General features: G+C 44.9%; 6 protein-coding genes and 1 long non-coding RNA gene across 9 annotated transcripts; 3 read left to right on the forward strand and 4 right to left on the reverse strand.

The window, feature by feature from the left end:
- Positions 1–18,118: 18,118 nt before the first annotated feature.
- Positions 18,119–22,920, reverse strand: LOC115119081 (uncharacterized). Its single transcript, XR_003861929.2, has 3 exons — positions 20,826–22,920; positions 20,442–20,714; positions 18,119–20,352 (listed from the first exon to the last, which is right to left on the reverse strand). It is a non-coding gene; the product is annotated as an uncharacterized LOC115119081 (long non-coding RNA).
- Positions 22,921–23,289: 369 nt separating this feature from the next.
- On the forward strand, positions 23,290–31,222 carry LOC115132063 (cytochrome b-245 heavy chain-like). The gene is made up of 13 exons (XM_065023673.1): positions 23,290–23,397; positions 23,494–23,586; positions 24,190–24,300; positions 24,405–24,489; positions 24,616–24,764; positions 26,027–26,208; positions 26,433–26,565; positions 26,656–26,748; positions 26,977–27,230; positions 27,632–27,794; positions 28,278–28,424; positions 28,915–29,039; positions 29,194–31,222. Exons 1-13 carry the CDS (start codon positions 23,353–23,355, stop codon positions 29,309–29,311), a joined length of 1,698 nt encoding a protein of 565 aa, XP_064879745.1. The 5' UTR covers positions 23,290–23,352; the 3' UTR covers positions 29,312–31,222.
- Positions 30,314–33,224, reverse strand: LOC115132071 (dynein light chain Tctex-type 3-like). Its single transcript, XM_029664304.2, has 5 exons — positions 33,095–33,224; positions 32,710–32,751; positions 32,265–32,388; positions 32,021–32,098; positions 30,314–31,551 (listed from the first exon to the last, which is right to left on the reverse strand). Exons 1-5 carry the CDS (start codon positions 33,116–33,118, stop codon positions 31,475–31,477), a joined length of 345 nt encoding a protein of 114 aa, XP_029520164.1. The 5' UTR covers positions 33,119–33,224; the 3' UTR covers positions 30,314–31,474.
- A 188-nt stretch (positions 33,225–33,412) lies between these two features.
- Positions 33,413–49,453, reverse strand: LOC115132049 (X-linked retinitis pigmentosa GTPase regulator-like). 3 transcript variants are annotated; one of them, XM_029664270.2, is made up of 18 exons: positions 48,850–49,453; positions 48,581–48,805; positions 45,538–45,663; positions 45,203–45,295; positions 44,727–44,789; positions 43,325–43,483; positions 42,982–43,131; positions 42,629–42,787; positions 42,163–42,318; positions 41,843–41,967; positions 39,831–40,028; positions 38,856–39,048; positions 38,504–38,616; positions 38,347–38,406; positions 34,565–34,726; positions 34,431–34,479; positions 34,173–34,291; positions 33,413–34,042 (listed from the first exon to the last, which is right to left on the reverse strand). In XM_029664270.2, exons 2-18 carry the CDS (start codon positions 48,609–48,611, stop codon positions 33,833–33,835), a joined length of 2,166 nt encoding a protein of 721 aa, XP_029520130.1. In that variant the 5' UTR covers positions 48,612–48,805; positions 48,850–49,453; the 3' UTR covers positions 33,413–33,832. The 3 variants fall into 3 exon arrangements, with proteins under 3 accessions (XP_029520130.1, XP_029520120.1, XP_064879744.1); XM_029664260.2 differs by having other exon boundaries at positions 34,173–34,297; positions 48,850–49,444; XM_065023672.1 differs by lacking the exon at positions 48,581–48,805 and having other exon boundaries at positions 34,173–34,297; positions 48,850–49,410.
- LOC135572471 (glutamic acid-rich protein-like) lies at positions 34,733–38,299 on the reverse strand. Its single transcript, XM_065020478.1, has 2 exons — positions 38,267–38,299; positions 34,733–38,031 (listed from the first exon to the last, which is right to left on the reverse strand). Exons 1-2 carry the CDS (start codon positions 38,297–38,299, stop codon positions 35,905–35,907), a joined length of 2,160 nt encoding a protein of 719 aa, XP_064876550.1. The 3' UTR covers positions 34,733–35,904.
- Positions 49,454–50,047: 594 nt separating the features above from the next.
- LOC115125285 (tetraspanin-7-like) lies at positions 50,048–112,054 on the forward strand. The gene is made up of 8 exons (XM_065023677.1): positions 50,048–50,272; positions 104,102–104,290; positions 105,237–105,311; positions 105,561–105,656; positions 106,185–106,340; positions 106,417–106,500; positions 108,681–108,762; positions 110,295–112,054. Exons 1-7 carry the CDS (start codon positions 50,192–50,194, stop codon positions 108,747–108,749), a joined length of 750 nt encoding a protein of 249 aa, XP_064879749.1. The 5' UTR covers positions 50,048–50,191; the 3' UTR covers positions 108,750–108,762; positions 110,295–112,054.
- A 927-nt stretch (positions 112,055–112,981) lies between these two features.
- Positions 112,982–114,648, forward strand: LOC115125286 (mid1-interacting protein 1-B-like). Its single transcript, XM_029654790.2, has 2 exons — positions 112,982–113,164; positions 113,365–114,648. Exon 2 carries the CDS (start codon positions 113,694–113,696, stop codon positions 114,165–114,167), a length of 474 nt encoding a protein of 157 aa, XP_029510650.1. The 5' UTR covers positions 112,982–113,164; positions 113,365–113,693; the 3' UTR covers positions 114,168–114,648.
- Positions 114,649–144,179: the final 29,531 nt, after the last annotated feature.

Genomic DNA, 144,179 nt, shown 5'->3' on the forward strand with positions numbered 1-144,179 from the left:
GGGAGAAGAGAGAGAGGAGAGAGGGAGTAGAGAGAGGAGAGAGGGAGTAGAGAGAGAGGAGAGAGGGAGTAGAGAGAGAGGAGAGAGGGAGTAGAGAGGGAGGAGAGAGGGAGTAGAGAGAGAGGAGAGAGGGAGTAGAGAGAGTGGAGAGAGGGAGGAGAGAGGGAGGAGAGAGGGAGTAGAGAGAGAGGAGAGAGGGAGTAGAGAGAGAGGAGAGAGGGAGTAGAGAGAGAGGAGAGAGGGAGTAGAGAGAGAGGAGAGAGGGAGTAGAGAGGTAGTAGAGAGAGAGGAGAAAGGGAGTAGAGAGAGAGGAGAGAGGGAGTAGAGAGAGAGGAGAGAGCGAGTAGAGAGAGAGGGAGTAGAGAGAGAGGAGAGAGGGAGTAGAGAGAGAGGAGAGAGGGAGTAGAGAGAGAGGAGAGAGGGAGTAGAGAGAGGAAAGAGGGAGTAGAAAGATAGGAGAGAGGGAGGAGAGAGGGAGGATTGAGAGAGGGAGTAAGGAGAGAGGAGAGAAAGAGTAGAGGGAGAGGAGACAAGGAGGAAAGAGGGAGTAAGGAGAGAGGAGAGAGGGAGTAGAGAGAGAGGAAAGAGGGAGTAGAAAGATAGGAGAGAGGGAGGAGAGAGGGAGTATTGAGAGAGGGAGTAAGAAGAGAGGAGAGAAAGAGTAGAGCGAGAGGAGACAAGGAGGAAAGAGGGAGTAAGGAGAGAGGGAGGAGAGAGGGAGTAGAGAGGGAGTAGAGAGATAGGAGAGAGGGAGTAGAGAGAGAGGAGAGAGGGAATAGAGAGAGGAAAGAGGGAGTAGAAAGATAGGAGAGAGGGAGGAGAGAGGGAGGATTGAGAGAGGGAGTAAGGAGAGAGGAGAGAAAGAGTAGAGGGAGAGGAGACAAGGAGGAAAGAGGGAGTAAGGAGAGAGGAGAGAGGGAGTAGAAAGATAGGAGAGAGGGAGGAGAGAGGGAGTAGAGAGATAGGAGAGAGGGAGTAGAGAGAGAGGAGAGAGGGAGTAGAGAGAGGAGAGAGGGAGTAGAAAGATAGGAGAGAGGGAGGAGAGAGGGATTAGAGAGAGAGGAGAGAGGGAGTAGAGAGAGAGGAGAGAGGGAGTAGAGAGAGAGGAGAGAGGGAGTAGAGAGAGGAAAGAGGGAGTAGAAAGATAGGAGAGAGGGAGGAGAGAGGGAGGATTGAGAGAGGGAGTAAGGAGAGAGGAGAGAAAGAGTAGAGGGAGAGGAGACAAGGAGGAAAGAGGGAGTAAGGAGAGAGGAGAGAGGGAGTAGAAAGATAGAAGAGAGGGAGGAGAGAGGGAGTAGAGAGGGAGTAGAGAGGGAGGAGAGAGGGAGTAGAGAGAGAGGAAAGAGGGAGTAGAGAGATAGGAGAGAGGGAGTAGAGAGGGAGGAGAGAGGGAGGAAAGAGGGAGTAGAGAGATAGTAGAGAGGGAGTAGAGAGGGAGGAGAGAGAGAGGAAAGAGGAAGTAGAGAGATAGGAGAGAGGGAGTAGAGAGGGAGTAGAGAGGGAGGAGAGAGGGAGTAGAGAGAGAGGAAAGAGGGAGTAGAGAGATAGTAGAGAGGGAGTAGAGAGGGGGGAAAGAGGGAGTAGAGAGATAGGAGAGAGGGAGTAGAGAGGGAGGAGAGAGGGAGGAGAGAGGGAGTAGAGAGAGAGGAAAGAGGGAGTAGAGAGATAGTAGAGAGGGAGTAGAGAGGGGGGAGAGAGGGAGGAGAGAGAGAGGAAAGAGGGAGTAGAGAGAGAGGAAAGAGGGAGTAGAGAGATAGGAGAGAGGGAGGAGAGAGGGAGGATTGAGAGAGGAGAGAAAGAGTAGAGCGAGAGGAGACAAGGAGGAAAGAGGGAGTAAGGAGAGAGTAGAGAGGGAGTAAGGAGGCCAGATGAAAGTAAGCTCTGGGGATTCAGGTCTTTTCCTTTCAGTCAGATCGTTTGTGTTCTGGACACAAACCGTGGTAGTGTTGGAGATGTGATTGTGGGGTAAGTGCGTGTGTTTACAATGTGTATATTTTCTACGGGATGAAGAATCAAGGGGCAAAATGCACAGCTTCAAAAGTTCACCATTGCACTTAGCACCAGATTTTGTGACTTTTCAACAGAATTATAAAAAGAGTAGTGGGAATGAATTACCCCGACCCTTAATTAATGCAACTAGAGCTATAGCAGTAACACATCTGACTATTCTGTAAGACAGGTGGCATGGGGACAGCACTTTTCACCACAGTTATCTACTACAGTATATAGTAGTAATATCCCAATGGACTATTCTATGCAATACTCATTATAACAGTACTGTCAGAGCTGTAATTGTCCATGATCCATTTCCATCACTGAGACAGCTGCTAGCTTTCTTGAACTCTCATGTATCACCATAAATGTATCACCACTCTTGGTTTTCTCCTCCAGTTCTGACTCCAGCGCCTACTGAATACGGCACCCTACTTTGACCTTGAAACCCTGGCCTTGGGATGTGTTCTAATCCCCCTGAATACAGGACATGGCTGCAGTGACGGTTAGGGTCATAGTAACCACCCAGGGGCTTCAAATATAATGCTCTTTATTTTTTTACTGCACCCGCCAACCGCACCCCCCTATTAGAGGAGAGAGCCTAGTGCCGCTCTGCTGGTCATCAGATAGGGGGAGGAGGAGAGGAGGCAGGGGCCTAGGTGGATTCCACCAGCCTGCTGCCTTGGTTGGGTGACTGATTTATTAGAAAAGCCAAAAAAACATCACAGCTGTTAATCAAAAAGGGCACATGTTTAGATGTACCACAGGTGAAAGTAAGCAAGTACGGTCCAGTACGGAGTCCTGACCAAATAAATAGTGGGGGTACCCCGTAGGCTTACCGGTAAAACATGAGGCTATCACAACGATCAAGCATTTGTTAATCCGGCCCTGGTGGTGGCAGCCTCCAGCAAGCTAGTAAGCAGAGATGGAGGTCAAGCTGGTTCATCCAGTAGACTGCCAACAGAGGCCTGGTTGGCTGGTCTACCTCATTACTAGTCAAAGCTCCCAGAGCTCACAGAGAAGACTACATTAAGTACATTAAATACGATTTCAGGTTCCACCACCTGTGTTATTGATAATATTTGCACTGTGGTATGGTCATCTTGGTATGGTATGGTCATCTTGGTATGGTCATCTTGGTATGGTCATCTTGGTTTGGTCACTGTGGTATGGTCATCTTGGTATGGTCACTGTGGAATGGTCATCTTGGTATGGTCATCTTGGTATGGTCACTGTGTTATGGTCATCTTGGTATGGTCACTGTGGTATGGTCACTGTGGTATGGTCATCTTGGTATGGTCATCTTGGTATGGTCACTGTGTTATGGTCATCTTGGTATGGTCACTGTGGTATGGTCATCTTGGTATGGTCACTGTGGTATGGTCATATTGGTATGGTCACTGTGGTATAGTCACTGTGGTAAGGCCATCTTTGTATGGTCACTGTGGCATGGTCATCTTGGTATGGTCACTGTTGTATGGTCATCTTGGTATGGTCACTGTGGTATGGTCATCTTGGTATGGTCATCTTGGTATGGTCACTGTGGTATGGTCACTGTGCTATGGTCACATTGATATGGTCACAGTGGTATGGTCATCTTGGTATGGTCACCAAGGTACGGTCATCGTGGTATCAATCAATCAGTCAATCAATCAAATGTATTTATAAAGCCCTTCTTACATCAGCTGATGTCACAAAGTGCTGTACAGAAACCCAGCCTAAAACCCCAAACAGCAAGCAATGCAGGTGTAGAAGCATGGTGGCTACTCCCTAGAAAGCCCAGTACCTAGGAGAAAACTTAGAGAGGAACCAGGATATGAGGGGTGGTCAGTCCTCTTCTGGCTGTGCCGGGTGGAGATTATAACAGAACATGGCTATGATGTTCAAATGTTCATAGATGACCAGCAGGATCAGATAACAATAATCACAGTGGTTGTCGAGGGTGCAACAGGTCAGCACTTCAGGAGTAAATGTCAGTTGGCTTTTCATATCCGATCATTGAGAGTATCTCTACCGCTTCTGCTGTCTCTAGAGAGTTGAAAACAGCAGGTCTGGGACAGGTAGCATGTCCGGTGAACAGGTCAGGGCTCCATAGCCACAGGCAGAACAGTTGAAACTGGAGCAGCAGCACGGACAGGTGGACTGGGGACAGCAAGGAGTCATCAGGCCAGGTAGTACTGAGGCATATTCCTAGGGCTCAGGTCCTCTGAGAGAAAGAAATAAAGAAAGAAAGAAAGAAAGAAAGAAAGAAAGAAAGAAAGAAAGAGAATTAGAGAGAGCATACTTAAATTCACACAGGACAGCGGATAAGACAGGAGAAATACTCCATATATAACAAACTGACCCTAGCCCCCTGACACAAACTACTGCAGCATAAATACTGGAGGCTGACACAGGAGGGGTCGGGAGACACTGTTTCCCCGTCCAACGATAGCCCCGGACAGGTCCAAACAGGCAGGATATAACCCCACCCACTTTGCCAAAGCACAGCCCCCACACCACTAGAGGGATATCTTCAACCACCAACTTACCACCCTGAGACAAGGCGGAGTATAGCCCACAAAGATCTCAGCCACGACACAACCCAAGGGGGGGCGCCAACCCGGACAGGAAGATCACATCAGTGACTCAACCCACTCAAGTGACGCACCTCTCCTAGGGACGGCATGGAAGAGCACCAGTAAGCCAGTGACTCAGCCCCTGTAATAAGGTTAGAGGCAGAGAGTCCCAGCGGAGAGAGGGGAACCAGCCAGGCAGAGACAGCAAGGGCGGTTCGTTGCTCCGGAGCCTTTCCGTTCACCTTCAGACTTAAAGGTTGAGACCGAGTCTGCGTCTCTCATATGGGTCGGCAGACCATTCCATAAAAATGGAGCTCTATAGGAGAAAGCCCTGCCTCCAGCTGTTTGCTTATAAATTCTAGGGCCAGTAAGGAGGCCTGCGTCTTGTGACCGTAGCGTACGGCAGAACCAAATCGGAAAGATAGGTCATCGTGGTATGGTGTATGTGGTACGGCCACCATGGTACGGTCATCGTGGTATGGTCTACGTGTAATTCGTTGAGGTTACGAGGACTCTTCCATACAATGCTTTTCCTACTCCTTTTCGATGGCTAACTATTGTCGAAATGTGATGTCTAATGACTAAATGGTTAAAAACACAAAGTGAGCCCCTGTTTAAATGGAGAACACTATTATCCAGAGCATGAGAGCATTTTTGGTTGGTTGGTTGGTCCTCAGAGGCTTCATCAGTGACAGTTGGGAAATATTCCCCCGTCATCCCCCAATAAGCCCCAGAGCATCTCCTGTGTGTCATCATTGTCATGTGCCGTCATCAAAGAGCAAGGCATGACAACAACCATTACACTACAACCAACCAGCAGGAATTAACCAAGAGTCTTTGCTCATTAGTATTAGCAGACAAACATTGTTGAGGAGAAAAACAGCAGCAACGCTGAACACTACCTGAGAAATGTCAGAGCCAATCAACAACCTGGACACGGAATCTCCACAATAAATTATAGAATTCCATGCTGTCACAGTTACCAGCCCTTTCAAGCTTAACATCCTATCATTTATCGCCCTCCAGGTTCCCTCGGAGAGTTCATCAATGAGCTTGATGCCTTTCCTGAGGACGGCTCACCTCTCACAGTCCTGGGCGACTTTAACCTCCCCACGTCTACCTTTGACTCATTCCTCTCTGCCTCCTTCTTTCCACTCCTCTCCTCTTTTGACCTCACCCTCTCACCTTCCCCCCCTACTCACAAGGCAGGCAATACGCTCGACCTCATCTTTACTAGATGCTGTTCTTCCACTAACCTCATTGCAACTCCCCTCCAAGTCTCCGACCACTACCTTGTATCCTTTTCCCTCTCGCTCTCATCCAACACTTCCCACACTGCCCCTACTCGGATGGTATCGCACCGTCCCAACCTTCGCTCTCTCTCCCCCGCTACTCTCTCCTCTTCCATCCTATCATCTCTTCCCTCTGCTCAAACCTTCTCCAACCTATCTCCTGATTCTGCCTCCTCAACCCTCCTCTCCTCCCTTTCTGCATCCTTTGACTCTCTATGTCCCCTATCCTCCAGGCCGGCTCGGTCCTCCCTCCCGCTCCGTGGCTCGACGACTCATTGCGAGCTCACAGAACAGGGCTCCGGGCAGCCGAGCGGAAATGGAGGAAAACTCGCCTCCCTGCGGACCTGGCATCCTTTCACTCCCTCCTCTCTACATTTTCCTCTTCTGTCTCTGCTGCTAAAGCCACTTTCTACCACTCTAAATTCCAAGCATCTGCCTCTAACCCTAGGAAGCTCTTTGCCACCTTCTCCTCCCTCCTGAATCCTCCCCCCTCCTCCCTCTCTGCAGATGACTTCGTCAACCATTTTGAAAAGAAGGTTGACTACATCCGATCCTCGTTTGCTAAGTCAAACGACACCGCTGGTTCTGCTCACACTGCCCTACCCTGTGCTCTGACCTCTTTCTCCCCTCTCTCTCCAGCTGAAATCTCGCGTCTTGTGACGGCCGGCCGCCCAACAACCTGCCCGCTTGACCCTATCCCCTCCTCTCTTCTCCAGACCATTTCCGGAGACCTTCTCCCTTACCTCACCTCGCTCATCAACTCATCCCTGACCGCTGGCTACGTCCCTTCCGTCTTCAAGAGTGCGAGAGTTGCACCCCTTCTGAAAAAACCTACACTCGATCCCTCCGATGTCAACAACTACAGACCAGTATCCCTTCTTTCTTTTCTCTCCAAAACTCTTGAACGTGCCGTCCTTGGCCAGCTCTCCCGCTATCTCTCTCAGAATGACCTTCTTGATCCAAATCAGTCAGGTTTCAAGACTAGTCATTCAACTGAGACTGCTCTTCTCTGTATCACGGAGGCGCTCCGCACTGCTAAAACTAACTCTCTCTCCTCTGCTCTCATTCTTCTAGACCTATCGGCTGCCTTCGATACTGTGAACCATCAGATCCTCCTCTCCACCCTCTCCGAGTTGGGCATCTCCGGCGCGGCCCACGCTTGGATTGCGTCCTACCTGACAGGTCGCTCCTACCAGGTGGCGTGGCGAGAATCTGTCTCCTCACCACGTGCTCTCACCACTGGTGTCCCCCAGGGCTCTGTTCTAGGCCCTCTCCTATTCTCGCTATACACCAAGTCACTTGGCTCTGTCATAACCTCACATGGTCTCTCCTATCATTGCTATGCAGATGACACACAATTAATCTTCTCCTTTCCCCCTTCTGATGACCAGGTGGCGAATCGCATCTCTGCATGTCTGGCAGACATATCAGTGTGGATGACGGATCACCACCTCAAGCTGAACCTCGGCAAGACGGAGCTGCTCTTCCTCCCGGGAAGGACTGCCCGTTCCATGATCTCGCCATCACGGTTGACAACTCCATTGTGTCCTCCTCCCAGAGCGCTAAGAACCTTGGCGTGATCCTGGACAACACCCTGTCGTTCTCAATAATATCAAGGCGGTGGCCCGTTCCTGTAGGTTCATGCTCTACAACATCCGCAGAGTACGACCCTGCCTCACACAGGAAGCGGCGCAGGTCCTAATCCAGGCACTTGTCATCTCCCGTCTGGATTACTGCAACTCGCTGTTGGCTGGGCTCCCTGCCTGTGCCATTAAACCCCTACAACTCATCCAGAACGCCGCAGCCCGTCTGGTGTTCAACCTTCCCAAGTTCTCTCACGTCACCCCGCTCCTCCGCTCTCTCCACTGGCTTCCAGTTGAAGCTCGCATCCGCTACAAGACCATGGTGCTTGCCTACGGAGCTGTGAGGGGAACGGCACCTCAGTACCTCCAGGCTCTGATCAGGCCCAACACCCAAACAAGGGCACTGTGTTCATCCACCTCTGGCCTGCTCGCCTCCCTACCACTGAGGAAGTACAGTTCCCGCTCAGCCCAGTCAAAACTGTTCGCTGCTCTGGCCCCCCAATGGTGGAACAAACTCCCTCACGACGCCAGGACAGCGGAGTCAATCACCACCTTCCGGAGACACCTGAAACCCCACCTCTTTAAGGAATACCTAGGATAGGATAAAGTAATCCTTCTCACCCCCCCCCCCCTTAAAAGATTTAGATGCACTATTGTAAGTGGCTGTTCCACTGGATGTCATAAGGTGAATGCACCAATTTGTAAGTCGCTCTGGATAAGAGCGTCTGCTAAATGACTTAAATGTAAATGTAAATGTAGATAGGCACTGCCAGACACCACACTATTTAGCCTGCATTAACAGTACTCAGCTCCATGATTAAACCCTGGCTGTCCCTTGGTAGGTGTCCTGGAACGCACTCAGGTTTTAAAAGATCATCTCCCCAAGCACACACAGAGAGAGAGAGAGAGAGAGAGATTGATTGTGTAATTTGCATCGTTTTCTAGACTGGTTCTGGGGTAGCAGTGACCTTTATACAGTGGTTCCTCAAATACCCTTTTCAGAGGGGCTCCTGAGGAACCTTTTTCAAACTGGAAAGGTTTGTGTGAAAATTCCTTTCTAAGAGTGTAGCATATGTGATGATTTCAATCATCACATTTGGTACAATCCTGACCTGTCTTGTATTGCTCTGTGGCACTGTGTGATAGGCCAGTGACCCAGTACTAGTGGATGTACAACAGAAACACAGTTGTTGAGTGTAATGAGCCAACATTAAAATAGAAAGTTCTGACAAACAAAACTTGACCAGAGTTTAGGGAGGCACCGGAGTGGGACTTGATCAAGGCTCATGGGTACTGAGAGCAGTTCATGGGGTTATGAAGAGGCAGAGGGGGAAAACATTTGGGATGGAGCCGGAGGCAGCCTTTTAGCCATGCCAGGCTGATTGCTGGGTTGATGATTGCAGTCTGTAGAGTGGCTTCAGGTGAATTGGTTTGGAGCTATCGACAGATCTGCAACAGTGGAGGGCAAAGTCCCCTGTAATGGTGATTGCAGAGTAGCCTCAGGAGGAATGGCTAGTTCAGAGAAACCGGAGGTAGACGGTGGTAAAGGACATGCCTGGTGCCACCGTCCAGGTTCCTGTCATGTGTAGAGGCCTGGAGGTGCTGAAGGGAGAACTTCAGGGTGTGTTTCTCTGGACAGCGGGTACTACTAATACTAATGAGTCCTCAGGATAATAGTCATCATGCGCTAGAATGTTGCAGGGGCTCAATGCAGTCAAAAAGGCAGAACCCGGTTTTAATAAATACCACCGGGGGAAATCAAGGCATTTTCTCCCTAGAAAGTGGAGACATACCAGGTCACAGATAGTGATGTATTGAGCGTCTTCTGAACACTCAATCACACCATGGATGCACTGTACTGTACAAACATCCAAGTTAACATAACATTTGAAAGAAGATAATATATAATATGAGACAATATGAGAGGAAACACTCGATAGGTCTTCTAATCATGCAGAGAGGAGTTTCCCCCCGTGTTAATGAATTTTTACCGTGCCAAGGGGACCATTACATTCCAGTGCATCAAAGACATCCTCCAGTCGTTAGTGACTGGACATGAAATATTTACAGGCCCTGTTCTGTCAGTCAGCTAAGATACATCAGCAGGATCTTTCTTAGGAGCTGACCAGAGTTAATATTCATGACAATGAGAAACGTGAACATAACGAGGAAGGAGAGTTATGCGTCAAGTCAACTTTATTACTCTACCTCCATAAAATAAATTAAGAGCCAGATAATTCAGCACCAAACATTAATGAAATTGTAACTGTATAACTTTACTCGGGGAACATTAGGTCCAGTCATTTAGATTACATTTACATGTCAGCTTTGAGCGTTTAAGATCAAGGTTACAGCGTAGGTTGAATAAAGCTCCTCTTCAATCATTACAGCTTGTATGCAGAACGTAATGAATGCTCAGGGAGAAAAAGGTGTAGATTCACGAGCAGAGCACGGCAGGTGTTAATTTCGCCTTCACATAAGGCAAGAATCGTGGTCTCAGGCAGGCAATGGTCATACACAAGTAGGTAAACAGGCAGGTGAATCAAAATTAGGGCTGAAGGCTATAACTGGTTCTCACAAACGAGCTAGGAAAAGGCTTAGTGCAGTCGTGGCCAAAGGTTTTGAGAATGACACAAATATTAATTTCCACAAAGTTTGCTGCTTCGGTGTCTTTAGATATTTTTGTCAGATGTTACTATGGAATACTGAAGTATAATTACAAGCATTTCATAAATGTCAAAGGCTTTTATTGAAAATTACATGAAGTTGATGCAGAGTCAATATTTGCAGTGTTGATCCTTCTTTTCCAAGACCTCTGCAATCCGCCCTGGCATGCTGTCAATTAACTTCTGGGCCACATCCTGACTGATGGCAGTCCATTCTTGCATAATCAATGCTTGGAGTTTGTCAGAATTTGTGGGGTTTTGTTTGACTATCCGCCTCTTGCGGATTGACCACAAGTTCTCAATGGGATTAAGGTCTGGGGAGTTTCCTGGCCATGGACCAAAAATATCAATGTTTTGTTATCCGAGCCACTTAGTTATCACTTTTGCCTCATGGTAAGGTGCTCCATCATGCTGGAAACGGCATTGATCGTCACCAAACTGTTCCTGGATGGTTGGGAGAAATTGCTCTCGGAGGATGTGTTGGTACCATACTTTATTCATGGCTGAGTTCTTAGGCAAAATTGTGAGTGAGCCCACTCCCTTGGCTGAGAAGCAACCCCACACATGAATGGTCTCAGGATGCTTTACTGTTGGCATAACACAGGACTGATGGTAGCACTCACCTTGTCTTCTCCGGACAAGCTTTTTTCCGGATTCCCCAAACAATGGGAAAGGGGATTCATCAGAGAAAATGACTACCCCAGTCCTCAGCAGTCCAATCCCTGTACCTTTTTCAGAATATCAGTCTGTCCCTGATGTTTTTCCTGGAGAGAAGTGGCTTCTTTGCTGCCCTTCTTGACACCAGGCCATCCTCCAAACGTCTTCGCCTCACTGTGCGTGCAGATGCACTCACACCTTCCTGCTGCCATTCCTGAGCAAGCTCTGTACTGGTGGTGCCCCGATCCCGCAGCTGAATCAACTTTAGGAGATGGTCTTGGCGCTTGCTGGACTTTCTTAGTGCCCTTACTGGCAGCAATATCCTTGCCTGTGAAGCCCTTTTTGTGCAAAGCAATGATGGTGGCACGTGTTTCCTTGCAGGTAACCATGATTGCCAGAGGAAGAACAATGATTCCAAGCACCACCCTCATTTTGAAGCTTCCAGTCTGTTATTCGAACTCAATCAGCATGACAGAGTGATCTCTAGCCTTGTCCTCGTCAACACTCACACCTGTGTTAACAAGGGAATCACTGACATGATGTCAGCTGGTCCTTTTGTGGCAAGGCTGAAATACAGGGGAAATGTTTTTTGGGGATTCAGTTCATTTGCATGGCAAAGAGGGACTTTACAATTAATTGTAATTCATCTGATCACTGTTCATAACATTCTGGAGTATGTGCAAATCACCATCATGCAAATTGAGGCAGCAGACTTTGTGAAAATTTATATTTGTGTCATTTTCAAAACTTTTGGCCACGACTGTAGAGTCAAAACGAACAATACATCACAAAGGTACAAACAGAAAGAATTTAACTAGATTTTTTATTTAACTAGGCAAGTCAGTTAAGAACAAATTCTTATTTTCAATGACGGCCTAGGAACAGTGGGTTAACTGCCTGTTCAGGGGGAGAACGACAGATTTGTACCTTGTCAGCTCAGGGATTTGAACTTGCAACCTTCCGGTTACTAGCCCAACGCTCTAACCACTAGAATACCCTGCCGCCCTAAAGATAAGGAGCTGATGAGACCAGGTGAGAAACGAATACAGGTGAAATCAATGAACAAAAATGAAAGACAGGGCTACGTTTCAGAACACAAAGAAACAGGGCTACGTTTCAGAACACAAAGAAACAGGGCTACGTTCCAGAACACAAAGAAACAGGGCTACGTTCCAGAACACAAGGTTGACTAAGAAAAGAAAAGCAGAACCTTACACAGAATTAACATGTGATTACTGTACACATGATGGATTTCAACACCCTTGGAATGTAATATATCATACCAGACTGACATCACCTCTCAAAAATAGCCTTATCTTTTCGACTGGGTATTGAATTAAACTGAGGCAAATTAAAAACAAGGGTGACCTTTTACTGGGTGTCAGGAGCCAATAAGGACTTGGAACCACAGAGCTGTTGCATTAATATAGATTAGAGCTGCAACACATTCATGCATGACCACCTGATCACTTCAAAGGCTGTAGTTACTGCTGTAGTCGCTGCTGTAGTCTATACTGTGGTCTCTGCTGTGGTCTCTGCTGTAGTCTCTGCTGTGGTCTCTGCTGTGGTCTCTGCTGTAGTCTCTGCTGTGGTCTCTGCTGTGGTCTCTGCTGTAGTCTCTGATGTAGTCTATACTGTGGTCTCTGCTGTGGTCTCTGCTGTAGTCTCTGCTGTGGTCTCTGCTGTGGTCTCTGCTGTAGTCTCTGATGTAGTCTATACTGTGGTCTCTGCTGTAGTCTCTGCTGTGGTCTCTGCTGTGGTCTCTGGTGTAGTCTATACTGTGGTCTCTGCTGTAGTCTCTGCTGTGGTCTCTGCTGTGGTCTCTGCTGTAGTCTCTGATGTAGTCTATACTGTAGTCTCTGCTGTAGTCTCTGCTGTAGTCTCTGATGTAGTCTATACTGTGGTCTCTGCTATGGTCTCTGATGTAGTCTCTGCTGTGGTCTCTGCTGTGGTCTCTGCTGTAGTCTCTGATGTAGTCTATACTGTGGTCTCTGCTGTAGTCTCTGCTGTGGTCTCTGCTGTGGTCTCTGCTGTAGTCTCTGATGTAGTCTATACTGTAGTCTCTGCTGTAGTCTCTGCTGTAGTCTCTGATGTAGTCTATACTGTGGTCTCTGCTGTGGTCTCTGATGTAGTCTCTGCTGTGGTCTCTGCTGTGGTCTCTGGTGTAGTCTATACTGTGGTCTCTGCTGTAGTCTCTACTGTAGTCTCTGCTGTGGTCTCTGCTGTAGTCTCTGCTGTAGTCTCTACTGTAGTCTCTACTGTAGTCTCTGCTGTAGTCTCTGATGTAGTCTATACTGTGGTCTCTGCTGTGGTCTCTGCTGTGGTCTCTGCTGTAGTCTCTGCTGTGGTCTCTGCTGTGGTCTATACTGTGGTCTCTGCTGTGGTCTATACTGTGGTCTATACTGTGGTCTCTGATGTAGTCTATACTGTGGTTTCTGCCTTGGTCTCTGCTGTTGTCTCTGCTGTGGTCTCTGCGGTGGTCTCTGCTGTAGTCTATACTGTGGTCTCTGCTGTAGTCTCTGCTGTAGTCTCTGCTGTGGTCTCTGCTGTGGTCTCTGATGTAGTCTATACTGTGGTCTCTGCTGTGGTCTCTGCTGTAGTCTCTGCTCTAGTCTCTAATGTGGTCTCTACTGTGGTCTCTGCTGTGGTCTCTGCTGTAGTCTCTGCTGTAGTCTCTTGTGGTCTCTGCTGTAGTTTATGATGTAGTCTATACTGTGGTCTCTACTGTAGTCTCTGCTGTAGTCTCTGCTGTTGTCTCTGCTGTGGTCTCTGCTGTGGTCTCTGCTGTGGTCTCTGCTGTAGTCTCTGCTGTTGTCTCTGCTGTGGTCTCTGCTGTGGTCTCTGCTGTGGTCTCTGCTGTGGTCTCTGATGTAGTCTATACTGTGGTCTTTGCTGTGGTCTATACTGTAGTCTCTGCTGTGGTCTCTGCTGTAGTCTCTGCTGTAGTCTCTGCTGTAGTCTCTGCTGTTGTCTCTGCTGTGGTCTCTGCTCTAGTCTCTGCTCTAGTCTCTGTTGTAGTCTCTGTTGTGGTCTCTACTGTAGTCTCTACTGTAGTCTCTACTCTGGATTTGGTCATACAGGGAGTGTGTCTGAAATGGCACCCTATTCCCTGTAGTACGTTTGACTAGAGGCATGTGGGCTTCGTAGTGCACTATAAAGGAGATTAGGGGACCATTTGGGACACAACCAGGGATTCAAACAGCATTAATGACATAGAGAAGACCAGAGTGTTGTTATGGTAGGTGCTACATACTGCTTTACCTCTGTCTACATGATGTCCTGTGTCACTGCTTTACCTCTGTCTACATGATGTCCTGTGTGACTGCTTTACCTCTGTCTACATGATGTCCTGTGTTACTGCTTTACCTCTGTCTACATGATGTCCTGTGTGACTGCTTTACCTCTGTCTACATGATGTCCTGTGTTACTGCTTTACCTCTGTCTACATGATGTCCTGTGTGACTGCTTTACCTCTGTCTACATGATGTCCTGTGTTACTGCTTACCTCTGTCTAGATGATGTCCTGTGTGACTGCTTTACCTCTGCCTACATGATGTCCTGTATGACTGCTTTACCTCTGCCTACATGACGTCCTGTATGACTGCTTTACCTCTGTCTACATGACATCCTGTATGACTGCTTTACCTCTGTCTACATGACGTCCTGTGTGACATAATAAATCCCAGGGCTCTGGTCAAATGAAGTGCACTACATAGGGAATAGGGTGCCATTTGGGACACATCCTGTGTGTCTCTGGGAAGGCCCTGTCACTGAGCCCCGTGAGGCCCCAGGATGATGTCCATCACACGCTGGAATGTTGTAGGGGCAGCAGGTAGCCAAGTGGTTAAGAGCGTTGGGCCAGTCACCAAAAGGTTGCTGGTTTGAATGCCTGAGCCGAAGAGGTGAAACATCTGCCGATGTGCCCTTGAGCAAGGGACTTAACCCTAATTGCTTTTGATAAGAGGGTTTACATGTTTAAGGATCTGTGATGTACACTCCTAATGAAGCTGAGAGCTGTAATCATACAGATCCTGGGTCAGTCAGTAAGGGTATCTCCAGGGTGGGGGTCTCCTTCCCCAGCTCCTCACTGGAATTGGTTTCATTGGATTAGCTGTGCTTGTGCAGTAGGTTACACCAACACTACTGTATACCAGAACAAACCAGCTTTATCAGGACTATAGCTTGAGCCACACCTGAGCCTTGTAAAAATTGTCCACGTTTTCAACTACAGTCTTATTTCTCAATGACCCAGATGTTTTTAGTCAGATTCAGGAGGCATGGTCATAGAAATCTGGAAACACTGGACAGTTATTTTAGGGTATATTAAAACTCCAATGTAATATCCTTACTGGTAAGCAGTAAGGTCAGAGAAGCAGTGAGTCACTGTAGTTCAATTAGTTCGCTGGCTCATTCACATCAAATGTCATCCTGTGGCCAGGGAATTACAGTAGCCTACATGCAGAGTTGACATTTGATAAAGTTATTTTAAGAACTTTGAATTTAACAATAATTTGGGGAATTTCCCCGGCAAGCCATGACCCATCTCAGTATGACATGGAAATGACATGTTAATCACTTCTTATTACTCGCACCAAGACCAAGTTACCTAGTGAAACACATGGATATAAAAGCCCTGTAGGTTTATATCAATGGAAAGAAATCAGTCACATGTGGGCACATTACATCGCATAGTGTGAGATTATTTGGGAGAAATGATTGAGACATTTCCAGTACTTTCTTCTCATAAATATCCCCCTGCCCCTTCCCATATTCTGTGGCTCATATCTTCAGACGGCGCTAGGAAACGCTAAATGACTCATTGAAGTCAGTGCAACTGTGCCCACGCCAACATGGCTACATATTGGAAACCAGCTGATTAGCATGCCTTCTACAGTATCTCTAGTACTCCTCATCACCTTGATCAAAACAGCCAGCTTACTACAGCAGGGACCCACTTATGACCAATCAGAATCCACTTCCACCAATCAGAGCAAATCAGAAACCAATTAGGACAGAGCACGGAGCACTTAATGTTAATTTGCTAAATGAATGCCTCCATGTTGTAGACTAAAGATAAGTCATTTAGCATTGATTGGGAAACTGACATTTGTACCCTCTTTAATCCAATTTAACTCAGAGAGTACAAGCCCTATTTGATTAAATCCAGTAACTGGGTTACTGAGATAAAGTTAGGACATTTTTAATGCAGGACTGCACATAGTGTACCAGAACCTAGTGGGTTATAGTTAAACTGATACTTGGACTCATGACACATGGACATAAACACACACAATCTCACACACATCACAGGGGTCAAGGGAAAAGAGCACAGAGTAATCTCTAGCTTTGGAAGTTGTCAGGTCAGACTGACTGGAAGGGAGATGGAGAGAGGAAGACATTAGTCTCATGTTGCTACAGATGGGATGGCCTTTCTGCAGAGGGTAGATAAGCCTTGTTCACCTGAAAGTGGCAGACACAACAGCAGCTGGAGGCCTAGATGATATGGCTCATAGACAGATGGAGCGTTGTCGTATCACGGCTACAACTGAGCCGTCTATACAGGGAGAGACAAACAGCGTTCAGCTGCAGAACTGTAGTATATTGCTATAGTAGCATGGTTTAGAAGGGGTGAGAGAGATAGAGAGGGTGTGTGTGTGTGTGTGTGTGTGTGTGTGTGTGTGTGTGTGTGTGTGTGTGTGTGGCCTAAGAGGAGACAGCAGCAGTGTTGTTACACATCATGAACACACGTTACCATGGCAAAACATGTGAAGCAATCACAAGGCAGGATTAGTTTGACCTCTAAAACATACCTGCATTATGTATAGGCTCTGGGCAGTATATGTCCTTTAGATAGAATGGAGAGTTGAACGTGTTTCAGTCGCATGGCCCTTCTCAAGACAATCTCTCCCATTCAGACCACAGGAGGCTGGTGTCACCTTACAGATTTTTTTTCAATTGCTAACAAGCATCGGTCAATACTGAAGCCACTTTCTCAAAACACTTCACACAGTCTGCATTACCAACAAAACACTTCACACAGTCTGCATTACCAACAAAACACTTCACACAGTCTGCATTACCAACAAAACAATTCACACAGTCTGCATTACCAACAAAACACTTCACACAGTCTGTATTACCAACAAAACACTTCACACAGTCTGCCTTACCAACAAAACACTTCACACAGTCTGCATTACCAACAAAACACTTCACACAGTCTGCCTTACCAACAAAACACTTCACACAATCTGCTTTACCAACAAAACACTTCACAGTCTGCCTTACCAACAAAACACTTCACACAGTCTGCATTACCAACAAAACACTTCACACAGTCTGCCTTACCAACAAAACACTTCACACAGTCTGCATTACCAACAAAACACTTCACACAGTCTGCCTTACCAACAAAACACTTCACACAGTCTGCCTTACCAACAAAACACTTCACACAGTCTGCATTACCAACAAAACACTTCACACAGTCTGCCTTACCAACAAAACACTTCACACAGTCTGCATTACCAACAAAACACTTCACACAGTCTGCCTTACCAACAAAACACTTCACACAGTCTGCCTTACCAACAAAACACTTCACACAGTCTGCCTTACCAACAAAACACTTCACACAGTCTGCATTACCAACAAAACACTTCACACAGTCTGCCTTACCAACAAAACACTTCATACAGTCTGCATTACCAACAAAACACTTCACACAGTCTGCCTTACCAACAAAACACTTCACACAGTCTGCCTTACCAACAAAACACTTCACACAGTCTGCATTACCAACAAAACACTTCACACAGTCTGCCTTACCAACAAAACACTTCACACAGTCTGCATTACCAACAAAACACTTCACACAGTCTGCCTTACCAACAAAACACTTCACACAATCTGCATTACCAACAAAACACTTCACACAGTCTGCCTTACCAACAAAACACTTCACACAGTCTGCATTACCAACAAAACACTACATACAGTCTGCATTACCAACAAAACACTTCACACAGTCTGCTTTACCAACATGCATCTTGGCCAAACAGTTAATCTCACCTCCAAAACTCACTCAAACCACCAAAACACTTCATACATGTCTCAAAATAAGCTCGTTCGACCATAACACTGGCAACAATTCTCACTCAGAAAGCATACATTGTCACTCATAACACACTGCCCTAAAAGGGAACTAAGAACAGGGAGCATTACATAAACCATGAACTTTTCTCTTTGAAGTTTGAATGATTTTTCACATAAATCAGTATTTAATTATAGAATAAGAATAACACCTTTTCACTTTATTGACTGTACTAAAGTAATGTATATGTAACAAGAATGAATCAGAAACAAAGCCATTTGCTTCAATAGCCTGTATTTTTTTCTATATCTTTGCATATAGTAATTTACTTGTAAAAAAAGGAAAAGTTTAAACAAAAAACAAATTCCTAAAATTCCAGGGCTGCAATAAAACCAGGTGTCTAATCCAACCCTGGCGGTCTTCAGGAGAAGTGTCTCCACACCCTGTTAGTCTTCAGGAGAAGTGTCTCCACACCCTGTTAGCCTTCAGGAGAAGTGTCTCCACACCCTGTTAGTCTTCAGGAGAAGTGTCTCCACACCCTGTTAGTCTTCAGGAGAAGTGTCTCCACACCCTGTTAGTCTTCAGGAGAAGTGTCTCCACACCCTGGCGGTCTTCAGGGGAAGTGTCTCCACACCCTGGCAGTCTTCAGGAGAAGTGTCTCCACACCCTGTTAGTCTTCAGGAGAAGTGTCTCCACACCCTGTTAGTCTTCAGGAGAAGTCTCTCCACACCCTGGCAGTCTTCAGGAGAAGTGTCTCTACACCCTGGCAGTCTTCAGGAGAAGTGTCTCCACACCCTGGCAGTCTTCAGGAGAAGTGTCTCCACACCCTGGCAGTCTTCAGGAGAAGTCTCTCCACACCCTGGCAGTCTCAGGCGAAGTGTCTCCACACCCTGGCAGTCTTCAGGAGAAGTCTCTCTACACCCTGGCAGTCTCAGGAGAAGTCTCTCCACACCCTGGCAGTCTTCAGGAGAAGTCTCTCTACACCCTGGCAGTCTTTAGGAGAAGTCTCTCTAAAACCCTGGCAGTCTCAGGAGAAGTGTCTCCACACCCTGGCAGTCTTCAGGAGAAGTGTCTCCACACCCTGGCAGTCTTCAGGAGATGTCTCTCTAAAACCCTGGCAGTCTCAGGAGAAGTGTCTCCACACCCTGGCAGTCTTCAGGAGAAGTGTCTCCACACCCTGGCAGTCTTCAGGAGAAGTCTCTCCACACCCTGGCAGTCTCAGGAGAAGTGTCTCCACACCCTGGCAGTCTTCAGGAGAAGTCTCTCTACACCCTGGCAGTCTTCAGGAGAAGTCTCTCTAAAACCCTGGCAGTCTCAGGAGAAGTGTCTCCACACCCTGGCAGTCTTCAGGAGAAGTGTCTCCACACCCTGGCAGTCTTCAGGAGATGTCTCTCTAAAACCCTGGCAGTCTCAGGAGAAGTGTCTCCACACCCTGGTAGTCTTCAGGAGAAGTGTCTCCACACCCTGGCAGTCTTCAGGAGATGTCTCTCTAAAACCCTGGCAGTCTCAGGAGAAGTGTCTCCACACCCTGGTAGTCTTCAGGAGAAGTGTCTCCACACCCTGGCAGTCTTCAGGAGAAGTCTCTCCACACCCTGGCAGTCTCAGGAGAAGTCTCTCCACACCCTGGCAGTCTTCAGGAGAAGTGTCTCCACACCCTGGCAGTCTTCGGGAGAAGTGTCTCCACACCCTGGCAGTCTCAGGAGAGGTGTCTCCACACCCTGGCAGTCTTCAGGAGAAGTGTCTCCACACCCTGGCAGTCTCAGGAGAAGTGTATCCACACCCTGGCAGTCTTCAGGAGAAGTCTCTCTAAAACCCTGGCAGTCTCAGGAGAAGTGTCTCCACACCCTGGCAGTCTTCAGGAGAAGTGTCTCTACACCCTGGCAGTCTTCAGGAGAAGTGTCTCCACACCCTGGCAGTCTCCAGGAGAAGTGTCTCCAGACCCTGGCAGTCTTCAGGAGAAGTGTCTCTACACCCTGGCAGTCTTCAGGAGAAGTGTCTCCACACCCTGGCAGTCTCAGGAGAAGTATCTCTACACCCTGCATTCATGGCATCCAGATCAAGGACATCTGGTCATGTCGATGGTGGTCATAAACCTTCCACCTCCATGCAGAGAAAAAGTATGGAGGCAGGAATCGTACATCTTGGGATGTGCAGCAAACCAGTCTGCGACTGCAGCAGAGTGATGGAATGGCACATTATCCCACAGAACGAAGGTAGGGGAGTTTCTTGCCCTTCTCTCCTCCGCTGGCACAAGTCAATTATGCAGGTCATCCAGAAAATAAATGAGCCTCTCTGTTGTAGGGGCCAATAAATGGTTTGTGTAACAGCAAACCATCACAGGACAGTGCAGCACACATTGTGATGTTAGCTCCTCTCTGGCCGGTGACATCCATAGTTGCTCTCTGTCCAATCACATTTCTTCCCCTGCGGCGTGTTTTTGCCAGGTTGAATCCAGCTTCATCCACAAAGATGAATGTGTGTGCAGTTTGCCTGGCTTCCATCTCCATTACTCTAAAATACAGTAAATCCACAGTTTTACAGTACTGTACATTATGTATAGCTGTGTATGTACCTGTTTGGTTATTGAACAGACATCTTACCTGGACATGTTGATACCGGTGTTCTTTCACACGTTCACCGTTTCTCTCAAAGTGTACAGTGCTTCATCCTTTTGTTTCTCTGGGACTCTAGCAATTCTCGTTGTGCTGACCGTATTCAAATTCCCAAAAGTGGTATTGTCTGCCAGCACTCTGTCCCGAATTTCCCGCAGTTTTATTGTATTGTTGCCCATTACCATGTCAACAATGGCAATTTCCTGCACATCTGATAATATTCTGCTTCTCCCTCCTGTGGGAGGCAACCTTTGGATCCTACTGAAAAACACAAAAATAATCAATATATTTCAAAATGTCAGTACATGTAAAAAAATACTGTACTGCACTGTAATATGTAGTTTAATTATCATTGAATGATGCACATCTCACCTGTTGTTTTGCCGGGAAATGTATACTATTGATGCAACGGTTGCATCTCAAGGAGAGACCATGGTTTACAACATGGTCAATAATTGTGTCTCATCTCATCAGAGACCACCGCTCTTGTTCTTCCTCTCCTTTGTCCTCCACACATTCTCCTTCTCCCTGACACTCTTCTTTCCCCAACAACCTATCTTCCTTGATCCATGTTTCCAAATGAAATCATTCCCAAGCCGTCGTCTTTTGTCTGTTTGGTAACAAGACTAAAAACAGGACACTTGGGTCGGCTTTCAGCTGAAATTGCAGTCAGCTGTGTTTGGAATTATAAAATATTCTGCTGAGATGTTCTATATGCTTCAATCTGGTTACTGCAGAAATGAAAAGCATTTGCCATCATTCTGTTTTGAATGTGTTTTTAACAGTTTTGGAAACAGTGTGTTTGCATTTGAAAACATGTGCTGCAAATATATAGTTTTGCAGGTGGTGTATGAATGAGAAAAGAGTTCATGGATTTCAGAGAATGTGGTCATTTGTAACGATGTGCGCTGAGAGTCAGGAAGCAAGTTGAGGGAGTGAGTGTTTTAACAAATAAACACAACATAATACAAAACAAGAACAACGCACAGACATGAAACAAACAGAAACAATAACGCCTGGGGAAGGAACCAAAAGGAGTGACATATTGGGAAGGTAATCAGGGAAGTGACGGAGTCCAGGGGAGTCTGATGACACGCAGGTGCGCATAACGATGGTGACAGGTGTGCGCCATACCGAGCAGCCTGGTGACCCAGAGGCCGGAGAGGGAGCACACATGACATCATTGAATGCATTTTGTGTGAAAGCAATGAAAAATTAATCACAGTTTGGTCCACATACATTTCTGTTTCGCTGACTGTGTGAAAAGTACTGCATGTACATTTAAAACATGTTTAATTGGGGAGGACCGGCTCGTGGTAATGGCTGGAGCGGAATCAGTGGAATAGTATTAAATACATCAAACAAACCAGGTGTTTGATTCCATTCCATTTGCTCTGATGCCATTATTATGAGCCGTCCTCCCCCCAGCAGCCTCCGCTGATTCAGAGGCTGTATTGTTTTGTTGGGCATGCGTACAAAGTCAAATACTAGTGCTTTCACGTCATAGTCTTCACAATGTTGCGCTACAGCTGGACTGAATGCTATCGCTATGGAAGACTAGTATAAGAATACAGTCAGGTAACAGCTCATAGAAGTAGGGTTACTGTAAATGAGTCTAATGACAGTCTGTTAAGTGACTCACAGTGTGACTGGCTCCAACTATATTGAGGTTTCAAAGGCAAAGAGATGATGATGAATGATTTTCTGTCCGTCCTCCATTTCCCTTTCATCAATCTGTAGAATCACATTAAGTCAATATACTATATCTTACTAGGACACACGCAGTAGACAATTCTACAGGAGTTTTGCTGAGAGAGGTATCAATTCACAGACATTGGATGTCCTAATTTTGCATCAGTTATTCACACTTTTAAATTGTGAAATGAATTAGGTCTACTTTGACCATTCCTTTTTAACGACTTGTCCAAATGAATCAAGAACATGTACTTGTAAGAGTAGGATAAGTCCATTGAAAAACTGATGTGGTATAGCGACCTCTTGTGGTCACACGGGGCTCTCACAGGGTTGTTGTCTGCTTGAGTTAGATCAACGGCTCACCATTTGTGGCCTACTTCTTTGGAATACTTAGTCTGACTGAAAAAGCAATGCAATCAAACTAGTTAAGCATAATGACTAGACATCATTATCTGATGTAGGTTTAGTTTGTCTTTCATATTTTATATATTTACATACATTACATACACATTTAAATATATACTTGTTTTAAAAAAAATGAAAAACGACATACAAGTTGATTAGAGATTTCACTTCTCCTGTGGAAATCGTTCACTTCTGCTGCATAAAAGTCACTGTGTCGCCATGGAGAGATGACTAAGAGAAAGCGGTCCAGCCGATGGTCAAATAAAGAAATAAAAGACTGTCATGGTGCAATACCTTGGGATGACAAAAGAGGTTGCTACATGTACTTCCCTAATGAAATAGCATGCAGTATGGGTGCATCTCATACTGAAGTGGCTTCCTTTCCTTTCCTCCTTTCCTTCATCCCAACTAGGCACACACTGGTTGAATCAACGCTGTTTCCATGTCATTTCAATGAACCAAAGTGGATTAGATGTTGAATTGACGTCTGTGCCCAGTGGGTCTGCACATATGTCGTTGGATAGAGTTGGACAGGTTAAAGCAAATACCTGATGAAGTTAATCACCATGTTGCTTTCACCTTTGCTTTATTTTCAGATCAGTGCAGATGAGGAAGATGAGAAGAAAAGAGGAAGCAGCATTAGACTATTGAGATGCACCCTCACTCACAGGGGTAGTGGTGGAAACCACATGTCCTGGTCTCTAGTCTATATAACTCAGCACATCACTGTCCCCCTTCCACTTTTCACTCTCTCTTTCTCTCACACACACACACACACACACTCAATCATCATTTCACCATGGGCAACTTTGCTGCCAACGAGGGACTTTCGGTCTTTGTCATTGTAAGTCTGTCAAATTCAATTCTATAATTACTCCACATTTCTGTTTTGGGGTGTAATGTGCTACTGATCTAACCAGGTGAATTGGGTCTGTTTTAGCTGGTATGGCTGGGAATCAACGCTTACCTGTTTGTCCAGTTCTACATGAACTTCCTGACTGAGAGATGGTTCTACACACGGGTCCTTCTTGGGGTAAGTTTGAGAACCAAAGTCCTTAGATTTTCTATTTAAGAAATTATTTAAGATTTCATACTCTGCTCTTAGTGTATTAGACTTGGCAACCCAGAACCAAATATGGAGTGCTGGCCTCTGGCCAACTGTTGTCATCTGTCAGCAGGGCCTGCTGTATTACATATTTAGCACGTAGACCTTTATCCTTATTTGATTTTATATTTACATGTATATTGTACAGTTAGTAGGTCATTCATATTGAATACGTGTAGTCCATATTATGCCTAACCCCTCTTGTCTGACAGAGATTGAAACAAAAGAGGAATCACAAGTTGATGTGATATCTTTACTCTGTGGTTACAGCTGTGTGTATGACTGACTATGTGTTCCTCACAGGAAGCCCAGGTGGCTAAACTAAAAGTAGCAATGACCAGAAGTGAAACTGAGTCTGCACTTTACTCTACGCTCCTCTCACTCCTGCTCAGTCCCTGAGGGCCCCTTTCAATTGAAACCAGTAACCAGAAGTAAAAAAAAATAGATTCAAACTGTAAAAAATGGTGTTGTTCGACTAATTATTCCCACTTCCTCTCCCTCTCTATCTAACCCTACTATCACTCCCCTCAGGATGCCCTCTCCTGGGCCAGGGCTCCTGCAGCCTGTCTCAACTTCAACTGTATGCTTATTCTGCTGCCAGTCTGCCGGAACCTTCTGTCCTTCCTGCGCGGCTCCATTCAGGTAACACAGACACACCCCGACCCTATTTCATTCAAATGTGTATGGGTAGTCATCTATAAATAATAGCTGTATCACATTTTTTCAAACTTTTCCTACACGTTCAGTGTTGCAGTCGCACAGCTGCTCGACAACTGGACAGAAACATCACCTTTCACAAGCTGGTAGCTTACATGATAGCATTTCACACAGGTACCCTACTCACTCACTTAGTTTGCTTTACATTTGCCTTTGATCGTCTTCATTCGTCTTCCTTGTTCATCAAGCAGATGTCTCTGTACAGATTGTAATCTTTACTTTGCCTTTGTCCTTGCCTAGCGGTCCACATCATCGCCCACCTGTTTAACTTTGAGTGGTTCATGGGAGCCCAGCTGTACAGGAACAGCAGCTCTCTGCCCTTTGTGCTGTCCCAGATTGGCACCGGAGACAATGCCTCCTACCTAAACCCCATCAGGACTGACCAGACCGTGAGTATTCTATTAGCTACAGATTTTCATTGTTCATTATGTCTATGACTACCTAGGACACTGTATTCATTACGTTTATAACTGCCTAGGACACTGTGTTCATTATGTCTATGACTACCTATGACACTGTGTTCATTATGTCTATGACTACCTAGGACACTGTGTTCATTATGTCTATGACTACCTAGGACACTGTGTTCATTACGTTTATAACTGCCTAGGACACTGTGTTCATTATGTTTATAACTGCCTAGGACACTGTGTTCATTATGTCTATGACTACCTAGGACACTGTGTTCATTATGTCTATGACTACCTAGGACACTGTGTTCATTATGTCTATGACTACCTAGGACACTGTGTTCATTATGTCTATGACTACCTAGGACACTGTGTTCATTATGTCTATGACTGCCTAGGACACTGTGTTCATTATGTCTATGACTACCTAGGACACTGTGTTCATTATGTCTATGACTGCCTAGGACACTGTGTTCATTATGTCTATGACTACCTAGGACACTGTGTTCATTATGTCTATGACTGCCTAGGACACTGTGTTCATTATGTCTATGACTACCTAGGACACTGTGTTCATTATGTCTATGACTACCTAGGACACTGTGTTCATTACGTTTATAACTGCCTAGGACACTGTGTTCATTACGTTTATAACTGCCTAGGACACTGTGTTCATTATGTCTATGACTGCCTAGGACACTGTGTTCATTATGTTTATAACTGTCTAGGACACTGTGTTCATTATGTTTATGACTGCCTAGGACATGTTCTAATGTCTTATGTAGTGCTATAAAGGCTTTAGGAATGCATAACATGTAACAGAGTATTCTGTATTTAATGTAGCTATGTCAAGAGGTCAGTTCTGACCAAGGACAGAATGTTGACAATTGATAGCAGATTATGACAGAGAGGAATCCCCCAGCATAGAAATAGAATGATAATGTATTTCTATGTTCCTCAGCCCATAACACACTATGACTCCTTCATTACTCATTGGCTGCCTCCTCTGAACAGAGAGATATAATATATGAATAAAACAGATTGTAAAATGATCAGCAAATGTCCCACTTTTTGTAATATTAAAGCAAGTTCATTTTGCTAAGTCAGAAGGAAGCATTTCTGAACATTACCGAATTCCCTAAATAGGTTGAGCAGATAGTCCCAAACACAGCCTCCACACTCCCTCCGAGGCAACAACATGACTGCATTACTCTGAAATCCCCCTTCTCTGATTGGGTCAGAACCCAACCATAGTGATGTTCACTACCATCGCGGGGTTAACGGGCGTGGTCATCACCTTGGCCCTCATCCTCATCATTACATCATCCATGGAGGTCATCCGCAGGTCATACTTCGAGGTTTTCTGGTACACCCATCACCTCTTCATCATCTTCTTCATCGGACTCGTCTTCCACGGCTTCGGGTGAGTCAGTTAAAACTCACAAAAATGTGTGCACATTCATTGTTTCTCCATAATACCCCGTTTGAGTCAGTTGAACATTTCCTACAGAGACATAACATATTATTAGCCTCATTTTAAGATATTAAAAGGGTTCATACATGCTTATAACAAGTAATAAAATTATTATACCTGCAGGTAAAGCCCTACCGTTTTATTTTAAATCTCTCTAAAACGGTTTGCCACAGGCGAATTGTCCGAGGGCAGACCGCTACAAGTCTCCTGGAGAACAAGCCATCGCAGTGTGCAGATCAGTTTGAGTCATGGGGAATGAACGGGACCTTCTGCCCTAAGCCAGAGTTTGCTGGGAACCCTCCTATGGTGAGCTATGACAGCTCTTTCTTTCTACATGACTTAAGTGTCCTGCTTCTTTTTTGTAAAGAACATTTTCTCTGTCGGTTTCCTCTTCAGACATGGAAGTGGGTGGTGGGGCCTATGATCTTGTATGTGTGTGAGAGACTGGTCCGATTCTACCGCTCCCAACAGAAGGTGGTCATCACCAAGGTCAGTGCTGTCCTTCAAGACAGCTTGTACACTCCCAACAGGCAATTTCTCTAACGGACCATTTCTTTTAGATTTAAAGGCAGCGTGATTGAGACAGTCGTCCTTGTTAGAAGGCAGCCCTGGCCAAGAACCAGAATCATGCACTATGCAGTTCACGTCTACTCATCCAACAGTTAGTTGTCTCTTTTGGCCTCCATCTTGTTTTTCTTCCATCCTTCTCCTCTCCAGGTGGTGATGCACCCGTCCAAGACCCTGGAGCTCCAGATGAAGAGGAAGGGCTTCAGCATGGAGGTGGGCCAGTACGTCTTCATGCAGTGTCCCTGCGTTTCCCAGCTGGAGTGGCATCCCTTCACCCTCACCTCCGCCCCCGAGGAGGATCACTTCAGCGTCCACATCCGTATCGTGGGCGACTGGACCCAGGGCCTGTACGAGGCCTGCGGGGGGGACAAGAACGAGACCCAGGAGGCATGGAAACTGCCCAAGTACGTGCTTGAATGCAGAGCTAACATTTTCTACGACCCCGTCCCCTTAACTAATCTTCGGTTAAATATCCATTAGGTTGAATGTCAATGAGGTTTTTGTCGTGCTATTTCTGCACTTCATGTCCCTACTTGACATCATAGTGTAGTTAGTGGGCTGTCATTTAGAATGTGACCATGGGGTTAGTAGTGTTTTCTTTGTACTGTGAAATAACGGTGAGGGGAAGTGCCACAAGAGAGGAAACGTGGTTTTCAGCAGTAGTACATTTCAATAATCGCAACATTGTGTAAGTGTTTAACCAGAAAGTATCCAGTATATTAGATCCTGTCATGTTTTTACCATATAAATTTAATTAGAAGACTATTAAACTGTTATATGACTGTAACTCTCTTCCTGGATGCAGAATGGCAATAGATGGCCCGTTTGGTACGGCCAGTGAGGACGTGTTCGGCTATGAGGTGGTCATGCTGGTGGGTGCTGGCATCGGGGTCACCCCCTTCGCCTCCGTCCTCAAGTCAGTGTGGTACAAACACATCCAGGAGAACCAGAACGTCTTCACCAAGAAGGTGAGAGAGGGGCTCTGTCTGTCTGGTTTATTGTCTTTCTAAATTGCAGTGTAGGGTACTTCCCCATTTCATTCCACCAATGTTTCAACTAAAATGTTCTTCATTGCATTGTGATTTGCTTTTCTATTTCATTTCATCAAGTGAGAGAAAATCTCACTGCTATGAGTGCAATGTTAATATATTTTCAACGTTGACATCGTTCTTTTAGGCTGCTCTTTACTTCTTGTTATATGTCCAATTTGTCATTCAAAATTCAAAAGGGCACTCGCACATCTGAGCTATCTTTGTTGCAGGTGCACGGTAACAGTTGAATAAGATGAGGAAAAAGGAGAAACCTGCACACTGCTCTTGATAGTATCACTGCTCTTGATAGTATCACTGCTCTTTATTAAGCTTCACGCTGCGGCCTCAAGGCCTTCGTCAGAGCTTTGTTTTGTCCATTATGTGAAACGGACAATCTTTCTTCCATCTCCTCGATGCCAGATCTACTTCTATTGGCTGTGTCCTGAGACCCAGGCGTTTGAGTGGTTTGCTGACCTGCTGCAGTCTCTGGAGGGACAGATGACAGAGAAAGGCATGGTGGACTTCCTCAGCTACAACATCTACCTGACCCGCTGGAAAGAGACCGAGGTCAGCACACCACACTTTTCAGTAGGGGCGCAACTTTGGTTTTAGAAGCGGGGGGGACATCTTTAAAAAATGTATATATATCCAGTCGGAAAAAACACTCCAAACACTCCAACCAGCCTACCCGACCGCTCGGAGATGTCCGCATGGTCCTAAAGCACACCTTCGCCACATTTTGTATCACATTCCAATGATAAAACTCTGTGGACAAAAATCCAATTTCAGAATGTGGTCCTCCCCCCGTCCCCAGAGAAAGTTATGCCCCTGCTTTTCAGAGTAATACTGAAGAGAACTAACATTTTCTTAAACTCAAAAGACACATCGATGTACAGATACACAGCACTAACACACACATATTTATGTTGTATGTACAAGGATGAAAGCTAAAAAATCTGCGTGGTCTCAAACTGAATAACTATTGCCCATAGATGAGTGGGACAATGCATAATCACAAAATGAATCTCAAAAAGTTTATTTTTTATTTTTACAAAAGGCTGCTCACTTCAGAGTTCACCATGAGGCAGAGAATGACCCTATCACAGGGCTGAAGCAGAAGACTCTGTATGGGAAACCTAACTGGGACAATGAGTTTACTACTATTGGGACAAAGCATCCAGAGTGAGTGCCATTCAGCCTCTTCTAATCCAAATTACAGCCAACAGAAATGGCATATTCCAGAGACACATGAGTTAGACGTACTTAGATTGTAAAATGTGTTACATGTATAGTTCACAACTTGTGGACTATTCGTAATTAATGTGTGTGTGTCCAGGAAAAAAGTAGGAGTGTTCCTGTGCGGTCCCACCCAGCTGGCTGACGTCTTGGAGAAGCAGTGCCTGTCTCACTCTGAGGCTGGTGTCAAGTTCATCTTCAACAAGGAAAACTTCTGAGACCACAACACCCCTCCAAGAGTACCAATTATTCCTACTTTCCCAAAGTTAGCTTTCAATATTGCTCAGACCCAGAGTATCCTCTGGCTTGTAAGCTGTTTCACATTCCTAAACTGTTGTGTTGTTATCCCCAACATAAACAATCAATTCTTTTTTTATGGATTCTTTGGATGAATCATAGCAACAAAAAGTTTATCAGATCATAGCAACAAAAATGGAAGTAAACTTCACTGTTCTAATCATGACCTTCCACACCCCTCAGTGACATTTCACAATGGGTTTCTTGCACAAATCTGTGAAGAAATTACCAAACCTACCCGCATTTACCACAGAGGCTAGAACGTTATTCTTGTTCTGCAATACAACATGCAAACACAGAAACTCTAGTGTCAAAACTCTCTAGTTCCATTTCCTCCTGTTTCTGGTGTTGTATTTACACGTTTGTATAAGCAAAATAATATGCATAAAGCTTACTTCGTTTAAAATCATATTTTATTTCCACTGCAGCAGGGATAGTGTACCAGACATTTAGCCTTTGCAGCTTTCTTCAGTGTGTAGGTACAGCAAACGTTTGTCTAAAATGAAAATGAGCAGCAACAAAAAGCTGTTTGGGATGTGATATTCTAGTTATCCCAGCTGCAGCTTCTCCTGCTGGACTCAATAGCAGCTGTTTGGGATGTGATATTCTAGTTATCCCAGCTGCAGCTTCTCCTGCTGGACTCAATAGCAGCTGAGAGTTTCTGTAGGCTGGCCAAGTGAGTGATACATTTCAGCGACCAGTGAGCACACTGAGACATGTCAGTCCTATGCGTGTACGTGTGGGAGTTCAGCGTCTCTTTTTACTGAGGTCACAGTCAAATAAACCTAAAGTGCTGGTGAGGAAGTCTTGCAGCGTGCGGCTGATCAACTAGACTGCATAAAGTATTGTGATAACGCTTGGCTAGAGTTGTTCTGCATGGTGTTGTATTTGTGCTGCTTGATAAGTTATACACGGACATCATAAAAAGGTTTAATTTGAACGTTTAATGACATTCAGCTATGGGTCCTACAGTCTATTGATGGCACCTTCCACCCCACAGAATTGCAGGCATATTACTATTTCTATGGAACTTGTTATTTTATTCTTCATTTGTTTAAACAATGATTGCAACTTGAAATGGTGTCTGTATACAATATCCTGTGATCGGTTTACATAGCATTTCCTAAAGCAAGTTCATCTGATCTGTGATGTAAAATAATGTACATAACACTGCTTTTCCTCACCCTATATCAAGGAATTGGGACAACAGGACAAATATAAGCACCCACCAAAATAATGACTTATTCATTATAAGTAAAGCCAACATTATAGTTGGAACATTGGTATCGTAAGGTAGTAGCTTTGAAGACAAGCTGTCATAATAGGAAGATTTCAACTGATGCATTTAAAGTCAATGAATAAAGTGTCTTCAGGGTAGACAGCATTTCAGCCCATCCAGAGCATTTCAATAGATGCATTAAATAGGTCAATGGAACGCAGACCGTGGGGATTGAAGGACGCAGGATTGGCACACATTCAATAAATCTGATCTAACAAAGTAGATATTTGTCAAATCCATCATGATTGATGTATTGTAACGGGCCCACAATGTGGTTACTAAAGTTCGATGTGGATTTATTTGGCTGTTTTCACTGCATAACATTTAGAAGTTGTCCCTTTTCAGGTTTAGAAGAAGTGACCGCTAAATGCTAACTCCCATTCCTATATGCTGGTAGCATAGCTAGCATACAGAAATCAGTGGTCGTCAGTCCGTTTTTCTTCTTCTAGTATTACATTGTTTTTGATTATTGCATTGTTGGGTTTTGAGTTTGCAATAAAGGCATTTCACTGTACTTGTGCATGTGACATTAAAAATGTGACTCTTGATGACATGAACATGTCTTGTCGAATATACAAATAACCACATTTTTCTGGAGGGCAATTAGGAGAGTCGGGATCTTTCCTACACGCATTTCCATTGTTTTGGTCGAGTTCCATTGACCCCTTTACCACATCTATAGCCGTATCGCTGCTTGTCCCATTCAGCATAGAATGTACAGTGAGCTACTGATGACTGAATACCTCCCCTGCAGGATGGGTGAAGCATTGCACCTTCTATAAGCAGTATCAGGGTTGGTCCTGGTCTAGGGGGTTAAGGCCACAGCAAACACACTGACCACACAGTACATGGTGCGGTTCTCCCATTTCACTGTGCAGCTTCCTGAGAGAAAGGAACAGACAGTGCATGAGTCAGTTTGATAAGCAGTGTTTCCTAGGCAGCTGGGGAGGGCTGGTTTAGTGAAGAGACATGTGGTTCCCACCCCAAAGTGCCGCATGTCATGATGACACCCGTTTTGTTGAATGAAAGAAGATTTGAGATAGACAAGATGGCGACATACACATTGACGATTACTTCATGGAGTAAAACTTCTTTTTTTAAATAACGGCGCATTCTCTAAATTAAAACACCACCTGCCACTGGACATTTCATAATATACATGTTTGGCTGAATCAAGAATGAAGTATTGCCAACTTAAGGTTGTTCGAAAATTCTCTGTGCTACCAAACAGTACTTAACCTGTAACTCCCAGTAATAGATGCCAAAAATCTTTGGTTAAATATCATTATCTGGTGTAAGATTTTGTAACTAGGAAACCCTTTGAACTGAGCAGTGGTGACTGTTATCTTACCATCAGTAACAGTGTCCCAGTAGCAGGAGTTAGCTGTGTGGAGACCAGCACCACTCTTCTGCATGACAGCACAGCTAACTGTAGAGAGAGGAACAGGCAGGGGTCAAATTATGATCATCGTTAACAAAATATCAGTAAGAAATTGTGTTTTTTCACATATTTTTCAGCATTGGCACCATACAATAAGTTTGCATGCTGGATTTACAGTAAAATTGTGTTCAATAGGAGATGAAGGCAGCCATACCAATGTACTTGTATGACTTAGTCTGTTTGACCAGCAGGGTGAGGGCTTGCTCCACAATCTTGGCTGTCCACTGGTTCACAGTGTCCTGTCTGTAGCTCTCTTCTCCAATGATACTCTGAATGCACTGCAAGACAGACAGTTTGGACACAGACACACACACACACATCTGAGAAGGCTGGCCCCTTTAGGCATGTGGGGAGCATGGGACCTGATGTGAACAGTGCTGTATACAGAGTCACGTCTATATTGGGGATATGAGCGTTTGTCTTGAGTAATCAGGGGACAAACAGACTGCGAGGCTGGATACGGTTTCACATGATACCGCACTGTCAATTTACACTAAGTAATAGCTAACTAAATCTATATTTCAAAATCCATCTTAAATATCCATATTCCCATTTGGTTATTCAAACGTATTGATGCTGAATCAATAGATAGTTGTTACCTCTTTCACGGAGTTACTGGCCTCTTCAGAGTTGAAAGAGCCCTAAGAAACAATGATGTGTCAGACTTGCACTGGCATCTCTTCAACTCATCACACCTTTCACTGCAGTTACAATGGTCAAAACTCTAGGATTAAAACTGAAATGCAGTAATATCAAGGTAGTTAGGTAAATGTTGTAACGCAGAGATCGTCTAGGTAGTTTAAACTTTAAACAGTATCTAGCTAGTTGTCTTTTCCACTGTAATTGTATGGCTATTTGGCTAGCTAAGAAGATAACTCGGCTAGCTAACAGGCGTTGTTGTGCCAGCCAGTTAGCTAGCTATCTACATTTTGGATTTCATACTCAAGAGTATAGCAACGAAATAGTTGGTAGCATATTCAGTACCTCTTCCCCAGAAAATTCCTCCATTCTCGCCTTCTTAAAAGTGATAGAAATATCTTTTTTCCAGGGAAAATCTGCTTGATAAATGTTAGAGATTTCCTGTTTGTCGTCACAGGTGGTTAACGAGTGGAGGGAAGCAGGTCACAGCCCCAAGAAATGACCTGAGGTTCTGTGAACACTGCCACCTAGCGGGCGAGCCTTAAAATAACACAGGATTAAAGAGGAAAGATCTCGTTGCATTGAAGTGAAAAATAATCAAAGCTTTTACATAAAGTTATTTAACTTAGTATCCAAATCATGAGATTATTGTCACACCAGAACCAAGTTCAAACGGTTTATGAGAAGAACACACACAAATGTCATATTTCCCTGAAAAACACACATTAAAAAAGGTTACATTTAAAGTGCAATTGTGCATTTGGGATATTTCAGTCAGCAATAAATAGTATATCCTCACAGTTTATAACACACAACTACGTTATAAAAGCACAATCAAAACACACTGTGGTTAATTAAAGACATTTTTGTGCACGTTAAATACAAGTATACATATTTATAATACATGTTTTGTATATGGGATGTATGGGAACTGAATGTCAATAAATAGGTCACTTTGTGAGAAGTTCGCTAGTGTTCAAAGTGGAGTGGTTGTTTGTTGTGTACAGTCAATGTGCATCCTCTTCAAGGGTTTATTGGTTGTTGGCGCTGCCAGTCCAGTTCTCCAACACCCAATGAGTGGCGTCACAGTAGGGTGCAGGTGGTAGAGCGGGCACCAATACCACCAGAGTCCGAGGGTGCTCTCAGAGGGGGCTGCGCACCACTAGCGCTGGTCCCTGATGGATCTCTGTTCTCCAGCCCTGCAGAGGGACCCTTGGCACTGGCAGGCAGCTCCCCCATGCCGCTGTCCTCTGTCTGCTTGGCTTTGGAGGACAGGCGTTTGAACAGCAACAGCTGAGGGCAGTAGAGAGGAGAGAACACAGTGAGATCTGACCTACTCAATCACTGACGATCACAGAGCTTTATGACGTGGTTTTCTGTTGTTTAGCTTATGCCTCTTTGTTCCAATGACTTTCTGTCATACCTTTCTGTTGGTCCTTGGTTGGTTCTTGGGTTTCTCCTCTGTTGTTCGATTCTGCAGCTGAGTGCTGGATGCAGAGCTCTCCTCTGTCGGAGCCAAAGGACTGGGCTGACCTGAGTCCTCTGCAACTATACACAACAGACACTTCATGATAATCCATCCACCCTTAGCACAGAAACAGTAAAGCATTAACCACATAAATAGTTCAAGACAAAGTTCACCTGTTATTCAGACATTTCAGAAAATCTCTTTTATGCTCACCTTTCTGCCCACTGTCTGGGAGAGTTTCTTCTTTCACACCCTCTGGTCCCTAGAAAGAGGGAATTCTGTTTTAGAAGTTAACAAACATACAGGTCCTAGACCTGTAGATTAGGGTCATCGGTAGGGTAGCGTACCTGGAGGGGTTCTGCTGTGGACTGGCTCTGACCCTGTAATGATTGTCCCTCCATGTCCTTCTCTTTCTCCTCTGCTTTGTTGTTCTCCTCCTCCTCTTCTTCCTCCTCCTCTTCTTCTTCATCATCATTCTTATGTCCATCCCCCTCTTCAGCTCTTAAATCCTGCAAAAAGGAATGAGAGTGAGTGGGGCAGACTGGTTAAAACAAGCAATAGTAAGTTAGGTAACAGATACAACTTAGTCACAGGAGAGAAAGTGCACACTGGCGCGCGCGCGCGCGCACACACACACACACACACACACACGAGGGAGAGTCGGCACTAAAGAGATGTGAGGAAGACTAGAGGTGAGAGCTTCACATTGGATATGGATAGTGGAGTCACAACAGGGAGCTAAGGGATTACAGACAGGGATAAAGGAAGAAAGGGGATCCCACCTGCCACTGGAACAGTTTAATGCAAACAGCACTATGTATTCATGTGTAGAGAATGTGTTCAACACAAATGATATCATACGTGGTGGGACTAGTTCTTGACACTGATTTTGATAGTTTTAAAACAACAAATATTTATTTAAACATAAATAAAACTATTCTGTAATATTCATTATATCAAAGAAATCATGATAAAGAAAAAGTACAAAATCGTTGGAGGGCATGCCTGGAAATTAGTAGCTACTATTAGTAAATTGTCTTTACAGAAGAACAAAGTTGAAAAGGGTATTTTTTAAAAGCATTTTAGCATCAAATCTTAACTGCCATGTAAAATGGTAAAGGACTATACAAGGAGATTGAAAGACAAGGCTGTGGACATTCAGTTGATAAAGTAAAACAAAATGGAAGTCGTGAATAAAAACAGTGAGACTGTAAAGGCAGTTGATATACAGTAAAACAAAATGGAAGTCGTGAATGAAAACAGTGAGACTGTGAAGGCAGTTGATATACAGTAAAACAAAATGGAAGTCGTGAATGAAAACAGTGAGACTGTAAAGGCAGTTGATATACAGTAAAACAAAATGGAAGTCGTGAATGAAAACAGTGAGACTGTGAAGGCAGTTGATATACAGTAAAACAAAATGGAAGTCGTGAATGAAAACAGTGAGACTGTAAAGGCAGTTGATATACAGTAAAACAAAATGGAAGTCGTGAATAAAAACAGTGAGACTGTAAAGGCAGTTGATATACAGTAAAACAAAATGGAAGTTGTGAATAAAAACAGTAGGAGAAAAATCTAGTTATACAAAAAGGTATGGGTTGTAAAAAGGCATTAAAATGCTCAATTAAGAGTGTTCCTGAGAGAAGTTGACAGACAGCACTGGTTTGGAACAGAACAGATAGGGCTATCATTTGAGATTGAGGTACTGAGGTAAAACATTGTCCCAGAACTCTTCCCCTTTCCCTGACCTCTGTTTGGACCCGTTACCTCTGGCCGCAGCATTCTGATGACTCTCCTGGCCTTCATTAGCTTTTCCTTTGTCAACCACCTCTTCTTCCTCCTCCTGGCCTTCATTAGCTTTTTCTTTGTCAACCAACTCTTCTTCCTCCTCCTCATGTTTACACTCCTCCTCCTCCTCCTCTCTGGCTTCATTTTCTTCTTTCTCCTCCTCTTTTCCTTCTTCTTCCTCACCTTCACTCTCCTCCTCCTCTCCAGGTTCTTCTTCTTCCTCATCTTCACTCTCCTCCTCCTCTCCAGCTTCTTCCTCACCTTCACTCTCCTCCTCCTCTCCAGGTTCTTCTTCTTCTTCCTCATCATCTTCACTCTCCTCCTCCTCCTCTCCAGCTTCTTCCTCATCTTCACTCTCCTCCTCCTCTCCGGCTTCTTCTTCTTCTTCTTCATCCTCCTCCTCCTCTCCAGCTTCTTCCTCTTCTTCCCTCTCCTCTGCAGTACTACTCTCTTCCTCTCTTTCCTCCTCTGCCTCTGTTCCACTGCCTGCCTCATTCTCATCTTCCTCCTCTACAGATCCTACACTCTCATCCTCTTCCTCACCTTCTTCCTCTTTCTCTCCATCTTCTTCATCCTCCTCTTCATAATTGGATTCCTTACTCTTGCTCTCAGTGTCACTATGCGATACTTCCCCACTCTCTTCCTCCTCCTTGCTCTCTCCGCCCCCTTCTTCCTCCTCCTCCTCTCCTCCCACTGGGCTACTTGTCCCGTCACCCTCCTCCTCTTCCTCCAGTCCACTCTCTTCTTTCTCTGCATCCTCTAACTCACTTTCGTCTCCCTGATCTGTTTCAGTCTTACATGGCTCATCTCCTCCCTCGCTCTCCTCCTCTAATTCAGAGATCCCTCCATCCTCCCCCTCTACCTTCACCGTGTCATCATCCTCACTGTTTTCCTCATCTGTCACCTCATCACGGCTCTTGGCCACTCCTTTTCCACCCCCACTTTCTGCCCTCCTCATTCCAACCCCCTCACTCTCTTCCTCTTCACCCTCACTCTCCTGCTTGGCCGGTGTCTGATCGTCGCTGCTCCCTGTCTCGTCTCCACTCTCCTCCCCTCTCCTCTCCTCCTGTTCTCTGTTGTCTGGGGGACCAGAGTAGGACCTGCATTGCTCCTCCTCCACCCCCTGATCAGAGCTCCCCTGGGCGGGGATGATGTTGATGCGGACTGCTGTTCTCTTGCCTCCTGGTTCGGAGGATGCAGATGACTGGCTCCAGGAAGACTGGGCATCCTCAGCACTCTGTCTGCTGAACCTCTGGGCCCTGCTCTGACTCCGGACTGACTCACTGTCTGAGGGAGAACCAAACTGTCTGGCTGTCACTAGCCCCACACCTGACCCCAGAGAGGACACTCCGGTCAGTAAGCTGCGCAGCGGTGTCTGTTCAGGTGGTTCAGTCTTTGGTTTGTTCTTTTCTCTTTCTGTGTTTTCATTCGTCGTTTTTTGTGGCACTTCAGACACCAGGTCTGGTTCAGTTGTCTTGTCCACAGGCAGTGCATCAGTTAGCATAAGGCCTTGTGAATGTCTGCCACTCTTTCTATCTGGTGTCCTCCTAACAGCTACATGTTGACTTTTCACCTTTGTAGATATAGAGTTGACCTCTAAGAGAGTCTTTTTGACCTCTGCACTTTGACCTTTGGCTGCGCCCTTTATTTGGATTGCCTTAGAATCCACAACAAATCTCTCCCTCACTTTTCTCTCAACTGCTAACAGTTGTTTTTTCTGTGCGGACGGACAGGGTTTGGATTTGGCCTTGCTAATGTCCCCTATGCTGGAGGGCTTGGCAGGGCCAGCCTTCGGCTCAGCAGGCTTTATCGCCTCCAGAGCCACAACGAGGTTCTCCTTGCCCCTGCCTTTGCCCTGGGCAGCCCTGTGGCGCGGTCTCTTCTCTACCACCAGAGACCTGTCACTGGAGCTCCTCAGCAGCTCTGTGGGCAGTGCCCCCCGCGGGGTGGGATCCACCCTCCTAGGGGTACAGAGTTCTGGCTGTTCCCCAGCCTTACCATGCCCTTTCACAAGCTTACCCTTCCTCTATCACCAGCGCCAGGAAGCAGAGGATGAAGAAAATATGAAATAGTTAGAGGAAAATAGTAAACATGCAGAGAAAACAGAGTGAAGTACTCAATAGAGCTCAACGCTGAAAGAAAAACACAGACAGATGGTAGATAGTCACTGTAAATGGTACAGGGAAGCAGAAGGGCTAGAATGGCTATCGTCCCTTGTTCAGGAAGACATATTGATAGTGCTGAGTAATTTTGCAAGGAGCTTGCTGGTCGGTGCGCAGAGGCTGCTTGATCATAATAAGAAAACTCCTTAGTTGACAGTTATGCTGTGTGTGCATCTTACCTTCTGTACAGGGGACAACGTCAACGTCTTGTCACTGGGGTCCATTTTCATCACATGAGTCTGCCACAAAGAAGAGACTTTTGTTCAGAACTTTTGTGATAACTTCTATATGAAAGCGCCACAGAATGTACAGGACAGAATTGGGTTGGTGACTCACCATGTTGAGGAAGTCTGTGGTGTCTCCCAGATCTTTAACACTCTCGTTGTCCATCATGTTCTCCACAGTGCTGCTGTCTCCCTCATCCCTTCCCTTCTCAGCTGACCTCTTTTCTGCCACCAACAAAATATCACAAGAATCTTTTCACTTCTTAAAAAGGAATATATAGGCTCAAGAGAAGTTAGGAGAAATGTGAACAGTTGCATTGTGATGTGATAATGAAAAAGGGACCATGCTAGCTGTTGAAAATGCAATGCTTCACCAAGGAATATGCATGTTTTCTAAATAGTTCAACATTCGAAACAGATATGCCTGCAATGTAATGTAATGTAATGTAGTTCAGTGTAGATACCCTTCTTGTTAGACCCAGTGCTCTTGTGTTGGTGAATGCCGTTGTGCACCTTTCTGTTGGTTAGCTCCTTGGGGGGCAGACTGGAGGGGATGGTCTGGCTGAATACGGGCAGGGGTGCGGAGGTATTGAGGTGTTCGGACGTCAGGGGGTGCAGGGTCCGGAACATGAGCCCAAACTGCTGCGGGGAATGCTCCTGAAACAGAGAACACAGGGTTAGTTAGCTGTGTTAGCTTAGCTAGCTTACTTATATCCACTACTTGTTAGGCCCATGATTAGGCTCCATGTTGTTACTTATATCCACTACTTGTTAGGCCCATGATTAGGCTCCATGTTGTTACTTATATCCACTACTTGTTAGGCCCATGATTAGGCTCCATGTTGTTACTTATATCCACTACTTGTTAGGCCCATGATTAGGCTCCATGTTGTTACTTATATCCACAACTTGTTAGGCCCATGATTAGGCTCCATGTTGTTACTTATATCCACTACTTGTTAGGCCCATGATTAGGCTCCATGTTGTTACTTATATCCACTACTTGTTAGGCCCATGATTAGGCTCCATGTTGTTACTTATATCCACTACTTGTTAGGCCCATGATTAGGCTCCATGTTGTTACTTATATCCACTACTTGTTAGGCCCATGATTAGGCTCCATGTTGTTACTTATATCCACTACTTGTTAGGCCCATGATTAGGCTCCATGTTGTTATTCATCTCCACTACCTGTTAGGCCCATAATTAGGCTCCTTGTTGACAGTGCTAAAAGGTGAAGGACGTCTAGTTAGGGATCTCCTTAGAGAACCAGGCCGCTAACATTAAAACAAACACTGACTCAATAGTTTCAGACAACTATCTGAGGAACTAGACCGCAACATCCCATGGACATGTGGCGGTTCAGGGACTGGATGTTGAGACTCCCAACACTCCCACTTTTACATGTGTGGACCCCCAGGCCAGTACCCAGTACCCACCCTCTCTCTCCTCCTGACCCGGGCAGAGAGGCTACTGTTCAGGGAAGCAGGGGTGGAGGTGAGGGTGTCCCCTAAGAGCTCTGTGTAGGACTTCTCCAGGTAGTCCTCTGTGACATCATTCGCCTCCAGAGTCACTTCCTGGCAGCTCTTGTCTCTGGGCTTGGCTAGAACCAGCATGTGGCAACCTCCGCATGTCACCTGGAACAAAGACAACATGTAATTGACCTGAATCTTGCACTAGACAAAATTATAAGATAAGACTGGATGTCCAACTATCATCACTTTTATACGCTTTCAGGGAAAAATCTAAACTTGAGATAAATGTGCAAAACTTTCAATTTGGCATCAGCCATGATGCTAGGATGTCAATGTGACATTCTCAAATTACAATTCAGCCTTCAGTTGAAAACATGAGGTACAGTTGAAGTCGGAAGTTAACACACTTAGGTTGGAGGCATTAAAACTCGTATTTCAACCACTCCACAAATTTCTTGTTAACAAACTATCGTTTTGGCAAGTTGGTAAGGACATCTACTTTGTGCATGACACCAGTCATTTTTCCAACAATTGTTTACAGACATTATTTCACTGTATCACAATTCCAGTGGGTCAGAAGTTTACATACACTAAGTTGACTGTGCCTTTAAACAGCTTAGAAAATTCAAGAAAATTATGTCATGGCTTTAGAAGCTTCTGATAGGCTAATTGACGTCATTTGTGTCAATTGGAGGTGTACCTGTGGATGTATTTCAAGGCCTACCTTCAAACTCAGTGCATCTTTGCTTGACATCATGAGAAAATCAAAAGAAATCAGCCAAGACCTCAAAAAAAAAATGAAGACCTCCACAAGTCTGGTTCATCCTTGGGAGCAATTTCCAAATGCCTGAAGGTACCACGTTCATCTGTACAAACAATAATATGCAAGTACAAACACCTTGGGACCATGCAGCCGTCATGCATTCTGTCTCCTAGAGATGAACGTACTTTGGTGTGAAAAGTGCAAATCAATCCCAGAACAACAGCAAAACACCTTGTGAAGATGTTGGAGGAAACAGGTACAAAAGTATCTATATCCACAGTAAAACGAGTCCTATATCGACATAACCTGAAAGGCCGCTCAGCAACAAAGAAACCACTGCTCCAAAAACGACATAAAAAAAGACAGACTACGGTTTGCAACTGCACATGGGGACAAAGATCATACTTTTTGGAGAAATGTCCTCTGGTCTGATGAAACAAAAATAGAACTGTTTGGCCATAATGACCATCGTTATGTTTGGAGGCAAAAGGGAGAGGCTTGCAAGCTGAAGAACACCATCCCAACCGTGAAGCACGGGGTGGCAGCATCATGTTGTGGGGGTACTTTGCTGCAGAAGGGACTGGTGAACTTCACAAAATAGATGGCATCATGAGGAATTTTAAATTATGTGGATATATTGAAGCAGCATCTCAAGACATCAGTCAGAACGTTAAAGCTTGGTCGCAAATGAGTCTTCCAAACGGACAATGACCTCAAGCATACTTCCAAAGTTATGGCAAAATGGCTTAAGGACAACAACGTCAAGGTATTGGAGTCCCCATCACAAAGCCTTAACCTCAATCCTATAGAACATTTGTGGGCAGAACTGAAAAAGCGTGCACAATCAAGGAGGCCTACAAACCTGACTCAGTTACACCAGCTCTGTCAGGAGGAATGGGCCAAAATTCACCCAACTTATTGTGGGAAGCTTGTGGAAGGCTACCCGAAACGTTTGGCCCACGTTAAACAATTTAAAGGCAATGCTACCAAATACTAATTGAGTGCATGTAAAACCTGAACCACTGGAAACAAAAGCTTAAATAAATCACTCTATTATTATTCTGACATCTCACATTCTTAAAATAAAGTGGTGATCCTAACTGACCTAAGACAGGGACTTTTTACTAGGATTAAATGTCAGCAATTGTGAAAAACTGAGTTTAAATGTATTTGGCTAAGGTGTATGTAAACTTCCGACTTCAACTGTACATACCGCTTGGACGTTGTACTTGAGGAAGCGTGGACAGAGAGTGGGCTTGAATTGATTGGTGAAGTTCTCCTCTCCCAGACCCAGCTTCCCATGTCTCCCGTCCCCAAAGGTATAGAGAAGACCATTGTCTGAAACCATGACAACTACATGTCAGTCAACTTAATAGACGCGAGCAATGTTATCATGGCAAATGGCAATGGAGTTTATCCATAAAATGCTAGTACCACTGTTGTATAAAAGTTTGCACATTTACAATGTCTTTGTAACATTTTCTGAATTATAACTGTTTTGGGGTGAAAATTGTGTCCGCTAAGCCTGTTTACCTGTGATGACAGCAGTGTGGTTCTCCCCACACATCACCTGTCGTACTCGGCCCTTCCTGAAGTGATCCACCGCTCTGGGCAGCCTCGCCTCAAAGATGAAGGTCCCCTGGCCCAGCTGACCAAACTGACCCAGGCCAAAGGTGTACAGGTCCTCCTCTAGAGTCAAATCAAACACAGCGCTACATGGTTAACCTACTATCTCCTGATGCTTTGTGCCATAGAGAAAAACCCCAGACAGTTTCATTACGCATATAAAACATAAAAGAAGTACACAACCACAAACAGGTACAACAAAATCTTATAACAATGTGCAATTAGACTTTACACGACCTAACTTCACTATTTGGATACATACGAGCATTTTAAGGACACTTTCAAAGTGGGACCAAAACCGGTTCATGGGACATACTGAAAGCCACAGCCTTGTGTAAGTCAACTGTCCATTGGTTGACACCAAGCTGCCTACCTGTCACAGCCACGGTGTGCCCGCCTCCACATGCCACCTGGGTCACCTGGTCTGTGATGCCCTTCACCAGCTGGGGCATGCGGTGTCCATCGAGCTGACCCGTAGCCAGGCCCAGTTTGCCGCTGTCGCACTCCCCAAATGTGTACAGGCCCCCGTCAACTGTGACAAAAGAGATTCCCTGTTGATTAATTGCATTAACATATTTACATCTATATCTAGACATTATTCTACCAACCCAAGAAAAATGACATGTTCATACACAATGGGGTAACTCCCTATTCCTACAAAGTTGTGGAATCAAGTGACCTGCCACACTGACAGTGCTGAAGTAGGCTATGCCATTGTCCCCTCACCAGTAACGAAGGCAGAGTGGTAGTACCCACAGGACACCCAGGCCACTGGCCGACCCACAGTGACCTCCTGGGGGGTCAGGGCACTGCTCTCCTTCCCCAGGCCGATCTGCCCCTCAGTGTTGTCACCCCACATGAACAGCGTCCCACTCTCTAGAACAAGGACATCATCACCGTGATTATTTACAGCAAAAACCAGGTGAGGAGGAGCAACAGAAATATAGACAGTCGATAGTAAATTAGTGCAACTCTGGTCTATGAAGTAAAAATGTTTGTCATCAATATGAACCAGAAGACACTCATAGTTGTAACTCAGAGGTTGTGACTTATAACGGGAGAGTCTTACCTGTGAGGGCAGCAGAGGTGTTGGAGCCGGCAGCAAGCATTTTGATTGGTCCATGTGAACTGAAGAAGTCCACCAATTGGAAGGCTGTCCTCTCCTCACAGTCTCCCAGACCTAGCTGACCTTCGTTGTTTCCACCGGTAGAGTACACGTTTCCCCGAGCTGTGGACAGGACACATACATGAATCAGTCTCAGTTCTACTACCACAAGGATTATAATATAAAACATTATAGGCAAAACTTAACTTTCCTGTGTTTAATATATATATACACACACACATACACACACCACACACAAGGTCAAAAGTTTTAGAACACCTATGCATTCAAGGGTTTTACTTTATTGCAAAATAATAGTGAAAACATCAACACCATGAAATAACACATATGGAATCATGTAGTAACCAAAAAAGTGTTAAAGAAAATCTAAATATATTTTCTATTTTAGATTCTTCAAAGTAGCCACCCTTTGCCTTGATGACAGCTTTACACACTCTTGGCATTCTCTCAACCAGCTTCATGAGGTAGTCACCTGGAATGCATTTCAATTAACAGGTGTGCCTTGTTAAAAGTTCATTTGTGGAATTTATGTCCTTCTTAATGCATTTGAGCCAATCAGTTGTTTTGTGACACGGTATGGGTGGTATACAGACGATGGCCCTATTTTGTAAAAGACAAAGTACATATTAAGGCAAGAACAACTCAAATAAGCAAAGAGAAACGATAGTCCATCATTACTTTAAGACATGAAAGACGGAAAATTTCAAGAACTTTGGAAGTTACTTCAAGTGCAGTCGTAATGAGTAGGTGTGTCCAAACTGTGTCTGTCTGTATGTATGTATGTATGTATGTACACTACCGTTCAAAAGCTTGGGGTCACTTAGAAATGTCCTCGTTTTTGAAAGAAAAGCACATTTTTTGTCCATTAAAATAACATCAAATTGATCAGAAATACAGTGTAGACATTGTTAATGTTGTAAATGACTATTGTAGCTGGAAATTGATTATTTTTAATGGAATATCTACATAGGCGTACAGAGGCCCATTATCAGCAACCATCACTCATGTGTTCCAGTGTTTGCTAATCCAAGTTTATCATTTTAAAAGGCTAATTGATCATTAGAAAACTATTTTGCAATTATGTTAGCACAGCTGAAAACTGTTGTTCTGATTAAAGAAGCAATAAAACTGCCATTCTTTAGACTAGTTGTGTATCTGGAGCAGAAACATATGTGGGTTCGATTACAGGCTCAAAATGGCCAGAAACAAAGAACTTTCTTCTGAAACTCTGTAAAAGGCCTACTCCTTGCAGGACACAAAGAGTCAACTTTCACTTAGTAATATGATCATAATTTGGTACATGTCATCATTTATATTGTACCTGTGGTCATAACTGTGTACTTACAAGTATAAACTACAGTGTGATTTCTTCCACAGGCTGCAAGCCGCACCTTTTCAGACTTCAAAGCTTAGAGAAAGACAAGAATGAGAAAGACACCCATTTTCAGATTGCAATCAGCCACAATAGCAGGCCAACCCTCTCTTTCTCTCCTCTGCTGCCCTCCTGCTCGGGAGATGAGATTATTCCAGATGACAGACCCCTCCAGATTGGGATTACAGCAGTGACAAATCTCTTTGTCTCCTGCTACTAGTATACCCATTCACAATTTACAAAACAACAGCATCATTACTTAGTTTAAACCACAGAAAATCCAACTAATTTTGTGGGGGAAAAACATCATTGGACATTTGATTTCAGTAGCTATATTGTCTGTCGTCGTCCCCCACTCCCTCTTGTCTAGTACATTTAAGGGGAGATGACAGCAATACAAGAGAGTACTGCTTTTGACCCAAAACAAAGGGAGAGCAATTTAGACCCACCTTTCACACAAGTGGGCTTGTTCACCATGGTCTTTGATCCCAAACCCAGCTGACCCCAGTTGTTACTGCCAAACATGAAAAGCTTGCCATTCTCTGTTGAAAAATAAATAAATAAAACCACTTGAGAAAGCTACAGGAACAGCGACATTAATACTAATAGAAGCTGCAGTTGAGCAGCATTTCATTTGCATAAAAATGTATTTGAAATGTGTGATAGGTGTGTTAGCAAATTATTTTATCTTACTTCAGGTGTTGCATGTTCTTCAGAATTGCAGGCCCATTTTCATATGGCTCTGATCACTACCATCAATTTGAAAACGTAATCGGTCACTGACCTGTTATCAATGCTGTGTGCTCATCCCCACAGGTGATTTTCAGAGGTACATCATTTTTCAGCCAAAATTTACTGGGGACGTTATCTGCAAATTTGCTTTTTCCAAAGGTGAAGACTGCTCCCGTTTCTGTTAGAACACAAACAACATCGATCACACTTCAAACAGCTAGATAGCCGGCTAATAATACACAGTCATGGCTAGATGGGATACAAATTGACGTCAAATTATGCATTTTAGCTAACCCTAACCCAACCTTTTATTTTTTAAATTTAACTAGGCAAGTCAGTTAAGTACAAATTCTTATTTACAATAACCGCCTACCCCGGCCAAACCCGTACAATGCTGGACCAATTGTGCGCTGCCCTATGAGACTTCTTTTTTTTTTTTACCTTTATTTTACTAGGCAAGTCAGTTAAGAACAAATTCTTATTTTCAATGACGGCCTAGGAACAGTGGGTTAACTGCCTGTTCAGGGGCAGAACGACAGATTTGCACCTTGTCAGCTTGGGGATTTGAACTTGCAACCTTTCGGTTACTAGTCCAATGCTCTAACCACTAGGCTACCCTGCCGCCCCGATCACGGCCGGATGTGATAGAGCCTGGATTTGAACCAGTGACTGTAGTGATGCCTCTTGCACTAAGATGCATTGCGTTAGGCCGCTGCACCACTCGGGAGCCCGAAAGGTTCCAAGTTATTTTTTTATCTCAATATCAAATTATTTCTGGGTAACAAGGAATGTGATTGTTTTCAATTAAAATAGACAAAAATAAACAAAAATAGTTTGCAAATACTAGCAATTTCTCAAACAATTTTACTAGGACTGTTGGTGGGGTCTGAATGGGGAGGGGAAAACTGAAAAAACACTAGCTGTTATTGGCAGAGGTTTGGAACTCTTTCTTATTGGTGTTTTAACTCATTTACCCCCAAACTCCATCCCACCAAAGCAGGCTGAAATTACAAGTGTGCTTTTTCAAACAGCTAAAAGGGCATTGTCATAATTTCCACAATTTCACAGTATTATTGCAACCTCATAGTATGGAAATATATATATACACTGCTCAAAAAATTTAAGGGAACACTTAAATAACACAATGTAACTCCAAGTCAATCACACTTCTGTGAAATCAAACTGTCAACTTAGGAAGCAACACTGATTGACAATAAATTTCACATGCTGTTGTGCAAATGGAATAGACAACAGGTGGAAATTATAGGCAATTAGCAAAACACCTCCAATAAAGGAGTGGTTCTGCAGGTGGTGACCACTTCTCAGTTCCTATGCTTCCTGGCTGATATTTTGGTCACTTTTGAATGCTGGCGGTGCTTTCACTCTAGTGGTAGCATGAGACTGAGTCTACAACCCACACAAGTGGCTCAGGTAGTGCAGCTCATCCAGAATGGCACATCAATGCGAGATGTGGCAAGAAGGTTTGCTGTGTCTGTCAGTGTTGTATCCAGAGCATGGAGGCGCTACCAGGAGACATGGAGGAGCTACCAGGAGACATGGAGGAGGGCAACAACCCAGCAGCAGGACCGCTACCTCCACCTTTGTGCAAGGAGGAGCACTGCCAGAGCCCTGCAAAATGACCTCCAGCAGGCCACAAATGTGCATGTGTCTGCTCAAACGGTCAAAAACAGACTCCATGAGGGTGGTATGAGGACCCGACGTCCACAGGTGGGGGTTGTGCTTACATCCCAACACCGTGCAGGACGTTTGGCATTTGCCAGAGAACACCAAGATTGGCAAATTCGCCACTGGCGCACTGTGCTCTTCACAGATGAAAGCAGGTTCACACTGAGCACAAGTGACAGACGTGACAGAGTCTGGAGACGCTGTGGAGAACGTTCTGCCTGCAACATCCTCCAGCATGACCGGTTTGGCGGTGGGTCAGTCATGGTGTGGGGTGGCATTTCTTTGGGGGGCCGCACAGCCCTACATGTGCTCGCCAGAGGTAGCCTTACTGCCATTAGGTACCGAGATGAGATCCTCAGACCCCTTGTGAGACCATATGCTGGTGCGGTTGGCCCTGGGTTCCTCCTAATGCAAGACAATGCTAGACCTCATGTGGCTGGAGTGTGTCAGCAGTTCCTGCAAGAGGAAGGCATTGATGCTATGGACTGGCCCACCCGTTCCCCAGACCTGAATCCAATCGAGCACATCTGGGACATCATGTCTTGCTCCATCCACCAACGCCACGTTGCACCACAGACTGTCCAGGAGTTGGCGGATGCTTTAGTCCAGGTCTGGGAGGAGATCCCTCAGGAGACCATCCGCCACCTCATCAGGAGCATGCCCAGACGTTGTAGGGAGGTCATACAGGCACGTGGAGGCCACACACACTACTGAGCCTCATTTTGACTTGTTTTAAGGACATTACATCAAAGTTGGATCAGCCTGTAGTGTGGTTTTCCACTTTAATTTTGAGTGTGACTCCAAATCCAGACCTCCATGGGTTGATACATTTGATTTCCATTGATAATTTGTGTGATTTTGTCAGCACATTCAACGATGTAAAGAAAAAAGTATTTAATAAGAATATTTCATTCATTCAGATCTAGGATGTGTTATTTTAGTGTTCCCTTTATTTTTTTGAGCAGTGTATATAAATAAAACACTGGGAAATCACGTTGTTGGCTGCACTGGCCCTTTAACCCAATTCTCATAACCTGCTACTCAAAGTCCACTCTGATATAAACTGTATCCCATCTAGTCCAAAAAACAATACACCACTAGAAGCTAATTTAGATAGCTTACTACCGGTTAACCACATTATCAAAGATACTGATAACTTTTCCCTGTGACATTCTCCGTGACAGACGTAAACAACGGCGCACATGGAGGTTGTCCCTTGTTGCCAGCTAGTTAGCTAATTTTCACTAGTGTTATCTGGCCTGGCTACTTTGCTCATGCGTGATAGTTTATGTTAGTTAGCACACTAGCTAACGTTAGCAAGCGATATATTTCATGTTCATTCCGAAACATTTTCAAAAGGGTGAATAATGTTAATTAGTTAACGTTAGCTATATAGCGAGCTATCTTACCAGGTATCTCGTCTTCTGTCTCCCCTGCCATCGTAGTGTCAAATCGGCTTAGCAACTACACTACACAGGGTTAGCTGCTTCTATGCGTGTTGTGTTGTTTTCGTCCAAAACAACCCGGATGTAAACAAAATTTCACCTGTAGCAACCAAGGCTGCGTTTAATTTTGTGTCGAGTCGCACCCTCCCCTGTGTCATTTGTTCAGTCCCCCTCGCACATCTGGGGCGTCTATTGAAAGCAAATGGCAGAAATAATGTTCACTTTTTGCTTACATTCATCCAGTGGTCTCAGATCTGAAGGGGAATGAGGCAGGGCAGAGGGGAGGAGGCATAGCTATTGAAAGCAAATGGCAGAAATAATGTTCACTTTTTGCTTACATTCATCCAGTGGTCTCAGATCTGAAGGGGAATGAGGCAGGGCAGAGGGGAGGAGGCATATTATAAACTGAAAATCAGCGCAGGGATCAACTTCTATTGTGCAGCCATACGTTACGTTCCCTTAGTATGGTTGCGTGCAACGTCATCGATTGTGTCATCGACTGACAGATTGCTATAACATTATAATGTTGTTAGCTGATTTGTTAAATACCTATCCAGGTGTTGTAAGATGTGGCAGGCGTAAGGAACACCTGGGCAGAGGAACGTTCCGACATATACGAGGGTTAGGTAGTTACCGGTATCTCAAGCGGTCAGTGCCAGGAGTTTATTCATTAGTCGGATACCGTTTACTCCAAACGTAAAACCAATAGTTTTTATTGGACAAATTCAGTTAGGCCCCTCCCCGTTTCGTTCAAACCGGTTTTGCAACAGACAATCAACTGAATCAACTAATGATACACCCATGGTCAAAGATGGTGTTTAACTCTGTGGCTAGGTTTCCCTTAGTCTGGCTATAACACCTAACTCTCGAAGTCCTCCTGACTTCACAGTTAGCCTGGACGAGGTTAACTGGCCTATTAGACTATGTTTGTGGAGCCTATGCCCCCGTTGGTTGCTAAGATCTTTCCCTTGCAGTTTCACGATACGTTGCAATCGCAAGCATCTCACATGGAACACCAGCCTGCCAATTCTGTTACCAGTCTGTGAACACTTTTCACACCTTGTCAGATGATCACATGAACTTTAGTCACTCTCCAAATTGCAATACCTCCTCCGCAGCCAACCATCTTGCTTTTACATTGAGCAAAATATTTGTGGCTTAATTTGTGGATTAATTTCTTTTCCAATAGTTGTACCCCTAATAGTTAAAAAAAAAAAAAGATAAAAAAGTGAAATAAATAGGATTGGTCTTTAAACCAGTATTATAATGTTTTTGTAACGACTTTCACATAAAATGCAACACGTATTTTAAAATGATTAATTTTCTTTTTGTAACACCTGTTATATTACACCCCATAATAATCATTGATCGGGGTAACCCGTGAACCCCGCCAGACGGCGCATGGAGAGGTCCGAGGCCTGTAGAACCACCTGCAGCTCATTCAGTTACGGCCAGTGAGGAAAGAGCGACTGCGCTGTGAAAGACTGCGGGTGGATTAACTGAACCAACAAAGCCCAGTGGAGAATCACAGCAACGCAGCGCCGCTGAAAACCCAGCGCCCCATTTTACAGTAGAATGGCATCAAGAAAAATGGAGACCAAACCAGTGATAACCTGCCTCAAAACGCTCCTCGTCGTCTATTCCTTCGTGTTTTGGGTAAGCAGACATGACAAAGCGATAGTTTATTGTCGCCCTAAATGTCATATGTAGGTAATAATCTAGTTTGTGACCTTTATGATTGAATAGTTTACGTTGAAAAAAACGGATGTTGTGCCGTGCGCACAGGCTGATGCCTTGGAACAAGTGCATGTTTATTAGTGGGCGCGCTGCGTGGACCGTTATCTTTATTATAGCCTAGCATTATTATAATGTTTGAGGAGTTTTTTTCTTCTATAGGCTAGGAAATATATTTGTATCAAGTAGGCTATAAATATTGAAACAAACGTTGATTATGTGAAATGTCGTTAATATTTTTTCGCTAATGCTGATGAAGCCATCATTTATTTGTATTTTTTTAAACATTTATTTTTCCTGTGATTTTGTAACATTCGCATGCTGTTGTAAGAATGTTAAGAATAGTCCAACAGGTAACCTAATCAACATCTGGTCACACTTTATTTGGATAGTCCGGATTTTCTAGATGCTCTACAGATGGTCATACTATCAACAAACTATCTGTTGATAAGCAACTGCTTCATAAGGTTACGGTTATGTTTTTATTTATTTAACTAGGCAAGTGAGTTAAGAACAAATTCTTATTTTCAATGACGGCCTATCTCAATAAATAAGAGGCATAACACCCAAACAGTCTCACACACATAATTCAACCAATTGGGGTGGTGCTACAGGAGAGTTTGCACATTTGCTTTAATGTGCACAGTGTCCATTATGGTACTTTGAGAACCTGCCACCATTTGATGCATTGAACCTCCCACCATTGGGTATCACATTATTTGGATAGTCCATCTGGAGATGTTCTACAGATTATCTTCCGGTTACTAGTCCAACGCTCTAACCACTAGGCTACCCTGCCGCCTCGATCATGATTTCTCGGGATGAGGTTTTTGTCGCCTCCTATGTAGTGAATGAAAGGATGTTGATGGTGGTGGTGGTTAGGGGGGAGGGGATTTGATCCCTGAACTGACATGTCATTGATGTAGGCTACCTAGTCCACCTTAGATTGATGCCATGGCTGCTGGTAACAGTTGGGTTGTGGGCTGCTTGGCATTCAAAGGAAAGTCCTCCACGTTTTTTGTTTTGTTCCTCAAGCAAGTGGGGAGGCTGATGACATCACGACTTCCTATCAAAACAAGTCCTTAAAGTTTGCAGTTGTGTAAAAAAAAAAAACTATTTTGCTCAAAACATATTTGTTTACCCTTTAGTGTGTGTACTTTATTGCACCCCAACGTTCAAATTTTGGGGTCACTTAGAAATGTCCTTGTTTTTGAAACAAAAGCACATTTTTTGTCCATTAAAATAGCATCAAATTGATCTTAAATAAATTGTAAACATTGTTAATGTTGTAAATGACTATTGTAGCTGGAAACGGCTGATTTTTAATGGAATATCTACATAGGCGTACAGAGGCCCATTATCAGCAACCATCACTCCTATGTTCCAATGGCACGTTGTGTTAGCTAATCCAAGTTTATCATTTTAAAAGGCTAATTGATCATTAGTAAACCCTTTTGCAATTGTGTTAGCACAGCTGAAATTGTTGTGCTGATTGAAGAAGCAATATAACTGTCCTTCTTTAGACTAGTTGAGTATCTAGAACATCAGCATTTGTGGGTTCGATTACAGGCTCAAAATGGCCAGAAACAAATAACTTTCTTCTGAAACTCGTCAGTCTATTCTTGTTCTGAGAAAGGAATGCTATTCCATGCAAGAAACTGAAGATCTCGTACAATGCTGTGTACTACCTGTCATTTCCTCAATTAAGATTTCTGCAGGGACTGAAGATTGACCTAGTTGTCGTTAGGTTTGTGTTGTAAATGTACACCGTCACCATTGGCCAGACTTATTTTTATGGGTTGGGTTTCAACTTGTACACTCTTTGAAAAAAAAAGGTGCTATCTAGAACCAAAATGGGTTCTTCAGCTGTCCCCATAAGAGAACCCTTGGAAGAACTCCTTTTGGTTCCAGGTAGAACTATTTCCACAGAGGGTTCTACATGAATCCAAAAAGGGTTCTCCCTGGATCCAAAAAGGGTTCTCCTGGGGACAGCCGCAGAGCCCTTATGGAACCTTTCTTTCCAAGACTGTAAGATGGTCTGATTTTATGGATAACATTTACATTTGACTGTTCTAATTAAGTTGGTAACCAGTTTCTAATAGCAATAAGAAACCTCTGGGGTTTGTGGTATATGGCCAATATACCACAGCTAACAGCTGTATACAGAACAGCCCTTACCCGTGGTATAATGGCCATATAACACACCCCATTGTGCCTTAAACAACCAAACCAGACCCACCCACCTTGAACCATCCACCCAGCCAGCCACCCTGACCCATCCGCCCTGACCCATCCGCCCTGACCCATCCACCCTGACCCACCCACCCACCTTGACCCGCCCTGACCCATCCACCCACCTTGACTCACACTGACACACCCGCCCTGACCCACCCGCCCTGACCCATTCGCCCTGATCCACCCACCCTGACCCATCCACCCTGACCCACCTGCCCTGACCCATCCGCCCTGACCCATTCGCCCTGATCCACCCACCCTGGCCCATCCACCCTGGCCCATCCACCCTGACCCATCCACCCTGGCCTATCCACCCTGGCCCACCCACCCTGACGCACCCACCCAGCCAGCCAGCCACCCACTGCAGCTATACTTGTATTAAAATAGACCCATTCCTTCTCCAACAAGCAGACTCCATTGATGTTGACCTGAGGGCCACTTAGACAAAGAAAGCCATATGGCCTGCTTAACTAAACATATTAGAGGCCGTTTTCCTCCCTAGCCAGACAGACAGATGTACGAGGATGGACTGCAGAGAGAGATAGATAAACAGAGACAGGAGGAGACAGGATGAGACAGAGTGCCTCTTCCCTGCTGTCTTACTTGTTTTGAGAGCTTACCAGGGGGAGGTTGTTTGAGAGCTTACCAGGGGGAGGTTGTTTGAGAGCTTGGCAGGGGGAGGTTGTTTGAGAGCTTACCAGGGGGAGGTTGTTTGAGAGCTTGGCAGGGGGAGGTTGTTTGAGGCCAGCTCAGCTGTCATTCTGCTCTGGGTGCCTACTCTTTTTGTCTCTAACTTCTATGCCAAGAGCTCCAACCCCAACAATGGCTACACTCTTAGAAAAAAAGTGTTCCAAAGGCGTTTTGTGGCTGTCCCCATCTGAGAACAATTTTAGGTTCCATGTAGAACCCTTTCCACAGAGGGTTCTACATGGAACCTAAAGTTGTTCTACCTGGACCAAAAAGGGGTTCTTCAAAAGGTTCTCCTATGGGGACAGCCAAATAATCTTTTTGGTTCTAGATAGCACATTTATTTCTAAGAGTGTACCTAGAGCCTGGCTATCAATCTGTTACTTACTGCTGTTGCCTGGACCAGTACCAGAAAGGTTCTTTGCATGATTACTGTGAGAGTATCTGACACATTTGGCATAATTACTCAGCACTTCTCACTCTGTTTGCCACATTGTAGTAAACCAAGGGCTTAGCATTGTGTAACGTATATGCCGGGAGTCAGCAAAAGGGTGAAGAAGGTGATTTTAATAAAGAACCGAAGCAAATTAACAAACATGACACAATAGGACCAGTAATCGTAGTTCTGATCACATTTTCTCCCCATTCAATTTTGACATGTTATTCTCTGTGTTCATTGTCTTCTTGAGGTACATAACGTGAGAGAAAACAATAACACCTAGTGACTCAAGGAGAAAACTGTGGGTTGCCAGGACCGGTGGTTAGTAGACCGGCGATGTCGAGCGCCGGAGGGAGGGCGTGACACATTGTTAGATTTACTACTGTTATTTTGGAGAAATATCATTTTGGGTACAAGACTGTCAGTGTCAAGACAACAAATAACTTTATTTTTGAAATGCTGTTTTGCACAAGCACCTTTTAATCATCTAATTAACCTGATAATAATGTGTAACATTAAACGCTCCATTTAGTGTAGAACCCTTTTGGGTTCCATGTAGAACTATTTCCACAGAGGGTTCTACATGAATCCAAAAAGGGTTCTCCCTGGATCCAAAAAGAGTTCTCCTGGGGACAGCCGCAGAGCCCTTATGGAACCTTTCTTTCCAAGAGTGTAAGATGGTCTGATTTTATGGATAACATTTACGTTTTCAAGTCCATTCAGGCCATACCCTTTTGCAGAGTTTCTCCCCTTCATATACATGTTTTCTATGAACTGTAGCTTGAAGGTAGCTTGAAGACTGTGCGTATATATACTGAAACAAGCCTATAGATGCAGTACATTGATAGACAATCCCATAGCCTCTTGGTATTAGGCTTCTCTGTGTAGTAGAAACGGCAGCTTGTTCAGTAGGCTAAGAACAGACAGACGCCCTAAGACTTGGCCTAATTCATGCTGTGGAGGCATATTATTAATGCCCAGATGGGAATAAGAAGCATAATGTTTTGTGTGTTTTGTGTTCCCTCTGTACCAGGCTTTTGTTGGGGCTTATTCCTCTGAGAATGTGATTGTGCGTCTTATTGTACAGCATTTAAATGGCTGTGCTCAGCTAAAGTTATTTCTAAATAATCATAGGAGATTGGCTAGGCTGCCAACTGAGCAAAGACATCAGATCAATATTCAATTTTAGCTCATATATCATTGTCAACAAATGTGAATTAAACTTCAAATAAATGCTTAACAAAAACTAAAACTAATGTTGATTCTGTGTTAAAATAGGGGTTGAAATGTCATCAAGAGAAGTTGAAATAACAAGGAGTTAAAACCTTTACCCATCTACTTCAGCCAGCTAGGAGTATGGTTAACAGAGACAAACAGTTATACTCCACCAGCCCAGCACACATCTCCCAGGCAACCGTATCAGTAGTCGCCTCCTTGTCCACTCTGTTAGCGCTGCTCATACAGATGTGGGATCTTCCTTTGAGACAATTTGCTACAGCAGGAAAATAATTCTGCAGCAACAGGACATGTTCATTAATATGTGGATTATAATTCATGAAAATTCTTGTAGGGGCTAATACATTTTTTGTAAGGGAAAAGTGGAAATTACAAATTTCAGAAGCTTTTTTAAACCTGAAATTCACTACAAGAAAGGTGTCCTGCAACAGGTTGATCAAATTAAGATCCTACATGTATCTGTTTCTCAGTATTCATTACAATCCCCCTCTACACTATCATCATCTCCACCGTCTGGTGGACTCCCTCCTCAGACCGACATTAGCCTAGCTAGCTCACCTCTGTCTGAATCCCATTTCTGAAGGCCTCAAGAGGAAGCAACCTCTGGTCTCCAGGCTGAAAGCTAGGCTGTAGAAGCTCCAGCTAAAGTTTACAATGTGTAAGGCTTAGCTGCGGCTGTGTTAACGAACGGGTAATGCATTTAAATCTGCCTGATAGGAGCTGCCTGGATCTGGCCTGGCACTGCTTAGTTACATTGGTTGCTTGTCGACAGCATTTACACTGGTCCAAAGGTCACTCATTTTCTTCTCAGAAAGGGAAAACAACGTAAATGGGGCAATCTGCAGTTGCAACATTCATTTTTTAACTCATAAATTAATGATATGTACCCATTGATTCGTGAAGAATATAACTTATAAAAGCCTCATGAGGTTCGTTCAACTGTCGTACCCCATCATAAACCACAATATAACCTTGTTTTACTCCAATGTTTGTAAACATAGTAAATGTAAACACACATTGTAAAGCCTCAAAACATGGTTAAAGTTATACTTTTGATATGAGTTATTTTGCATAAATAGCCCTGTCTATTAATTTGAGAGTGGTTACATTTCTCAGGCACCACCCCCAGCTTTTTACCGAAACAGTGGCGGGGAACACACTTTGTTATTGTTTCAACTGCGGATTACCCCTTTAAAGGGTAAAACACAAGGAGAGTGAAGGTTACAGGGGAATTGAATGAATAAGACCTCGCCTCCCTTGCAGAAGAGATTATTAATAAAAGAGCCCAAGGACTACAGTAACACTACACAAGAGACTGAAGAAAGTAAGGGATTTAGAGTGATGGACTTCTGGTCTCGGTGCGTATAGATCTCTCCGAGCAGCCGGGATACTGCCCATCACTGAGGCAGCTAGGAAATATCTCATTAAGAACTTCCCTTCAGACTTCCAACCGAGTGGGGTTCAAAGGTGAAATAGCCACAGAGGTCATCCAGTGCCGGCCATCCAACCAATTAGTCTGTGATTGAGGAATTCCAAGGTGGCTGAAAAGTCCAGTAATTGTGTGGTGTGTTAGATTTAGAACCAATAGACGTTGAACAAACAGTGTCTCTGACTCTTAGTCAGGGCTTTACATGTTGCCGGTAATGAAATATGGCCTAAACTTAGCCTGCAGCCTGGGAGGAGGTGCTGAATGCTTTGGATTGACTTTGATCACTCTCCATCATTCCCTATGTGTGAGTGAACACAGTAGAGTGAGCAGGCAACTGTTAGCATCTCAGCTATGTTCAGCATGTGGTGATTTGGACGCTCACCTAACAAACGCATTCTCAATGGCTGGGTCATTTGACTCTTTCACAGCACTACTGATTGTCATTATGAGAAATGTACAGTAGTTTAACAGTTTGCTTGTCACAAATCAACACTCAGGATGAGCATTATATTGTAGACTAGTGATCACCTGTATAGACTCAGCTGTAGACCTACTGACAATATGCACCGCGGTGTTGTTGTAGCACATGTCCTTCATTGTTGACGATTTAAAGCCATATATCCAAATCTGTATTGCTTTGAAAGCAGACCTTTAAACCTCTTGCACCTGGCCTTTAATCCTTTGTTTTGCCTCTTTATCTTTTAAAACATGATGTGTTCCTTGTAGTAGATACACTATGTTTGCATGAATTTAGATCCATTTCAGAGATTGGGTTGTTTTTTCTCATACTCAACCAACTCCCAGAACTAGCCTCTAAGGCAACCTCAGAAGGCCGTAGCTAGTGTATGGCTGTGTGAGGTTAGGCAAGTGGCCGGCCAGGGGCAAGGCTAGCTATGGCTGGGGGTTGCTTGATCCCCCAATAAGTGATGTGGCATTCATAGGGGATCTTGCTATTCCCTGGTCTAGTAGGAAGGCTATATCCGACAGGAAGACATTAAACATGAGTCATTGTTGACCCGTGGACCAATGACAGTGAGCCGCTGGATCAGGGGGAATATTGAGTGCACTGATGTCTGTTTGCCTGTCTGATGGCGTGAGAGTGTTACCGTGCTTCACGTCTTTAACATGCATGCAGTGCTCAGCTCACACATTAAGTTTGGCTTTCCTGCAAAGCCATCAGGTGACTATAACATGTCATATGTAATATACCGTACGACTAATAATAATTGCAACAAATGAATCAATAAAAACTACAAGATGAATCACTATGGTGCCCTTCAAAAGACGTTTAAACAAGACGATATCCTCCTCCAGATAGGCCTACTGTCTCTCCAACGTTTTCACCCGGTCCCTGAAAGCAAGAACCTCCAAAATGTCCAGTATGTTTGTAAACACATAGGCCTGCAGAACCCATAATGTGCTTCTGAGACCCTGTGTCACTGTGGTATGGGCTCCACTGTGAATTGTGTGCCAATAAAATGTCTCAAGGCCAACCATTTGTTTGGGGGTCACAGTGACAGCCACCTGACTCAGCAGGTGGAGGGGAAACGGCTCCTCACTGGCTGGCTTGTCACCTGTTGTGAAACATTTGTGTCGTGTTTGTGCTAGCTAGCGACTCACAAGGCCTAATGTCACGCTGGACTCCAGGTCAATAAAAACAGGCTTATTTCCAGACACCATACCTCCACTGGAGATAAGTAAACAATATGAAGTATATGTTATCTATCCCATACCAGGAAGTCTCACAGGGCACAGGCAGAGGAGAAAAAGGATGCTGCTAATCCCTCAGTGGGACTGGAGAGCCAGGCAGTGCAAAACCCAAACAATGCTGCTGCCTGTTATTACTCCTATCCAATAACAACGCTGCTGCCTGCCAGGCTGCCTGTTATTACACCTATCTAATAACAACACTGCTGCCTGACAGGCTGCCTGTTATTACACCTATCTAATAACAACGCTGCTGCCTGCCAGGCTGCCTTTTATTACACCTATCCAATAACAACAATACTGCCTGCAATGCTGCCTGTTATTACACCTATCCAATAACAACAATACTGCCTGCAATGCTGCCTGTTATTACACCTATCTAATAACAACGCTGCTGCCTGCCAGGCTGCCTGTTATTACACCTATCCAATAACAACAATACTGCCTGCCAGGCTGCCTGTTATTACACCTATCTAATAACAGCACTGCTGCCTGCCAGGCTGCCTGTTATTACACCTATCTAATAACAACAATACTGCCTGACAGGCTGCCTGTTATTACACCTATCTAATAACAACGCTGCTGCCTGCCAGGCTGCCATTTATTACACCTATCCAATAACAACAATACTGCCTGACAGGCTGCCTGTTATTACACCTATCTAATAACAACAATACTGCCTGCCAGGCTGCCTGTTTTTTACACCTATCTAATAACAACAATACTGCCTGCCAGGCTGCCTGTTATCACACCTATCTAATAACAACGCTGCTGCCTGCCAGGCTGCCTGTTATTACACCTATCCAATAACAACAATACTGCCTGCCAGGCTGCCTGTTATTACACCTATCTAATAACAACACTGCTGCCTGCCAGGCTGCCTGTTATTACACCTATCTAATAACAACAATACTGCCTGACAGGCTGCCTGTTATTACACCTATCTAATAACAACGCTGCTGCCTGCCAGGCTGCCTGTTTTTTACACCTATCTAATAACAACAATGCTGCCTGCCAGGCTGCCTGTTATCACACCTATCTAATAACAACAATACTGCCTGACAGGCTGCCTGTTATTACACCTATCTAATAACAACGCTGCTGCCTGCCAGGCTGCCATTTATTACACCTATCCAATAACAACAATACTGCCTGACAGGCTGCCTGTTATTACACCTATCTAATAACAACAATACTGCCTGCCAGGCTGCCTGTTATCACACCTATCTAATAACAACGCTGCTGCCTGCCAGGCTGCCTGTTATTACACCTATCCAATAACAACAATACTGCCTGCCAGGCTGCCTGTTATTACACCTATCTAATAACAACACTGCTGCCTGCCAGGCTGCCTGTTATTACACCTATCTAATAACAACAATACTGCCTGACAGGCTGCCTGTTATTACACCTATCTAATAACAACGCTGCTGCCTGCCAGGCTGCCATTTATTACACCTATCCAATAACAACAATACTGCCTGACAGGCTGCCTGTTATTACACCTATCTAATAACAACAATACTGCCTGCCAGGCTGCCTGTTTTTTACACCTATCTAATAACAACAATGCTGCCTGCCAGGCTGCCTGTTATCACACCTATCTAATAACAACAATACTGCCTGACAGGCTGCCTGTTATTACACCTATCTAATAACAACGCTGCTGCCTGCCAGGCTGCCATTTATTACACCTATCCAATAACAACAATACTGCCTGACAGGCTGCCTGTTATTACACCTATCTAATAACAACAATACTGCCTGTCAGGCTGCCTGTTTTTTTACACCTATCTAATAACAACAATACTGCCTGCCAGGCTGCCTGTTATCACACCTATCTAATAACAACAATACTGCCTGCCAGGCTGCCTGTTATTACACATATCCAATAACAACACTGCTGCCTGTCAGGCTGCCTGTTTTTTACACCTATCTAATAACAACAATACTGCCTGCCAGGCTGCCGGTTATTACTCATATCCAATAACAACACTGCTGCCTGCCAGGCTGCCTGTTTTCTACAACTATCTAATAACAACACTGCTGCCTGCCAGGCTGCCTGTTTTCTACACCTATCTAATAACAACAATACTGCCTGCCAGGCTGCCTGTTATTACACCTATCTAATAACAACGCTGCTGCCTGCCAGGCTGCCTGTTATTACACCTATCTAATAACAACACTGCTGCCTGCTAGAATGCCTGTTATTACACCTATCTAATAACAACACTGCTGCCTGCCATAATGCCTGTTATTACACCTATCCAATAACAACAATACTGCCTGCCAGGCTGCCTGTTATTACTCCTATCCAATAACAACGCTGCTGCCTGCCAGGCTGCCTGTTATTACACCTATCTAATAACAACGCTGCTGCCTGCCAGGCTGCCTTTTATTACACCTATCCAATAACAACAATACTGCCTGCAATGCTTCCTGTTATTACACCTATCCAATAACAACAATACTGCCTGCAATGCTGCCTGTTATTACACCTATCTAATAACAACGCTGCTGCCTGCCAGGCTGCCTGTTATTACACCTATCCAATAACAACAATACTGCCTGCCAGGCTGCCTGTTATTACACCTATCTAATAACAGCACTGCTGCCTGCCAGGCTGCCTGTTATTACACCTATCTAATAACAACAATACTGCCTGACAGGCTGCCTGTTATTACACCTATCTAATAACAACGCTGCTGCCTGCCAGGCTGCCATTTATTACACCTATCCAATAACAACAATACTGCCTGACAGGCTGCCTGTTATTACACCTATCTAATAACAACAATACTGCCTGCCAGGCTGCCTGTTTTTTACACCTATCTTATAACAACAATGCTACCTGCCAGGCTGCCTGTTATCACACCTATCTAATAACAACAATACTGCCTGACAGGCTGCCTGTTATTACACCTATCTAATAACAACGCTGCTGCCTGCCAGGCTGCCATTTATTACACCTATCCAATAACAACAATACTGCCTGACAGGCTGCCTGTTATTACACCTATCTAATAACAACAATACTGCCTGTCAGGCTGCCTGTTTTTTACACCTATCTAATAACAACAATACTGCCTGCCAGGCTGCCTGTTATCACACCTATCTAATAACAACAATACTGCCTGCCTGGCTGCCTGTTATTACACATATCCAATAACAACACTGCTGCCTGTCAGGCTGCCTGTTTTTTACACCTATCTAATAACAACAATACTGCCTGCCAGGCTGCCGGTTATTACACATATCCAATAACAACACTGCTGCCTGCCAGGCTGCCTGTTTTCTACAACTATCTAATAACAACACTGCTGCCTGCCAGGCTGCCTGTTTTCTACACCTATCTAATAACAACAATACTGCCTGACAGGCTGCCTGTTTTCTACACCTATCTAATAACAACACTGCTGCCTGCCAGGCTGCCTGTTTTCTACACCTATCTAATAACAACAATACTGCCTACCAGGCTGCCTGTTTTTTACAACTATCTAATAACAACAATACTGCCTGCCAGGCTGCCTGTTATCACACATATCCAATAACAACAATACTGCCTGACAGGCTGCCTGTTATTACACCTATCTAATAACAACAATACTGCCTGCTAGGCTGCCTGTTATTACACCTATCTAATAACAACAATACTGCCTGCCATGCTGCCTGTTTTTTACACCTATCTAATAACAACAATACTGCCTTCCAGGCTGTCTGTTATCACACATATCCAATAACAACAATACTGCCTGCCAGGCTGACGTTTTTTTTACACCTATCTAATAACAACAATACTGCCTGCCAGGCTGCCTGTTATTACACATATCCAATAACAACACTGCTGCCTGTCAGGCTGCCTGTTTTTTACACATATCTAATAACAACAATACTGCCTGCCAGGCTGCCTGTTATTACACATATCCAATAACAACACTGCTGCCTGCCAGGCTGCCTGTTATTACACATATCCAATAACAACACTGCTGCCTGCCAGGCTGCCTGTTTTCTACACCTATCTAATAACAACACTGCTGCCTGCCAGGCTGCCTGTTTTCTACACCTATCTAATAACAACAATACTGCCTGCCAGGCTGCCTGTTTTTTACACATATCTAATAACAACAATACTGCCTGCCAGGCTGCCTGTTATCACACATATCCAATAAAAACAATACTGCCTGACAGGCTGCATGTTATTACACCTATCTAATAACAACAATACTGCCTGCCAGGCTGTCTGTTATTACACATATCCAATAACAACATTGCTGCCTGCCAGGCTGCCTGTTTTCTACACCTATCTAATAACAACAATACTGCCTGCCAGGCTGCCTGTTTTCTACACCTATCCAATAACAACAATACTGCCTGCCAGGCTGTCTGTTTTTTACACCTATCTAATAACAACAATACTGCCTGTCAGGCTGCCTGTTATTACACAAATCCAATAACAACAATACTGCCTACCAGGCTGCCTGTTATCACACATATCCAATAACAACAATACTGCCTACCAGGCTGCCTGTTATCACACATATCCAATAACAACAATACTGCCTGCCAGGCTGCCTGTTATTACACAAATCCAATAACAACACTGCTGCCTGCCAGGCTGCCTGTTTTCTACACCGATCTAATAACAACAATACTGCATGCCAGGCTGCCTGTTATCACACATATCCAATAACAACAATACTGCCTGCCAGGCTGCCTTTTTTTTTTTTACACCTATCTAATAACAACAATACTGCCTGCCAGGCTGCCTGTTATTACACATATCCAATAACAACACTGCTGCCTGTCAGGCTGCCTGTTTTTTACACCTATCTAATAACAACAACACTGCCTGCCAGGCTGCCTGTTTTCTACACCTATCCAATAACAACAATACTGCCTGCCAGGCTTCCTGTTTTTTACACCTATCTAATAACAACAATACTGCCTGCCAGGCTGCCTGTTATTACACCTATCTAATAACAACAATACTGCCTGCCAGGCTGCCTGTTTTTTTTTACACCTATCTAATAACAACAATACTGCCTGCCAGGCTGCCTGTTATTACACATATCCAATAACAACACTGCTGCCTGCCAGGCTGCCTGTTTTCTACACCTATCTAATAACAACAATACTGCCTGCCAGGCTGCCTGTTATTACACCTATCTAATAACAACAATACTGCTTGCCAGGCTGCCTGTTATTACACCTATCTAATAACAACAATACTGCCTGCCAGGCTGCCTGTTTTTTTTTACACCTATCTAATAACAACAATACTGCCTGCCAGGCTGCCTGTTATTACACCTATCTAATAACAACAATACTGCCTGCCAGGCTGCCTGTTATTACACCTATCTAATAACAACAATACTGCCTGCCAGGCTGTCTGTTTTCTACACCTATCTAATAACAACACTGCTGCCTGCCAGGCTGCCTGTTTTCTACACCTATCTAATAACAACAATACTGCCTACCAGGCTGCCTGTTTTTTACAACTATCTAATAACAACAATACTGCCTGCCAGGCTGCCTGTTATCACACATATCCAATAACAACAATACTGCCTGACAGGCTGCCTGTTATTACACCTATCTAATAACAACAATACTGCCTGCTAGGCTGCCTGTTATTACACCTATCTAATAACAACAATACTGCCTGCCAGGCTGCCTGTTATCACACATATCCAATAACAACAATACTGCCTGACAGGCTGCCTGTTATTACACCTATCTAATAACAACAATACTGCCTGCTAGGCTGCCTGTTATTACACCTATCTAATAACAACAATACTGCCTGCCAGGCTGCCGTTTTTTTTTACACCTATCTAATAACAACAATACTGCCTGCCAGGCTGCCTGTTATTACACATATCCAATAACAACACTGCTGCCTGTCAGGCTGCCTGTTTTTTACACATATCTAATAACAACAATACTGCCTGCCAGGCTGCCTGTTTTCTACACCTATCTAATAACAACAATACTGCCTGCCAGGCTGCCTGTTTTCTACACCTATCCAATAACAACAATACTGCCTGCCAGGCTGTCTGTTTTTTACACCTATCTAATAACAACAATACTGCCTGCCAGACTGCCTGTTTTCTACACCTATCTAATAACAACAATACTGCCTGCCAGGCTGCCTGTTATCACACATATCCAATAACAACAATACTGCCTGCCAGACTGCCTGTTTTTTTTTACACCTATCTAATAACAACAATACTGCCTGCCAGGCTGCCTGTTATTACACATATCCAATAACAACACTGCTGCCTGTCAGGCTGCCTGTTTTTTACACCTATCTAATAACAACAACACTGCCTGCCAGGCTGCCTGTTTTCTACACCTATCCAATAACAACAATACTGCCTGCCAGGCTGTCTGTTTTTTACACCTATCTAATAACAACAATACTGCCTGTCAGGCTGCCTGTTATTACACAAATCCAATAACAACACTGCTGCCTGCCAGGCTGCCTGTTTTCTACACCTATCTAATAACAACAATACTGCCTGCCAGGCTGCCTGTTATCACACATATCCAATAACAACAATACTGCCTACCAGGCTGCCTGTTATCACACATATCCAATAACAACAATACTGCCTGCCAGGCTGCCTGTTATTACACCTATCTAATATCAACGCTGCTGCCTGCCAGGCTGCCTGTTATTACACCTATCTAATAACAACAATACTGCCTGCCAGGCTGCCTGTTATTACACCTATCTAATAACAACACTGCTGCCTGTCAGGCTGCCTGTTATTACACAAATCCAATAACAACACTGCTGCCTGCCAGGCTGCCTGTTTTCTACACCTATCTAATAACAACACTGCTGCCTGCCAGGCTGCCTGTTTTCTACACCTATCTAATAACAACAATACTGCCTGCCAGGCTGCCTGTTATCACACATATCCAATAACAACAATACTGCCTACCAGGCTGCCTGTTATCACACATATCCAATAACAACAATACTGCCTACCAGGCTGCCTGTTATCACACATATCCAATAACAACAATACTGCCTGCCAGGCTGCCTGTTATTACACAAATCCAATAACAACACTGCTGCCTGCCAGGCTGCCTGTTTTCTACACCTATCTAATAACAACAATACTGCCTGCCAGGCTGCCTGTTATCACACATATCCAATAACAACAATACTGCCTGCCAGGCTGCCTGTTTTTTTTTTTTACACCTATCTAATAACAACAATACTGCCTGCCAGGCTGCCTGTTATTACACATATCCAATAACAACACTGCTGCCTGTCAGGCTGCCTGTTTTTTACACCTATCTAATAACAACAACACTGCCTGCCAGGCTGCCTGTTTTCTACACCTATCCAATAACAACAATACTGCCTGCCAGGCTTCCTGTTTTTTACACCTATCTAATAACAACAATACTGCCTGCCAGGCTGCCTGTTATTACACCTATCTAATAACAACAATACTGCCTGCCAGGCTGCCTGTTTTTTTTACACCTATCTAATAACAACAATACTGCCTGCCAGGCTGCCTGTTATTACACCTATCTAATAACAACAATACTGCCTGCCAGGCTGCCTGTTATTACACCTATCTAATAACAACAATACTGCCTGCCAGGCTGCCTGTTTTTTTTTTACACCTATCTAATAACAACAATACTGCCTGCCAGGCTGCCTGTTATTACACCTATCTAATAACAACAATACTGCCTGCCAGGCTGCCTGTTATTACACCTATCTAATAACAACAATACTGCCTGCCAGGCTGCCTGTTATTACACCTATCTAATAACAACAATACTGCCTGCCAGGTTGCCTGTTATTACACCTATCTAATAACAACAATACTGCCTGCCAGGCTGCCTGTTTTCTACACCTATCTAATAACAACACTACTGCCTGACAGGCTGCCTGTTTTCTACACCTATCTAATAACAACACTGCTGCCTGCCAGGCTGCCTGTTTTCTACACCTATCTAATAACAACAATACTGCCTACCAGGCTGCCTGTTTTTTACTACTATCTAATAACAACAATACTGCCTGCCAGGCTGCCTGTTATCACACATATCCAATAACAACAATACTGCCTGACAGGCTGCCTGTTATTACACCTATCTAATAACAACAATACTGCCTGCTAGGCTGCCTGTTATTACACCTATCTAATATCAACACTGCTGCCTGCCAGGCTGCCTGTTATTACACCTATCTAATAACAACAATACTGCCTGCCAGGCTGCCTGTTTTCTACACCTATCCAATAACAACAATACTGCCTGCCAGGCTGTCTGTTTTTTACACCTATCTAATAACAACAATACTGCCTGTCAGGCTGCCTGTTATTACACAAATCCAATAACAACAATACTGCCTACCAGGCTGCCTGTTATCACACATATCCAATAACAACAATACTGCCTACCAGGCTGCCTGTTATCACACATATCCAATAACAACAATACTGCCTGCCAGGCTGCCTGTTATTATACAAATCCAATAACAACACTGCTGCCTGCCAGGCTGCCTGTTTTCTACACCTATCTAATAACAACAATACTGCCTGCCAGGCTGCCTGTTATCACACATATCCAATAACAACAATACTGCCTGCCAGGCTGCCTGTTTTTTTTTTACACCTATCTAATAACAACAATACTGCCTGCCAGGCTGCCTGTTATTACACATATCCAATAACAACACTGCTGCCTGTCAGGCTGCCTGTTTTTTACACCTATCTAATAACAACAACACTGCCTGCCAGGCTGCCTGTTTTCTACACCTATCCAATAACAACAATACTGCCTGCCAGGCTGCCTGTTTTTTTTTTTACACCTATCTAATAACAACAATACTGCCTGCCAGGCTGCCTGTTATTACACCTATCTAATAACAACAATACTGCCTGCCAGGCTGCCTGTTTTTTTTTACACCTATCTAATAACAACAATACTGCCTGCCAGGCTGCCTGTTATTACACCTATCTAATAACAACAATACTGCCTGCCAGGCTGCCTGTTATTACACCTATCTAATAACAACAATACTGCCTGCCAGGCTGCCTGTTATTACACCTATCTAATAACAACAATACTGCCTGCCAGGCTGCCTGTTTTTTTTACACCTATCTAATAACAACAATACTGCCTGCCAGGCTGCCTGTTATTACACCTATCTAATAACAACAATACTGCCTGCCAGGCTGCCTGTTATTACACCTATCTAATAACAACAATACTGCCTGCCAGGCTGCCTGTTATTACACCTATCTAATAACAACAATACTGCCTGCCAGGCTGCCTGTTATTACACCTATCTAATAACAACAATACTGCCTGCCAGGCTGCCTGTTTTCTACACCTATCTAATAACAACAATACTGCCTGCCAGGCTGCCTGTTATTACACCTATCTAATAACAACAATACTGCCTGCCAGGTTGCCTGTTATTACACCTATCTAATAACAACAATACTGCCTGCCAGGCTGCCTGGTTTCTACACCTATCTAATAACAACACTACTGCCTGCCAGGCTGCCTGTTTTCTACACCTATCTAATAACAACACTGCTGCCTGCCAGGCTGCCTGTTTTCTACACCTATCTAATAACAACAATACTGCCTACCAGGCTGCCTGTTTTTACACTATCTAATAACAACAATACTGCCTGCCAGGCTGCCTGTTATCACACATATCCAATAACAACAATACTGCCTGACAGGCTGCCTGTTATTACACCTATCTAATAACAACAATACTGCCTGCTAGGCTGCCTGTTATTACACCTATCTAATATCAACACTGCTGCCTGCCAGGCTGCCTGTTATTACACCTATCTAATAACAACAATACTGCCTGCCAGGCTGCCTGTTTTCTACACCTATCCAATAACAACAATACTGCCTGCCAGGCTGTCTGTTTTTTACACCTATCTAATAACAACAATACTGCCTGTCAGGCTGCCTGTTATTACACAAATCCAATAACAACAATACTGCCTACCAGGCTGCCTGTTATCACACATATCCAATAACAACAATACTGCCTACCAGGCTGCCTGTTATCACACATATCCAATAACAACAATACTGCCTGCCAGGCTGCCTGTTATTACACAAATCCAATAACAACACTGCTGCCTGCCAGGCTGCCTGTTTTCTACACCTATCCAATAACAACAATACTGCCTGCCAGGCTGCCTGTTTTTTTTTTACACCTATCTAATAACAACAATACTGCCTGCCAGGCTGCCTGTTATTACACATATCCAATAACAACACTGCTGCCTGTCAGGCTGCCTGTTTTTTACACCTATCTAATAACAACAACACTGCCTGCCAGGCTGCCTGTTTTCTACACCTATCCAATAACAACAATACTGCCTGCCAGGCTTCCTGTTTTTTACACCTATCTAATAACAACAATACTGCCTGCCAGGCTGCCTGTTATTACACCTATCTAATAACAACAATACTGCCTGCCAGGCTGCCTGTTTTTTTTTACACCTATCTAATAACAACAATACTGCCTGCCAGGCTGCCTGTTATTACACCTATCTAATAACAACAATACTGCCTGCCAGGCTGCCTGTTATTACACCTATCTAATAACAACAATACTGCCTGCCAGGCTGCCTGTTATTACACCTATCTAATAACAACAATACTGCCTGCCAGGCTGCCTGTTTTTTTTACACCTATCTAATAACAACAATACTGCCTGCCAGGCTGCCTGTTATTACACCTATCTAATAACAACAATACTGCCTGCCAGGCTGCCTGTTATTACACCTATCTAATAACAACAATACTGCCTGCCAGGCTGCCTGTTATTACACCTATCTAATAACAACAATACTGCCTGCCAGGCTGCCTGTTATTACACCTATCTAATAACAACAATACTGCCTGCCAGGCTGCCTGTTTTCTACACCTATCTAATAACAACACTGCCTGCCAGGCTGCCTGTTTTTACACCTATCTAATAACAACAATACTGCCACCAGGCTGCCTGTTTTTACAACAACTATCTAATAACAACAATACTGCCTGCCAGGCTGCCTGTTATTACACATATCCAATAACAACAATACTGCCTGACAGGCTGCCTGTTATTACACCTATCTAATAACAACAATACTGCCTGCCAGGCTGCCTGTTTTCTACACCTATCTAATAACAACAATACTGCCTGCCATGCTGCCTGTTTTTTACACCTATCTAATAACAACAATACTGCCTGCCAGGCTGCCTGTTATTACACATATCCAATAACAACACTGCTGCCTGTCAGGCTGCCTGTTTTTTACACATATCTAATAACAACAATACTGCCTGCCAGGCTGCCTGTTATTACACATGTCCAATAACAACACTGCTGCCTGCCAGGCTGCCTGTTATTACACATATCCAATAACAACACTGCTGCCTGCCAGGCTGCCTGTTTTCTACACCTATCTAATAACAACAATACTGCCTGCCAGGCTGCCTGTTTTCTACACCTATCTAATAACAACACTGCTGCCTGCCAGGCTGCCTGTTTTCTACACCTATCTAATAACAACAATACTGCCTGCCAGGCTGCCTGTTTTTTACACATATCTAATAACAACAATACTGCCTGCCAGGCTGCCTGTTATCACACATATCCAATAACAACAATACTGCCTGACAGGCTGCCTGTTATTACACCTATCTAATAACAACAATACTGCCTGCTAGGCTGCCTGTTATTACACCTATCTAATAACAACAATACTGCCTGCCATGCTGCCTGTTTTTTACACCTATCTAATAACAACAATACTGCCTGCCAGGCTGCCTGTTATTACACATATCCAATAACAACACTGCTGCCTGTCAGGCTGCCTGTTTTTTACACATATCTAATAACAACAATACTGCCTGCCAGGCTGCCTGTTATTACACATATCCAATAACAACACTGCTGCCTGCCAGGCTGCCTGTTATTACACATATCCAATAACAACACTGCTGCCTGCCAGGCTGCCTGTTTTCTACACCTATCTAATAACAACAATACTGCCTGCCAGGCTGCCTGTTTTCTACACCTATCTAATAACAACACTGCTGCCTGCCAGGCTGCCTGTTTTCTACACCTATCTAATAACAACAATACTGCCTGCCAGGCTGCCTGTTTTTTACACATATCTAATAACAACAATACTGCCTGCCAGGCTGCCTGTTATCACACATATCCAATAAAAACAATACTGCCTGACAGGCTGCATGTTATTACACCTATCTAATAACAACAATACTGCCTGCCAGGCTGTCTGTTATTACACATATCCAATAACAACATTGCTGCCTGCCAGGCTGCCTGTTTTCTACACCTATCTAATAACAACAATACTGCCTGCCAGGCTGCCTGTTTTCTACACCTATCCAATAACAACAATACTGCCTGCCAGGCTGTCTGTTTTTTACACCTATCTAATAACAACAATACTGCCTGTCAGGCTGCCTGTTATTACACAAATCCAATAACAACACTGCTGCCTGCCAGGCTGCCTGTTTTCTACACCTATCTAATAACAACAATACTGCCTGCCAGGCTGCCTGTTATCACACATATCCAATAACAACAATACTGCCTACCAGGCTGCCTGTTATCACACATATCCAATAACAACAATACTGCCTGCCAGGCTGCCTGTTATTACACCTATCTAATATCAACGCTGCTGCCTGCCAGGCTGCCTGTTATTACACCTATCTAATAACAACAATACTGCCTGCCAGGCTGCCTGTTATTACACCTATCTAATAACAACAATACTGCCTGCCAGGCTGCCTGTTATTACACCTATCTAATAACAACAATACTGCCTGCCAGGCTGCCTGTTTTTTTTTACACCTATCTAATAACAACAATACTGCCTGCCAGGCTGCCTGTTATTACACCTATCTAATAACAACAATACTGCCTGCCAGGCTGCCTGTTATTACACCTATCTAATAACAACAATACTGCCTGCCAGGCTGCCTGTTTTCTACACCTATCTAATAACAACAATACTGCCTGACAGGCTGCCTGTTTTCTACACCTATCTAATAACAACACTGCTGCCTGCCAGGCTGCCTGTTTTCTACACCTATCTAATAACAACAATACTGCCTACCAGGCTGCCTGTTTTTTACTACTATCTAATAACAACAATACTGCCTGCCAGGCTGCCTGTTATGACACATATCCAATAACAACAATACTGCCTGACAGGCTGCCTGTTATTACACCTATCTAATAACAACAATACTGCCTGCTAGGCTGCCTGTTATTACACCTATCTAATAACAACAATACTGCCTGCCATGCTGCCTGTTTTTTACACCTATCTAATAACAACAATACTGCCTTCCAGGCTGTCTGTTATCACACATATCCAATAACAACAATACTGCCTGCCAGGCTGCCGTTTTTTTACACCTATCTATCTAACAACAATACTGCCTGCCAGGCTGCCTGTTATTACACATATCCAATAACAACACTGCTGCCTGTCAGGCTGCCTGCCTGTTTTTTACACATATCTAATAACAACAATACTGCCTGCCAGGCTGCCTGTTATTACACATATCCAATAACAACACTGCTGCCTGCCAGGCTGCCTGTTATTACACATATCCAATAACAACACTGCTGCCTGCCAGGCTGCCTGTTTTCTACACCTATCTAATAACAACAATACTGCCTGCCAGGCTGCCTGTTTTCTACACCTATCTAATAACAACACTGCTGCCTGCCAGGCTGCCTGTTTTCTACACCTATCTAATAACAACAATACTGCCTGCCAGGCTGCCTGTTTTTTACACATATCTAATAACAACAATACTGCCTGCCAGGCTGCCTGTTATCACACATATCCAATAAAAACAATACTGCCTGACAGGCTGCATGTTATTACACCTATCTAATAACAACAATACTGCCTGCCAGGCTGTCTGTTATTACACATATCCAATAACAACATTGCTGCCTGCCAGGCTGCCTGTTTTCTACACCTATCTAATAACAACAATACTGCCTGCCAGGCTGCCTGTTTTCTACACCTATCCAATAACAACAATACTGCCTGCCAGGCTGTCTGTTTTTTACACCTATCTAATAACAACAATACTGCCTGTCAGGCTGCCTGTTATTACACAAATCCAATAACAACAATACTGCCTACCAGGCTGCCTGTTATCACACATATCCAATAACAACAATACTGCCTACCAGGCTGCCTGTTATCACACATATCCAATAACAACAATACTGCCTGCCAGGCTGCCTGTTATTACACAAATCCAATAACAACACTGCTGCCTGCCAGGCGCCTGTTTTCTACACCTATCTAATAACAACAATACTGCCTGCCAGGCTGCCTGTTATCACACATATCCAATAACAACAATACTGCCTGCCAGGCTGCCTGTTTTTTTTTTTACACCTATCTAATAACAACAATACTGCCTGCCAGGCTGCCTGTTATTACACCTATCTAATAACAACAATACTGCCTGCCAGGCTGCCTAATAACAACAATACTGCCTGCCAGGCTGCCTGTTTTTACACCTATCTAATAACAACAATACTGCCTGCCAGGCTGCCTGTTATTACACATATCCAATAACAACACTGCTGCCTGCCAGGCTGCCTGTTTTCTACACCTATCTAATAACAACAATACTGCCTGCCAGGCTGCCTGTTATTACACCTATCTAATAACAACAATACTGCCTGCCAGGCTGCCTGTTATTACACCTATCTAATAACAACAATACTGCCTGCCAGGCTGCCTGTTTTTTTTACACCTATCTAATAACAACAATACTGCCTGCCAGGCTGCCTGTTATTTATCTAATAACAACAATACTGCCTGCCAGGCTGCCTGTTATTACACCTATCTAATAACAACAATACTGCCTGCCAGGCTGCCTGTTTTTACACCTATCTAATAACAACAATACTGCCTGCCAGGCTGCCTGTTTTACACCTATCTAATAACAACAATACTGCCTGCCAGGCTGCCTGTTATTACACCTATCTAATAATCTAATAACAACAATACTGCCTGCCAGGCTGCCTGTTATTACACATATCCAATAACACTGCTGCCTGCCAGGCTGCCTGTTTTACACATATCTAATAACAACACTGCTGCCTGCCAGGCTGCCTGTTTTTTATTAACAACACCTGCCATCTAATAACAACAATACTGCCTGCCAGGCTGCCTGTTTTTACACCTATCTAATAACAACAATACTGCCTGCCAGGCTGCCTGTTTTTACACATATCTAATAACAACAATACTGCCTGCCAGGCTGCCTGTTTTTTATCTAATAACAACAATATCCAGGCTGCCTGTTATCACACATATCCAATAACAACAATACTGCCTGCCAGGCTGCCTGTTATTACACCTATCTAATAACAACAATACTGCCTGCCAGGCTGCCTGTTATTACACCTATCTAATAACAACAATACTGCCTGCCATGCTGCCTGTTTTTTACACCTATCTAATAACAACAATACTGCCTGCCAGGCTGCCTGTTATTACACATATCCAATAACAACACTGCTGCCTGTCAGGCTGCCTGTTTTTACACATATCTAATAACAACAATACTGCCTGCCAGGCTGCCTGTTATTACACATATCCAATAACAACACTGCTGCCTGCCAGGCTGCCTGTTATTACACATATCCAATAACAACACTGCTGCCTGCCAGGCTGCCTGTTTTCTACACCTATCTAATAACAACAATACTGCCTGCCAGGCTGCCTGTTTTTACACCTATCTAATAACAACACTGCTGCCTGCCAGGCTGCCTGTTTTTACACCTATCTAATAACAACAATACTGCCTGCCAGGCTGCCTGTTTTTTACACATATCTAATAACAACAATACTGCCTGCCAGGCTGCCTGTTATCACACATATCCAATAAAAACAATACTGCCTGACAGGCTGCATGTTATTACACCTATCTAATAACAACAATACTGCCTGCCAGGCTGTCTGTTATTACACATATCCAATAACAACATTGCTGCCTGCCAGGCTGCCTGTTTTCTACACCTATCTAATAACAACAATACTGCCTGCCAGGCTGCCTGTTTTCTACACCTATCCAATAACAACAATACTGCCTGCCAGGCTGTCTGTTTTTTACACCTATCTAATAACAACAATACTGCCTGTCAGGCTGCCTGTTATTACACTATCCAATAACAACAATGCTGCCTGCCAGGCTGCCTGTTTTCTACACCTATCTAATAACAACAATACTGCCTGCCAGGCTGCCTGTTATACACATATCCAATAACAACAATACTGCCTGCCAGGCTGCCTGTTATCACACATATCCAATAACAACAATACTGCCTGCCAGGCTGCCTGTTATTACACCTATCTAATATCAACGCTGCTGCCTGCCAGGCTGCCTGTTATTACACCTATCTAATAACAACAATACTGCCTGCCAGGCTGCCTGTTATTACACCTATCTAATAACAACAATACTGCCTGCCAGGCTGCCTGTTATTACACCTATCTAATAACAACAATACTGCCTGCCAGGCTGCCTGTTTTTTTTTTACACCTATCTAATAACAACAATACTGCCTGCCAGGCTGCCTGTTATTACACCTATCTAATAACAACAATACTGCCTGCCAGGCTGCCTGTTATTACACCTATCTAATAACAACAATACTGCCTGCCAGGCTGCCTGTTTTCTACACCTATCTAATAACAACAATACTGCCTGCCAGGCTGCCTGTTTTCTACACCTATCTAATAACAACACTGCTGCCTGCCAGGCTGCCTGTTTTCTACACCTATCTAATAACAACAATACTGCCTACCAGGCTGCCTGTTTTTTACTACTATCTAATAACAACAATACTGCCTGCCAGGCTGCCTGTTATCACACATATCCAATAACAACAATACTGCCTGACAGGCTGCCTGTTATTACACCTATCTAATAACAACAATACTGCCTGCCAGGCTGCCTGTTATTACACCTATCTAATAACAACAATACTGCCTGCCATGCTGCCTGTTTTTTACACCTATCTAATAACAACAATACTGCCTTCCAGGCTGTCTGTTATCACACATATCCAATAACAACAATACTGCCTGCCAGGCTGCCGTTTTTTTTTTACACCTATCTAATAACAACAATACTGCCTGCCAGGCTGCCTGTTATTACACATATCCAATAACAACACTGCTGCCTGTCAGGCTGCCTGTTTTTTACACATATCTAATAACAACAATACTGCCTGCCAGGCTGCCTGTTATTACACATATCCAATAACAACACTGCTGCCTGCCAGGCTGCCTGTTATTACACATATCCAATAACAACACTGCTGCCTGCCAGGCTGCCTGTTTTCTACACCTATCTAATAACAACAATACTGCCTGCCAGGCTGCCTGTTTTCTACACCTATCTAATAACAACACTGCTGCCTGCCAGGCTGCCTGTTTTCTACACCTATCTAATAACAACAATACTGCCTGCCAGGCTGCCTGTTTTTTACACATATCTAATAACAACAATACTGCCTGCCAGGCTGCCTGTTATCACACATATCCAATAAAAACAATACTGCCTGACAGGCTGCATGTTATTACACCTATCTAATAACAACAATACTGCCTGCCAGGCTGTCTGTTATTACACATATCCAATAACAACATTGCTGCCTGCCAGGCTGCCTGTTTTCTACACCTATCTAATAACAACAATACTGCCTGCCAGGCTGCCTGTTTTCTACACCTATCCAATAACAACAATACTGCCTGCCAGGCTGTCTGTTTTTTACACCTATCTAATAACAACAATACTGCCTGTCAGGCTGCCTGTTATTACACAAATCCAATAACAACAATACTGCCACCAGGCTGCCTGTTAACATATCCAATAACAACAATACTGCCTGCCAGGCTGCCTGTTATCACACATATCTAATAACAACAATACTGCCTGCCAGGCTGCCTGTTATTACACAAATCCAATAACAACACTGCTGCCTGCCAGGCGCCTGTTTTCTACACCTATCTAATAACAACAATACTGCCTGCCAGGCTGCCTGTTATCACACATATCCAATAACAACAATACTGCCTGCCAGGCTGCCTGTTTTTTTTTTTACACCTATCTAATTACTGCCTTACACCTATCTAATAACAACAATACTGCCTGCCAGGCTGCCTGTTTTTTTTTACACCTATCTAATAACAACAATACTGCCTGCCAGGCTGCCTGTTATTACACATATCCAATAACAACACTGCTGCCTGCCAGGCTGCCTGTTTTCTACACCTATCTAATAACAACAATACTGCCTGCCAGGCTGCCTGTTATTACACCTATCTAATAACAACAATACTGCCTGCCAGGCTGCCTGTTATTACACCTATCTAATAACAACAATACTGCCTGCCAGGCTGCCTGTTTTTTTTACACCTATCTAATAACAACAATACTGCCTGCCAGGCTGCCTGTTATTACACCTATCTAATAACAACAATACTGCCTGCCAGGCTGCCTGTTATTACACCTATCTAATAACAACAATACTGCCTGCCAGGCTGCCTGTTTTCTACACCTATCTAATAACAACACTGCTGCCTGCCAGGCTGCCTGTTTTCTACACCTATCTAATAACAACAATACTGCCTACCAGGCTGCCTGTTTTTTACAACTATCTAATAACAACAATACTGCCTGCCAGGCTGCCTGTTATCACACATATCCAATAACAACAATACTGCCTGACAGGCTGCCTGTTATTACACCTATCTAATAACAACAATACTGCCTGCTAGGCTGCCTGTTATTACACCTATCTAATAACAACAATACTGCCTGCCATGCTGCCTGTTTTTTACACCTATCTAATAACAACAATACTGCCTGCCAGGCTGCCGTTTTTTTTTTACACCTATCTAATAACAACAATACTGCCTGCCAGGCTGCCTGTTATTACACATATCCAATAACAACACTGCTGCCTGTCAGGCTGCCTGTTTTTTACACATATCTTATAACAACAATACTGCCTGCCAGGCTGCCTGTTATTACACATATCCAATAACAACACTGCTGCCTGCCAGGCTGCCTGTTATTACACATATCCAATAACAACACTGCTGCCTGCCAGGCGCCTGTTTTCTACACCTATCTAATAACAACAATACTGCCTGCCAGGCTGCCTGTTATCACACATATCCAATAACAACAATACTGCCTGCCAGGCTGCCTGTTTTTTTTTTTTACACCTATCTAATAACAACAATACTGCCTGCCAGGCTGCCTGTTTTTATTACACCTATCTAATACAACAATATCTAGGCTGCCTGTTTTTTTTTTTTACACCTATCTAATAACAACAATACTGCCTGCCAGGCTGCCTGTTATCACACATATCCAATAACAACAATACTGCCTGCCAGGCTGCCTGTTATTACACCTATCTAATATCAACGCTGCTGCCTGCCAGGCTGCCTGTTATTACACCTATCTAATAACAACAATACTGCCTGCCAGGCTGCCTGTTATTACACCTATCTAATAACAACAATGCTGCCTGCCAGGCTGCCTGTTATTACACCTATCTAATGTTTGCCAGGCTGCCTGTTTTTTTACACCTATCTAATAACAACAATACTGCCTGCCAGGCTGCCTGTTATTACACCTATCTAATAACAACAATACTGCCTGCCAGGCTGCCTGTTATTACACCTATCTAATAACAACAATACTGCCTGCCAGGCTGCCTGTTTTCTACACCTATCTAATAACAACAATACTGCCTGCCAGGCTGCCTGTTTTTTACACCTATCTAATAACAACAATACTGCCTACCAGGCTGCCTGTTTTTTACTACTATCTAATAACAACAATACTGCCTGCCAGGCTGCCTGTTTTTTTTTTTTACACCTATCTAATAACAACAATACTGCCTGCCAGGCTGCCTGTTTTTTTTTTCTACACCTATCTAATAACAACAATACTGCCTGCCAGGCTGCCTGTTTTTTTATCTAATAACAACAATACTGCCTGCCAGGCTGCCTGTTATTACACCTATCTAATAACAACAATACTGCCTGCCAGGCTGCCTGTTATTACACCTATCTAATAACAACAATACTGCCTGCCAGGCTGCCTGTTATTACACATATCTAATAACAACAATACTGCCTGCCAGGCTGCCTGTTATTACACCTATCTAATAACAACAATGCTGCCTGCCAGGCTGCCTGTTATTACACCTATCTAATAACAACAATACTGCCTGCCAGGCTGCCTGTTTTTACACCTATCTAATAACAACAATACTGCCTGCCAGGCTGCCTGTTTTCTACACCTATCTAATAACAACAATACTGCCTGCCAGGCTGCCTGTTTTTACACCTATCTAATAACAACAATACTGCCTGCCAGGCTGCCTGTTATTACACCTATATCTAATAACAACAATGCTGCCTGCCAGGCTGCCTGACACATATCCAATAACAACAATACTGCCTGACAGGCTGCCTGTTATTACACCTATCTAATAACAACAAACTGCCAGGCTGCCTGTTATTACACCTATCTAATAACAACAATGCCTGCCAGGCTGCCTTTTTACACCTATCTAATAACAACAATACTGCCTTCCAGGCTGTCTGTTATCACACATATCCAATAACAACAATACTGCCTGCCAGGCTGCCTTTTTTACACCTATCTAATAACAACAATACTGCCTGCCAGGCTGCCTGTTATTACACATATCCAATAACAACACTGCTGCCTGTCAGGCTGCCTGTTTTTACACATATCTAATAACAACAATACTGCCTGCCAGGCTGCCTGTTATTACACATATCCAAAACAACACTGCTGCCTGCCAGGGCTGCCTGTTATTACACATATCCAATAACAACACTGCTGCCTGCCAGGCTGCCTGTTTTCTACACCTATCTAATAACAACAATACTGCCTGCCAGGCTGCCTGTTTTCTACACCTATCTAATAACAACACTGCTGCCTGCCAGGCTGCCTGTTTTCTACACCTATCTAATAACAACAATACTGCCTGCCAGGCTGCCTGTTTTTTTTACACATATCTAATAACAACAATACTGCCTGCCAGGCTGCCTGTTATCACACATATCCAATAAAAACAATACTGCCTGACAGGCTGCATGTTATTACACCTATCTAATAACAACAATACTGCCTGCCAGGCTGTCTGTTATTACACATATCCAATAACAACATTGCTGCCTGCCAGGCTGCCTGTTTTTTCTACACCTATCTAATAACAACAATACTGCCTGCCAGGCTGCCTGTTTTCTACACCTATCCAATAACAACAATACTGCCTGCCAGGCTGTCTGTTTTTACACCTATCTAATAACAACAATACTGCCTGTCAGGCTGCCTGTTATTACACAAATCCAATAACAACAATACTGCCTACCAGGCTGCCTGTTATCACACATATCCAATAACAACAATACTGCCTACCAGGCTGCCTGTTATCACACATATCCAATAACAACAATACTGCCTGCCAGGCTGCCTGTTTTCTACACTATCTAATAACAACACTGCTGCCTGCCAGGCTGCCTGTTTTCTACACCTATCTAATAACAACAATACTGCCTGCCAGGCTGCCTGTTTTCACACATATCCAATAACAACAATACTGCCTGCCAGGCTGCCTGTTTTTTTTTTTACACCTATCTGCCAATACAATCTAATAACAACAATACTGCCTGCCAGGCTGCCTGTTTTTTTACACCTATCTAATAACAACAATACTGCCTGCCAGGCTGCCTGTTATTACACATATCCAATAACAACACTGCTGCCTGCCAGGCTGCCTGTTTTCTACACCTATCTAATAACAACAATACTGCCTGCCAGGCTGCCTGTTATTACACCTATCTAATAACAACAATACTGCCTGCCAGGCTGCCTGTTATTACACCTATCTAATAACAACAATACTGCCTGCCAGGCTGCCTGTTTTCTACACCTATCTAATAACAACAATACTGCCTGCCAGGCTGCCTGTTTTACACCTATCTAATAACAACAATGCTGCCTGCCAGGCTGCCTGTTTTCTACACCTATCTAATAACAACAATACTGCCTGCCAGGCTGCCTGTTTTTTACACCTATCTAATAACAACAATACTGCCTACCAGGCTGCCTGTTATCACACATATCCAATAACAACAGGCTGCAGGCTGCCTGTTATTACACCTATCTAATAACAACAATACTGCCTGCCAGGCTGCCTGTTATTACACCTATCTAATAACAACAATACTGCCTGCCAGGCTGCCTGCTGCCTGCCAGGCTGCCTGTTATTACACCTATCTAATAACAACAATACTGCCTGCCAGGCTGCCTGTTTTTTATTACACTATCTAATAACAACACTGCTGCCTGCCAGGCTGCCTTTTTTTTACACCTATCTAATAACAACAATACTGCCTGCCAGGCTGCCTGTTATTACACATATCCAATAACAACAATGCTGCCTGCCAGGCTGCCTGTTTTTACACCTATCTAATGCCAACACATCAATACTGCCTGCCAGGCTGCCTGTTTTTACACATATCTAATAACAACAATACTGCCTGCCAGGCTGCCTGTTATTACACCTATCTAATAACAACAATACTGCCTGCCAGGCTGCCTGTTATTACACCTATCTAATAACAACAATACTGCCTGCCAGGCTGCCTGTTTTACACCTATCTAATAACAACAATACTGCCTGCCAGGCTGCCTGTTTTTACACATATCTAATAACAACAATACTGCCTGCCAGGCTGCCTGTTTTTACACCTATCTAATAACAACAAGGCTGCCTGCCAGGCTGCCTGTTTTACACATATCTAATAACAACAATACTGCCTGCCAGGCTGCCTGTTATTACACATATCCAATAACAACACTGCTGCCTGCCAGGCTGCCTGTTTTTACACCTATCTAATAACAACACTGCAACCTGCCAGGCTGCCTGTTTCTACACCTATCTAATAACAACAATACTGCCTGCCAGGCTGCCTGTTTTCTACACCTATCTAATAACAACACTGCTGCCTGCCAGGCTGCCTGTTTTCTACACCTATCTAATAACAACAATACTGCCTGCCAGGCTGCCTGTTTTTACACATATCTAATAACAACAATACTGCCTGCCAGGCTGCCTGTTATCACACATATCAATAAAAACAATACTGCCTGCCAGGCTGCCTGTTATTACACCTATCTAATAACAACAATACTGCCTGCCAGGCTGTCTGTTATTACACATATCCAATAACAACATTGCTGCCTGCCAGGCTGCCTGTTTTCTACACCTATCTAATAACAACAATACTGCCTGCCAGGCTGCCTGTTTTCTACACCTATCCAATAACAACAATACTGCCTGCCAGGCTGTCTGTTTTTACACCTATCTAATAACAACACTGCCTGCCACTGTTTTTACACAAATCAATAACAACAATACTGCCTGCCAGGCTGCCTGTTTTTACACATATCCAATAACAACAATACTGCCTGCCAGGCTGCCTGTTATTACACCTATCTAATAACAACAATACTGCCAGGCTGCCTGCAATAACAACACTGCTGCCTGCCAGGCTGCCTGTTTTTACACCTATCTAATAACAACAATACTGCCTGCCAGGCTGCCTGTTATTACACATATCCAATAACAACAATACTGCCTGCCAGGCTGCCTGTTTTTACACCTATCTAATAACAACAATACTGCCTGCCAGGCTGCCTGTTATTACACCTATCTAATAACAACAATACTGCCTGCCAGGCTGCCTGTTTTACACCTATCTAATAACAACAATACTGCCTGCCAGGCTGCCTGTTATCACACATATCCAATAACAACACTGCTGCCTGCCAGGCTGCCTGTTTTTACACCTATCTAATAACAACAATACTGCCTGCCAGGCTGCCTGTTATTACACCTATCTAATAACAACAATGCTGCCTGCCATATACACTATCTAATAACAACAATACTGCCTGCCAGGCTGCCTGTTTTTTACACCTATCTAATAACAACAATACTGCCTGCCAGGCTGCCTGTTATTACACCTATCTAATAACAACAATACTGCCTGCCAGGCTGCCTGTTATTACACCTATCTAATAACAACAATACTGCCTGCCAGGCTGCCTGTTATTACACATATCCAATAACAACACTGCTGCCTGCCAGGCTGCCTGTTTTCTACACCTATCTAATAACAACAATACTGCCTGCCAGGCTGCCTGTTTTACACATATCTAATAATAACAATACTGCCTGCCAGGCTGCCTGTTATTACACCTATCTAATAACAACAATACTGCCAGGCTGCCTGTTTTACACCAGGCTGCCAGGCTGCCTGTTTTTTACACCTATCTAATAACAACACTGCTGCCTGCCAGGCTGCCTGTTTTTACACCTATCTAATAACAACAATACTGCCTGCCAGGCTGCCTGTTATTACACATATCTAATAACAACAATACTGCCTGCCAGGCTGTTATCACACATATCAATAAAACCTGCCTGACAGGCTTGTTATTACACCTATCTAATAACAACAATACTGCTGCCAGGCTGTCTGTTATTACACCTATCCAATAACAACACTGCTGCCTGCCAGGCTGCCTGTTTTCTACACCTATCTAATAACAACACTACTGCCTGCCAGGCTGCCTGTTTTTACACCTATCTAATAACAACAATACTGCCTGCCAGGCTGCCTGTTATTAACAACATTTGTTATCAAATAATAACAACAATACTGCCTGCCAGGCTGCCTGTTATTACACCATATCTACAATAACAACAATACTGCCTGCCAGGCTGCCAGGCTGCCTGTTATTACACCTATCTAATAACAACAATACTGCCTGCCAGGCTGCCTGTTATTACACCTATCTAATAACAACAATGCTGCCTGCCAGGCTGCCTGTTATTACACCTATCCAATAACAACACTGCTGCCTGCCAGGCTGCCTGTTTTCTACACCTATCTATATAATAACAACACTGCTGCCTGCCAGGCTGCCTGTTTTTACACTATCTAATAACAACAATACTGCCTACCAGGCTGCCTGTTTTACACCTATCCAATAACAACAATACTGCCTGCCAGGCTGTCTGTTTTACACCTATCTAATAACAACAATACTGCCTGCCAGGCTGCCTGTTATTACACCTATCTAATAACAACAATACTGCCTGCCAGGCTGCCTGTTTTCTACACCTATCTAATAACAACACTGCTGCCTGCCAGGCTGCCTGTTTTCTACACCTATCTAATAACAACAATACTGCCTGCCAGGCTGCCTGTTATCACACATATCCAATAACAACAATACTGCCTGCCAGGCTGCCTGTTATCACACATATCCAATAACAACAATACTGCCTGCCAGGCTGCCTGTTATTACACCTATCTAATATCAACACTGCTGCCTGCCAGGCTGCCTGTTATTACACCTATCTAATAACAACAATACTGCCTGCCAGGCTGCCTGTTTTCTACACCTATCTAATAACAACACTGCTGCCTGCCAGGCTGCCTGTTTTCTACACCTATCTAATAACAACAATACTGCCTACCAGGCTGCCTGTTTTTTACAACTATCTAATAACAACAATACTGCCTGCCAGGCTGCCTGTTATCACACATATCCAATAACAACAATACTGCCTGACAGGCTGCCTGTTATTACACCTATCTAATAACAACAATACTGCCTGCTAGGCTGCCTGTTATTACACCTATCTAATAACAACAATACTGCCTGCCATGCTGCCTGTTTTTTTACACCTATCTAATAACAACAATACTGCCTTCCAGGCTGTCTGTTATCACACATATCCAATAACAACAATACTGCCTGCCAGGCTGCCGTTTTTTTTTACACCTATCTAATAACAACAATACTGCCTGCCAGGCTGCCTGTTATTACACATATCCAAAAACAACACTGCTGCCTGCCTGGCTGCCTGTTATTACACATATCCAATAACAACACTGCTGCCTGCCAGGCTGCCTGTTTTCTACACCTATCTAATAACAACAATACTGCCTGCCAGGCTGCCTGTTTTCTACACCTATCTAATAACAACACTGCTGCCTGCCAGGCTGCCTGTTTTCTACACCTATCTAATAACAACAATACTGCCTGCCAGGCTGCCTGTTTTTTACACATATCTAATAACAACAATACTGCCTGCCAGGCTGCCTGTTATCACACATATCCAATAAAAACAATACTGCCTGACAGGCTGCATGTTATTACACCTATCTAATAACAACAATACTGCCTGCCAGGCTGTCTGTTATTACACATATCCAATAACAACATTGCTGCCTGCCAGGCTGCCTGTTTTCTACACCTATCTAATAACAACAATACTGCCTGCCAGGCTGCCTGTTTTCTACACCTATCCAATAACAACAATACTGCCTGCCAGGCTGTCTGTTTTTTACACCTATCTAATAACAACAATACTGCCTGTCAGGCTGCCTGTTATTACACAAATCCAATAACAACACTGCTGCCTGCCAGGCTGCCTGTTTTCTACACCTATCTAATAACAACACTGCTGCCTGCCAGGCTGCCTATTTTCTACACCTATCTAATAACAACAATACTGCCTGCCAGGCTGCCTGTTATTACACATATCCAATAACAACACTGCTGCCTGCCAGGCTGCCTGTTATTACACATATCCAATAACAACACTGCTGCCTGCCAGGCTGCCTGTTTTCTACACCTATCTAATAACAACAATACTGCCTGCCAGGCTGCCTGTTTTCTACACCTATCTAATAACAACACTGCTGCCTGCCAGGCTGCCTGTTTTCTACACCTATCTAATAACAACACTGCTGCCTGCCAGGCTGCCTGTTTTCTACACCTATCTAATAACAACAATACTGCCTGCCAGGCTGCCTGTTATCACACATATCCAATAACAACAATACTGCCTACCAGGCTGCCTGTTATCACACATATCCAATAACAACAATACTGCCTGCCAGGCTGCCTGTTATTACACCTATCTAATATCAACACTGCTGCCTGCCAGGCTGCCTGTTATTACACCTATCTAATAACAACAATACTGCCTGCCAGGCTGCCTGTTATTACACATATCCAATAAAACACTGCTGCCTGCCAGGCTGCATGTTTACTACACCTATCTAATAACAACAATACTGCCTGCCAGGCTGCCTGTTTTCTACACCTATCTAATAACAACACTGCTGCCTGCCAGGCTGCCTGTTTTCTACACCTATCTAATAACAACAATACTGCCTGCCAGGCTGCCTGTTATCACACATATCCAATAACAACAATACTGCCTGACAGGCTGCCTGTTATTACACCTATCTAATAACAACAATACTGCCTGCTAGGCTGTCTGTTATTACACCTATCTAATAACAACAATACTGCCTGCCATGCTGCCTGTTTTTTTACACCTATCTAATAACAACAATACTGCCTTCCAGGCTGTCTGTTATCACACATATCCAATAACAACAATACTGCCTGCCAGGCTGCCGTTTTTTTTTTTACACCTATCTAATAACAACAATACTGCCTGCCAGGCTGCCTGTTATTACACATATCCAATAACAACACTGCTGCCTGTCAGGCTGCCTGTTTTTTACACATATCTAATAACAACAATACTGCCTGCCAGGCTGCCTGTTATTACACATATCCAATAACAACACTGCTGCCTGCCAGGCTGCCTGTTATTACACATATCCAATAACAACACTGCTGCCTGCCAGGCTGCCTGTTTTCTACACCTATCTAATAACAACAATACTGCCTGCCAGGCTGCCTGTTTTCTACACCTATCTAATAACAACACTGCTGCCTGCCAGGCTGCCTGTTTTCTACACCTATCTAATAACAACAATACTGCCTGCCAGGCTGCCTGTTTTTTTACACATATCTAATAACAACAATACTGCCTGCCAGGCTGCCTGTTATCACACATATCCAATAAAAACAATACTGCCTGACAGGCTGCATGTTATTACACCTATCTAATAACAACAATACTGCCTGCCAGGCTGTCTGTTATTACACATATCCAATAGCAACATTGCTGCCTGCCAGGCTGCCTGTTTTCTACACCTATCTAATAACAACAATACTGCCTGCCAGGCTGCCTGTTTTCTACACGTATCCAATAACAACAATACTGCCTGCCAGGCTGTCTGTTTTTTACACCTATCTAATAACAACAATACTGCCTGTCAGGCTGCCTGTTATTACACAAATCCAATAACAACACTGCTGCCTGCCAGGCTGCCTGTTTTCTACACCTATCTAATAACAACACTGCTGCCTGCCAGGCTGCCTGTTTTCTACACCTATCTAATAACAACAATACTGCCTGCCAGGCTGCCTGTTATCACACATATCCAATAACAACAATACTGCCTACCAGGCTGCCTGTTATCACACATATCCAATAACAACAATACTGCCTGCCAGGCTGCCTGTTATTACACCTATCTAATATCAACACTGCTGCCTGCCAGGCTGCCTGTTATTACACCTATCTAATAACAACAATACTGCCTGCCAGGCTGCCTGTTATTACACCTATCTAATAACAACACTGCTGCCTGTCAGGCTGCCTGTTATTACACAAATCCAATAACAACACTGCTGCCTGCCAGGCTGCCTGTTTTCTACACCTATCTAATAACAACACTGCTGCCTGCCAGGCTGCCTGTTTTCTACACCTATCTAATAACAACAATACTGCCTGCCAGGCTGCCTGTTATCACACATATCCAATAACAACAATACTGCCTACCAGGCTGCCTGTTATCACACATATCCAATAACAACAATACTGCCTGCCAGGCTGCCTGTTATTACACCTATCTAATATCAACACTGCTGCCTGCCAGGCTGCCTGTTATTACACCTATCTAATAACAACAATACTGCCTGCCAGGCTGCCTGTTATTACACATATCCAATAACAACACTGCTGCCTGCCAGGCTGCCTGTTTTCTACACCTATCTAATAACAACAATACTGCCTGCCAGGCTGCCTGTTTTCTACACCTATCTAATAACAACACTGCTGCCTGCCAGGCTGCCTGTTTTCTACACCTATCTAATAACAACAATACTGCCTACCAGGCTGCCTGTTTTTTACAACTATCTAATAACAACAATACTGCCTGCCAGGCTGCCTGTTATCACACATATCCAATAACAACAATACTGCCTGACAGGCTGCCTGTTATTACACCTATCTAATAACAACAATACTGCCTGCCAGGCTGCCTGTTATTACACCTATCTAATAACAACAATACTGCCTGCCATGCTGCCTGTTTTTTTTACACCTATCTAATAACAACAATACTGCCTTCCAGGCTGTCTGTTATCACACATATCCAATAACAACAATACTGCCTGCCAGGCTGCCGTTTTTTTTTACACCTATCTAATAACAACAATACTGCCTGCCAGGCTGCCTGTTATTACACATATCCAATAACAACACTGCTGCCTGTCAGGCTGCCTGTTTTTTACACATATCTAATAACAACAATACTGCCTGCCAGGCTGCCTGTTATTACACATATCCAATAACAACACTGCTGCCTGCCAGGCTGCCTGTTTTCTACACCTATCTAATAACAACAATACTGCCTGCCAGGCTGCCTGTTTTTTACACATATCCAATAACAACACTGCTGCCTGCCAGGCTGCCTGTTTTCTACACCTATCTAATAACAACAATACTGCCTGACAGGCTGCCTGTTTTTTACACATATCTAATAACAACAATACTGCCTGCCAGGCTGCCTGTTATCACACATATCCAATAAAAACAATACTGCCTGACAGGCTGCATGTTATTACACCTATCTAATAACAACAATACTGCCTGCCAGGCTGTCTGTTATTACACATATCCAATAACAACATTGCTGCCTGCCAGGCTGCCTGTTTTCTACACCTATCTAATAACAACAATACTGCCTGCCAGGCTGCCTGTTTTCTACACCTATCCAATAACAACAATACTGCCTGCCAGGCTGTCTGTTTTTTACACCTATCTAATAACAACAATACTGCCTGTCAGGCTGCCTGTTATTACACAAATCCAATAACAACACTGCTGCCTGCCAGGCTGCCTGTTTTCTACACCTATCTAATAACAACAATACTGCTTGCCAGGCTGCCTGTTATCACACATATCCAATAACAACAATACTGCCTACCAGGCTGCCTGTTATCACACATATCCAATAACAACAATACTGCCTGCCAGGCTGCCTGTTATTACACCTATCTAATATCAACACTGCTGCCTGCCAGGCTGCCTGTTATTACACCTATCTAATAACAACAATACTGCCTGCCAGGCTTCCTGTTATTACACCTATCTAATAACAACACTGCTGCCTGCCAGGCTGCCTGTTTTCTACACCTATCCAATAACAACAATACTGCCTGCCAGGCTGTCTGTTTTTTACACCTATCTAATAACAACAATACTGCCTGTCAGGCTGCCTGTTATTACACAAATCCAATAACAACACTGCTGCCTGCCAGGCTGCCTGTTTTCTACACCTATCTAATAACAACACTGCTGCCTGCCAGGCTGCCTGTTATCACACATGTCCAATAACAACAATACTGCCTACCAGGCTGCCTGTTATCACACATATCCAATAACAACAATACTGCCTGCCAGGCTGCCTGTTATTACACCTATCTAATAACAACACTGCTGCCTGCCAGGCTGCCTGTTATTACACCTATCTAATAACAACAATACTGCCTGACAGGCTGCCTGTTATTACACCTATCTAATAACAACACTGCTGCCTGACAGGCTGCCTGTTATTACACCTATGTAATAACAACAATACTGCCTGCCAGGCTGCCTGTTATTACACCTATCTAATATCAACACTGCTGCCTGCCAGGCTGCCTGTTATTACACCTATCTAATAACAACAATACTGCCTGCCAGGCTGCCTGTTATTACACCTATCTAATAACAACACTGCTGCCTGCCAGGCTGCCTGTTATTACACCTATCTAATAACAACAATGCTGCCTGTTATTACACCTATCTAATAACAACAATACTGCCTGCCAGGCTGCCTGTTATTACACCTATCTAATAACAACACTGCTGCCTGCCAGGCTGCCTGTTATTACACCTATCCAATAACAACATGGCGCAGAAGAAAAGTATTGGATGTGAAAACAGGGACAATGGCAGGTTATAGTGAGACCAACACAGCACAATAGTAACTCTCATGGCCACGCAGGCTAGCTGGCAGGCAGGCGGGCTGCTGAGACTGCCGTTGCCATGGAGATGAACCCCCCGTTGGTTCTGTGTATTGCCTGGTTTAGTTTGGTGCCTTCACTGTAGAATGGACCCACAGCTTTGCTGAGAGAGCAAGGGAGCCTTGTTGAGCTTATAGTTTCATTCCCAAGCATCGTACTTTATTTGGCACCATGTTGAGCCTTTAATGAACTAATGATCAGTCCAACTCAGAAACCCTGCCAGCACCAGTGAATAATGTGAATCTCTCTATCCCCCTCATTCTGCCATCTCCGTTTGTTTCTCTTTCACATTTTCTCTGCCTCTCTTTTTGTCTCTCTCTCCCTCTCTCTTTGTCCCTGTTTCTCTCTCTCTCTCTTTGTCTCTCTCTCCCTCTCTCTTTGTCCCTGTTTCTCTCTCTCTCTCTTTGTCTCTCTCTACCTCTCTCTTTGTCTCTCTCTCCCTCTCTCTTCGTCTCTCTCTCCCTCTCCTTCCCTCTCATTAATCAAAAGTGAACAGACATTTACATATAAACCATGTTTGAGAGGTAACCTTACCTTCAGTCTCTGCTAGCTGTTTCAGCTACTACTGTATAGCTCAGAGTAGTCAACCCTAATGTACAGTATAAATGCAATCATTTCCATCTTCCTTTTCCACTTCGGAAGCACAGTCAATCCCTCTGGGTTTGAAGAGTAGTGCCGAGACGGAAGCCTATGGTGTGCTCAGCCAAGGATGCACAATATGGCTGTCACTTTAAGGACCATTTTAGGATGTCATTATCCACCTTGACGAGCACAACACTTCCCGTCTTGTCTTCTTTGTCTGTGTTCGTTACCTCCAATGATGTAGAGAATTCTGTTGTTGACCCCCATCAACATGCATTACAGAGTCATCTTGGAGTTCTATCATTGTTGTAGTTCCAGTTGGTTACATTAGAAGCACAGATTCAATCTAGAAACACCAACGTCCTCTGGAGTAGAATGTTTGTATTTCAGAGATGAATGTTATTGACCACTCACTACACAGACTGAGTTAATTTAATGGCCCGCAACAAAGCAATCATTGTAATCAAGCTAAATCAAACTTTCTGATCCATGCTGTCACAAATTAATTACTGTAGTGTTTTTGTGGACACTACTGTAGTATTTACTATAGTGTTTTTGTAGACATTACTGTAGTATTTACTATAGTGTTTTTGTAGACATTACTGTAGTATTTACTATAGTGTTTTTGTAGACACTACTGTAGTATTTACTATAGTGTTTTTGTAGACATTACTGTAGTACTTACTATAGTGTTTTTGTAGACACTACTGTAGTACTTACTATAGTGTTTTTTGTAGACACTACTGTAGTACTTACTATAGTGTTTTTGTGGACACTACTGTAGTATTTACTATAGTGTTTTTGTGGACACTACTGTAGTATTTACTATAGTGTTTTTGTAGACACTACTGTAGTATTTGCTATAGTGTTTTTGTAGACATTACTGTAGTATTTGCTATAGTGTTTTTGTAGTCATTACTGTAGTATTTACTATAGTGTTTTTATTTTATTATTTTTTATTATCCTGCTGGACAAATTATAAAAAAGCAAATTGTCCATAACCTGTAGGCAGGTAGGACTGGAGTCTGAATGGATAGTTGAGAGCTTCAGTTCTTTTCTATAACACAATATATGGTCTATACTGTACTTGGCATGTAGGTTTCTCACTTATGGCTGGCACAAATTGGGATATGGGGGAGGGGAATAGGCAGGTTATATGCAAATTAAAACGGTACTGTTACTACAGTTAAAAAACTGTTGTGTTTTTACAGACTGTTGTGTTTTTGCAGACATTCTGTTTTTTGGGGATAATACTGTAGTATTAACTATAGTATTCTACAGTGTACTATACAATTCTATAGTAAGTACTACACATGATTGAGGGATACTACAATGTGTAGTATAGTATTCTACAGTATACTACAGAAATCCATAGTAAGTATTTCTTCATGTGGGCCGTCAGTTATGCAACATAACATTTCTTGAACACCACATTGGAGTTTCAATAAAACACAGTCAGGTGTCAAGATTTCTGTAACAGAATTCAGATTGGGGTTTCGTTTTCACTCTGATTCTAGTCCCCCTTCAACCCCCCCATCCTATAGTAAACAAATAAATAACAAACAAAAAACTATTTTATTTGAACAAGATTCAACGATAAGAGCCTGGCTTTGAGCGCCCATAGAACAACAGTACCTTTGATCATGTCTCTGCTAAGGGGAGAAGGAGGGGTGCGCTTCCCCTTTGAAATCTAAAGTGCTCTTTTCATTTCTACATCACCCTCCCTGCCAATTCTCCCGCTCTGCCATCCAGTGAGCGACTGTTCTGGGGACACACTGAGTCCCTGTATCTCCCACAGCTTCTTTTGTCTGTCTGGTTTGATTGTAGCCGTGTTGTTTTTAAAGGAAAAAGGCTGGATGAGGGTGTGAGCCAGATGAGCGGCTTGTTAAAAGGTGTCTGCTCTGTTGTTGTTGGTGGTTTCCTCCAGGCATCATTAATGTGCTGTGTTTAATCTGTCAGGAAGTGGCTCAGTGTTGTTTAGCTGGCTCCTAGGGGAGGATGGAGTGTGACTGTAGTCCTGCTGTGAGTGGCTGGAATCCTATAGGGAACATAGGGGTGTGGCTCCCCCTGCTTCCCTGCTCCAGGAACATCAGGATCCAAAGAAACAGAGCAGAACCAAACAGAGAAGAGCAGAAAATAACAGAACAAAGCACAACAGAGCTGAACATAACAGAACAGAACAGGGCTGAACAGAGCAGAACAGAGCAAAACAGAACAGAGCAAAACAGAGCAGCAATTCCTGTTGATGCAACACCAAAGCAAACACAAGTGCCTTGCTTGGCTTTCAGATACAGAATAATAATGATCCAAGAGGGTCTCCTACCTAAATGCCGTGCATGTGTGTCTCTTCATCATGTTCCCCTTACTGTATTTCTACCGAAGCTAAAGCTCTATCTCAAAGGCTCTTCCTGCAGCTCACAGTGGCACAGCATAAAGGTGCGATGTCGTCTCATGTTTGCATGAGCGTCAGTGCACCTGCCAGGGCAGATGGTCAGACCATTAGTCAGGGCTCGGCCCCAGCCCTCGGCTCAGGCCCTCGGCCCCGGCCCTCGGCCCCGGCCCTCTCATTTATACATAGAGGCACCTCCAATCACAGTCCCTGCCCAGTGGTGGTGGATAACGTGTGTTTCCTCTTACACAATGTGAAGCGTCTAGTCTGAGCATCTGGAAAAGCTCTCTAAATCTAATCAATTATTCATTATTGTTTGGCGACAAATCTCTTTCTGTTAGTGTTTTTCTGTGGATGTTCTTGGTATCACTGAGCCACTCTGTTGAGGAGAGTCAGGAGAGTGCTAGAAGAGAGCAATAAGTAAGACAATCAAAACATGTTGAACAGTTGTTGCTGTCGGCCCAATACCTCAGCTCCAGGACAGGATTCTGACACCTCTACGTATCACACTATGAGATGTGGAAGTGAAATCACACTAGAGTACATATTGTGCCACCTCAGTTCTTGGAAGTCTAGTCCTGTCTAGAAAAGTTTTGGGTGTTGTGGATCTTTTCAAGCTAGCTCAGCCAACTAGGCCGCTACATTACATTTCATCTACATCAAGTGTCTCTGGATATGAGCAATCCTGACATCACAAAACATTTAGAGCTCAACCTTCAGTGGCAACTCTGCTTGGAACAACGTCTGAGTAGTTGTCATGGTGCTCTTATTTCTAGTTCCTTTCTTGTTCTGTATATTAATTAACAGCCACAAATGGTTTTCTATCAACCATATGTATTGGGTGCTGGTAGCTTGCCAAGAAATATTACCTCAAACCCATCGTCAGTAAAAAACAGCATGTGGTTGTACCACTATCTTCACAAACCTCATTTTGTATTTCTGCGAGGCCGGCAGCTGCGGCGCTAGACGGATGAGGAGAATGTCCGGAGGGAAAATTGTCATAGCTGACGAATTCCATTACTTCTGTCAGGCTGTGTGAAGACTCCAATCTGGTGTTGAAATGAAACTAGCTCCTGTGCACCATCCGCGACGGACTCTGATAAAAGTGGCTCACTTTAACAGACTGGGAACTTCAGTGTTTATAGGTAAAATGGCTGACTTACCTATTCCAACTCTGAAAGCCCTAGTTCACTCAAAATCAACATAGGCTACATACAGTACATCACATTGTAAAGGGACTTCGTCATCTAGGATCGTGTAAACATTTGTGTTTCAGATGTAGAATTTATTTCTACTGTAACCGAAACACGTGCAGTGTAACTGGTAATAAAGGGTTGAAACCCTATGACCATGTCTCATGACTGTGGTGTAACGTCACAGCTGAGATAATATACAGTACACATAAATACTTAAACACATAGCCCTGCTGAGTTAACTGAGGCCAATGTGGCCGCCGACTGCAACACACCCCACAGGGCCTCTGCTTCATTTTAGCTGGGGCTCTTTTTGTCAGTCCACACACACACACACACACACACACACACACACACACACACACACACACACACACACACACACACACACACACACACACACCCTCTAACCTTAATCCCTCCTGCCTAGGATGGTACCCCCTGCTGATGGAGCATGTAGGGGAGGGAAGCCCCTCGCTTGCTACATCAGATGGCTCCATGAATCATTCATAGTGTCACGTTGAATAAGACTTGAACACTTTAGAGGAGAGGAAACTGGGGACTGGGGAACGGTACATTACAGGGAAATGAACCTACCGCTGCTCCCAGACATTACTAGAAAAGGAATGGTGGATGGGCAACACTTCCGGCGCCGACAGAGATGGCCGCCTCGCTTCGCGTTCCTAGGAAACTATGCAGTATTTAGTTTTTTTATGTGTAATTTCTTACAATGCTACCCCAGAAAATCTTAGGTTTTATTACATACAGTTGGGAGGAACTATTGGATATAAGAGCAACGTCAACTCACCAACATTACGATCAGGAATACGACTTTCCCGAAGCGGATCCTCTGTTTGGCCCACCACCCAGGACAATGGATCGGATCCCAGCCGGCGACCCAAAACAACAACACCGTAGAAGGGGCAGATGGAGCAGTCTTCTGGTCAGACTCCGTAGTGTACATAGTACGTACATAGTATGTACGTAGTGTACATCGCGCACCGCTCCCGAGCATACTACTCGCCAATGTCCAGTCTCTTGACAACAAGGTAGACGAAATCCGAGCAAGAGTTGCCTTCCAGAGAGACATCAGAGACTGTAACGTTCTTTGTTTCATGGAAACATGGCTCACTCGAGACACGCTATCTGAGTCGGTACAGCCACCTGGTTTCTTCACGCATCGCGCCGACAGATACAAGCATCTCTCTGGTAAGAAGAAGGGCGGGGGGGGTATGCCTTATGATTAACGAGACGTGGTGTGATCATAACAACATACAGGAACTCAAGACCTTTTGTTCACCTGACTTAGAATTCATCACAATTAAATGCCGACCGCATTATCTACCAAGAGAATTCTCTTCGATCATAATCACAGTCGTGTATATTCCCCCATAAGCAGACACATCGACAGCCCTGAAAGAACTTCATTCGACTCTATGTAAACTGGAAACCACATATCCTGAGGCTGCATTTATTGTAGCTGGGGATTTTAACAAGCCTAATCTGAAAACAAGGCTCCCCAAATTCTAGCAGCATATTGATTGTGCTACCAGGGCTGGAAAACCCCTAGATCACTGTTATTCTAACTTCCGCAACGCATATAAGGCCCTCCCCTGCCCTCCCTTCGGAAAAGATGACCACGACTCCATTTTGTTGCTTCCAGCCTATAGAAAGAAACTAAAACAGGAAGCACCCGGGCTCAGGTCTGTTCAACGCTGGTCAGACCAATCGGATTCCATGCTTCAAGATTGCTTCGATCACATGGACTGGGATATGTTCTGCATAACGTCGAACAACAACATTGATGAATACGCTGATTCGGTGAGCGAGTTTATTGGCAAGTGCATCGGTGATGTTGTACCCACAGCGTCTATTAAAACATTCCCCAACCACAGACCGTGGATTGTTGGCAGCATTCACGCAAAACTGAAAGCGCAAACCACTGCTTTTAATCAGGGCAAGGTGAGAGGATACATGACCAAATACAAACAGTGTAGCTATTCCCTCCACAAGGCAATCAAACAGGCTAAGCGTCAGTATAGAGACAAAGTGGAGTCGCAATTCAACGGCTCAGACACGAGAGGTATGTGGCAGGGTCTACAGTCAATCACGGACTACAAAAGAAAAACCAGCCCCGTCGCGGACCACAATGCCTTGCTCCCAGACAGACTAAACAACTTTTTTGCTCACTTTGAGGACAATACAGTGTCACTGACATGGCCCGCTACCAAAACCTGCGGGCTCTCCTTCACTGTAGCCAATGTGAGTAAAACATTTAAACGTGTTAACCCTCGCAAGGCTGCAGGCCCAGACAGCATCCCCGGCCACATCCTCAGAGCATGCGCAGACCAGCTGGCTGGTGTGTTTACAGACATATTCAATAAATCCTTATCCCAGTCTGCTGTTCCCACATGTTTCAAGAGGGCCACCATTGTTCCTGTTCCCAAGAAAGCTGAGGTAACTGAGCTAAATGACTACCTCCCTGTTGCACTCACTTCTGTCATCATGAAGTGCTTTGAGAGACTAGTCAAGGACCATATCACCTCCACCCTACCTGACACCCTAGACCCACTCCAATTTGCTTACCGCCCCAATAGGTCCACAGACGACGCAATCGCCATCACACTGCACACTGCCCTAACCCATCTGGACAAGAGGAATACCTATGTGAGAATGCTGTTCATCGATTAAAGCTCAGCATTTAACACCATAGTACCCTCCAAACTCGTCATTAAGCTCGAGACCCTGGGCCTGACCCCGCCCTGTGCAATTGGGTCCTGGACTTCCTGACGGGCCGCCCCCAGGTGGGGAGGGTAGGTGACAACATCTCCACCCCGCTGATCCTAAACACTGGGTCCCCACAAGGGTGCGTTCTCAGCCCTCTCCTGTACTCCCTGTTCACCCACGACTGCGTGGCCGTGCACGCCTCCAACTCAATCATCAAGTTTGCAGACGACACAACAGTGGTAGGCTTGATTACCAACAACGACGAGACGGCCTACAGGGAGGAGGTGAGGGCCCTCGGAGTGTGATGTCAGGAAAATAACCTCACACTCAATGTCAACAAAACAAAGGAGATGATCGTGGACTTCAGGAAACAGCAGAGGGAGCAGCCCCCTATCTACATTGACTTGACAGTAGTGCAGAGGGTGGAAAGTTTTAAGTTCCTCGGTGTACACAGACAGCGTGGTGAATAAGGCGCAGCAGCGCCTCTTCAACCTCAGGAGGCTGAAGAAATTCGGCTTGTCACCAAAAACACTCACAAACTTTTACAGATGCACAATCGAGAGCATCCTGTCGGGCTGTATCACCGCCTGGTACGGCAGCTGCTCCGCCCATAACCATAAGGCTCTCCAGAGGGTAGTGAGGTCTGCACAACGCATCACCGGGTGCAAACTACCTCCCCTCCAGGACACCTACACCACCCGATGTCACAGGAAGGCCAAAAAGATCATCAAGGACAACAACCACCTGAGCCACTGCCTGTTCACCCCACTATCATCCAGAAGGCGAGGTCAGCACAGGTGCATCAAAGCAGAGACAGAGAGACTGAAAAACAGCTTCTATCTCAAGGCCATCAGACTGTTAAACAGCCATCACTAACATTGAGTGGCTGCTGCCAACATACTGACTCAACTCTAGCCACTTTAATAATGGAAAAATTGATGTAATCAATTTATCACTAGCCACTTTATATAATGCTCATATGTATATACTGTACGCTAAACCATCTACTGCATCTTGCCATCTTGATGTAATTAAATGTATCACTAGCCACTTTAAACAATGCCACTTTATATTGTAACGGTCGTCGTATGAAGGAGAGGACCAAAGCGCAGCATGGTAAGTGTTCATCTTGTTTTTAATTAGAATAGTGAACACTGAAACAAAAACAATAAAACGACAAGCGAACAGTCCTGAACGGTGAAATAAAACACAGACCAGAAAATAATCACCCACAACTCAAAAGTGAAACCAGGCTACCTAAGTATGGTTCTCAATCAGGGACAACGATTGACAGCTGCCTCTGATTGAGAACCATACCAGGCCAAACACAGAAATCCAAAATTATAGAAAAAGGAACAGACTGCCCACCCCAACTCACGCCCTGACCATACTAAAACAAAGACAAAAACAAAGGAACTAAGGTCAGAACGTGACAGTACACCCCCCTCAAAGGTGCGGACTCCGGCCGCAAAACCTGAACCTGGGTGGGCGTCTGTCCGCGGTGGCGGCTCTGGCGCGGGACGTGGACCCCACTCCACCATAGTTTTTGTCCACCTCTTCACCTGCCTCCGTGGCCTCTTTAGAGCGGCGACCCTCGCTGCCGACCTTGGACTGGGGACCCTAGGTCCCGAAGGGACGGGAGATTCCGGCAGCACCGGACGGACGGGAGATTCCGGCAGCACCGGACAGGCGGGAGACTTCGGCAGCTCCGGAGTGAAGGGCGGTTCTGGCAGCTCCTGGCTGACGGACGGCTCTGGCAGCTCCTGACTGATGGACGGCTCTGGCAGCTCCTGACTGACGGACGGCTCTGGCAGCTCCTGACTGACGGACGGCTCTGGCAGCTCCTGACTGACGGGCGGCTCTTGCAGCTCCTGACTGACGGGCGGCTCTTGCAGCTCAGGACAGACGGGTGGCTCTGGCAGCTCAGGACAGACGGGCGGCTCTGGCAGCTCACGACAGACGGGAGACTCTGGCAGCTCACGACAGACGGGAGACTCTGGCAGCTCACGACAGACGGGAGACTCTGGCAGCTCAGGACAGACGGGAGACTCTGGCAGCTCAGGACAGAAGGGAGACTCTGGCAGCTCAGGACAGACAGGCGGCTCTGGCAGCTCAGGACAGAAGGGCGGCTCTGGCAGCTCAGGACAGACGGGCGGCTCTGGCAGCTCAGGACAGACGGGCGGCTCTGGCAGCTCAGGACAGACGGGCGGCTCTGGCAGCTCAGGACAGACGGGAGCACCTGTAGGGAGGAGACGGAGAGACAGCCTGGTGCGGGGAGCTGCCACCAGAGGCCTGGTGTGTGGAGGAGGCACCGGATAGACCGCACCGTGGAGGCGCACTGGGGGTCTCGAGCACTGCACCTGCCCAACCCTACCTGGCTGAATGCTCCCCATAGCCAGGCCAGTGCGGCGAGGTGGCATAGCCCGCACTGGGCTGTGCTGGCGAACCGGGGACACCATGCGTAGGGCTGGTGCCATGTACCCCGGCCCGAGGAGACGCACTGGAGACCAGATGCGCTGAGCCGGCTTCATGGCACCTGGCTCGATGCCCACTCTAGCCCGGCCGATATGAGGCGCTGCTATGTACCGCACCGGGCTATGCCTGCGCACCGGGGACACCGTGCGCCTCACGGCATAACACGGTGCCCGCCCGGTCCCCCTCTCTCCATGGTAAGCACGGGGAGTTGGCTCAGGTCTCCTACCTGACTTAGCCACACTCCCCGTGTGCTCCCCCCAATAATTTTTTGGGACTGCCTCTCGGGCTTCCAACCGCGCTGCCGTGCTGCCTCCTCAATACCACCGCCTCTCGGCTTTCGCTGCCTCCAGCTCTGCCTTGGGGCGGCGATACTCTCCCGGCTGTACCCTGAGTCCCTTGCCATCCAGGATCTCCTCCCATGTCCAGGAGACTGGAGATCGCTGCTGCTGGCCGTTACCACGCTGCTTGGTCCTTTGGTGGTGGGTGATTCTGTAACAGTCGTCGTATGAAGGAGAGGACCAAAGCGCAGCGTGGTGGGTGTTCATCTTGTTTTTAATAAGAATAGTGAACACTGAAACAAAAACAATAAAACGACAAACGAACAGTCCTGAACGGTGAAATAAAACACAGAACAGAAAATAATCACCCACAACTCAAAAGTGAAACCAGGCTACCTAAGTATGGTTCTCAATCAGGGACAACGATTGACAGCTGCCTCTGATTGGCCTGGTATGGTTCTCAAACACAGAAATCCAAAATTATAAAAAAGGAACATAGACTGCCCACCCCAACTTCACGCCCTGACCAGACTAAAACAAAGACAAAAACAAAGGAACTAAGGTCAGAACGTGACATATATATTGTTTTCATACCCTACATTACTAATCTCATATGTATATACTGTACTCTATACCATCTACTGCATATTGCCATCTTGATGTAATGTATCACTAGCCACTTTTAACAATGCCACTTTATATAATGTTTTCACACCCTACATTACTCTTCTCATATGTATATACTGTACTCTATACCATCTACTGCATCTTGCTTGTGCCGTTCGGGCATCACTCATTCATATATTTTTATGTACATATTCGTATTCATTCCTTTACACTTGTGTGTATAAGGTAGTTGTTGTGAAATTGTTATGTTATATTACTCGTTAGATATTACTGCATGGTCGGAACAAGAAGCAAAAGCATTTCACTACAAGTGCATTAACATCTGCTAACCATGTGTATGTGACAAATACATTTCATTTGATTTTGATTTGATTTGAGATGGGGACAGCGAGAACTCACTCATATGCTATCTCTCAGATGTGTTCTACAGCGCTGTCTATGTGTCATGCTACATGTCGGGCAGTGACTCACCTCTCGCACTCTTTAATCTCTCTCTCTCTCTTCTATCTCACACTAAATACTCTCTCTCTCTCTCTCTCTCTCTCTCTCTCTCTCTCGCCCTCCCTGACTCACTCCACCTGTGAGAGTGTTTCTGTTCCTTCTCATGCTGTGTTCTTGGGTAATCAGACAGACAGACAGACAGGCAGACAGGCAGGCAGGCAGGCAGGCAGGGAGGCCGGGAGGGAGACAGACAGACAGGGAGGGAGACAGACAGACAGGCAGGCAGACAGACAGACAGGCAGGCAGGCAGGCAGGCAGGCAGGCAGGGAGGGAGGGAGGGAGACAGACAGACAGGGAAGCAGGCAGGCAGGCTGGCAGGGAGGCAGGCAAGTAGACAGGGAGGGAGGGAGAATGGCAGACAGGGAGGGGGCAGGGAGGGAGGCAGGCAGACAGTAAGGGGGGCAGGCAGGCTGCTCTGTATGTGTCAGCGGGCCTCTGACGCACGGCCAGCGCCAGACATGCTCAGAATCACAACAACATTTCCCAACGCATGGTGGCTACAGGGAGGTGACGCTTCCCAAATGGCTCCCTATATAGTGCACTACTTTTGACCAGAGCCCTATGGGATGTGCACTATGTAGGGAATAGGGTGCCATTGGGATGCAACCGCTGTGCCACTGCTCGAGGTAGATGTTGCCCTTTACCACAGATCTAGGATCAGATCTCTCTAACCTATCCTAAACTTAACCATCAGGGGAATGACAAAATATCTGACCCTGTATCAGTGGTTAGGTAACATTTTTCTATGTGCTTCCTCTCTGCCGTGTTTATCTCCAATAAAGTCTTCTTCTGCTGCTGTTCTGTGTGGGTTAGACACATATTGGTTTGGGGCGGCAGGTAGCCTAGTGGTTAGAGTTTTGGACTAGTAACCGAAAGGTTGCAAGATCAAATCCCTGAGCTGACAAGGTAAAAATCTGCCGTTCTGCCCCTGAACAAGGCAGTTAACCCACTGTTCCTAGGCCGTCATTGTAAATAATAATTTGCTCTTAACTGGCTTGCCTGGTTAAATAAAATATTGAATAGGCTGATTTTTATGGCAGAGCACTGGTGGGCAAAGAGTCTTATGATACTGCGTTCACATCTCACACCAGCTGAGCCAACGCCTTTTGGCTTGTGTTAGGAAGGAGTGAGCTTCTACCAGAGGCTACAAGCTATAAGGTGAGATAAGATAAGCATATTTAGTTATGGTTGAGGGCAGAGGTGATAGTTTCTTCAGTGATGTCATTGCTATGCTAGTAAGGGACGACTAGCCGCCTTAACAATGAAGAAAACCTTGACCTAACCCTGCGAACTGCTAACTGGTTTTACAAAGAAAGGAACTCCAGTTATTGTCATTTTAGATGTAATCCTGATTCCTGATCTTCCCTACTACACATATGTTAATTAATGACTAAAATATACCTATATTAATAATAATGGAGAGATAGAGAGAAACTCCATGGAGAACCCAGTCCTTGAGTGGAACCCCTGCTTTGAACAAGGACCACAAATCCCAAAAGTGAATACATTAACCCACTTTTCACTCCACATTAATTTAATGATATGGAGGAGGAGATTCATCTGTCATGTTTTTTGTGTATGTGGGGCTCCCGAGTGGTGCAGCCGTCTAAGGCCTGCAGCTCAGTGCTAGAGGTGTCACTACAGACCCTGGTTCAATTCCAGACTGTATCACCATGGGCTGTGATTGGGAGTCCCATAGGACGGTGCACAATTGGCCCAGCGTTGTTAGGATTTGGCCGGGGTAGGCCAAACCCTAATAAGAATTTGTTCTTAAATGACTTGCCAAGTTAAATAAAGGTTAAAGAAAAATAATAATTTACCAGCTACACGTTGAGGTTAGATAGTAGTAGCCTACCTTTCTAGACCCACAATCTCTCACTGTTCAGAACAGTTTGTATGATTTTTTTCCTCATCAAAGGGAATGGCATCTTCTCCTCTGGACAGGTGGACCTGCCACTGCTGTATTCCTTCAGCTGTTCTTGTCTAATGATGTTCTGTATTATGTCATTCTGTATTATGTTTCATGTTGTGTGTTGGACCCCAGGAAGAGTAGCTGCTGCTTTTGCAACAGCTAATAGGGATCCTAATAGAATACCAAATTCCAGTCTTTACCAATAACCACAGCACCATCTGCTGTTCAAGAGCACACTACTAGAGGGCTCTACACAGAATAGTCTGGTGCACACAATTATTTATTTATACACTAGATGACTGATAGGGGGCGCTGTGTTGGCACTCCCTCACTGTTGTATAACACATTTTCAAAGCAATAGAAATGCATGTATTAATGTGTACATTTGTTTTTGCCTCGTTTATTCTGTTACAGACACATGAATGCATACTATTATATTATGTGAGCTAAACATAAAATAACAATATATGAAAACATTTTCCTTAAAGTATAATTTGTTTTATTACTAATGTTACTGTCTCCACGTCAACAAAAAAAATACTTAAATGCATGTTCTTGAAACATTTAACTGAAATACAGTAGCATCCCATTTATTCCTATGGAGGACTGGTCCTACTGGGGAGTGCCAATATGGCCGACAGGTGGCTTCAACGCCTCTCAATGGCCAATACATAGAAATCACAATCCAGGGTTTATATACATCATTGGGTGCACATAATAAGCACTAGCAGAAACACACAAATATAACAACAACATAAAAGAATGGGAAGATGGTTTTGTATGATGCACTGACAAAATGCATCATAACCCAGGGTTAGAGCCAAGATGGAGGTGCGGATGCTTCAAGACAGCGTCTCCTATTAGTCATCTAGTGTTTATATCACAGAGAGAGCAAAGTGTTCAGTCCACAGCGACTAATGCATGCTGGTGTTGGGTGGGCTTTTGGAAGGCCTGCATTCACTCAGTCACTCTTTTCACGCCACTTCGATACAAAGTGATTTTCATAGTAGGTTAGGAGAGCATTTTCGCTAAACCTAACCCTAACCCATTTCCTAACCTTAACCTCAGTCTCCTAACCCGCTACATTAATTATCCTAGCCTGTGGCGTAAGTTCTACTAACCTTCCACGAATAAAATAGTTTTTTTGCCTTATGAATATGGAGTTTTTCCTGGTCATGACACATGGTCAGGAACCAGTCATCATTCATGAGTAGGGCCAAAGATGGTGGAAAAATCAAGATACCCCATAAAGGCTGTTTTCCATTGAAACAAATGTTCACAGTTCCCATCTACTTAATGGAATTGGTATTTGTTTCATTGACCCATTGTTGACATTGTCCCAACATTTTTTGCTTGTCGACACTCAAGTTTTCAAGATATGTAACTTTCAAAATACAGAAATCATCGTACGGTATGATTTCTGTATTTTGAAAGTGAAATATCTTGAAAACTTGACAGCAGCTGGGTCTGGTCTACTTAGTAAGTTTTAGTTATTTCTAACCAGAAAAAAGAGCCTATAAAATGTATCGCTTTCTCTTCTGTCTCATGAGCCATGCAGTGAGGATTCAGTTTCTTTCATTGGGTGGCAGCAAAGAGCTATCTCCAGTGCCACTAACAGCATTATAGTAGATCGGCAGTGTATCATTTACAGTGTAATCAATGGTTTATTACACAGAGAAATTGACTGCTTAAACAGACCACTGACATTTCATATCATATGAACGTGTCATTTAGCATGAAGCTGTGATGTTTGTGTTACAGTTGTGCCACCGATCATCTCTATGGGTCTGAAACCTCCAGTGATGCCCTTGATGACTTTTTAGTGACAGGGCTCTAATGCTCTTTCACCTTCTCTCGCCCCTCTCTCTCTCGCTCTCTCTTTCTCTCTGTCCAGATCACGGGGGCGATCCTCTTGGCTGTGGGACTATGGGGAAAGTTTATGCTGGGTGCGTACATATCTATCATCGCTGACAGCTCCACCAACGCTCCTTATGTTCTCATCGGCACCGGAACATGCATCATCGTGTTCGGACTGTTTGGATGCATCGCTACCTGCCGCGGGAGCCCATGGATGCTCAAGCTGGTGAGAGCTAGGAGAAGTTGGTGAGAGCTAGGAGAAGTTGGTGAGAGCTAGGAGAAGTTGGTGGGAGCTAGGAGAAGTTGGTGAGAGCTAGGAGAAGTTGGTGAGAGCTAGGAGAAGTTGGTGAGAGCTAGGAGAAGTTGGTGAGAGCTAGGAGAAGCTGGCGAGGGCTAGGAGAAGTTGATGAGAGCTAGGAGAAGTTGATGAGAGCTAGGAAAAGTTAATGAGAGATAGGAGAAGTTGGTGAGGGCTAGGAGAAGCTGGCGAGGGCTAGGAGAAGCTGGTGAGAGCTAGGAGAAGTTGTCATCCGAGTAACTCAAATTTGTCTATTTCTTCCCACTGGGGAAGAAACAGAATTCAACATCTGTTCCACATTGGTTCAAAGTAATATACATTTAATACATTTAAGTCATTTAGCAGACGCTCTTATCCAGAGCGACTTACAAATTGGTGCGTTCACCTTAAGACATCCAGTGGAACAGCCACTTTACAATAGTGCATCTAAATCTTTTAAGGGGGTGAGAAGGATTACTTTATCCTATCCTAGGTATTCCTGAAAGAGGTGGGGTTTCAGGTGTCTCCGGAAGGTGGTGATTGACTCCGCTGTCCTGGCGTCGTGAGGGAGTTTGTTCCACCATTGGGGGGCCAGAGCAGCGAACAGTTTTGACTGGGCTGCGCGGGAACTGTACTTCCTCAGTGGTATATAATATCATTGAAATGACATGGAAACAACGTTAATTCATCCAGTGTGTGCCCAGTGGGTTTGTTTATGTCTTTGTTTCATTTTTGATTTCTTTCCTTCTAAAAAGGTCTTCCTTTCCTACTGTCATTCAATGTTCCTTGCAGTGTTTCGAGAATCTTATCGTGAGCAAAGGGTGAGAAAGTCTGCAAAATATACACAGTAACTCAGTGTCCGTTTTGTGGCGCCCTGTGTGCCCTCTCTCTGCAGTATGCCATGTTCCTGTCCCTGATCTTCCTGGCAGAGCTTGTGGCTGGCATCTCCGGCTTTGTCTTTCGTCATGAGGTAGGTGGCCCTGCCATACCTGCCTCTGGCACTCACCCACAGAATCATGAGTACCCACCCACAGGGCACAGATGTCGATTCAACGTCTATTCCACGTTAGTTCAACGTAATTTTGTTGAACTGACGTGGATACAATGTTGATTCAACCAGTGTGTGCCCGGTGGGCAGAATTCATCAGTCAGAGTGTCCATCTGTTTCACAACGGGGGAAGCTATGAACACAACAAGAACTTTGTGTTTGTGTTCCCAGATAAAGGGAACCTTCCAGAGGACCTTCAGTGAGGCAGTGAAGAACTACAATTCCCAGGACGAGAGGAGCCTGGCTGTGGACAATGTGCAGCGCAGTGTGAGTGACGGTCATTTTGACAGCCAAATTAGGGTTGTGATTAAAAACGGACTGTGATAAATCTCTCTCTATCCAACCCCCTCACGCTCTATCTCTCTTGCTCTCTCCATCTCTCTCTCTCTCTGTCTCTCTCTCTCTCTCCCCTCCCTCTCCATCCCTCTCTCTCTCTCTCTCTGTCGCTCTCTCTCTCTCTCCCCTCCCTCTCCCCTCCCTCTCTCGCTCTCTCTCCATCCCCCTCTCTCTCTCACCCCTCCCTCTCTCTCTCTCTTCCCTCTCTCTCTCTCCCTCCCTCTCTCTCTCTCTCCCCTCCCCTCTCTCCCTCTCCATCCCTCCCTCTCTATCTCTCTCTCCCCTCCCTCTCTCTCTCTCTCCATCTCTCTCTCTCTCTGTCTCTCTCTGTCTCTCTGTCTCTCTCCCCTCCCTCTCCATCCCTCTCTCGCTCTCTCTCCATCCCCCCTCTCTCTCTCTCTCTCCCTCTCTCTCTCTCTCTCCCTCTCTCTCTCTCTCCATCCCCCTCTCTCCCTCCAGTTGAAATGCTGTGGTGTGTTGAACTACACCAGCTGGTTGTCCAGTATCTGGTTCCCTAACAACGGCATCCCACCCAGCTGCTGTGCCAGCATCTCTGACTGTAACGCTTCTGACCTGCACAATGTCACCATAGCCCCCAGCAAGGTCCACCAGCAGGTCAGACACACACACGGACAGACAGACACACACCGTACACACTGACAAACACACTCACTTGTCTTGTCTTCTATAGGGCTGTTATGAGCTGGTGACTGACTTCATTGAGACTAACATGGGGATCATTGCTGGAGTGACATTTGGAATAGCTGTCTCACAAGTAAGTAACAGTATGGGTCAGTTGTTCTTCCACTCTCCTTCTGTGTGTGTGTGTGTGTGAGCGTGCGCCCAGTGCAGGTTATTAATGATTACACACGGCTGGGGCGATGTTCACCACTGCTCCTTCAGACCCAATCAGCTAGTCCGCCACTCAGAGCCTGTTCCATCACACACATACCATTCAGGCGCGCCTCGGGAACTATTATGCAGACCAGAGTACAACAGCACACACACACACGCTCTCTCCCCTACCTCCTTCCTTCTCCAGCTCCCTCTCTCTCCATTCCTCTTCTCTCTCCATTTCTCCTCTCTCTCCTCATTTCTCCTCTCCCTCCTTCGCTCTCTCCTCTCTCTCTCTCTTTACTATGCGCGAGTGTGGTCGTTACCTCCTGCTCGGCTGACATGCTCGATTAGCCCCACAGCGCCGCTCGTCGTCACAGCGACCCCCTCCATTACCCTTAATGGGCCTGGGGGAGGTAGGTAGAGAGAGTGAGAGTGTGTGTGTGTGTCTCCGTGGATGCTGTGACCTGCGACAGCCTGCTCTTCTGCAGTCCCGAGCCCATTAATTGCACCGTAAACGTTATGGAGGGAAGCGGCGAGGGGAGAAGGAGGGGTGGCAGAGAGAGATCAATGACACCTCTTAGAGGAGCAGCCACCCCTTTAATGTATCTTATCCCTATCCCTTCTCTCTTCCTTCCCTGATCCCTCCTCTCTTCCTTCCCTGATCCCTCCTCTCCTCCTTCCCTGATCCCTCCTCTCTTCCTTCCCTGATCCCTCCTCTCTTCCTTCCCTGATCCCTCCTCTCTTCCTTCCCTCATCCCTCCTCTCTTCCTTCCCTGATCCCTCCTCTCCTCCTTCCCTGATCCCTCCTCTCTTCCTTCCCTGATCCCTCCTCTCTTCCTTCCCTGATCCCTCCTCTCCTCCTTCCCTGATCCCTCCTCTCTTCCTTCCCTGATCCCTCCTCTCTTCCTTCCCTGATCCCTCCTCTCTTCCTTCCCTGATCCCTCCTCTCTTCCTTCCCTGATCCCTCCTCTCTTCCTTCCCTGATCCCTCCTCTCTTCCTTCCCTGATCCCTCCTCTCTTCCTTCCCTGATCCCTCCTCTCTTCCTTCCCTGATCCCTCCTCTCTTCCTTCCCTGATCCCTCCTCTCCTCCTTCCCTGATCCCTCCTCTCTTCCTTCCCTGATCCCTCCTCTCTTCCTTCCCTGATCCCTCCTCTCTTCCTTCCCTGATCCCTCCTCTCTTCCTTCCCTGATCCCTCCTCTCTTCCTTCCCTGATCCCTCCTCTCTTCCTTCCCTGATCCCTCCTCTCCTCCTTCCCTGATCCCTCCTCTCTTCCTTCCCTGATCCCTCCTCTCTTCCTTCCCTGATCCCTCCTCTCTTCCTTCCCTGATCCCTCCTCTCTTCCTTCCCTGATCCCTCCTCTGAGCCTCCTTCCCTGATCCCTCCTCTGAGCCTCCTTCCCTGATCCCTCCTCTCTTCCTTTCCTGATCCCTCCTCTCTTCCTTCCCTGATCCATCCTCTCTTCCTTCCCTGATCCCTCCTCTCTTCCTTCCCTGATCCCTCCTCTCCTCCTTCCCTGATCCCTCCTCTCTTCCTTCCCTGATCCCTCCTCTCTTCCTTCCCTGATCCCTCCTCTCTTCCTTCCCTGATCCCTCCTCTCTTCCTTCCCTGATCCCTCCTCTCCTCCTTCCCTGATCCCTCCTCTCCTCCTTCCCTGATCCCTCCTCTCTTCCTTCCCTGATCCCTCCTCTCTTCCTTCCCTGATCCCTCCTCTCTTCCTTCCCTGATCCCTCCTCTGAGCCTCCTTCCCTGATCCCTCCTCTCTTCCTTCCCTGATCCCTCCTCTCTTCCTTCCCTGATCCCTCCTCTCTTCCTTCCCTGATCCCTCCTCTCCTCCTTCCCTGATCCCTCCGTGGCCCTCCATCCCCTGGCAATGAGGATGGAGGGAAGAGGGAGAGGGTGGAGAGAAGAGGGAGAGGGTGGAGGGAAGAGGGGGAGGGTGGAGGGAAGGGTGAAGGGAAGAGGGGGAGGGTGGAGGGAAGACTGAGGACCTTTAAGAGAGATTATTTATTGTGTGCTGTTGGAACTGACTAATTTTCATCACCCCCCCCCCCTCTCCTCTCTCTCTCTCCCCCATTATCTCTCTCTCTCTTTTCTGCCACTCTCTCTTTCTCTCCAGTCAATTGGTATGCTGTTGGCATGCTGTCTGTCGAGGCTTATCACTGCCAACCAATATGAGATGGTGTAGCAGTGAGGTGCAGGTGAGTCTGACACACACACAAATACTTTATTTCAATCCACCAATCAAATTGACAAAAAAAGGATCCAAACATTTCAAACATCCAAACATTGAGTGCATGGCACTCAAGGGTACAGAAAGCACATCCTTCTCCAAACAACTAGGCTGCCCATGACAGCTGAAACAGAGCAGTACCTAGCCAATTGCATTGCCCTGGTTTTTGTCAGGCCCGCAATCTGGAGGCCACGCACTGCAAGCCTGTGTACGTGGCCGAGACTGCCAAATATCAGCCCCGCCAGCTTGCACCTCCACCCCACCAGCTTGCACCTCCACCCCAGCCTGTCCCAGCATGCCACGAGGGGCTGGTATTTTAGCAGCTTCTCAGCAAAGGCCTGCTCCATGTTGCCGTCCAATGAGCAGCCCACTTCCAAAATGAATACCCCCCCCTGGCCTCCCCCCACAACAACAACATCTGGCACACAGGAAACAGGAATGTTTATGCATGCGTGCTGTTGGTGAGACCACTTGTCCCACCTCGCTGGCTATCAGGTCAACAAGGCAGTCATGCCTAGCAATGTATAAATCCTTGTATGATCAGCAGCCATTCACAACATGGGCAATGGACATCATTTAATTTGACTCGTGTAGAATACAAAATGGGTCATTATCAGCAGGGTACCAGAGTGCTACACACACACACTTGTATAGTGCTATTTGTCTCTGTGACTAAGTGCAATGCATCCAGTGTAATAAGGGGTTGTGTCACAGACCTCCATGGCTGGAACCCCTACAGCCCCCTGCAAGTCGCAGTCAAACACACACACACACACACAAACGTGATCTCACTATGCAAGGTGGTTATCGCTAGCTCACAAATAAAGCTGTTTGGCTCGCAATTAAACACTCTGATTTATACCGTGTTGGCAGGGCTGTGTGGCGTGATTATGCCTTAAAGAGTTAGAATCCCCCACTTCTCCCCCCTATGACACACTGGCTTAACCTCATAGGGTTTAGCCGCATAGGGTTTAGCCTGATAGTGTTTAGCCTGCTAGCGGTTAGCATAGCCGAGCTTCACCAGAGCGTCATTGTCAATTCGAAGCTTGCAGAAACTATTACTGGCTCCTATCCACCAGACACTGCTTGGCTGTTTTGTCACTTCAGAAGCCTCGGGGCTCTAAATAGACCAGAAGCTTGGCACAGGAGGCTCCGGGAGGGTTAACCGACAGACTGCGTTCCACAGGTGCAGAGAGAGAGAGTGGCATTTAGGCTTCTTACACACATCACAGTCCAAAGGCTCCGCTCATTACAGCAGACAAATGGCTATCCCTCTGGCTGTGTGGCGGCCCTGCAGAGACTTCTCAGGGAGATCTGTCTTCCAAAAGCTTCAGGTGACAAGTTCCAAAAGAGAGGATCCCCTAGTTGTCACTGATTATGGGTGGTGGTGATGGTGTTTTCAGGGAATGTAGTCACACATGCGCAGACACACACGTACACACACAATCATGTTGAGTCTCTCTGTGATTGTCGGCACCTTTGTTATTTGTTTCCTTCCAGGGAGACCAGGAGGAGGAGAGAGTACACGTCACCTTGGAAACTGGGGAGGAACACACCCAAACACTCCATTCTTACTTTTCCACTCCTTATCTTTCTTACTTTATCGCTCTCTTTTTCTCTCTTTCAACACATTCCTTAATATGCCATCATGCCATGACTAAAAATGTTACCTTTCAAGACCTTAATTCTTCTAAAATGAATGGTTGTCGATTAGCACCTGCCTCAGCCATATGCTCTGATCCAGGCATGCCATGCCTAATTCAAACACTACCAATCTTCACTTACACAAGTTGACAATATTCCTAAGAAATTGCCTTGATGCAACATAGCTCCTCGTTCCACTGCTATCTTCCCCAGTCTAAATTTCCTGGAAATACTTTGAGAGATGCCATCAGACTTTCCAATATATCTTCGAAAGAAACTTGAGCCCACTCAGAAGGGACTGAGTTTCTCTGACTGACACACACGCACACACACACACAGCGTCTGCTTTTTTGCTGCTACATGGACTACAGTAAACCTACATCCTGCTTCTAATGACTATCACTCTAAATGACCTTGTGCAAGTTGCTCTCTGTGGATGTGTATTTGTGATGCGTTTCGATCCTCTGTATTCAGTCCTGTACTTGGTGATCTCTGCCACTCCCTCCCCTGTGCCTTCTGTCTGTCAGTCATAATCAGTCATAATGTTGTTTTGTTGTTGTAATATTTCATTTAATCTTAAAAGTCTTAACTAGTCATGTGTGTTTCTATAACAGTAGTCTGAGACACAGACATTTTTCTGGTTTAAATCCCAGTTTTGGTGTTCAAATGTTTTTACACATTCACCTTCTGCTTGAGATCCCACTCTATTTGACTATCCTTGTCCATTCTCCAGCACATCCAGTTCTCTCTCTCTCTCTCCACCGCCACACCCCAGTACATTCGGTTCCAACACCCTCCCCCCTGACTGACGCACATCGCTGCACAAACTAGAGTTTCAATGAGTCAGCACTGCTTTCTGATGATGAGAGAAGACTATTCTACTTCCTGTCTTTTGTTGTTGCCGTTTGCTTCTCACTATATGGGAATGGTAGACAGAGAGAGAGCCAACTGGGCACAGACTGGTTGAATCAACGTTGTCATTTCAATGAAATGATGTGTAATAGACAATGAATTGATGTCTGTGTCCAGTGAGAGAAAGAGTGAGAGAGTCATTCTCAGTGGCAGGACTTGAGGTGTTCGAGCTCGATTCGGTCTGTCATTGCTCTGGCTTGGAACAATCAAATGAAATACCACTTTTTAAAGATTTGCCACTTTTGTGTATTACTTAAATGGAGAATCAGTAAAATGACAGCAACCTCTTAGGTGGGAATGACTGTAGGAATACTACGCTTTAGCGAGGGCCTGGGGGTAGAATGGAGTGAGGCAGACCACCGAGGTCACTGACACTGTTACTGGTTTCATTCAACTGTCATGTGAGTACAGAAAGCTGGTTCCAAGATTCTATTCCTGTAATTACTAGAATTCTTTTAGGTTTTTGTTTTGGGGTTTTGACGCATTCTAAAGTTGCTCTGTGTTTTCGGGGGATCAGTATAAAACCAATGTACATGATCAATTTATCTCTCAATCCAAAATTGGACAGATAAAATAAGACTTTGTATAAAAAAAGAAAACGTTTTAAAATGCATCACCAGCTAGCATGCCAACAAATGTTATGTTGATATTGTGAACAATTGTGATCTTGAATCTATGAATAAAATGGTAATTACATCGTTTCAGTTGTGAGTTTCTGTTGTGAGATATTTACTCTTTTGTTTCTAGAACCGAATATTTTTTTGTTGTTGATAATAACGTGGGTAGTTAATCATCATTAATTAATTATGCCCCTGATAGATCCAATATAATTTACAGGTAGCAATAATATTTTTTACCCCACGGTGTCACTATCACATCTATGAAAAACGTATTCGCGATCCCGTCTAGAAAGGGTGTTCGTGAGACAGATTTGACCATAGAATTAGCAATTAGAATAATTTAATAGGATCTTTATGGTCTTGACTCTAAAAAAAATTACGAACGAGAACAACATCCAATGAAATCCTTACCGTTTGTTACAACGTAATTTATTCACAATGGACATCCGTATTCGTGATCATGAATCTGTTACAGCATCAAACTATACTATGTTGATACAGCATAAAAAACGAACTACTTTGTTGATAGTGTATACATTGTTAAAATTGTCACTAGTACACCTACTACTTAAAGTGTTTTTGTGGGCAGGAATGACGCAACCCCAGCCTGAATTAAACTCCTGTTTCAACACGTCGCCAGTTTCCTCAGATGTGCCTGCTCTATTCCACAACTCAAATTACATAATTATGATTCCTTCCTCGCCTCCGTATTTCTTTGAAAGGATGTCATTTGAGACCCTCAAATTCAAATGTACACGAGCCCTGGTTTTACGAAAACTGTGAAAGCAAGTTTGTCACAGTACACATTTGAGTCATCACTATTGAAGTGACATTATGTTATTTTTTTCATAATCTCCAAAAGAGGAAGTATGTAAGGAAGGCAAAGATATGTGGTTTTGTTGAAGGAAGTAAACATGTTCTAACCGGGAATTGACTTGCCAGAAAATCAGCCGGGTTGGTGAGAGACCGGCTAAAATCTGATTGGCTGAAAACGGAGTTACGGCTTGTGGGCTGACGCAAGTACGCCACTCTGCATCTCACCGTCCTCCTGCTGGTGCTGAGGATTTATTAATTAAGCTAGCAAGCTGCTATCGGTCGCTTTGCTCACAACAAGCTGTCAAATTAAGACTTTATGCCTTCCATTGAAGTTTAACAGGTGAAGTGGTTATTCGGAAAAATACCAGGGACGATACGGTGAGTTTGTACTGCTTGAGCTAAATGTATTCTCCACATATGGCTAGCTAGCTAATGTTAGCTGTTAATTCAGTGAGGTGAGAACGGAAGCATCTATTGGCCAGTGTGACGATTTCTTAATTTTTGGTAGGCCTATGCAACTAATGATACTGAAATAACGTTACTTGAAGTAACTAACCGTATGGTGTCTCTTATTTCAGGTCGTGCATCCTGTTACTTTGGCCTGAGGGGAAAACATTCGACTGAGACAGATCAGGGAACGCCCTTAGAAAAAAGCCACTTGTTAGTCAATTAGTGAGTAACGTTAGGTAGTACAGTCTCACAAGGCAGGCAAGACGTTTGAGAAGTCTGGACGTTTCCTCGGGCTGAGTAAGCTTTTGCAGCATCTAAATTTGTAATTGTAATCCGATAAAGAGCATTAGCTAGTTAGCTTGTTAAGGTTGATTTCAGACTGACAGAGTAAAACTGCATTATCATCGGTGACGTGAGGTAACTAGATTATCTGCACGCGGTCAGGTTTCTCGCAAAAATGATGCAAATTTCGGATTCGTACAATCAAAAGAATTCATTGTTCAATGCAATGAAACGATTTATTGGTGCCGTAAATAACATGGATCAGACGGTGATGGTTCCTAGTCTGCTAAGAGACGTGCCTCTAGACGAGGAAGAAGAGGTGAAAACGATATCACCGATTAGGACCGCCAGCAATGGGTCAACCACCTATTTCCAGGACGGGGACATGTACAATTACTATGTGCTATTAAAATCGATCAGGAATGACATCGAATGGGGGGTCCTACAAGCCGACGACAGGCGGAAAGAAAAAATGGGGGTGACCGCGTTGGACATATCCAGAATAGAATCCGATGATGATGATTTGGAGAAACAATTTCATTATCATTTGACCGGACTACACACGGTTCTGTCTAAGCTTACCCGGAAAGCAAACACCCTCACGAACAGGTACAATCAGGAGATTGGAATAAGGGGCTGTGGACTGTGACTACTAGAAAGTTGAGTGTGTCAGACGATAACATCAAAAGCCATTGAATGGTGGGAATGTCCTAGTGATATCGTTTGTATTTATTCCCACAGTGGGAATAAATAAATGTAACCTACTAGACGTGTTTCATATGCATTGTGAAACATTTTCCATCTACTGTTTGAATGATTTGTTTCCACTAAATCTTGTGTATTAATGGCTTGTTGTATGGATGGTCTATCCACAAACATTTTTTGTTGTTGATTGGGCAACATTGCATAATGCCTACTGACAGTGGTTTCATATGTTATGGTAGCAATGAGTCATTGCCATACCGTTGACTAAATCATATGCTTGATGATCTATGAATTGGAATCAAATGATAATCATTTTGAATTTGAGAGATTCCAAGAGATTAACACCAACTGTAAACCTTATTTAAGCACCATTTTATTTTTCTATAGAAATGACGGCTCAGCGATTAAACATCTGCTTATTGTTATGTTGTGATCAGTTTATTTGACACAGTCACTGGTTTATTGAGAGGTACACAACTTCGGCATGATAGTTTTGTGACTTGATTAAACTGTACGATTGTGATTAGTCTGAACTGAAGCCTACAGTGGGTATAGAAAGTCACCACCCCCTTTCAAAATGTTCACCTTTTGTTGCCTTACAGCCTTAAATGTAAACGCATACATTTAGACTTTTCCCAGCTTTATTTACACACCATAACCCACAACATCCAAGTTAATCTTTCTCTTCTAAACTCAAAAGTAAAACAGTAAAATACCCTATTTGGATAAGTGAACCCCCCCACCCCTTTAGAATTGCAAACTTGCTGAGGTATAACCAACCACCTTCCAGATCACAAGTCAAGCTAATTGTCTTCCATCTGTGATCCATTTTAGGACTTTGATTATTTCAGAATAAAAGCAGTTTTTCATAGAGGACTCCACTGCTCAGTAGTGCAATTCAAAGCAATGAGTCCACAATGGTAGGAAATGTACTGTCAAAGGATCTACGAGATAAAGTTGTGAAAAGGCACAAGTTGGGATGGATATAGAAATATTTCAAAGGCTTTGTCCCTTGGAGCACAGTTAAGACCATTATTATTTGTTTTTATTTAACTGTTAGTTTACCAGGTAAGATGACTGAGAACATTCTTATTTACAGCAACTACCTGGGGAATAGTTACAGGGGAGAGGAGGGGGATGAATGAGCCTATTGTAAGCTATTAACAAGTGGTTAAGGTGTATGGCACCACCCAGACCCCGCATAGATCAGGCCGTCCCTCCAAACTGGATAACCGGGCAAGGAGGAGACTGATCAGAGAGGCTACCATTGGTGACTTTGAGGGAGTTTCAGGCCTTTATGGCAAAGACTCGTCAATGTGTACATGTGCCCACTATCACAAGCACTCTACAAATCTGGCCTCTATGGGAGGGTGGCAAGAAGAAAAGAAAAAACCCGTTTGAGCTTTGCCAAAAAGCACATTGTAGATTTTGAGGGAAAGTGGAAAAGGATGCTGTGGTCAAATGAGACAAATTGACCTTTTTGGTCTGAATGCAAAATGATGGGTCTGGAGAAAACCCAATACATCTTTCCACCCAAAGAACACCATGTCTACAGTAAAACACCATGTCTACAGTAAAGAACACCATGTCTACAGTAAAACACCATGTCTACAGTAAAGAACACCATGTCTGCAGTAAAGAACACCATGCCTTCAGTAAAGAACACCATGTCTACAGTAAAGAACACCATGTCTACAGTAAAGAACACCATGCCTACAGTAAATAACACCATGCCTACAGTAAAGAACACCATGTCTACAGTAAAGAACACCATGTCTACAGTAAAGAACACCATGTCTACAGTAAAGAACACCATGCCTACAGTAAATAACACCATGCCTACAGTAAATAACACCATGTCTACAGTAAATAACACCATGTCTACAGTAAAGAACACCATGTCTACAGTAAAACACCATGTCTACAGTAAATAACACCATGTCTACAGTAAAACACCATGTCTACAGTAAAGAACACCATGCCTTCAGTAAAGAACACCATGTCTACAGTAAAGAACACCATGCCTACAGTAAATAACACCATGTCTACAGTAAAACACCATGTCTACAGTAAAGAACACCATGTCTACAGTAAAACACCATGTATACAGTAAAGAACACCATGCCAACAGTAAAGAACATGCCTACAGTAAAACACCATGTCTACAGTAAAGAACACCATGCCTATAGGAAAGAACACCATGTCTACAGTAAAGAACACCATGTCTACAGTAAAGAACACCATGTCTACAGTAAAACACCATGTCTACAGTAAAACACCACGTCTAAAGTAAAACACCATGTCTACAGTAAAGAACACCATGCCTACAGTAAAACACCATGTCTAAAGTAAAACACCATGTCTACAGTAAAGAACACCATGTCTACAGTAAAGAACACCATGTCTACAGTAAAGAACACCATGCCTACAGTAAAACACCATGTCTACAGTAAAGAACACCATGCTTACAGTAAAGAACACCATGTCTACAGTAAAGAACACCATGTCTACAGTAAAGAACACCATGTCTACAGTATAGAACACCATGTCTACAGTAAAGAACACCATGCCTACAGTAAATAACACCATGTCTACAGTAAATAACACCATGTCTACAGTAAAGAACACCATGCCTATAGTAAAGAACACCATGCCTACAGTAAACACCATGTCTACAGTAAAGAACACCATGCCTACAGTAAAACACCATGTCTACAGTAAAGAACACCATGTCTACAGTAAAGAACACCATGTCTACAGTAAAACACCATGTCTACAGTAAAACACCATGTCTACAGTAAAGAACACCATGCCTACAGTAAAACACCATGTCTACAGTAAAGAACACCATGTCTACAGTAAAGAACACCATGCCTACAGTAAATAACACCATGCCTACAGTAAAACACGGTGGTGGCAGCATCCCATTGTGGAGGTGTTTCTCTTCAGCAGGGTCAGGATAGAAGGGAAAATGGACAGTGCAAAAATACCGAAAGATTCTTGAGAACCAGCTGCCCTCTGCCAGGAAGTTGAAAATGGGAAGATTGTTCACTTTTCAACATGACAATGATCCAAAGCACACTGCCAAAGCAACCGTACAGTGGCTGAAGGACAAGAAGGTGAATGTCCTGGAGTGCCTAGTCAGAGCCCCGACTTAAATCCCATTGAGAATCTGTGGAATGACTTGAAGAGTGCAGTCCATAAACGGTCACCATGCAATTTGACTGAGCTTCAACAATTCTACAAGGAAGAATGGGAAAATGTTGCACAGTCAAGGTGTGCAAAGTTATTAGAGACGTATTCAAAGAGACTCATGACTGGTTGTCTGGTTCAACCAACTCTGTTCATTTATCCGACTAGGGTATTTTGCAGATTTAATTTGAATACATTTTTTGTAAAAATTATTTAAACATTTTTTTACTTAGATATTCTGGGTTACTGTGTGTAAATATAGCAGATTTTTTTTTTTTAATGTGTTTTCATTTCAGGCTGTAACAGCATGCCCAAACCAGGACGCATGTGAGTGTCCGAGTGCACCACCGTGCGCAAATTAAGTTTGTCCCCCTGCACCAAACGCGATCACAACACGCAGGTTGAAATATCAAAACACACTCAGAAGCAATTATTATCTTAATTTGGGATATAAACATTGGGTTGTTATTTTACCTGAAATGCACAAGGTCCTCTCCTACAATTAATCCACACATAAAACGGTCAACCAAGTCGTTTCTAGCCATCTCTCCTCCTCCCAGGCTTTTTCCTCTTTGGACTTTATATGGCGATTGGCATCTAACTTTCATAATACGGTGTATTACCAGAACCGACTGACCTCAGTTCATCTTTCAATCACCCACGTGGATATAACCAATGAGGAGATGGCACGTGGGTAATGCTTCTTTAAACCAATGAGGAGATGGGAGAGGCAGGACCTGCACAAGTTCACTGTCACAAATAAAACTGACTTGCAAGCAGATGCTTGTTGGCGCACGTGAGCAGTGTCAGTGCAATGATTGAATAACATGTGTGTGTACATTTATTTTGCAATGCTCGCGCATGCGACACGAGCGATGTGGTCAGCATGTAAGGCAACAAAGGGTGAACATTTTGAAAGGGGGTGGTGACTTTCTATACCCACTGTATATTCTGGGCAAATAGGAATTTGTCAATAAGGTCATCTGAGGTCACACAAAGGTCAGGCATAATGTAATCCAACATTCACAGGAACTCAAACGGGTCATTTTCCAGTTGGCAAGAAATACAATCTCATGCAGTATTGTTGATTCCAAGATTCTTCTAGGTTGTGGGATTCCATGTATCCGGGATAAAACTATTAGATAGTCAATCTCTGAGATACAAGATTCAAATCCTTCAGATACTTGATCTTCCTTGAACCCCTTTCCCCATTGGGCTTATTTAAAGAGTTGCCAACCACATATGGCCTGTGTTCTGGTGTGGTGCTGGGACAACTATTAGGCCAGTGCAGTACTGTATGTCTGGACATGAGATTAAAGTCACTGTGACCAGATTTGGACCTGGCTGTAATTGAGGCTGTGACACAACCTTTCTACTTGACTGTCTGCCAGACCCGCTGCCATTCACAGCCATCTCCCATATATCTCACCAGCCTCTCATCTCCATCCACTTCAATAGAAAAAAATAAAATAACTGAACACAAATTGGAATTCTACACTGTTTAGGTATAACAGCTGTATTAGGGTCAGTAGGCCTTTAGTATTGTCATTTAGTAGGGGATTGTTTTGATTCACTAGGCCTTTGGATTTCTGTGTGTCCTGTGCTTAAAGTTATGGTACGCGTTATGGTTAGCATTCTAAACCAAAGTCACGAGACGGCAGTTTCATAACTCCTAGAGTTAATTGCATCATCTACCTCTCAACTCCAGTGGATGCAGCAACTCTGAAATAGACAAATTCCTTTGAGATGGAAAAGTGTTCCAACACCTATCCACTTACTCTCTCATTTCAAAGGTTGCCTTGACAACAGCCAAACCCCTTGACCCTCTCTGACAGCACAGATTATTCTGTATATCTAGTCAGACAGGTACAGTAGGTGACCTTCACCCTCAAAGGGAGAGGTGTCACACCTGATAATCTTATATGACGTGGCATTGTGCTGGCAAAGCATCTCTGCCAGTCAACAGGGATGACTGTTGCTGTGGAGAAATAGAATCTAGGCAGTACTTTGCCATCTATTGTAGTCAATCACAACATGTCTGACTCTATTTTCAGTTATTTTTCCACATACAACACTGTCACCTCAGTTCAAATCAAATTTATTTATATAGCCCTTCGTACATCAGCTGATATCTCAAAGTGCTGTACAGAAACCCAGCCTAAAACCCCAAACAGCAAACAATGCAGGTGTAAAAGCACGGTGGCTAGGAAAAACTCCCTAGAAAGGCCAAAACCTAGGAAGAAACCTAGAGAGGAACCAGGCTATGTGGGGTGGCCAGTCCTCTTCTGGCTGTGCCTGGTGAAGATTATAACAGAACATGGCCAAGATGTTCATATGTTCATAAATGCCAGCATGGTCGAATAATAATAAGGCAGAACAGTTGAAACTGGAGCAGCAGCACGGCCAGGTGGACTGGGGACAGCAAGGAGTCATCATGTCAGGTAGTCCTGGGGCATGGTCCTAGGGCTCAGGTCCTCCGAGAGAGAGAAAGAAAGAGAGAAGGAGAGAATTAGAGAACGCACACTTAGATTCACACAGGACACCGAATAGGACAGGAGAAGTACTCCAGATATAACAAACTGACCCTAGCCCCCGACACATAAACTACTGCAGCATAAATACTGGAGGCTGAGACAGGAGGGGTCAGGAGACACTGTGGCCCCATCCGAGGACACGCCCGGACAGGGCCAAACAGGAAGGATATAACCCCACCCACTTTGCCAAAGCACAGCCCCCACACCACTAGAGGGATATCTTCAACCACCAACTTACCATTCTGAGACAAGGCTAAGTATAGCCCACAAAGATCTCCGCCATGGCACAACCCAAGGGGGGGAGCCAACCCAGACAGGATGACCACATCAGTGAATCAACCCACTCAGGTGACGCACCCCTTCCAGGGACGGCATGAGAGAGCCCCAGTAAGCCAGTGACTCAGCCCCTGTAATAGGGTTAGAGGCAGAGAATCCCAGTGGAAAGAGGGGAACCGGCCAGGCAGAGACAGCAAGGGCGGTTCGTTGCTCCAGAGCCTTTCCGTTCACCCTCCCACTCCTGGGCCAGACTACACTCAATCATATGACCCACTGAAGAGATGAGTCTTCAGTAAAGACTTAAAGGTTGAGACCGAGTTTGCATCTCTGACATGGGTAGGCAGACCGTTCCATAAAAATTGAGCTCTATAGGAGAAAGCCCTGCCTCCAGCTGTTTGCTTAGAAATTCTAGGGATAATTAGGAGGCCTGCGTCTTGTGACCGTAGCGTACGTGTAGGTATGTACGGCAGGACCAAATCTGAGAGATAGGTAGGAGCAAGCCCATGTAATGCTTTGTAGGTTAGCAGTAAAACCTTGAAATCATCCCTTGCTTTGACAGGAAGCCAGTGTAGGGAGGCTAGCACTGGAGTAATATGATCACATTTTTTGGTTCTAGTCAGGATTCTAGCAGCCGTATTTAGCACTTACTGAAGTTTATTTAGTGCTTTATCCGGGTAGCCGGAAAGTAGAGCATTGCGGTAGTCTAACCTAGAAGTGACAAAAGCATGGATAAATTTTTCTGCATCATTTTTGGACAGAAAGTTTCTGATTTTTGCAATGTTACGTAGATGGAAAAAAGCTGTCCTTAAAATGGTCTTGATATGTTCTTCAAAAGAGATATCAGGGTCCAGAGTAACGCCGAGGTCCTTCACAGTTTTTTTTGAGACAACTGTACAACCATTAAGATTAATTGTTTATGTTAGTTTATGTGTCGGGGGGCTAGGGTCAGTTTGTTATATCTGGAGTACTTCTCCTGTCCTATTCGGTGTCCTGTGTGAATCTAAGTGTGCGTTCTCTAATTCTCTCCTTCTCTCTTTCTTTCTCTCTCTCGGAGGACCTGAGCCCTAGGACCATGCCCCAGGACTACCTGACATGATGACTCCTTGCTGTCCCCAGTCCACCTGGCCATGCTGCTGCTCCAGTTTCAACTGGCCTGGGCCCTAGGACCATGTCCCAGGACTACCTGACATGATGACTCCTTGCTGTCCCCAGTCCACCTGGCCATGCTGCTGCTCCAGTTTCAACTGTTCTGCCTTACTATTATTCAACCATGCTGGTCATTTATGAACATTTGAACATCTTGGCCACGTTCTGTTATAATCTCCACCCGGCACAGCCAGAAGAGGACTGGCCACCCCACATATGCTCTCTCTAATTCTCTCTTTCTTTCTCTCTCTCGGAGGACCTGAGCCCTAGGACCGTGCCCCAGGACTACCTGACATGATGACTCCTTGCTGTCCCCAGTCCACCTGACTGTGCTGCTGCTCCAGTTTCAACTGTTCTGCCTTATTATTATTCGACCATGCTGGTCATTTATGAACATTTGAACATCTTGGTCATGTTCTGTTATAATCTCTACCCGGCACAGCCAGAAGAGGACTGGCCACCCCACATAGCCTGGTTCCTCTCTAGGTTTCTTCCTAGGTTTTGGCCTTTCTAGGGAGTTTTTCCTAGCCACCGTGCTTTTACACCTGCATTGTTTGCTGTTTGGGGTTTTAGGCTGGGTTTCTGTACAGCACTTTGAGATATCAGCTGATGTACGAAGGGCTATATAAATAAATTTGATTTGATTTGATTTGGTTTAGGTCTGCCTCAGCCAGGAACAGTTAGTGGTTTAGGTCTGCCTCAGCCAAGAACCGTTAGTGGTTTAGGTCTGCCTCAGCCAAGAACAGTTAGTGGTTTAGGTCTGCCTCAGCCAGGAACCGTTAGTGGTTTAGATCTGCCTCAGCCAAGAACAGCTAGTGGTTTAGGTATGCCTCAGCCAGGAACTGTTAGTGGTTTAGGTCTGCCTCAGCCAGGAACCGTTAGTGGTTTAGATCTGCCTCAGCCAAGAACAGCTAGTGGTTTAGGTATGCCTCAGCCAGGAACTGTTAGTGGTTTACGTCTGCCTCAGCCAGGAACAGCTAGTGGTTTAGGTCTGCCTCAGCCAAGAACAGTTAGTGGTTTAGGTCTGCCTCAGCCAGGAACAGCTAGTGGTTTAGGTCTGCTTCAGCCCTGAACAGCTAGTGGTTTAGGTCTGCTTCAGCCAAGGAGAAGGATATGCACTCAATACTGTCAGCTGTAGGGCTGGGAATTGCCAGGGACCTCACAATACGATTATATAATGCTACTTAGGTGCCGATACGATAAGTGTTGCAATTCACATGATTCTCACGATTCTATATGTATCGTGATTCGATACTGCGATTTTATTATGATTTGATGTTTGAAACATATTGCTCTCTACATGTCTGCTACAGAGAGACAAGAGAGAATATGTTTATTTTAGTTTTTTATCAGTCATGGAAATAAAGTGTTGAAAACATGTTGGCTCACCATTTAAAAGGGAGCTAGAAAACAAGCTATAGGATGGAAAACACCAGAGTTTTGCCGCAGGTACAGCCGATTAGCTCTAGCTAACGCTAAAGAGCAACAACAACAGAAAATACATATATCAATATTATTATTTGGAAATCGATTCTTGGATTCAAAGTATCGATATAATATTGTCCAAAATAATATTGCGATATGTAACTATCGATTGTCTTCCCCCCGTCATTAGTTAGTTGTGGATACGGTAATAAAACAATTCTTCACACGACCCCGTTCTGGAAAACAACCACTCTGGTGTCAGGAGGGGACTGGCAGAAATAGAATGCCCCCCCCCCCCACCCACTCCCTCTATCAGAGGAGGACGAGAAGGAGGAATTCTTGAAGGCTTGTCTCGTCTGTTCCCTGAGCAAACAGAAAGGTCCTAGTGCCTCTCTTCCACCCTACCCCTTCCCCCGTATGTGAGGGTTTTTTTGTTTAGAGAGAGAGAGAGAGAGAGAGAGAGAGAGAGAGCGAGAGAGGACATATACACACACAGCACACAGGCCACTGTGTTATCCTGCATCTGAGGATCATATGGGATCGATACCCTGGCCGCAGAAAATCTCATTCCAGACCTCTATTCCTCTATTCATTTATCAGTCAACTCTCTTTGTCCTGTGTTGTCCTTGAATCTCTCTCTCTCTCAGCGCCAGATAAAAGGCAGAGTTAGCTGGGCACAGATGTTACTGTCAGTCGCTGGCCTATATGTTTGTTGATAGGCTCATTAATAATAAAATCAACACCGTCTCACTTGTTTCGTACAAGAGTATCTTATCCTTCCTCTTGGCTTTGACTAAAATATATTTACATCCTATTTAACCAACCACACCTCTTCAGCATTCAATGTTTGTCCACGGGGGAGAAACGTCAAATTGCAACAGTTAAGTTTAGGCATTAATTCCAACTGGTTAAGGTTTGGGATAGGCTTCTAAATGAACTTTCTCACTGTCTCAATGATGAAGATGAAGCGTGGGCTACTCACCGGTGATGAAGATGAAGCGTGGGCTACTCACCGGTGATGGCCGATGATGAAGATGAAGCGTGGGCTACTCACCGGTGATGAAGATGAAGCGTGGGCTACTCACCGGTGATGGCCGATGATGAAGATGAAGCGTGGGCTACTCACCGGTGATGAAGATGAAGCGTGGGCTACTCACCGGTGATGAAGATGAAGCGTGGGCTACTCACCGGTGATGGCCGATGATGAAGATGAAGCGTGGGCTACTCACCGGTGATGGCCGATGATGAAGATGAAGCGTGGGCTACTCACCGGTGATGGCCGATGATGAAGATGAAGCGTGGGCTACTCACCGGTGATGGCCGATGATGAAGATGAAGCGTGGGCTACTCACCGGTGATGGCGATGATGAAGATGAAGCGTGGGCTACTCACCGGTGATGGCCGATGATGAAGATGAAGCGTGGGCTACTCACCGGTGATGGCCGATGATGAAGATGAAGCGTGGGCTACTCACCGGTGATGGCCGATGATGAAGATGAAGCGTGGGCTACTCACCGGTGATGGCCGATGATGAAGATGAAGCGTGGGCTACTCACCGGTGATGGCCGATGATGAAGATGAAGCGTGGGCTACTCACCGGTGATGGCCGATGATGAAGATGAAGCGTGGGCTACTCACCGGTGATGGCCGATGATGAAGATGAAGCGTGGGCTACTCACCGGTGATGGCCGATGATGAAGATGAAGCGTGGGCTACTCACCGGTGATGGCCGATGATGAAGATGAAGCATGGGCTACTCACCGGTGATGGCCGATGATGAAGATGAAGCGTGGGCTACTCACCGGTGATGGCCGATGATGAAGATGAAGCATGGGCTACTCACCGGTGATGGCCGATGATGAAGATGAAGCGTGGGCTACTCACCGGTGATGGCCGATGATGAAGATGAAGCGTGGGCTACTCACCGGTGATGGCCGATGATGAAGATGAAGCGTGGGCTACTCACCGGTGATGGCCGATGATGAAGATGAAGCGTGGGCTACTCACCGGTGATGGCCGATGATGAAGATGAAGCGTGGGCTACTCACCGGTGATGGCCGATGATGAAGATGAAGCGTGGGCTACTCACCGGTGATGGCCGATGATGAAGATGAAGCTTGGCTACTCACCGGTGATGGCCGATGATGAAGATGAAGCATGGGCTACTCACCGGTGATGGCCGATGATGAAGATGAAGCGTGGGCTACTCACCGGTGATGGCCGATGATGAAGATGAAGCATGGGCTACTCACCGGTGATGGCCGATGATGAAGATGAAGCGTGGGCTACTCACCGGTGATGGCCGATGATGAAGATGAAGCGTGGGCTACTCACCGGTGATGGCCGATGATGAAGATGAAGCATGGGCTACTCACCGGTGATGGCCGATGATGAAGATGAAGCGTGGGCTACTCACCGGTGATGGCCGATGATGAAGATGAAGCGTGGGCTACTCACCGGTGATGGCCGATGATGAAGATGAAGCGTGGGCTACTCACCGGTGATGGCCGATGATGAAGATGAAGCGTGGGCTACTCACCGGTGATGGCCGATGATGAAGATGAAGCATGGGCTACTCACCGGTGATGGCCGATGATGAAGATGAAGCGTGGGCTACTCACCGGTGATGGCCGATGATGAAGATGAAGCATGGGCTACTCACCGGTGATGGCCGATGATGAAGATGAAGCGTGGGCTACTCACCGGTGATGGCCGATGATGAAGATGAAGCGTGGGCTACTCACCGGTGATGGCCGATGATGAAGATGAAGCGTGGGCTACTCACCGGTGATGGCCGATGATGAAGATGAAGCGTGGGCTACTCACGGTGATGGCCGATGATGAAGATGAAGCGTGGGCTACTCACCGGTGATGGCCGATGATGAAGATGAAGCGTGGGCTACTCACGGTGATGGCCGATGATGAAGATGAAGCTTGGCTACTCACCGGTGATGGCCGATGATGAAGATGAAGCATGGGCTACTCACCGGTGATGGCCGATGATGAAGATGAAGCGTGGGCTACTCACCGGTGATGGCCGATGATGAAGATGAAGCATGGGCTACTCACCGGTGATGGCCGATGATGAAGATGAAGCGTGGGCTACTCACCGGTGATGGCCGATGATGAAGATGAAGCGTGGGCTACTCACCGGTGATGGCCGATGATGAAGATGAAGCATGGGCTACTCACCGGTGATGGCCGATGATGAAGATGAAGCGTGGGCTACTCACCGGTGATGGCCGATGATGAAGATGAAGCGTGGGCTACTCACCGGTGATGGCCGATGATGAAGATGAAGCGTGGGCTACTCACCGGTGATGGCCGATGATGAAGATGAAGCGTGGGCTACTCACCGGTGATGGCCGATGATGAAGATGAAGCATGGGCTACTCACCGGTGATGGCCGATGATGAAGATGAAGCATGGGCTACTCACCGGTGATGGCCGATGATGAAGATGAAGCATGGGCTACTCACCGGTGATGGCCGATGATGAAGATGAAGCATGGGCTACTCACCGGTGATGGCCGATGATGAAGATGAAGCATGGGCTACTCACCGGTGAAGGCCGATGATGAAGATGAAGCGTGGGCTACTCACCGGTGAAGGCCGATGATGAAGATGAAGCGTGGGCTACTCACCGGTGAAGGCCGATGCGCTCGTCCCAACAGCCAATCTCAAGATAAGCTACTCTGAAAAACAGTGCTGTTCGCTCAGAATTGCTATAAAGTCATTGAGAAAGAAATTGTTAGCTTCTACAGACAGATTCGTGTCATCTTTTCAATAGTAGGCGTTTGCTTTACAAACTGTATTCTTTTCACGATTCTACTTAGAATTTTGCACAGGCAAACTGTAAAGTGTATTTAGTAGCCTACTGTAGCCTATAATATATAGTACCAGTCAAAAGTTTGGACACACATACTCATTCAAAGGTTTTTCTTTATTTTTACTATTTTCTACATTGTGGAATAATAGTGAAGACATCAAAAGTATGAAATAACACATATGGAATCATGCAGTAATCAAAAAAGTGTCAAATAAATCAAAATATATTTTATATTTGAGATTCTTCAAAGTAGCCACCCTTTGCCTCGATGGCAGCTTTGCACACTCTTTGCGTTCCCTCAACCAACTTCATGAGGTAGTCACCTGGAGTTAATTTCAGTTAACAGGTGTGCCTTGTTAAAAGTTCATTTGTAGAATTTCTTTCCTTCTTAATGCGTTTGAGCCAATCAGTTGTGTTTTGACAAGGTAGGGTTGTTATAGAAGATAGCCCTTTTTGGTAAAAGACCAATTCCATATTATGGCAAGAACAGCTCAAATAAGCAATGAGAAACTAACAGTCCATCATTACTTTAAGACATGAAAGGCAGTCAATCCGGAAAATTTGAATAACTTTGAAAGTTTCTTCAAGTGTAGTCGCAAAAACCATCAAGCGCTATGATGAAACTGTCTCTCATGAGGACCGCCACAGGAAAGGAAGACCCAAAGTTACCTCTGCTGCAGAGGATAAGTTCATTAGAGTTAACTGCACCCCTGAAATTGGCAATTAACTGCACCTCAGATTGCAGCCCAAATAAACGCTTCACAGAGTTCAAGTAACAGACACATCTCAACATCAACTATTCAGAGGAGACTGCGTGAATTAGGCCTTCATGGTCGAATTGCTGCAAAGAAACTACTACTAAAGGACACCAATAAGGCGAAGAGACTTGCTTTAGCCAAGAAACACGAGCAATGGACATTAGACCGGTGGAAATCTGTTCTTTGGTCTGATGAGTCCAAATTTGAGATTTTTGGTTCCAACCGCCGTCTCTTTTTGGGACGCAGAGTAGGTGAACGGATGATCTCTGCATGTGTGGTTCCCACTATGAAGCATGGAGGAGATGGTGTGGGGGTGCTTTGCTGGTGACACTGTCTGTGATTTATTTAGAATTCAAGGTACACTTAACCAGCATGGCTACCACAGCATTCTGCAGCAATACGCCATCCCTTCTGGTTTGCACTTATTGGGACTAAAACACACCTCCAGGCTGTGTAAGGGCTATTTGACCAAGAAAGAGAGTGATGGACCTGGCCTCCACAATCCCCTGACCTCAACCCAATTTTATTTCGTATTTTTTTAAACCTTTATTTAACTAGGCAAGTCAGTTAAGAACAAATTCTTATTTTCAATGACGGCCTTGGAACAGTGGGTTAACTGCCTGTTCAGGGGCAGAATGACAGATTTGTACCTTGTCAGCTCGGGGATTTGAACTTGCAACCTTCCGGTTACTAGTCCAACGCTCTAACCACTAGGCTACCCTGCCGCCACGGCAGGTAGTTTGGGATGAGTTGGACCGCAGAGCGAAGGAAAAACAGCCAACAAGTGCTCAGCATATGTGGGAACTCCTTCAAAACTGTTGGAAAGGCATTCCAGGTGACTACCTCATGAAGCTGGTTGAGAGAATGCCAAGAGTGTGCAAAGCTATCACCTGGGTGGCTACCTTGAAGAATCTAAAATCAGAAATATATTTGTGTGTTATTTCATTGTTGCGATGTATTCACTATTATTCTACAATGTTGAAAATAGTACAAATAAATAAAATCCTTGAGTAGGTGTGTCCAAACTTTTGACTGGTACTGTATATATATAGCCTCCACTATACAGTATACAGTGCCTTGCGAAAGTATTCGGCCCCGTTGAACTTTGCGACCTTTTGCCACATTTCAGGCTTCAAACATAAAGATATAAAACTGTTTTTTTTGTGAAGAATCAACAAGAAGTGGGACACAATCATGAAGTGGAACGACATTTATTGGATATTTCAAACTTTTTTAACAAATCAAAAACTGAAAAATTGGGCGTGCAAAATTATTCAGCCCCTTTACTTTCAGTGCAGCAAACACAGATCCCGTCAAATATATTACAAAGAGAAAAAACATGCGGTTTTATTTTTTATCATCTTTGAAATGCAAGAGAAAGGCCATCATGTATTTTTCCAGGTTATGTGCAATTTAGATTTTGGCAGCAAAGTTTTAGACTGATCCAATGAACCATTGCATTTCTGTTCAAAATGTTGTATCAAGCCCAAATGTACCTAATTGGTTTATTGATACATTTTAAATTCATAACAGTGGACTCTCCTCAAACAATAGCATGGTATTCTTTCACTGTAATGGCTACTGTGAATTGGACAGTGCAGCTAGATTAACAAGAATGTAAGCTTTCTGCCCATATCAGATATGTCTATGTCCTGGGAAATGTTCTTGCTACTTACAACCTCATGCTAATCACATTAGCTCAACCATCCCACAGGGGGACACCGATCCCGTAGAGGTTAATTACAATGAGTACGTCCTCCTATAGCTCCTCCCACCAGCCTCCACTGACAAACAGCTAGTGTGTTACAAGAAGAGTTCTCTCATCAGTTCTCTAAACAATAGCACAATGGCTCCACATGTTTATATAAAAGCTTCAGCGTACCTTTGTCTAAGGAGCTAATATGTTCTCACTAACATAGTAATGAACCATCTGAAACCAACAACTTTCTAAATGCTTTTCTCCTCCTCTCCCGCGTTTCTATCTATCTTTATCTCTCTCTCTCTCTTTATCTCTCTCTCTTTATCTCTCTCTCTCTTTATCTCTCTCTCTCTCTCTCTCTCTCTCTCTCTCTCTCTCTCAATCTCTAACAGCAGGTTTGGTGGTTACTTAGCAACCCTCCCAGCAAACTGCCAGAGGACAAAGCGAGGGAGGAGAGGTGAAGGAGAGGTGGAGCTGGGACAATCCCTCTCTCTCCCTCCCTCCCCTGGGAGAGGTACTCAGACTTAACCCTTTGTGCTCCTCTCACACCGGCTAGCTCAGATATAACCTCGCTTTTATGCTCAGTCCCCTCTCAAGGGAAATAACTTCAGAGGGGATAGGCTTAAAGGGATTGAGAAAATATCTCTCTCCCCACTCTTCCTCTCTCTCCCCTGGTCTGCTCCCCCTCTCTCCCCTGGTCTGCTCCCCCTCTCTCCTCTGGTCTGCTCTCCCTCGCTCTCTCCCCCTCTCTCTCTGCTGTCGGTCACTCAGACACAGTAGAGTGGTTGGGGCAGAGAGCCGAGAGTTTGTCAGGTGTCAGACAGCGATGGAGAGAGAGGGAGAGAGAGAGAGAAAGAGAGAGCCAATCCACAGACTGATAACCTACCGTACATGGCCTCCTCTGCACACACATCACACACATCCCAGCTAAATCTTAAATGTTTACCAGATCTAATTATCACCTAATGGATGTTGAAATCATCCAATAAGGAGCCATACACGTAGAGGTACTGTATGTCCAATAACAATCAGTTGGGGTCAAGAGAGGTCACAAGGCTTGACCCACCATGGATTGCACTCTAAATGACATTGTAACATCTTTAGGTCCATGTATTGATTTTTTGGCACAGATTGTCAGCCACTGATAAATGTCACTTCTGACCATGTGGTCAAGTGGAATATAAAACCAATGCCCTTCAGGGTTTGGGTCAGTTCCATTCAGATGCTGTCCATTACTGGGAATAATTGGAATTCCAATTCAAGAGATGAAAAGGGTCCCTTATTTCCCACCCTGGAGTTTGTAGTTGATAAGTTGAATTTCAAATCACAACCCAACCCTGGTGCCAATACTAAAAGACTGGTATAACAATATACACACGCAGGCATCCACACACACATCCACACACACACACAGGTATACAGTCATTATCTTTTCCACTGAACAACACCAATTAAACCAGCCTCCCCTCTCTCCCTTTGTCTCTCTCTCTCTCTATCTAGATGTTCTACAAGCCATCAGTACATTCACACCTCCCTCACAGTAAAACATGTTGTTCAGCATTAATACACATGATAATCCCTGTAGGAGAAGTTATCAGCAGCAGGAGTCTGGCTACAGCTTGTGTCACAGGAGGTTGGTGGCACCTTAATTGAGGAGAACGGGCTCGTGGTAATGGTTGGAGCAGAATCTGTGGAATGGTATGAAATACATCAACACATGGTTTCCATGGTTTCCAGGTGTTTGATGCCATTCCATTTGCTCCGTTCCAGTCATTAATATCAGCTGTCCTCCCCTCAGCAGCCTCCACTGGTTTGTGTGTGTGTAGTCATGGTGACTCACAGTTCAATCCCCTACTTCTCTCTCGGTGTGAGTCATGTTCTCAAGCCCGCTCTGTGGGCGTGTTTCCGTGCGCGTGTTTCCGTGCGCGTGAGCACCCGGTGCAGGAAAGAAGGTCGGCACTAATTGAATTAGCCACTTCTGTCCTGACAATCGGCCTGGCTGGCTGGCTGACTCACTGGCTGGCTGATGAAGGACTGTAGATAATCATTACGCCGCACCAACACATAGACAGAGAGAGAGAAAGGGGAAGAGAGAGAGCGGCGATGGGCAGAATTGATTAGTAGGGCTTTGATTCAAAGCAACGCCCACCCCCAGAGACAAGCTTGTGGGATGAGAAATGATACGAGGGGGAGGGATGGAGTGTGTGTCAGGGGCAAGAGGGAGGGGGAAGGTGGGAGGGATGGAGTATGTCAGGGGCAAGAGGGGGAGGGATGGAGTGTGTGTCAGGGCAAGAGGGAGGGGGAAGGTGGGAGGGTTGGAGTATGTCAGGGGCAAGAGGGGAGGGATGGAGTGTGTGTCAGGGCAAGAGGGAGGGGGAAGGTGGGAGGGTTGGAGTATGTCAGGGGCAAGAGGGGGAGGGATGGTGTGTGTCAGGGCAAGAGGGGGAGGGATGGAGTGTGTGTCAGGGGCAAGAGGGAGGGGAAGGTGGGAGGGTTGGAGTATGTCAGGGGCAAGAGGGGGAGGGATGGTGTGTGTCAGGGCAAGAGGGAGGGGGAAGGTGAAAGGGTTGGAGTATGTCAGGGGCAAGAGGGGAGGGATGGAGTGTGTGTCAGGGCAAGAGGGAGGGGGAAGGTGGGAGGGTTGGAGTATGTCAGGGGCAAGAGGGGGAGGGATGGTGTGTGTCAGGGCAAGAGGGGGAGGGATGGAGTGTGTGTCAGGGGCAAGAGGGAGGGGAAGGTGGGAGGGTTGGAGTATGTCAGGGGCAAGAGGGGGAGGGATGGTGTGTGTCAGGGCAAGAGGGAGGGGGAAGGTGGGAGAGTTGGAGGGTGTCAGGGGCAAGAGGGGGAGGGATGGTGTGTCAGGGCAAGAGGGAGTGGGAAGGTGGGAGGGTTGGAGGGTGTCAGGGGCAAGAGGGAGCGGAGGGGGGTGGAAGGGTTGGAGTGTGTGTTAGGGGCAAGAGGGAGAGGAGGGGGCTGGAATGTGTGTTAGGGCAAGAGGAGAGGAGGGGGTTGGAGGGTGTCAGGGGCACGAGGGAGGGGAGGGGGTGGAAGGGTTGGAGTGTGTGTCAGGGGCAAGGGGGTTGGAGTGTGTGTCAGGGGCACGAGGGGGGGTGGGGGGTTGGCGTGTGTGTCAGGGGCAAGAGGGAGGGGAGGAGGGGTGAATCAAAATAGGATGCTGACAACTCTGTATAACCCAACTGAGACATCCCTCCAGTGTTGTGAACGCAGCCCATCAGCAGTCCTTTTTGTTCAGAGAGCCAGTGGTTTGAAAGCCAGGTTTGCAGTGGCAGGAATGGACTGCGTTAGCCCACACAGCTAGCAGAAACCTCAAAGACCTTGTTTCCTCTTTCATTTCAGGACTAGGGTGGTATGTCCCCAGACTGTCAGATACACACAGGGCCAGTGATTGCGCTCTTGTAGCATGGAGCCTCAAGGGCGGTGAAGTTATCGCTGCCATCGCTCATCTTCTGGAGCCAAGCAGACCAGTGTGGTGTCCCCTGGAGAGATAGAAGGCCCAATCACACTGTACTGCAGTCCTTTGGCCTTCACAACTCTGTTAACAGACACACACACACACACACACACACACACACACACACACACACACACACACACACACACACACACACACACAAATACCCTCAGCCTCTTAGGAAGAACACAGCTAATAGTCCTGTCATTATGGCGTCAATACAAATCAATGCTGTCTGCACTGGGAAACATGAACATTCATAGACATGATCGAGCTGCTGGCCGAGGTGTGTGTGATGTGACTGAGTGTATTTTTGTGTATGTGTGTGTGTGTGTGTGTGTGTGTGTGTGTGTGTGTGAGTGGGCCTCTCAAGGGGACACTGGAGAGGATCCCCACCCACCCAGTCTAGCCCCAGAGGTAAAGGGTTAATTAAAAGCTAATTAGGTAGAAAATAAAGGCCAGCGTCTCCATTTCCGCTGTGCCGAACACAATTTTCCAATTGGATAGAGACTTGCACTATCTGCGTCCAATGGGAGAGACACATTACCAATTATGAGGCTTGATAAACACCAATACACTCCCCACTTCACCCTACTCCCTTCTTTTAATATCCATATTCTCCTCGCTTGCGCGTTTCCTGCGCTCCCCAAACAGCTCTCTAACTCGCCAGCTCTTTTAAAAATCATGCAAATTAGCCACATTCAAAGGGAAAATACATCGTAACCATGAACAACTTATGCATATTTCAGAGAGCAGGAAATTGTGCCTGAGAAGAGAGGGGGGAATGGAGAGAGAGAGGGAAAGGGAGAGAGAGAAAGAGAGAGAGAGAGAGAGAGGGAAAGGGAGAGAAAGAGAGAGAGAGAGGGAAAGGGAGAGAAAGAGAGAGAGGGGGAAAAGGAGAAAGAGATAATATCAGCTTAATGACATATCTTACATCCACTGCTTACTGCTCCACTTTCCTTAATGAAGGCAGACATAGAAATATTGCTAATGTGCTGAAATGGGAAAGGGCCTATAATGATTTCTAATTCAAGAGGAAGTTAGGAACGTGCCAAAAAGCAGTATACTTAATTACAGACTGGCAGTCTGTCGTTCTATGACTGAGTTTAATCACACTCTTATTTGTCATGCCCAATTTAGCATCCTGTGTGTCAAATAGGCCTTTAAAGGTACAGTACAAGTCATGCTAGCAACAAATCATGAGCTTCATCAACTTCCCTTCACACAGTTTCACTATAGACTTCCATACTCATGCAACATTGTCTTTCTCTCTCATGTGGGTGTAAAGACTACAGTGATGCATCTCACCACAATCCTACAACTATATCCAAGGGACATTACGTCTTAATGGTATAGTTCACCCAGATTACTAAATGACACATTGGTTTCCTTACCCTATAAGCAGTCTACGTAAAAGGTATGACAGCAATTCATGCTTTGGTTTTATTTCCCTGGCACAGCTTCTAAATGTTAACGTTTTAGCATTTGTGGCATAAATCGCATTCACGTCATGGTACCGATATGAGTATTTTTCGCGTGGAAACAGTGCCAGGGAAGCTAAACCAAAGCATGAATAGCTGTCTGCTGTCATACCTTGTCCATAGACTGCATACAAGGAAACCAACACGTCATTTTGCAATTGGCAATTTGGGTGAATTATCCTATCACATCCCTTCAGATGATTGCTCACAAAGACAACGTCAGTTGATACAGTCTGGAACGTGAGTCAAACTGACCTGAGGATGTAGCTCAATGCTAGCATTGTATTCATCATGTACTGTAGCACTGCTCTCCTGAACAGATCCTTCTGTATAGAAACCCACTGTATGTATGTTTAAGACAAAGACCTTTATCTAAAGGCTTCTCAGTTGGTAAAGCACGGCGATTGCAACACCAGGATATTGGGTTTGATTCCCGGGACCACCCGTACTTAAAATGAATGCACGCAAGTCGCTTTGGATGAAAGCGTCTGCTAAATGACAGCAATGGAAAAGATTAAATGTTCACTGTTAATATAATAATAACCCATATTATTATATTAACAGTGAACATTTAATCTTTTCCATTGCTACTTAATAACCTCTTATTTTTGGAAAAATAACGTTCCCAAAGTAAACGGCCTATTTCTCAGGACCAGATGCTAGAATATGCATATAATTGACAGCTTAGGATAGAAAACACTCTAAAGTTTCCAAAAGTGTAAAAATATTGTCTGTGAGTATAACAGAACTGATATTGCAGGCGAAAGCCTGAGAAAAATCCAATCAGGAAGTGACTCTTATTTTGAAAGCTCTGTGTTCCTATGCATCCCTATTGACCATTGAATGGGATATCAACCAGATTCCAGATATCAACCAGATTTTCTATGGCTTCCCTAAGGTGTCTACAGCCTTTAGACATAGTTTCAGGCCTTTATTTTGAAGAATGAGCGTGAACGACCACATTACGTAAGTGGTCAGGTGGGGGCTCTCAGAGTGATTTTTGCGCAAAAGAGAGAGTCGGCCATTGTTCCTCACAGTCCCAGTGAAAAGCCAACTGTCCCGGTTGATATATTATCGAATAGATATTTGAAAAATCAAATCAAATCAAATTTATTTATATAGCCCTTCGTACATCAGCTGATATCTCAAAGTGCTGTACAGAAACCCAGCCTAAAACCCCAAACAGCAAACAATGCAGGTGTAAAAGCATGGTGGCTAGGAAAAACTCCCTAGAAAGGCCAAAACCTAGGAAGAAACCTAGAGAGGAACCAGGCTATGTGGGGTGGCCAGTCCTCTTCTGGCTGTGCCGGGTAGAGATTATAACAGAACATGACCAAGATGTTCAAATGTTCATAAATGACCAGCATGGTCGAATAATAATAAGGCAGAACAGTTGAAACTGGAGCAGCAGCACAGTCAGGTGGACTGGGGACAGCAAGGAGTCATCATGTCAGGTAGTCCTGGGGCACGGTCCTAGGGCTCAGGTCCTCCGAGAGAGAGAAAGAAAGAGAGAATTAGAGAGAGCATATGTGGGGTGGCCAGTCCTCTTCTGGCTGTGCCGGGTGGAGATTATAACAGAACGTGGCCAAGAAGTTCAAATGTTCATAAATGACCAGCATGGTTGAATAATAGTAAGGCAGAACAGTTGAAACTGGAGCAGCAGCATGGCCAGGTGGACTGGGGACAGCAAGGAGTCATCATGTCAGGTAGTCCTGGGACATGGTCCTAGGGCCCAGGCCAGTTGAAACTGAAGCAGCAGCATGGCCAGGTGGACTGGGGACAGCAAGGAGTCATCATGTCAGGTAGTCCTGGGGCATGGTCCTAGGGCTCAGGTCCTCCGAGAGAGAGAAAGAAAGAGAGAAGGAGAGAATTAGAGAACGCACACTTAGATTCACACAGGACACCGAATAGGACAGGAGAAGTACTCCAGATATAACAAACTGACCCTAGCCCCCGACACATAAACTAATGCAGCATAAATACTGGAGGCTGAGACAGGAGGGGTCAGGAGACACTGTGGCCCCATCCGAGGACACCCCGGACAGGGCCAAACAGGAAGGATATAACCCCACCCACTTTGCCAAAGCACAGCCCCCACACCACTAGAGGGATATCTTCAACCACCAACTTACCATCCTGAGACAAGGCCGAGTATAGCCCACAAAGATCTCCGCCACGGCACAACCCAAGGGGGGCGCCAACCCAGACAGGCCGACCACAACAGTGAATCAACCCACCCAGGTGACGCACCCTCCCCAGGGACGGCATGAGAGAGCCCCAGTAAGCCAGTGACTCAGCCCCGTAACAGGGTAGAGGCAGAGAATCCCAGTGGAAAGAGGGGAATCGGCCAGGCAGAGACAGCAAGGGCGGTTCGTTGCTCCAGAGCCTTTCCGTTCACCTTCCCACTCCTGGGCCAGACTACACTCAATCATATGACCCACTGAAGAGATGAGTCTTCAGTAAAGACTTAAAGGTTGAGACCGAGTTTGCGTCTCTGACATGGGTAGGCAGACCGTTCCATAAAAATGGAGCTCTATAGGAGAAAGCCCTGCCTCCAGCTGTTTGCTTAGAAATTCTAGGGACAATTAGGAGGCCTGCGTCTTGTGACCGTAGCGTACGTGTAGGTATGTACGGCAGGACCAAATCAGAGAGATAGGTAGGAGCAAGCCCATGTAATGCTTTGTAGGTTAGCAGTAAAACCTTGAAATCAGCCCTTGCTTTGACAGGAAGCCAGTGTAGAGAGGCTAGCACTGGAGTAATATGATCAAATTTTTTGGTTCTAGTCAGGATTCTAGCAGCCGTATTCAGCACTAACTGAAGTTTATTTAGTGCTTTATCCGGGTAGCCGGAAAATAGAGCATTGCAGTAGTCTAACCTAGAAGTGACAAAAGCATGGATTAATTTTTCTGCATCATTTTTGGACAGAAAGTTTCTGATTTTTGCAATGTTACGTAGATGGAAAAAAGCTGTCCTCGAAATGGTCTTGATATGTTCTTCAAAAGAGAGATCAGGGTCCAGAGTAACGCCGAGGTCCTTCACAGTTTTATTTGAGACGACTGTACAACCATTAAGATTAATTGTCAGATTCAACAGAAGATCTCTTTGTTTCTTGGGACCTAGAACAAGCATCTCTGTTTTGTCCGAGTTTAATAGTAGAAAGTTTGCAGCCATCCACTTCCTTATGTCTGAAACACATGCTTCTAGCGAGGGCAATTTTGGGGCTTCACCATGTTTCATTGAAATGTACAGCTGTGTGTCATCCGCATAGCAGTGAAAGTTTACATTATGTTTTCGAATAACATCCCCAAGAGGTAAAATATATAGTGAAAACAATAGTGGTCCTAAAACAGAACCTTGAGGAACACCGAAATTTACAGTTGATTTGTCAGAGGACAAACCATTCACAGAGACAAACTGATATCTTTCCGACAGATAAGATCTAAACCAGGCCAGAACATGTCCGTGTAGACCAATTTGGGTTTCCAATCTCTCCAAAAGAATGTGGTGATCGATGGTATCAAAAGCAGCACTAAGGTCTAGGAGCACGAGGACAGATGCAGAGCCTCGGTCCGTTGCCATTAAAATGTCATTTACCACCTTCACAAGTGCCGTCTCAGTGCTATGATGGGGTCTAAAACCAGACTGAAGCATTTCGTATACATTGTTTGTCTTCAGGAAGGCAGTGAGTTGCTGCGCAACAGCCTTCTCTAAAATTTTTGAGAGGAATGGAAGATTCGATATAGGCCGATAGTTTTTTATATTTTCTGGGTCAAGGTTTGGCTTTTTCAAGAGAGGCTTTATTACTGCCACTTTTAGTGAGTTTGGTACACATCCAGTGGATAGAGAGCCGTTTATTATGTTCAACATAGGAGGGCCAAGCACAGGAAGTAGCTCTTTCAGTAGTTTAGTTGGAATAGGGTCCAGTATGCAGCTTGAAGGTTTAGAGGCCATGATTATTTTCATCATTGTGTCAAGAGATATAGTACCACTAACGGTTCCTGGCTGAGGCAGATCTAAAGCACTAGCTGTTCCTGGCTGAGGCAGACCTAAACCACTAACTGTTCCTGGCTGAAGGCAGACCTAAACCACTAACTGTTCTTGGCTGAGGCAGACCTAAACCACTAGCTGTTCCTGGCTGAGGCAGACGTAAACCACTAACAGTTCCTGGCTGAGGCAGACCTAAACCACTAGCTGTTCTTGGCTGAGGCAGATCTAAACCACTAACGGTTCCTGGCTGAGGCAGACCTAAACCACTAACTGTTCTTGGCTGAGGCAGACCTAAACCACTAACGGTTCCTGGCTGAGGCAGACCTAAACCACTAACGGTTCCTGGCTGAGGCAGACCTAAACCACTAGCTGTTCCTGGCTGAGGCAGATCTAAATCACTAACGGTTCCTGGCCGAGGCAGACCTAAACCACTAACTGTTCCTGGCTGAGGCAGATCTAAACCACTAACTGTTCCTGGCTGAGGCAGACCTAAAGCACTAGCTGTTCCTGGCTGAGGCAGACCTAAACCACTAACGGTTCCTGGCTGAGGCAGACCTAAACCACTAACTGTTCTTGGCTGAGGCAGACCTAAAGCACTAGCTGTTCCTGGCTGAGGCAGACCTAAACCACTAACGGTTCCTGGCTGAGGCAGACCTAAGGCACTAACTGTTCCTCATCACTACAGGGAAATCTATATTGAAGTATTGTATGATATCTGGGCTCCTAGTCCACCAGAAATTCCACAGGCAGTTCTGATGTTATTGTTGAGCAACATGACTGTGTGTTATCAAACATGCCAACCTGTTACGCAAAGACAAAGGTGTTTTCGGCCTGTGTGTGTGTGTGTGTGTGTGTGTGTGTGTGGGGGTGGGGGGTGGGTGTGCGTGTGTGTGTGTGTGGGGGGGAGGGGTGTGTGTGTGTGGGTGTGTGTGTGGGTGTGTGTGTGTGTGTGTGTGTGTGTGGGTGTGTGTGTGTGTGTGCAGACAGTTAGATGGCTTCATAAATCAAGTAGACAGCTATTCTGTTGAGCTGAGAACATTTCAATGGGACCGCTGTCAAAGATCTACTGCCGGCGCTGCTGCTATATTCTGACTCAGAGCTTCACCACACTATAGACAACGGAAAATAAAAAGCACACTTTGACATGAAGGACTTTCTCTCTTTCTCTTTCCGTCTCTCACTCTCTCTCTCTTGCCACACACGGTCACACACAAACGCACAAGGCCAAACATTCCTGCACTGTGTATGCGTGCGTGTTTGTGTGTGTGTGTGTGTGTGTGGCCGGCTCCACTATTGGACAGCACCGTAACCCTCCCCTCCCTCTCATTCCACAATCCTCCCACTCCCCCACTTGTCAATATCATCATACCGGCCCCCAGTCGTCAAGCTAAATTCTGACTCAGTTGATGGAAACAGGAAGTGGGGAAGGTGGGGACTTTTTCATAATTAGTCATCCCAGGTCCCTTGTTTGCTTAATATAGCTGCTACATAGTGTGTGTGCTTTAGACAGTGCTCAGTTCAAAGCACTGATATGGAGTGGTATGGGGTTTCAGCCAACACAAAATAACCCAGGCCTATGAATAGATTCCATGTAAACAAAACATGGCAGACAAGAGAGCGTGGCTCAAGAGTGTACTGTGTGTGGTGTGTGTGTGGCCTGCCTGCTTGTGTGTGTGTGTGTGTGTGTGTGTGTGTGTGTGTGTGTGTGTGTGTGTGGAGAGAACAAGCTGCTTTTACCCAGCTTGGTGCCGTTGACGAGCTGTCGTTTTATTGGTTAGCTAAATGCCACCTACTGACTGTGATATATCACTCTTTTTTAAATGTTATATATTTATTTATTTTAATCCCGTTTTTCTCCCCAATTGGTAGTTACAGTCTTGTCCCATCGCTGCAACTCCCGTATGGACTCGGGAGAGGCGAAGGTTGAGAGCCGTGCATCCTCGAAACACAACCCAACCAAGACGCACTGCTTTAACCCGGAAGCCAGCCTCACCAAATGTGTCGTTGAAAACACTGTGCACCTGGCTACTGCGTCAAAATCTCTAGTGGCACAGCTAGCACTGTGATGCAGTGCCTTAGACCACTGCACCACCCGGGAGGCGTGATATATCACTCTAGACGCAGAAAAAAAAACTTTAGACAGAAACCATCCCCATCACGTAATGTAGAGGGCTGGGAAATATCACACTACTGCTGCTACTGGCCAGTCCAACATGCTATTCATATCTTACCCTTATGGGTTATCAGCCCACCAGCTGAAACTGCATGGTGATGATAAAGAATGTACTTAGGAGTAAGTTACTGTATAGTTCAGCAGTACTGAACTACTAGAATGTACTTATAGGAGTAAGTTACTGTATAGTTCAGCAGTACTGAACTACTAGAATGTACTTATAGGAGTAAGTTACTGTATAGTTCAGCAGTACTGGCAAACATAATGTGAAAATCTTCATGTTTGAGAACCTGTTGCAGTGAAAGCAAATGACAGTAAAAATGGACTGTTGTTTACAGGATAGTACAGTGTACTAAAGCTACATGCTACAGTACAACATTATACCACACCACTCTTATCTCTCTGGTTACATATTAGACAGATATAGAGAGAGCTCACAGTGAAAACACTAAGGGGCCACTGGTATGGGAGCCGTTACCCTCGGGCCCCTGGATACACAATGCTGAGGGATCGACTGTATTGATGCAGCTCCTGTCTCTGTGTACACTAGCTAACCAGCTCAGACCACTCTCACCCCAACTATGGGAGAAAGGCTGGTTGCTGACACAGGCCATACAGAAGCTGAGACATGTCACAATGTCCTCCAGCTGATCTACCACGAGTTGCACTCTGGGCCGCTGCATGGCTGTGAGGGACTAGGTCAATGTTTTGGACGTGATCAACTTGTTCTCTCTGTCCAGAAGTCCTATCTAGGGTCAGGTCAAGAAGGAAGTTAGATTACTAGATGTACTAAGCAACTCTTTTAGAAGAAAGTGACTTTCTCTATTACCTCAACCTTTTACCTTATTTTGGGGGTTTTGTTTACTCATGCTGCAGTAAAATGGGCCCAAGACAGACGTCATGGATTTTGCATCAAACCATATATTCTTTACACAAACTATCATACCAATCTGATTACAGTTTAGAGCAGTGGTTCCCAGTCTTTTCCTGTTACTGTACAAACTGAATTTTGCCCTGCCTGACGTACCCCCTCATGTGTATTCTACCAGTAACCTTTGGTCTCATGAGTCTTCTCAAGTACCCCCTGTGTATAGGCAAAGTACCACCTGTGTACTGGATAGGGTTGCAACGATACTGATAATTGGCCAAAGTTAATGGAATCTGCAGTCATTTTGGTATTTAACAGAAAATCTATGGCAATCTATCGTCACTTTGGTAATTTATACTTGAATAACTTTTAAAAATAAATATTTGTACAGTGTTCATTTTTATATCTGTCCATATTGTCCATGAGTTTCTAGTAGATAGACCACACGGTTCAAGATAAAATAGCCTAATTAATGTAAAAAGCATCTAATCAACAATGCCATTATTTTCAATTACCTCTGCAACTGGTCAAACTATTGACTTTTTTTCACAACTGCCTCCAGTTTGACGCCAAAATATTGACAACAAAGACGTATTGACATAGTAAAATAAGAAATGCTAAGGATATTTCATGCTGAATCCTTCATATTAAACACCAATGGTATTCACCAAAATGATTGTTTTTATTTAGGATAATGTTTTACGGCTTTGTCATTAAATTTTTTATTTTCAAATCATCTTATTTCATTATTTAATATATTTTACATTTGATAAGGCCACACGGAGGAACAGAGATGATTAGACACCTGATAATCTGAAGTACCCAAAATAGCCGCTAATTGTTTTGTGATAGAAAAAAAAACATTAAATCCTTAAAAGACAAGAATTCTGGTAGTTTACTGGTCAACTTTGAAAGTTTCCAGTAATATACCCTCCTTGGTAACCCTTGTACTGAACCCACAAGGTTATCTCCCAGGAAGATTCTACCTGTGTTCCCCTAGCCTGTCTATTATCAGAGTCAGGCCTCCAGTGTGGGTGGTAGGTGTTCCCCTAGCCTGTCTATTATCAGAGTCAGGCCTCCAGTGTGGGTGGTAGGGGTTCCCCTAGCCTGTCTATTATCAGAGTCAAGCCTCCAGTGTGGGTGGTAGGTGTTCCCCTAGCCTGTCTATTATCAGAGTCAGGCCTCCAGTGTGGGTGGTAGGTGTTCCCCTAGCCTGTCTATTATCAGAGTCAAGCCTCCAGTGTGGGTGGTAGGGGTTCCCCTAGCCTGTCTATTATCAGAGTCAGGTCTCCAGTGTGGGTGGTAGGTGTTCCCCTAGCCTGTCTATTATCAGAGTCATGCCTCCAGTGTGGGTGGTAGGTGTTCCCCTAGCCTGTCTATTATCAGAGTCAGGCCTCCAGTGTGGGTGGTAGGGGTTCCCCTAGCCTGTCTATTATCAGAGTCAGGTCTCCAGTGTGGGTGGTAGGTGTTCCCCTAGCCTGTCTATTATCAGAGTCATGCCTCCAGTGTCGGTGGTAGGTGTTCCCCTAGCCTGTCTATTATCAGAGTCAAGCCTCCAGTGTGGGTGGTAGGGGTTCCCCTAGCCTGTCTATTATCAGAGTCAGGCCTCCAGTGTGGGTGGTAGGTGTTCCCCTAGCCTGTCTATTATCAGAGTCAGGCCCCCAGTGTGGGTGGTAGGGGTTCCCCTAGCCTGTCTATTATCAGAGTCAGGCCTCCAGTGTGGGTGGTAGGTGTTCCCCTAGCCTGTCTATTATCAGAGTCAGGCCTCCAGTGTGGGTGGTAGGTGTTCCCCTAGCCTGTCTATTATCAGAGTCAAGCCTCCAGTGTGGGTGGTAGGTGTTCCCCTAGCCTGTCTATTATCAGAGTCAGGCCTCCAGTGTGGGTGGTAGGGGTTCCCCTAGCAGTGTGTTGTAACATGACTCCTGTTTAGTCTGACAGACCAGGAGGGGTGTGTTGTAACATGACTCCTGTTTAGTCTGACAGGCCAGGAGGGGTGTGTTGTAACATGACTCCTGTTTAGTCTGACAGGCCAAGAGGGGTGTGTTGTAACATGACTCCTGTTTAGTCTGACAGGCCAGGAGGGGTGTGTTGTAACATGACTCCTGTTTAGTCTGACAGGCCAGGAGGGGTGTGTTGTAACATGACTCCTGTTTAGTCTGACAGGCCAGGAGGGGTGTGTTGTAACATGACTCCTGTTTAGTCTGACAGACCAGGAGGGGTGTGTTGTAACATGACTCCTGTTTAGTCTGACAGGCCAGGAGGGGTGTGTTGTAACATGACTCCTGTTTAGTCTGACAGACCAGGAGGGGTGTGTTGTAACATGACTCCTGTTTAGTCTGACAGGCCAGGAGGGGTGTGTTGTCAGAATGTGCTGCCTGCTCCCTGACAGCCAGCCTCAGCAGTGATAGATAACCACCCCTCTCTCTTCCTACACCCTCACTCCACATCCTCACATGCTCAGAGGAAAGGATGGAGAGAATGAGAGCGAGAGAGAGAGCGAGAGAGAGAGAGAGAGAGAGAACACTCCCACACATCTGGAGTTTGTCCTTGACACAGGGTGAATTCATTCCTCTGCTCACGCCTCCACACAACTCACCATCCCTCCATCATAGGACAGAGAGAAGGATAGAGAGATCCCTGCCCGCCCCCTTCCTCCCTCCTTCTCAACCCCTTAATCTTCTGTCAGGCTGTCAAACTATTTCTGCTTGGAAGAAAAGTTACTGAGAGAGAGAAAGAGAGGAAGAAGTGGAGTTGCCAGGTTTATTTGTTTTCCCTGTCTCCTCTCAGTGTTGCGCTCTCTGTTGTCAGCAGCCTCTCAGGCTTCATTAAGTTGTTAAGGAGCCTGCTTTGCTGCCAGAATCAGGCTTCAACCCAAATGGCATCCTAGTCCCTATTTAGTAAACGACAGCCCTGGTCAGAGGTAGGGCACTAAATATGGAATAGTGTGCCATTTGGGACACATACAAGGGTTCTCTAAAAGCACTCAGGAGGAGATGGAATAGGACGTTGAGGAACACTTCACTTCAGTGGTCATTTTCATTTTCCACCAGGTGTTTGTTTTGCTTCCGTTTGTGTGAAAGGGGGAGACCATGTTCACGGAGGAACTGAGACAGTTTG

The sequence above is a fragment of the Oncorhynchus nerka genome, linkage group LG2, assembly GCF_034236695.1.
Source record: "Oncorhynchus nerka isolate Pitt River linkage group LG2, Oner_Uvic_2.0, whole genome shotgun sequence".
Lineage (NCBI taxonomy): Eukaryota > Metazoa > Chordata > Actinopteri > Salmoniformes > Salmonidae > Oncorhynchus > Oncorhynchus nerka.

Bases quoted from the DNA above. Each gene is read 5' to 3' on its own strand.
- LOC115132063 (XM_065023673.1), top strand. From the start codon at position 23,353: ATGGGCAACTTTGCTGCCAACGAGGGACTTTCGGTCTTTGTCATT. The intron at 24,765-26,026 runs GTGAGTATTCTA...TGATTGGGTCAG, and splicing joins CCATCAGGACTGACCAGACC to AACCCAACCATAGTGATGTT. The intron at 29,040-29,193 runs GTGAGTGCCATT...GTGTGTGTCCAG, and splicing joins ATTGGGACAAAGCATCCAGA to GAAAAAAGTAGGAGTGTTCC.
- LOC115132071 (XM_029664304.2), bottom strand. From the start codon at position 33,118: ATGGAGGAATTTTCTGGGGAAGAG. The intron at 32,752-33,094 runs GTACTGAATATG...ATTGTTTCTTAG, and splicing joins AGGAATTTTCTGGGGAAGAG to GGCTCTTTCAACTCTGAAGA. The intron at 32,389-32,709 runs GTAACAACTATC...TCTGTCTTGCAG, and splicing joins CCAGTAACTCCGTGAAAGAG to TGCATTCAGAGTATCATTGG.
- LOC135572471 (XM_065020478.1), bottom strand. From the start codon at position 38,299: ATGATCAAGCAGCCTCTGCGCACCGACCAGCAA. The intron at 38,032-38,266 runs GCTCCTTGCAAA...CGCTGGTGATAG, and splicing joins CTCTGCGCACCGACCAGCAA to AGGAAGGGTAAGCTTGTGAA.
- LOC115132049 (XM_029664260.2), bottom strand. From the start codon at position 48,611: ATGGCAGGGGAGACAGAAGACGAGATACCTG. The intron at 44,790-45,202 runs GTGGGTCTAAAT...TCTTTCTCTAAG, and splicing joins CAAGCCCACTTGTGTGAAAG to CTTTGAAGTCTGAAAAGGTG. The intron at 42,319-42,628 runs GTAGGCAGCTTG...ATTTGACTCTAG, and splicing joins GCACACCGTGGCTGTGACAG to AGGAGGACCTGTACACCTTT.
- LOC115125285 (XM_065023677.1), top strand. From the start codon at position 50,192: ATGGCATCAAGAAAAATGGAGACCAAACCAGTGATAACCTGCCTCAAA. The intron at 105,312-105,560 runs GTAGGTGGCCCT...TTGTGTTCCCAG, and splicing joins GCTTTGTCTTTCGTCATGAG to ATAAAGGGAACCTTCCAGAG. The intron at 105,657-106,184 runs GTGAGTGACGGT...CTCTCCCTCCAG, and splicing joins TGGACAATGTGCAGCGCAGT to TTGAAATGCTGTGGTGTGTT.
- LOC115125286 (XM_029654790.2), top strand. From the start codon at position 113,694: ATGATGCAAATTTCGGATTCGTACAATCAAAAGAATTCATTGTTCAAT.